Genomic DNA, 144,179 nt, shown 5'->3' with positions numbered 1-144,179 from the left:
CCTGGTGGGCTACAGTCCATGGGGTCGCAGAGTAGGACATGACTGAGCGTGCACACACTGGAAAGTGACTCGCACCTGCGTTGCCTCCTGCTGTGTGTGTGAGGGTCTCACTTAGCGAGACAACAGGGGGGCTGCCTCTCTGACCTCCCACCCCCACAGTCACCGTGTGTCCGCCTCTGTCACCTACAAAAGAGCACTGCCCCCAGATACCCAACTCAGCGCATATCTGAAGCTCTTCCAACAGTTTCTGCAGCCCAGGGTCACCCCATAGTCTGACGATAACATGCTGGCACAGACAAACCCCATCGCTAGGCATCATTGTTCAAATGGAAATGAAGTTCCCCCACCATGCTCTAGTCTCCACACACACTCCCCAGGAAATGGTGGACGCTGAACTTCCTTCACCAGCCACCGTCCTATCCCCGACAGTTGTGAAAAATGCCTTTTGATCTGTGACCTGCTTTTAAAAACTGACATCTGGCTGTTAGGGTGGTAATTAGACATCATTTAAAAGATATTTCTGTCTTGTTAACTGGATGACTCTGTGATCAAATTGTGGGATAATTTAGAGGAATTCAGGCATATTGATTGTATAATCCATACCGTGTGTAATTAATAACTACCCACTAAAAGCTCTATGTGAGAAATTGTAAGGATTCACAATAGATAAAATGTCAAGCCCTGAACAGTAGCTTCTCCTCAATGCCTTTTATTAACTACACATAACAAGCGAAAGCGTTCCAAGGAGATGAAGTCGAGACTCAATGCCAGAATGTACTGACACTTTTGCTCAACTTATAGCCCTGATGGCCAAAGACTAGTGTCACTTGGGAATGTCCTCTCCCCAAGAGCCTGAAGTGCCATCTCCCTGGGCTGGCTCCTTACAGATAGCTGCACTCATTACTTCTGAGTTATAAATGGAGCTCATCCACAGCCCCGGAGATGCAAGGGCTTAGGCTGATCCATCTCACAATGAGCTGATGCCAGCAGGTTAATGTAGGTTGTTTCTACTTATGCCTCAACAATGACAAAATTATACTGGTTATGGTAACGCTGACCAAGATGAATTCTCTGTATGCTTGAATTCTATCCTGCTAATTTATAGCAACATCAGGGCCCCAAGAAATATGCACACATGCATACAAACATTATTGTTAACTAAGACTTCCACTCCAAACTCTGTTCTCCCATGCTGTGACCGGGGCTAGACCTTCTGAGAGCCAGAAAATCTTGAGCTATACTGCTCAGTGGCTCCCTTATCCAGGCCCACTCTGCTGCTCTCTGGCCTTCAAAGAGCCTGAACCAGAGCCCCGAGGAGTAAAGACAGCAGAGCTCATAAAAGAAGAGATGCACTAACGCAAAGAGAAGGGCCTGCCAGCTCCATTTGTACATCAGAGTAATGTGACCTTGTTTAGTCTTTATACACAGGCTGGTTGGTCACCTGCATCAATTTATCATCCTTTTGCTACATCCACTAATGCACCACTTTGGTGGGACGGTGACATCATAACAGCTTGTATTTGTTGAGCTCAGCATTCTGCTAAGTGCTTTACACGCGCTGTTTTATTTAATCATCAAAACAACTTCAGGAAGATAAGTGCCAACACTACCCCCAACATACAGGTAAGGGCACTGATGAATGAAGAGGTTCAGTAACCAACACCAAACCTAGGGCTTGGAAACGGTGGGATCTAATAGGAACAGACAGGCCTCTTTGTCTGCTACCAACAACTCCCCTAGCCATGTGCTCTCTAAGAAGTCATCTCTTCTCGACAAAGGTCAGCATTCCTCCTCTTTAGAGGCAGAATCGGGGAAAGATAAGGAGGTTGAAGGAGAAAGAAAGGCACTGACAAATGTGGGGGGAAAAGACCAGATCTTAAGACAAGACTGCTGGGAGAAATTTTCAGTGTGAAGGAAGCCAAGACTTGAAGGCTTGTGAAATAAAGATGGCTGCTATTCAACTGTAAATCATTTCCTGTGTGGTTCTCTGCTCTGAAATAGCCCCCAGCAGTCATTTTTCAAGGGCTGTCAGAACAAGTTATCCCAGACTGGGTGGCTTAAACAACAGAATTTTCTCACAATGCTGGAAGCTAAAAGTCTGAGATCAAAGTGTTGACAGGGTTGATTTCTTCTGAGGACTCTCTCCTTGGCTGGTAGATGGTCTCCCTGTGTCTTCACGTGATCTTCTCTTCTGCATGTACCTGAGTCTAATCTTCTCTTCTTATAAGGACATCAGTCATGTTGAATTAGGATCCACCCGCTTTGACTTCATTTAAACTTAATCATCTCTTTTAAAACCCTATTTTGACAAAGATCTGAATACTGAAAGCCATGGTTTTTCCAGAATCACGTATGCATGTGAGAGTTGAACAATAAAGGGTGACCACTGAAGAACTGATGCCTTTGAATTGTGGTATTAGAGAAGACTCTTGAGAGTCCCTTGGACTACAAGGAGATTAAACCTGTCAATCCTAAAGGAAATCAACCCTGAATATTCAATGCAAGGACTGATGCTGAAGTTGAAGCTCCAATATTCTGGCCACCAGATGTGAACAGTTGACCCTATTGGAAAAGACCCTGATGCTGGGAAGGACTAAAGGCAAGAGAAGAGAGTGCCAGAGGATAAGATGGTTAGATAGCATCACCGGCTCAATGGACAAAAATCTGAGAAAAATCTGGGAGATAGTAAAGGCCAGGGAAGCCTGGTGTGCTGCAGTCCATGGGGTCACAAAAAGTCAGACACGACTTAGCCACTGAACAACAACAATAACTTGAGGTACTGGAGGTTAGAGCTTCAGGATCCAGCAATTTCACTTCTGTGTATTTACCTGAATAAAACAAACACACTAATTCAACAAGATACACATGCATCCCAATGTTCATTGCAGCATTATTTATAATAGCTAAGATACTGAAGCAACCTGTGTCCATCAGTAGATGAATGGACAAAGAAGATGTTATCTCTATACACACAAGGGAGTATTACTTAGCCACTAAAAAAATCTTGCCATTTGTGACAACATGGATGGACATCGATAGTATTATGCTCAGTGAAATAAGTCAGAGAAAGACAAATACCAATATGATCTCACTCATATGTGAAACCTAATAAACAAAAACTGATGCTGTGAAAGTGCTGCACTCAATATGCCCCCAAATTTGGGAAACTCAGCAGTGGCCAGAGGACTGGAAAAGGTCAGTTTTCATTCCAATCCCAAAGAGAGGCAATGCCAAAGAATGCTCAAACTACCACACAATTGCACTCATCTCACATGCTAGTAAAGTAATGCTCAAAATTCTGCAAGCCAGGCTTTAGCAGTACGTGAACCCTGAACTTCCTGATGTTCAAGCTGGTTTTAGAAAAGGCAGAGGAACTAGAGATCAAATTGCCAACATCCACTGGATCATGGAAAAAGCAAGAGAATTCCAGAAAAACATCTATTTCTGCTTTATTGACTTTGACTGTGTGGATCACAATAAACTGTGGAAAATTCTTCAAGAGATGGGAATAAAAGACCACCTGACCTGCCTCTTGAGAAATCTGTATGCAGGTCAGGAAGCAACAGTTAGAACTGGACATGGAACAACAGACTGGTTCCAAATAGGAAAAGGAGTACGTCAAGGTTGCATATTGTCACCCTGCTTATTTAACTTATATGCAGAGTACACCATGAGAAACGTTGGACTGGAAGAAGCACAAGCTGGAATCAAGATTGCCGGGAGAAATCTCAATAACCTCAGATATGCAAATGACACCACCCTTATGGCAGAAAGTGAAGAGGAACTAAAAAGCCTCTTGATGAAAGTGAAAGTGGAGAGTGAAAAAGTTGGCTTAAAGCTCAACATTCAGAAAATGAAGATCATGGCATCCGGCCCCATCACTTCATGGGAAATAGATGGGGAAACAGTGGAAACAGTGTCAGACTTTATTTTTCTGGGCTCCAAAATCACTGCAAATGGTGACTGCAGCCATGAAATTAAAAGACACTTACTCCTTGGAAGGAAAGTTATGACCAACCCAGATAGCATATTCAAAAGCAGAGACATTACTTTGCCAACAAAGGTCCATCTAGTCAAGGCTATGGTTTCTCCTGTGGTCATGTATGGATGTGAGAGTTGGACTGTGAAGAAGGCTGAGCGCTGAAGAATTGATGCTTTTAAATTGTGGTGTTGGAGAAGACTCTTGAGAGTTCCTGTGGACTGCAAGGAGATCCAACCAGTCCATTCTGAAGGAGATCAGCCCTGGGACTTCTTTGGAAGGAATGATGCTAAAGCTGAAACTCCAGTACTTTGGCCACCACAGGCGAAGAGTTGACTCATTGGAAAAGACTCTGATGCTGGGAGGGATTGGGGGCAGGAGGAGAAGGGGACGATAGAGGATGAGATGGCTGGATGGCATCACTGACTAGATGGACGTGAGTCTGAGTGAACTCTGGGAGTTGGTGATGGACAGGGAGGCCTGGCGTGCTGCGATTCATGGGGTCGCAAAGAGTCGGACACGACTGAGCGACTGAACTGAACTGAATATACAAAAACAGACTCAGATACAGAAAACAAATGGGTGGTTTGCTAGATGGGAGGTGGGTGGAGGGTTGAGTGAAATAGGTGAAGGAAATTAAGAGGTACAGAAGAAAATAAATAAGCCATGGGGATGTAATACACAGGATAAGGAATATGATCAGTAATGTAATAGCTTTATATGGAGACAGATGGTATTAGACTCATGGTGATCATTTTATATTATACACAAATGTCAAATCACTATGTAATAATAATAAACCAAAAACTGATATAATATTGTACCTCAACTAAATTTCAACTTAAAAAATCATGGGTCCTCTGAACCTTAAGGCTCTGAAGTAAGTTATGCTATTAAATGGATCTCCTTCACACTGACAAAATTATTGCAAGCCATTGTGAAAGGACATTTCTGCTGACAGTGCAGAGGGACAAATGGGCCCCTGGTTCTATCCTGGATGGAACTGCATGTTTGTGGGGCTGACAGATAGGACCCCTGTGCCAGCATGGTGCCATATGCCAGCTGGTCAGTACAGCTGGGGATACACGCGTACTGAGTCTGATATCAGGAGTCTCAGCTGGCCACTGGCAGCCATGCCAAAGACACCAGGCCACTTGACTGCACTAAAACTCGAACATGTGTGTGTGTGTGAATCTAAGTATGTCTGATGATACAAACCAGTATATTGGCAATTGCTTTTCGGACTGATAGCAAGCAAGAGAATGCTCAAAGTTTCTACCTTTGAAATCATGTAGAGCAAATAAGGAAAAAAGCCAGGAAAGGAAGGTAAATGAGGCATTTGACAACATATTAAGGTGAGGACTGGCACTGCATTTCTACTAAAATACACACACACTCTCACATCCTAGCTGTCCATATTCATTGTTCAGTCCCAAAAGTTATAGTCAGGCCAGTGTGACAAGAATTATGCAGACATAAAAATAGGAAGGAAGCTAAAATAATGACATAGAATTAGTTCCTGAAAACCTTAAGGAAACAAAATAGTCATGTCTTAAGGGAATACGCATGACCCTTTAAAAAATATATTAGAAAAATTTTAAATAGCTATTTTACAAAACTCAGATGCATAAGAGCAAAATAGGAAGGCATATGGCTAACTGATATATTTCCATAAAGAAAAATATTTCAAAGATGGTAATTCTTAGACTGATATTACCTACATTAAGAGAAGTAAACACTGACTCTAACTAAATGCAGAGACATTGAAGGAGAGAGAGAAAGAATTTATTAAAAGGACACTAGTAGGACTTGGTGATGCTCCAGGGACTTCATTGGTAATTTCTTATTTCTTATTATGTAACCTCGACTACATAATAGAATCACATGGGTAAATGTGAAAAACAAGCAGTGTACTGGCTTTACTATAACAAATTACATCAAAATCTCTGGGGGTGGGGCCCATGACTAAGTATGTTTCAAAAGCTCCCCAGTTGATCCTAATGTATAGCCACAGTGGACAACGTCTGGAGTGTTGGAACTAATATCCCATTAATAAATTGGGGGTTCACTGCTTTTAGGTCAAGTTATAAAATTCCTAGGACACAGAATTTAGATGGTTCAGTTTATAGTGAAAGTGAACGTGAAGTCGCTCAGTCGTTTCCAACTCTTTGCGACCCCGTGGACTGTAGCCCTCCAGGCCCCTCCATCCATGGGGTTCTCCAGGCAAGAATACTGGAGTGGGGTGCCATTTCCTTCTTCAGGGGATCTTCCCAACCCAGGTCTCCTGCATTGCAGGCAGACGCTTTCACCTCTGAGCCACCAGGGAAGCCTGGTTCAGTTTATAGTCAGAGGATATCACTGAAAAAAAATTAGCCATTGTCAAGAAAGCAAGATCATATAGAACCAAAAATGGCAGATGGCAGCTGGGAGTCCTTGACTATGGATCAGAGCAGGTTGGAGTGCTGAGCCAGGCAGCCACCCAAAAAGCGTACATTATAGCAACCCACGAGGGCAAGTTTCATGCTCAACCAATTCCCCCTTCTTCAGTAAGCACACACAGACAACACAGCATCATAGAATCCAGATTCCAGTCAGGGATCCCAGGACGACACCATCATGAGTGCAGAGATGTGTCATGAACCCTGGCCACGAATGAATCCTCCTGTATTTATTCATTTAAACACCAGTATTGCCTGGTAAACATTCTGCATTAGTAAATAAGAACAGTTTGTAAAAACTGTAATGAAGCCAAGTTTCCATTTGCTTCTGCTTTCCTCATAAGTGTATGTGAACTAGCAGCTTAAACAATGAAAGAAAATCTCTTACTTGGATAACTATTTCCCAAACAAACCTGTTTATGCCAGACTTAACAGGCCCTCTTTTCCTTTTTCCTCTGCAAAAGATAAACTCTAGCCTTCAGTTAGGCCTAACACAAACTTGGAATTAAAGAATTTTGAATGAACTTTAGATAAATAACTTTAATAATAACTTTTAATAAATAACAACCCCAGTTATGACAGATATTCAAGGGAAAGCACACAGCACATGTGGAATAACTTACAAAATTAAAACCAGTATCCACACTTCCACACTCAAGCATCTGGGAAGCATCTATGAAGCACTCAGTTCCAGGAGAAATTCCAAATCAGTGTGAGAGAGCTGCTGCTATCAAGATAACCGACGTTTCAAATGGGTGACCAAACCTAGACTCAAGAGTTCATCAAGCATCTCAAGAGAGCCTGTGATTAAGAGTGAGAATGAGCAATACACAGCAAGGGCTATGTGAGTCACTGTAAGAGCCCAGAGTGTTGGCATGCACCCAGCCCTGTCCCCAGAGGCTCCAATGAATAGGCTGGCCCATCTCCTTAACATCCCTCTTGAATTCAAAACACACAAGACTCAGGGACTTCCCTGGTGGTCCAGCCATTAAGACTCTGTGCTTCCAAGGCAGGGGGTGCAAGTTCGATCCCTGGTTGGGGAACTAAGATCTCACAAGCCACTTGGTGAGGATGAATATATAGAAACACACACATGAGAGTCTAGGTGTCAGGAAGGGGAAAATATACTCTCACAACCTGACTGGGGAGAGGAGTTAGAATAGCGGTATGCTAAAGTGCCAGATAAAGTACATCATCATGGTCACCCAAGAACACAGGGCCACCTTGATTTTGTTCTTCCCTAGGCTGCCCTGGTGACTCAAATGGTAAAGAGTCTGTCTGTAATGCGGGAGACATAGGTTCGATCCCTGGGTCAGGAAGATCCCCTGGAGAAGGGAATGGTTATCCACTTAAGTATTCTTGCCTGGAAATTTTCATGAACAGAGGAGCCTGGCGGGCTACAGTCCACAGGGTGGCAAAGAGTCAGACACACCTGAATGACTAACACTTCACTTCAAGCAGAATGTGAGACAAGGAATTCAAGCGCAGGTACTTTATTTGGGGGTGGGGGACAAGGGAAGAGAAGGCAGGCTCCAATGTCTGTGTACTCAAGCAAGTTACCCCTACAAGCAATCAGAGTGCCACACCACCCAGGAGAACTTACAAGCCTGTGAGGAACATCCTGAGGAGCATGCCTCCCAGAGCGAGGGGGCCAAGGAATGTATACATCAACTCCCAGCAGCCACTGGTTGAGAGAAGCAGGAGGGTATCAACAGGGCCTGATGGGCATGTGGGCTCCGGAAGCCAGAAAAGCCCACGGCAAGCATGTTGTGTCCTGGCATTGAACACAGCCAACCTACAATGACATGGTGAGGCCTGAAAGGAGAGGGTGGGCTCGGAGTGTCTGGAAGGTGGGGAAAGGGTGGGTGAGGAAAAAGCACTCCATGTGACCCAGGGATGCCTACGCTTGAGGCAAGTTCAATTAACAGCCATTCCTGGGGAGGCCGAGAGAAGCAAATGCAAACAGATACACACTTTACAGACCAAAGTGTAATATGCATGCCAACTACAGTTATTAACTGCTAGCTTTCAGAACTGAAGTACTGTACCTAGTATTGGAAAAATACAGAGTCCTTCCAGTCACAGTCTTGGGTTCGAGTCCCAGCTCTACCACTTACTGACCAAAGGGCCTCGGTTCAGTAACTTAACCTCTGCTTCTCTATCAAATAGGACCAATAACTAATACCTGACCCATCGTGCTGATGTGGCGATTAAAAACATTTATGCACCTAAGCCATCAAAGACCATACCTAGCAATTGGCTGGGCTTCCCTAGTGGCTCAAATGGTAAAGAATCTGCCTCCAATGTAGGGGACCAGGTTTCAGTCCCTGGGTCAGGAAGATCCCCTGGAGAAGGGAACAGCTGTGATGAAAGCTGAGCGCTGAAGAATTGATGTTTTTGAACTGTGGTGTTGGAGAAGACTCTTGAGAGTCCCTTGGACTGCAAGGAGATCCAACCAGTCCATTCTGAAGGAGATCAGCCCTGGGATTTCTTTGGAAGGAATGATGCTAAAGCTGAAACTCCAATACTTTGGCCACCTCATGAGAAGAGTTAACTCATTGGAAAAGACTCTGATGCTGGGAGGGATTGGGAGCAGGAGGAGAAGAGGACAACAGAGGATGAGATGGCTGGATGGCATCACTGACTCGATGGACGTGAGTCTGAGTGAACTCCGGGAGTTGGTGATGGACAGGGAGGCCTGGTGTGCTGTGATTCATGGAGTCACAAAGAGTCGGACACGACTGAGCGACTGAACTGAACTGAACTGAAGCCACTCCAGTATTCTGGCCTGGAGAATCCCATGGACAGAAGAGCCTGGCAGGCTACAGTCCATGGGGTCACAAAGAGTTGGACATGACTGAGTCACTTTCACAGCAAATGGCTAGAATCCACATGTTAGCTACCATCAGCATCAGCATCTTTATTAGATAGAAATCTGTGTTAACTTGGGCTGCCATAACTATCGTAAATTGGGTGGCTTAATGACAGAAATATACATTCTCACAGTGCTGTTGTCATTTAGTTGCTGAGTCCTGTCTGACTCTTTTGCTACCCCATGGACTGCAGCCCTCCAGGCTCTTCTGTCCATGGGATTTCCCCAGGCAAAAATATTGGAGTGGGTTGCCATTTCCTTCTCCAGGGGATCTTCCCAACCCAAGGATTAAACCTTGGTCTCCTGCATTGGCAGGTGGAATCTTTATCACTGAAGCTGCCTGGGAAGCCTGCTCACAGTTCTAGAGGCTGGAAAATCCAAGACTGAGATGCCAGCCAATTCAGTTTCTGGTGAGAACTGTCTGCCTTTCTTGCCAGTGGCTGCCTTCTCACTGTATGCTCACACACTAAGTAAAGAAAGATTTCTCCTTTTGTTACAAGGCCACAGATCTATCCTGAGGCCCCACCAACTTGAATGATTCCAACCCTAATTACCTCCTAAAGCCCCCCCACCTCCAAATACTATTACTTTGGTGATTAGGACCTCAATATGCAAATTTTGAAAGGACCCAAGCATTCAGTTCGTAACAAAACATTTGAACGGCAAACTAAAATGAGCAGTAACGAAGTAAATTCTATAACCATTTATCTCCACTGACCCACGTTAAAAGGAAGTGCACCCAACAATAAAAGGAGAGATGAACAGAGGATTGGAATGCTGTGACTGGAGACTGTGGAGTGGTTAAATTTTTTATGTTTTTCTGTTTCTAGGTCACCCCAAAGCAAATGTACAACATTTTCTACTTGTTCGTGGCATCATCTGGGTTGCTTTCTGGTGGGACTCTAAATTACACTAGCAAACAAATGCAACCAGGAGAGTAAAACTGTGAAACTAAAACCAATTCTTATTACGGAAATCCTTTTTTTAATGTCTGCTTCTCCGCTTTAGTAAATAGAACATAGAGAACATAATTGAATATTTGATGACTGAAAATCTCGCAGTGTCTGTGGGCTCTCATGCTGAACATCAGTTCTCATCACACAAGCCTGTGGGTATGCTTGTGGGACAGCAAACACATTAGACAGAATCTTTAATGCCCCTGAGAAACTCCCATAAGGTTTTTTGTCTATGTCCTTTAAAAATAAATATATGATACTGGTTTGCTAAGGTTTATGTTTGTGAATTTTCTCCATGTGATTGAGTCTAAGGGAGATTCGTTTGCTGCCCTCTGAATGAGATGAGTACTCTCTCTCTCTCTTTACACAGAGAGGAGGAGGGTGAGAGGCTCACTCAGCCCCTCCGGGGCCACTTGGGAACTAGACACTTTCCTCTCTCTGATCTAAACCCAGAAAGAACGTTAGTACACCCAGTCTCTTGCCCTCCAACATTCATCAGTGGAACTCTTCTCCTACACATTTTCTGAGTCTTTCAGTGAAGAGTTCACCATGAGGAGCCAGACCATCCCACCCCAGCATGGTCCGCTCTGGCCTCTCTCCCTTTTTCCTGGTTCTGCCTTTATAAGTGCCTTTCTCAAGTGATGGAATCTTCAATGACACAGGTCCACAGAGTCCATCCTGCAAGATAGCCTATCAGCTATATTGAATCCTGGAAGCTGTCTTCCTTGAATCAACCCCATAATGAAAGTCAGAGGGGAAGAATCATGGTGGGGGGAAGATTCAAGGAACACAGAACAGGTGTGGATGGTTCAGAAGATGATTCCTAGGCCAATGATAGCCAGTTCCCTGATGCATTGATTGTGGAGGACTCAAGTCCCAAAATTAAGGGAGATCATAGGTCCTCATCCAAGTCTTCCCCTCTCTTCACTGTTCTGGCTCCGAGGATGGAGTATGTAAAGTCATGCAATGTTTTCAAAACCAAAACCCAACCATGTCGTAGTAAAAGTACAGTCTTCTTGGTCTCAACTACCTTTGTTTTTCCCTAAGTTTACACCTTTGGTGCCAATTTTTTGGTGGTTATCTGTGGGTGTTTCAAGAGGAGATCTGAAGGAGTTTTATCAAGCATTGCTTATCAACTACCACAGAAATAACAGAATAAGCATACTGACATTCCAGTTATATGGAAAGTTGTAGACAGAAGGCATCTATCCATCAACCCCAAATACTGTGAATACAGTAAAACAGTGCCAGTTTCCACACATTAAAACTCATACACTTGGCTCATGAAAAGATCTGAAATCTACCAACTGTCTAATACAACAGCCATTCTGCTCACTCTCCAAAAGCCCAAATTTTAGCTGGGTATATTACAATCAAAAATAAAGGATTCATTTTTCAGCCTTCCCTGCTGCTAAAGGGCTTCTCTAGTGGCTCAGATGGTAAAGAATCCACCTGCAATGCAGGACACCAAGGTTCAATCTCTGGGTTTGGAAGATCCCCTGGAGGAGGGCATGGCAACCCACCGCCATATTCTTGCCTGGAGAATCCCATAGACAGAGGAGTCTGGCAGGCTACAGTCCATGGGGTGGCAAAGAGGTGGACGTGACTGAGCCACTAACATACTTTTTTTCTGCTCCTCAGAGTGACCATGTGACTAAATTTCTAGCCACAAATGAGATTGTATGGAATTCCAAACAGTTACCCTGAAAGGGAGAAGGTACACTCTTCTTCTATGCCTCCATCCTGTTGCTGGGAATGCAGATGTGATGACTGGAATTCCAGCAGCATCTTGATATATGAGGATGACAGTGCTGTGCTAGAGATAACAGAGCAAAGAGCTGGAAGGAGTCCATGTCATTAATGCGTTTCTTGATTCCCTCTTCCAATCTTATATTTCTGAGTAACAAACCAGCCAAAATTTAGTCACATAAAACAGCAGTTATCTACTATCATTATGTCTTATGTTCTAGGGGTGGACTAGGCTCAGTGAGGCAGTTCTTGCTCAGGGTTGCTCACGTGGCGCTGGAGTCATCCTGTAGGCTTCCTCACTCGTGTATGTGAAGGCTCATGTTTGCTCGTGGCCCAGTCTCCAACTCATGGCTTCCCAGTGTGGCCTGGGCTTCCTCACTGGAAGCAGAATGGCAGCAGAAACGAGCAGTCACTGCATAGCCTTTTGTGCCCAAGCCTCAGAAGATACATGGTGTCACACTGCTGCACTCACTCTCCTGGCTGAGGCCAGCCCAGACCCAAGGAGAGGGGCCTCAGATTCACCTCTGAAAGAGAAGGACAAGGAGTGGAAAGATCATAATTTAAGAAAAGCAGAAGGTATCATTATGGCCATCTTCAGAAAATAAAATCTGCCATAGTACCATACTAGCCCTGAATTACCTACGTCCTGATGTATGTTATGTGAGAAACAAATATGTCTTGTTTAATAACGTTATTATGGATTTTTCTATTATGTGCAGCCCAACCTGATCCTAACTGATCTGGCTCCCTAAGCCATCACTCGTAGCTGATCTACATTTACTTTATACACGCCTCCAACCAGCTTGCTTCATCTGGACTCTCCTTTCAAAGAAGATTAATGACCACAGCATAGAAGGGAGGAAATGCTGCTAGAATCAAACTAGGTATACCCACAGAAACTGAGGTAAGAAACTGGAGAGCCATAAAGCCAATCCTATTACTTTTAAGAGGCATAGCTATCTATGGCCATTTACTAAAAAAGACAAGCAGCTTTATATGAATCAAAAACCCTAGAGATTTTTACCAAGTTCAAAAGAACAAGAATTAATGAGGGCCCTAAAATATTAAAAAGGATAGAGGCTTATTCATGACAGTCCCATTAAAGATAATTTTTTTGTACACAGAATTGCTGAAGATGATTTCTGAGAAAAGATTTTCTTGTAGGTTTTTGAGAAATGATTTTATATTCTTACACTCTTTCCTTAGGAGACTGCCAGAGAGCTCACTTAATTCCCAATTCTATTTTTGAATTAAGTTAAGGAACAAATAAAGAAAACACAAAAGCATTTTTAACTCTGTCAGGAATGTTCAAATTAAGCTCAATCTATGCTTTAATTTTGCACCTGGAGGAGTTACCTCAAAGCTGCCTCATCACATCTCAAGGAGCACACCGACATCCCTTCTCTGTGAAGAACCCTAAAACCCAGAGAAACCATGGAACTGGGGCTGTGACTACAGATATCAACAGTCTATGGCATCACCCCAGCCCCGACCTTCTCATTTACAAACTAGAGTTACTGTCGTCTTCCAGAGTTAGTTATTTTGCTTTCTGTCCCAATGTTTTTCTTATTTCTCCTAGTCCTAAAATGCCTTGGGATTAACCATCACTAAATTCAAGAATAAAGCATACTTCAGCTAACATCTTCCTCCTCCCATCAACCACACAGGAAAAGAAAAAAAAAAGTAAGATATAAATCATTTTCCTCACTTGCAATGTTAAGAAAAACAAAAAAGACCCAAATCCTTAGGCACCTTTAAGTCCTTCCCTTCCTGATTCTATTTAGCCTTCTGAAATGAAATTCCTATAAACACATCCATCTCTCATTTCCACTAGCCTTTGGAATTTTCTATGCTTTATTACATTCAGAAACAGAGTGACATTTGCCAAGAAAACTACTTCCTTGTCATTATTACCCCACACACACACTGGTCCACACCCAAGCCACAAGGAACTGGTCCCACAGCCCACACTGCTCCATCCAACACTGACTTCTCTGTTCCCACTGCCAGACACACTCATCCTCTGTTTCCAGCTATCTCTTTCCTGCCCCCTCCACGTGTCTCCTTCTCTATGAAGCCTGTCCTCCTCTTTTAAGTTAGAATTAAGCTCTTTCCACATTTAACAAATAAGGCTTGCACTGGGCACTGTTTTAGGGGCAAGATATTCAACAGGGGGGAAAGCACAACATACTGCCCTCCTACTTGGAGAGGGAAACATTTCTCAAATCAACAACAGATAAATATAAAATTGACTGTGACACATGCCATAAATGAGTGGCACACGATGCAAGGACAGATGGAATCTGACCAGTGGTGTGTTAAATCGGAAACCATGAAGGGTCGGAAATTTTATCCAACTTGCAAGCTAACAAGATAGTCTGCCAGTTTTACATACGTATAATGGCAGAAAATGCAAGACTCCTGGATGAGAAATAGTGATCATTTGTTACTCATAACAAAACAGCATCCAGGGCAGTATTTTGTTTCACTTCCCTATTCCCCAGTTGCCACAGAGAAACAGGATTTGCTGGCTGTTACCTACTTCTGCAGTAAGGTACACCATAGGAGACAAGCCTCAGATTCCAGGAAACTGGCTCTTAGCAGGCTGTCGCCCACCTATCCATGCCTCAGGAAAGAAAGTGAAATTAATATAAATCTATCTCCTCCACAGGAGAAGGGGACAAATCATTACTACTCTGGAATGGAGAGGGAAGGAGAGAGATTTACTCTCAGGTGTCTCCGGCAGGTATGTCTCCAGTCTCTCTCGAGGGAAACACTAGCTCTAGCTTCCCAACTGTGAGTGTTAGTCGTATAGCCATGTCCGACTCTTTGCAACCCCATGGACTGGAGTCCACCAGGCTCCTCTGTCCATGGAATTCTCTAGGCAAGAATGCTGGAGTGGGTTGCCATTCACTTCTCCAGGGGATCGTCCTGATCCAGAGACTGAACCCAGGTCTCCTCTACAGCAGGCAGACTCTTTGCCATCTGAGCCACCAGGGAAGTCCAAGAATACTGGAGTGGGTTGTCATTTCGTTCTCTAGGGGATCTTCCCAGTCCAGGGATCAAACCTGGGTCTCCCGCATTGGCAGGCGGTTTCTTTACCCCTGAGCCACCTGGGAAGCCTCAAGGGTGTTTGCTATTCCAGCATGTCTTATGCTCAGAAAACTTGGATCAATGAGGAAGGAAAGAAATTCATGGAGAACAGTCTCCGCACGTTGCAAAGATCTGAGTTCTTCCTAAAGATATGAAGTTTGTGCTGAGACCTGAAAAATGGGTAAGAGGCAGTGGATTAGGGCAGGGAGAGAGAAGGGGTATCCAGGCGGATGAAGTGGCATGTGCAGGGCCCAGTGCCAGAAAGAGTACAGGGTTTTCAAGGAAGTGGCTGTACGGCTGCAGCACCCAGAGCAGGATAAATGTGGACAGGCAGACAGGGACCCGGCCATGCAGGGCCTTGTCAGTCCATAGTAAAGCTGGGTCCCTTAGACCAAGAGCAGCAGAAAACCAAAGATTTGTCTTAAGTCCAGGAACGCTGTGATGAGATTTGCATTCCAACAAAGCCACTCTCTTATGTGAGAGAGAATAGACTAGAATGGGGTTAAGACCTTGTGTTCCAGCTTCCCATAGAAGCTGAAAGTATGGTAAATTCTTGAGCTTGTCTCTTCCACTTCTAACTCCTCTTGTAGCCCCCACATAAGGGGGGCTCTTGAAATCTGTTATGTGTCATTTATTATCAATAATATGCAAAGCACCAATTTGAACCAAAAGTGATTCTCACTGTTCAGTCAATAATGAGATGTCCTTACCTTCCTGTAGCTTCTATTTTAACATGCTATGCTGCTGCTAAGTCACTTCAGTCGTGTCCGACTCTGTGCGACCCCACCGACTCTGTGCAACCCCATCCATAGACGGCAGCCCACCAGGCCCCGCCATCCCTGGGATTCTCCAGGCAAGAACACTGGAGTGGGTTGCCATTTCCTTCTCCAATGCATGAAAGTGAAAAGTGAAAGTGAAGTCACTCAGTTGTGTCTGACTCTTAGTGACCTCATGGACTGCAGCCTACCAGGCTCCTCCATCCATGGGATTTTCCAGGCAAGAGTACTGGAATGGGGTGCCATTGCCTTCTGTTCATTTCAGTTAGCATCTTTGAAGTCTTCCACTTCTCTGCTTAGGCTACTTCAATGTGTCTACCCCAGGAAAGATCTAGATAAAGATGATTTAGATTTATGAAAAATTCAGTTGCTCTGGAAAATATCACCTGAGATGAGTCAGAGTGACTTTGAATGAAGGCTGTGAGCTGACTTTGGTGGCTCTGTATATAAGGAAAAAATACGTATGATGTCCTACTGAAACTGGAGTTGGGGTAAAAATAAAGGGGGATCTGAAATCTTGACTGCCTTGATGAGGGAAGGCCAAAAATTAAGACAGAGCTGGAAGTATGTGATGAGAGAAGAAGGGCAGAGGATGTGATGGCTGCAAGCAACGGCTTCTTCAGAAGCAGCTGATGGGTTTTATATATGAGATGCCATTAGAGTGGTACCTTTTGCATTTTCCCCTTCACCACAAATTTAATAACTTTATTTTCACTGCAGCTCCATCAATTTTAGTTTGGTTGTGCTATGATTCACTTCCCCAGAATGTTTGCATAATATGTATCCCGCAGGTTTCATTTCTGTAAATCACTGCTTTGTAGGGGAGAAGGGGGGGGCGTAGATTTCAGGCATGCTCCAGCCTTTGAGTAAGTTTTGAGACCAAAAGGAGATTGCATTTTCTGATTGCTAAGTTATCTCCGCTGTTCACTGAGAAATTATTTTCCCTGTAACACTTCCGTTTGTATATTCGATAAAGTTAATATCTGTGAAATCAGTTGATTCTCACTGCGCTAAATTATACCAAAATAGACAGAAGATTGACTTCCTGGTATTGACAAGAGAAAACTCTCAATGTCTTTTGACTTATTATCTCTGGCAGTTGGAAGGAATTACAATAAAATACAAAATTACTTTACAGGGTATGTTTAGAGAGCAAAGAAAATTAATGGAGGGATGGATTCTTAGGGTATTTTGCCTTTTGACAAAGACTTCTATTTCCTGTCAAACATTTCCTCTGAAATGAACTGCATGAACACAATGTAAATTGATTTATCTCTGCCTTAAGAAACACCTGAGGTTTAACTGCCTCTGCAAAATTTATGTTTACATAAATAATTCAATGGCAAATTAATCTAGCTTTTATAATTACCTCCCACAGACGCACATGGCTCAGTCCCAAGCTTAATTGCAGCTTGATGAAGGTACTTTGGTCACTAGAACCAATAAACCATATAGAAAATTCTAAAGACATAAAGGAAAGAAAGCCATAGCTTTCAAACCTAAGCTCTCAGGAAGAAATATAGTATCTGTAGCTGATCTTAAACACTGTGGGCTTTGGAAAACAGCACTACTAATGATGAACTTTCTAAAAATACACTGTTTCAACCTCATCCAAGAGCTCATAGCACACCAGATTCTTCAATACAAGTTGAGTGACACCCTTCCTGTGATCTGTGTCCCACCCCCCCATATAACCTGGTTGGAACTGCCATTTCTTCCATAGTGTTTCATTCACCATCTCTGGCTATTCATTTTATGTTGAGCTACTCTTCTCCTTTCACTCTGCTCACTCCCCTTTAATTCTGCCCCGAGCCAAGGCTGTCATCCCAGACCCAGATCTCAGGTAGAGGAAGGACAGGTAAGCTCAGTGCCAGCATCTTACTGGATCCTTCTCCAGCCAGATGACAACTTTCTCTTCTTCCAAGAATTCGTATTTTAAAATCCAGGATTCAAAAAACAATACATCCTGTCACGTGCTAGTTGGAATAGTAACTAAAATTGGCATTGAATTTTAGAGCTTATTAAGTGATTCCATTACATTATTCTACTCCAAACCAAACTCAAGAAATGAGACTGAGGCTCAAAGAGGTTGAGAAATTCTATGTGAACAAGATAATTTGTAGAGTCAGGTTTAAACACAAGTCTTATCCTAGCTCATGAATCCTCTACGGAGTGGGGACTTGAGTTCACTACCCATGGGCCTAGACCCAGCACAGTGCCTGCACATAACAGGCTCTCACTAAATATGTGTGTGATGAAAGGACTGTAGCTTCCTGCTCTTTGCTCTGCATCACATTGCCTTTCTAGGAAATATATGACTCCTCCATCCTCCTTCCACATCCAGCCTGTCTGTTGAAAATTACATGATCATCACCTAGACTTCAATACCACACTCACATCCCCCTGCATTACAAAGCCTTCTCACATGATTCTGCTCATATTCTGTTATCACATAATCAAGCACTGGGCCATTCACTGTCTTATACTGGCTTCTCTTGTATGTTGGTCTTGTCTTCAGTTTCTTTCACTCTTCCTCGTGTCAACCAAGCCAAAAGTGTCTGCTAATCTGCAGGTGGGCTACAGCTGTACTGAAGATTAAATAGCTCAACAGCAACGTTTTGGCAAGGCAACAAGCCGAATCCATTTAACATTTGCTACTACCAGTAGAAAAAGTAGATAGTAAAAGAGAGGAAGGAGACACAAAGCCACAGAGAAGGGTTCTTCTAAGTAAAGGCAATCCTCTCCTGCTAGAAGCCAGAAGCCTGTGAGACCAGCAACAGTGGGAGGGAGAATTCATTTTATTGCATTTTGCACAGTGAATTTATAGTAAGGAGAGCTGCACCTTCCAGAACTTGTGCAGAAATAAGTCATGCCACCTGGCTGATGGCTTTGGCAATATCCTAAAGAGAAGAAATTCATGAGGAACACTAGCACCAGCCAGGGGAACTAGATGTGTAAATTATTTTTAAATCCTGTATGTATGTATACAGGTGTGGGTGTGATGCTTAACTGAACAACTTTGGCTTTTTTTGATCATATATATTCATTCACTTTGGGTTTTGATTTTATTACAAAGTCAAGAGCTTTTGCAGGTATGTTTACTGAGGGAGAAGCCCATGATGGTTGCCATCACCATACAGGTGCCTCGACTGAGCAGGCAGATGAACAGGCTGCTCACTTTTTGTATCCTGATCTGGATAGAGGCTTTAGCTGGGCCCCTACCACTGCCTCGCCTCACTATAGGCTAGATGATATCTTTGAGGTAACTCCTTGCCTAGATAGACTGACAATGTCTTTCTGCTTCACAATACCCTATCTGTACCTTCTGGGTGTTCTCTTGGTCTAGAGGAAACTCAGGAGCTATGTCCAATACTTCTCCTTTATCTCCCACAGATACAGGCAAAGAGCAAATGTTTATTAACATATATATCAAATTAAAGCTCATGCAATGAAGTAGGACACTCAAAGCTGGTGCTTTGGAGCAAACCAGAGGGATGGGGTGGGGAGGGAGGTGCTAGAGGGGTTTAGGATGGGACGCATGTGCACCCGTGGCTGATTCATGTTGATGTATGGCAAAAACCACAGCAATATTGTAAAGTAATTATTATCCAATTAAAAGTAATTCATTAAAAAAAAAAAAAAAGCTCATGCAAGTCTGAAAATTTAAGAAAGCAAATTCTTTCAGATATTGAAATATAACAATATGTGGTTTCTTAACCTGTAATTTGTAAATGGATTTTATTGGGCCTCCCTTCAAACTGTATGAAAATTTCACAGTGGGTACAAATGTTCATTTTTCTGAAAGTGAAGAAAGTGAATGTCACTCAGTCATGTCTGACTCTGCGACCCCATGAACTGCAGCCCCCCAGGCTCCTCTGTCCATGGAATTCTCCAGGCAAGAATACCAGAGTGGGTTGTCATTGCCTTCTCCAAAGGATCTTACTGACCCAGGGATCGAACCGGGTATCCTGAATTGCAGGTGGATTCTTTGCCATCTTAGCCACCAGGGAACTGATGACAATTATGCTCATTTTTCTGGGCTGAGCATAGTTGTCATCAGTTTCTCAATGGGATCTACTACTAAAAACAGAGCTCTGCTACCAAAAACTCTAAAGATTGCCCTCAAAAAGCAAAGAGATTTGATGTTTTTAAAAAATAGGTTATGGTTCCATAGAGTCACAATCCTTTTTGTCATGTAAGGTCCCTGTCTTCAAAATCAGTATTTACAGAGCTTATGTTGGAGCGTCCACTTCAAGTCACACTTTGATGGCCCCAGGCAGTGAAGAAATGGAGTCCATCTAGAAAAACTATCTAGCGAAATTAGTTCCTGTCTAAAAAGCAAGATTAAAGAGTCTATTTTATAGAAATATTTAAGGGCTTCAATTCTCCTAAGGGTTTCTCTGAGTCCTTTGATATTCAAATCATTCCCTTTCAAAGGGCCTCTCAGGCCACTATCAAGGCTTATTTTCCATTCTTCAATTGTTAACTGGTCTAACTCTGCCAGACCCTCATTTCTCAATATTAAGTCCCCCAACATCACTTACTTGAAACCCCCTATCCCCTGTAAAATTTGAAATTTCAATTTGCCTCGGTTTTGCACTGGAACATTGGGCGTGAGTAGTCTGGGTAGCTGGACACAAGGATTAAGCAGGAAATGTCTAAGAGCAGACATTTTCTAACTGGTCAGTTTATTAGTGAATATTTTTATGCACCTGTGTTTGAAAAATTTTGTAACTGCTGAAACTCAGAAAATAACTATTCAGATAATCAGGATCCCCTAAACATCAAAATGTTTGCAGCAGCGATCCCTAAGTGCTGTGATTATGAGTAATAAAAATGATAACTGACAGCAGTCACAGTGCTTGCAAAGCACTCTGCAGGCACGACCTCATCGAGTATTCACAGAAACCCCCTGAGAGAGAGACTATTACTTGCTTCTTTTCAAAAGAAGAACCTGAGGTTTAGAAAGGGTAAAACGCTTACCCAAGGTCACCCTGATAAGTGGCAGGGCTGGGATTTAACTTGGCTAACCGTCTTCAGAGCCCAGGCTCTTACCTTAGCATTTATTTGTATTTGCTTCTTTTCATACAAAGAAAATTTATTACTAGTGATATAAAGGAGGAAACAAGATTATTTTGAAAAACCAGTGAGTATGACTATCAGCTTGTACAGCTTTTCAAGGTCATATTCCCCAATAAGTTTAGGGTTCATTTGATAAATATCACCTATCAAAGCTTATTTCTCTAGGGTTTTATTAGAACTGACACTTAAATTTCTTTTAGAAAGTGAATATTTTGGTCAAAGATTTTTAACCACTGGCCAATCTCTGATTCTGGGGAAATTGAGGGCAAGGGGAGAAGGGAGTGACAGAGAATGAGATGGTTGGATGGCATTACTGAACATGAGCTTGAGCAAACTCAGGGAGATAGTGATGGACAGAGAAGCCTGGGGTGCTGCGGTTCATGGGGTCACAAAGAGTCGGACATGACTTAGCAACTGAATAACAACAAATGTCTGGCTAGAAGCCTGTGGCATTTGTTTTCAAAGTTCCTTTTTGGCGAAAATACCAACTCACCTCTCTCCCCTAAGTGCCTCAATATTGGAGGGCCACAAAAAAAGAACTGAACTAAGGAAGGGCCAGAAACTGCATTCTACCCCACAGGGGACAAGAAAGATTCAGAATTTGTATTTAATCATTTGTTTTTAAGTATTGTCTGTATAGGTTTCTATTCACTTTATGTTATTAATACTTTATTCATAATAGTTATGTAGTAATTAAAGTTCTCTATTAAAGTTCTCTAGAGAAATAGAACCAGTAGGATATATATATAGATATATTTAAGAGGAAATTTATTATAAGAATTGGCTCATACAGTTACAGAAGCCAAAAATCCCACAACCTGCACAATCTGTGGTTGGCAAACTGCAGAACTGAGAAAGTATTAATGTTCAGTCATGTCCGACTCTTTGTGACCTCAAGGACTGTGGCCCTCTGGGTTCCTCTGTCCATGAAATTCTCCAGGCCAGAATACTGGAGTGGGTAGCCATTTCCTTTTCCAGAGGATCTTCCCAACCCAAGAGATCACATCTGGTCCCTAACACTGTGGGCATATTCTTTACCAACTGAGCCACCAGGGAAGCCAGTCCAAGTCAATAGATCTGAAAAGCAAGGGGAGCCAATGGTGTAACTCCCAGTCTAGGGGAGGAGTGCGGGGTAAACCCCAGAGTCTGAAGGCCCAAGAGCCAGCAGCACCAATGTCCAAGGGCAGAAGATGGATGACCCAACTCACAGTGAAGAGAAGTCACCTTCCTCCACCCTTTTTGTTCTGTCTGGGCCCTCAGCAGATTGCCATTGCCCATGTGGCTGGGCATCAACCAGCTGTCTTTACTCAGTCTACTGAATCAAACCCATCTCTTCCAGAAGCATCCTCCTAGACACACCCAGAAATAATGTTTGTTCCAGCCATCTGGGCACCCTTTAGCCAAGCTGACATGTAAAATTAACCATCACAGTGACCTGGGGTAACTGATAAGCCCAGAGCTTGGGGAAACCACCTATGCCAGGCTGTTCAGAAATGTTTGTAAGGAGCCTTGAGTAGCAAACTACAGGCCCAGAAAGATGTCAAGAGAAGCAATGAAGCTGCAGTGTACTTCAGACAGACTTTGGGAATGATAAGACAGTGGAAACAATATGGCCTTAGGAGGCAGATGGAAGAGGGCAGGGCTCTCAGATATCCCACACTGCCCTACCCTGTGCCCCCTCCCCATAACAGTGTTGGCAGCAGCTCTGTGGCAGCATAGGTATTAGCCAGTATGAAGGGAGCTCATCTAAGCTCCAGAGCCATCAACCTTAGAACAGCGCAACATATCAGATACCATGTATTACAAAGCAAACAGCAGAATTCCCAGAGCGTCACAAGACTCTCTGCAGGAGCATCAGGCTTACTGGAGACTAGTTAGATTTTTCAGTTCTCTTTCAAAGAAGTCAACATACTGTAGACTAATATCTTGGACTGAGTAAACCTATGGCTGAAGGGACTCCAAAGGATGAAAGAAACAATTTCCTGGTAGTGAGATATGGCCTTATGAGTACCTCAGGCTGATGAAGCAGTAGTACGCTACATTTACAGAGCTTATTTATGTTTTTATATGATTTTCCATTTTATCTTAACTGATTTTTACTGAGCAGATATAAAGGATTTTATATTTATATAATTAAACTTATCAGCTTATTTATACTATTTTTATATTGCTCTTATGTTAATATAATTCCCAGTCCTAGAATATGCCCTGTGTGCTGAGTATTAGGCTGAAGATTTAAATTAGATGATCTCATTCAACTCAACAATAGCTCTTAATTTGTTGCCCTTTACAGCCAGAATAATAATCTTTTCTCATGTCTTATAATTTTGTATTCTTTCTGTAAGGTCACACTTTTCTGTTTACATTCTATGGATCGAGGCATGGATCTAAGCATATTTATCTCAGTACCAATGGTTAGTATGCCTAAGTCCCACCACCTGCCTCTGTGGGCTCACCTGGGCTTTCCAGGTGGCTCAGTGGTAAAGAAATCCACCTGCCAATGCAGGAGCAATGGTTGGTAGGAGACACGGGTGAGATCTCTGGTTTGAGAAGATCCTCTGGAGGAGGAAATGGCAATTCACTCCAGTACTCTTGTCTGGGAAAATCCCATGGACAGAAAAGCCTGGTGGACTACAGTCCATGGAGTTGCAAAGGGTTGGACATGATTTAGGGACTAAACATCAGCAACAAAGCAGAGTTACACTCATTGGCTTACATATTGTCTGTGGCTGCTTTCATACGACAAAGGCAGAGCTGAGAAGTTGCAAAGTTGAAAATATTTATGATCTAGCCCTTAACCTAAAAACATTGGTCACACAGTCTCCCAAGCCAAATGAAATAAAAGTGAAAATAAATGGGACCTAATCAAACTTAAAAGCACAACGGAGAAGAAACCATTAACAAAAAGACAACTTATAGACTGGAAGAAAATATTTGCAAATGATGCAGCTGATAAGGGGTTGATATCCAAAATATACAAACAGCTCATACAATTCAATATAAAAAATAAATAAATAAACAACCTTATCAAAAAATGGGCAGAAGGCCTAAAAAGACATTTTTCCAAAGAAGATATACAGATGGCCAACAGGCACATGAAAAAATGCTCAACATGGCTAATTATTAGGGAAATGTAGATCAAAGCCACAATGAGGCATCATCGCCTTACAGCAGTGAGGATGGCTATTATCAAAAAGTCTACAGATAACAAATTCTGGGTATGGAGAAAGGGAACTCTCTTACACTTTTGAAAATATAAACTGCTTCATACTTGAATGAAATCCTTGCTGGGTACAATAATCTGGGCTGTAGGTTATTTTCTTTCATCAATTTAAGTATGTCTTGCCATTCCCTCCTGGCTTGAAGAGTTTCTATTGAAAGATCAGCTGTTATCCTTATGGAAATTCCCTTGTGTGACCCAGAGGGATGGTATGGGGAGGGAGGAGGGAGGAGGGTTCAGGATGGGGAACACATGTATACCTGTGGTGGATTCATTTTGATATTTGGCAAAACTAATACAATTATGTAAAGTTTAAAAATAAAATAAAAAAAAAAGAAAATATAAACTGGTGCTGCCCCTATGGAAAACAGTATGTAAGTTCCTTAAAAAACTAAAAACAGAACTAGCATATGATCCAGCAATTTCACTCCTCAGTATGCATCTGGGAAAAAAGGAAAACTCTAACTTGAAAAGACACACACTCTGATGTTCATAATAGCACTATTTACAATAGCGAAAACGAGGAAACAATCCAACTGCCCATCCACAGATGACTGACCTCAGATATGGTACATATATACAGTGGAGTATCACTCAGTCATAAAAGAGAATGAAATAATGCCATTTACAGCAACACAGATGGACCTAGAGAATACTGCTGCTGCTGCTGCTGCTGCTGCTGCTAAGTCGCTTCAACGTGCCCGACTCTGTGCGACCCCATAGACGGCAGCCCACCAGGCTCCCCCGTCCCTGGTTTTCTCCAGGCCGGAGTGGGTTGCCATTTCCTTCTCCAGTGCATGAAAGTGAAAAGTGAAAGTGAAGTCGCTCAGTCGTGTCCGACTCTTAGCAACCCCATGGACTGCAGCCTACCAGGCTCCTCCATCCATGGGATTTTCCAGGCAAGAGTACTGGAGTGGGGTGCCATTGCCTTCTTAGGCTTAGTGAAACATGTCACTGAGAGAGAGAAAAATATTTTGTGATATCACTTATATGTGGAATCTAAAAAATAATACCAGTGAATCTACATGCAAAACAGAAACAGGCTCACAGACATAGAAAACAAACTTACCCTCCCAGAGGGGAGAGGTAATGGGGGAGGGACAAATTAGGAGGATGGGATTAACAGATACAAACTACTACATATATGACAGACAAGCAACAAAGTTTCACTGTGTAGCCCACGGAATTATAAACATTATCTTTTAACAACCTATAAGGGAAAATAATCTAGGAATAAACTCTCCAAGTGCAGTATACCTGAAACACAATATTCTAATTCAACTAGAGTTCAATTTTATTTTATTTTATTTTTTAGAGTTCAATTTTAAAAAATTAAGGGGGAAAAAAGCAATGATCACTTAATTATTCCTCTCTTCATTGTTTTATGTTGTCTCATTTGTTATCACTATTTACTATTTCTTTGAGTCACCATATGAAAAGTACCAGACAGTGTAAAAAGAAATATTTTTCAAATATTTTTAAAACTCAAGCCAAACATTTCCTTTACTGCTTTTTAGTATTTTAGATTATATTAATTGTCAAACGTTGTTCAAGTGAATAGACATAGATGAACAAACTAGTTGTAGCTGTTTACTGTCACTATAACAATAGTCAGCAAGCAACAATACCTCCCTACTACACAATAATAGACATTTACTATATCATGCCTCTGCTGAAGGTTGAGGTGTCTAAGCTGCCAGTCTAACTAGTACCATTTTTCCACGTAGCCACCAACCTCTTTCTGGGATCAACCAGCTATCCTAAGCAGATTTCTCATGATGGCAGAAACCCACAAGGTTTCTTATAACCTAGGCTCAGGACTGGCACAGTGACATCCTCAGCTCATCCCACTGGCCAGAACAAGTCACAGGGTCACTCCACAGTCAAGGCGCAGGAAGTGAGACTGCAAAGTCACACAGCAAAAAGCAAGGCTGCAGGGACCGATGAAGAGCTGTGATCTGTGAGACAAGGTCACATGTGTGCACACATTTGAACTTCAAAGCACATTTGCACTTCTACAGGATATACCTTTTAATACTTAATCGTGACAAACATCCTAGGAATTAGGTATCATCACGGTTGCCTTTTAAGAATGACAAAGCTGAGTCAGGACATCCTACTTGTTCAATGTCAGTTTGGAAGTAGCAGAAGAAGAACTTGAATCCAAGCCTGTCTCCAGAGGCTTTTCCTCTGACCATGTCTGCATTATTAAATTTGTTTAGTGGTAATGGTTATGGCCTCATAAAATTCAGTCCCTATTGTCCATGGTATAGGACTGTAGCTACTCAGGTGCTGCAGCCTGAATATCAGGCTGGTGTCCCCTCCCTCCAAAATTCAGATGTTGAAACCTAAGCCCTAATGTGATGGTATCTGGAGATGGGGCCTTTGGGACATGATTAGGTCATAGGGACAGAGCTCTTATGAACCGCATTAAGGTCCTTATAAAAGCGACCCCAGAGAGCTCTCTCACTCCTCCATCATATGAGGACGCAGTGAGAAGATAGCACCTCTGAGTCCAGAAGCACGTCCTCACCAGACATGCAGCCTACTGGCCCCTTCATCTTGAAGTTCTCAGACCCCAGAACTGTGTGAAATGAACATCTGTCGTATAAACCACCCAGTCTCTGGTATTTTTGTTACAGCAGCCCAAATGGACTAGAACACCAGGCCCCATCACATGGAAGCTCAAAAGACATATTTCTACCAACAAAAGTGAGCAGAAGTGATGTGTGCCATGTCCAGGCTGAGACAGTTTTCTTGTCCTTTTCTGGCTGTAGCTTGCGAGATCCTAGTTCCCTGACCGGGTCTCCTGTATTGGAAACATGGAGTCTTAACCACTGGATCACCAGGGGTGTCTCTCAGGCCAAGACTTTTTAAAAGAAAGCCTTCCTCCTGCACATTTGCTTTCCCCTTTGGACAGGATGAAGACAAGGCTGTCCAATGAACTTTCTGAAATAATGGATGTATCCCACATCTGCATTGTTTCGTAGGGTATCCACTAGCCCTAAATAAATATGCAATATATGTTTAGTACAACTGCAGGCTTAAATCTTTAACAGGGTCTAATGCCCCTAATAAAGCAATTCTAATTAATTTAAGTTTGTTGTGGAATTCAGGACACTGAGATTGAAAATAGATGGAGAGGAACTGAAAAACATAAATGTTCCCTAAATTGGTAGAACTGTCTGGCAGAGGTCAAGTAGTGGCCAATGTTTTGGTGAGCAAAATAAGGTATCTAAAAGAAACAAACTCCTGATAGAGTTACAGTTTGGTATTTCCAGTTCCCTTCAGCCTGGGTAACAAATTAAAGGCTCTTTTACTACAGAATTAATTTGCCTCTCTCACTGGCAAATAATTTATCATTTTGAGGCAACCTGACATACAGTGTACAGGCATTAAAGCCACCTTTTCTAAAATCCACTGCTTCCTTGGAGCCGTTGTATTTTTTATTGATATTTATTGTAACAACCCAATACTCCTAACGGTTATGAAACTCAGATTGTCCACGCACTTTCAAAACAAATAATGCCAGAGTAGCTCCCAAACACCACTACCATCCATCACTTGAAAGACAGTTACCCTGACCAGTGCCCTGCTTTATGGATGGCTGTATGCTACAGTTCTAGAAAACAAACTTTTATCTTTCCAGTGGTGTGGTGGAAAAACTTGGAACAGACGCCCTCGCCTGGCTAACATTTTAATTGTGAAAGCTGGAGAGGATTTTGACCCACTGCCTACTTTCATACTAGTGCATGTAGAAAGTGAAAGTCGCTCAGTTGTGTCCAGCTCTTTGCGACCCTATGAACTATACAGTCCATGGAATTCTCCAGGCCAGAATACTGGAGTGGTAGCCTTTCCCTTCTCCAGGGGAGTCTTCCCAACCCAGGGATTGAACCCAGGTCTCCTGAGTTGCAGGTGGATTCTTTACCAGCTGAGCAACCAGGGAAGCCCAAGACTACTGGAGTGCGTAGCCTATCCCTTCTCGGGGGGATCTTCCTGACCCGGGGATCGAACCCTCATTTCTTGCATCTCCTACATTGGCAGGCAGATTCTTGACCACTAGTGCCACCTGGGAAGCTCCTGTGACTGGCAGGCAGAATCAACTCATATTGTGACTCCTTCTGTTAGTTGAGTGGTCACAAGCAGTCACCTCCCTGAATCTCATTTTCCTTCTTCACATGAGGATTAAAGGGACTAGTGCAGATAAAGTGTGTAGTGCATAGTAACTGCACACTGCATAGTATTCCATATATGTAGCTGTTGTTTCTGGAAACTTCTCCATCTTCCCCCACCACCCCCAAAAAACCACCCCTTAGGCATACAGATTTCAGCACCACATGGCAACTTATTCATTTTTAAAACCTCAAAATTCATTCAACCAAAAACATCCTCATAACATAACAGAGACATTTCAGGAAGCAGATGAAAAGGGCTTCCATTTCATCTAACAACGTACACAGGTGGCTCTGGTTATGATTCAGAGAAATGGGAGACAAGTAGGTCTTAGCCAGATAGCTCTGTCTGTTACCTGGGACAGAAACTGCTACCTTCCCTTCCTATGCTAATACTTTCAGTCATAAACCTCATACCCTTTTTTTATCTTGTAGAACAAAATCATCATGACCTCAGAATAGATGATGGATGCTGGACCCTCCACCTTTCTCCCATTTGCTGCCTCAGATGCAAGTGATCTGTACTTTTGTCTTATGCTTAAGACATAGATGTTGGACATGACCAAGTCTGGCCTGACCTGAAGCTTTCTCCAGGTCCAAATCCAAGACCTTGCTTTGATCAGGACTCTCAAATATTGAATGCCTGGTGCTCACTGAGGATCTATCAGCACACTGGGTGAGATCACAGAAAACAAATGTGCCATTCCGCAGCCTCACTTGGTGGTGATTTCAAATCAATTTGCAGCGATTTCCCTGCAAATCATTCTCTGCCTCCTCCTTGCTGAGTTCTGGTTCAGAGTTATGAGAAAGCTGTCAAACACTGAGAGGAGTGTTTAAGATGTTACCGTGCAGACAGAGGCTCACAGCCTACAAGCATTTATAAAGTATTTCTTCTATGATCTGGGTCTCAGTGGGTTATGTTTGTCCAGGACAAACCCTTCCATCAAGTTTTCTAAGATTCTTCAATTGATCTGTCATCGCTGCTTTCAGCCAGGGCTCCTGAGGAGGAGAGTTTCTGAGACAGGGAAATACAAGAACGCCAAGCCACGCATGGCAAACACAGCTGCCCAGCAGGTATTTGTGCCCCTTATGGAATCAGCTGCCCAGCCCGGAACTTTTCCTCTCCTGCTTGCCCCCTCCCCGAGGGAGGAGATGCAAAGATGTAGCATGTGACTTTTCCTACAAAGGGGATGTGAACAGAAAAAATGTGTCACTTCGTGGCTGAGATAGTTAAAAGACAGTGTGCCTTCTCCACACTCCTCTGGATGTCTAAACTCAGGGTCACATTGGAAGACACACGTCAAATGTGGTGGAGCCACTAAATGCAATAATTCTGAATCCATGAATCACTGCTCAGAGGAGAGGAGATTGCCTCGCTGGGTATTCTCCACACTGAACTGTTTAGTGAGTGAGAAATAAACTGAAGCTACTGCAGAAGCTGGTGTTAGCGTAACTAATAGCATGAGTTTTAAAAGGGAAAATAAGCAATACAATCCTATAACTGGCAGCTGGCCACTGTTGTAGTGCACATAGCTAGAAGAAACAATTTAATTGTATTAAGAGGTACCTAGCTCACATATGTCTGGTGAGAATGTAAATTGGTACAACTACTGTGAAAAACTGTTTGGCAAAATCTACTAAAGCTGAATCTTTGAATATGTTGTGACCCCAGCTACATATAATTTCATCAAGTGGTGCAGGAAGGCTGGTTTTGTATAATTATTACATTTTAATTTTTAAATTTTTAATGATATTAGCCGATTGCTGAAATACATTTCTAAAATTTTCTGTTCTCTCAAAAAAAAGAAAAAGAAACTGTAGACTCAGAGGAAAAAGAAGTCCAAAAGTGTATCCTTCTTGCCTGAAGTCAGGAGAACCTCGGAAGCAGCTGGGAGAAACGAATTTAGAATCTGTATGTGAATGATCAACACAAATCAGGAGAGCCTAGAATTCCTTATTATTCCATAAATGGCCCACTGTATACAGATTACCTACTTTGTCAAATTATCATTCATCTAGGAGTACCAACAAGAAATGTATTTAACAATAAAAATTCTATGGTAATTTCACACTCAACAATGCCTTGTGTTCATAATTTCAATATTAGATATGATTGAATATGATTAAATGTGGTCTGTGCTTTCCAAAACGAGTTGCATGATGGATCTAAATGAACTCATTAGTAGCTAATGCTGTAGAGATCTTTCTAAATGCTAATGTTTAGCTGCCTTTGGCTCATTAATTAATTTAAAGATTGTATAATTATCAAAGCTTTCCATTCAAGTATGTCTACCACTTTTTATTATTGGATGATGCTTATTTGCATGTGAGCATAAAAAATTAAATTATGTCACCCAAAGCCATGGAACACAATACCAAATCATAAAGGCCATGCATTTATTTGCAAAGGAAAAAAGCAAAGTCAGAGGGGCATGTTCACTTGAACACATGAGTTGAAACCTCTACAAATTCTTGTCTCCAAAACAGGAGTGATGAAAACAAAAGCAGGGGTGGACAAGCTGTCAAATGTTGCAAGAACATGAGTAAACCCAATGCATGGAAAAGAAGGGGAGTCTGGTCTAATTTGAAATTAGACAGCCTCATCCTAAAAGTCTACTGTGGGCAGGGGGTGGAGGGTGGAATCCAAAGTGATAGGAATATTCTACATTTCAATTCTTTCAGAATCTGATCACTGGAGTCTACTTTAGAAGGCTTTAAGATCACAAGAGGTTGTTATAAAATTAGAACAACTGAAGCACAATGAGTCGCTTTTAGGTACTAATGATTTTCTTTTACACTCAGGGCAAGATTCAGTGCTAGTTGCCAACAGAAGGGCAACTGGGTCTAGTGTTCATTCTGCGTCACCGTCACCATCACCACACATCTGAGGACAATCGATGGAGACTAACTAAGGTCACCATCCCACACTTAGGAGTAAAGGCAAGAAAGTGTTAGAGGCACTGTGGGGGCTGGAGAAGTGAACTGGGAGGGGTTCTGATAGATCCCACACCGGAAGCCCAGCTACTTCCCCAAGATTTCCATCATCAGGAAACCTCCTTGTAAAATAAGGGTAATACAGTGAGGACAGAATTATAAATAAGTATTTTTTCACATTTATTTTTATTTCTTTGGCTGCACTGGGTCTTAGTTGCAGCACGTGTCACGTTAGCTGTGGCAGGTGAACGCTTATTTATGGCATGCGGGATCTAGTTCTCTGTCTTAGCCACTGGATCACATGCTGCTGCTGCTGCTGCTAAGTCGCTTCAGTCGTGTCCAACTCTGTGCGACCCCATAGACGGACAGTCCACCAGGCTCTCCCGTCCCTGGGATTCTCCAGGCAAGAACACTGGAGTGGGTTGCCATTTCCTTCTCCAATGCATGAAAGTGAAAAGTGAAAGTGAAGTCGCTCAGTTGTGTCCGACTCTTCACGACCCCAAGGACTGCAGCCCACCAGGCTCCTCCATCCATGGGATTTTCCAGGCAAAAGTACTGGAGTGGGGTGCCATCGCCTTCTCCCACTGGACCACATAGGAGTCCCTAAATAAATATTTGTAGACTGTAATCTACCTCTGTCTCTGTCAGCAATTGGGTTATGGATATCACCATACTGTGAAGTGTGCAGCTCCCATGGGAAGACATTGGTGTGAGATTTCAACCAGAGAGAGCCAGTCTAAGCAGGACTTTAAGAGATGTCTTCTTACTAACATTTGGTGCATTTTGGAGCATTTGGGACCTGCAGGGGACCTCACATTGATTTGTTTCATTATGCTTGCAAATTACTTAGATGTGCTGGAAGAATTCCTACAGACTAAATTAAGATCTCTGAAAGGAAACAGTCAAGATTGTAAATGCTGCAGGTGTGGCAGTGCATGAGAACAGTGACCAGGAGAACTACAGAAGGTTTTACCTACTCAGCATTCTATTTTATCTTAACATTCCCCCCAAAGATGGGCTTTCAGGGCTTCCCAAGTGGCACTAGTGGTAAAGAACTTGCCTGCCAATGCAGGAGACATAAGAGACTCAGATTCAATCCCTGGGTTGGGAAGATCCCCTGGAGAAGGAAAAGGCAACCCACTCTAGTATTCTTGCCTGGAGAATCCCATAGACAGAGGAGTCTGGCGGGCTACAGTCCATAGGGTTGCACAGAGTCAGACACGACTGAAGTGACTTAGGACACACATGGGCTTTCAGAATCATGTCTAAGACCTATTGCTCTGGCCTTAATGCTTGTGTCCCCCTAAATTCATGTCAGAAACCCATCTTTCAAGGTGACGGCAATAGGAGGTGACGCCTCTGCCCTCATGAATGGGACTCAGGCCATCATAAAAGAGAAGCACACAGACCCCTGGGTCCTTCTGCCATGTGAGGACATCATGTCATCTACAAGCTGGCAGAGGGCTCTCACCTCCACTTGCTGGCTGGCAGCCTCCCTCTTGGACTTTCAGCTTCCAGAACTATGAGGAATAAATTTCTATTCATTCAGTTCAGTTCAGTCGCTCAGTTATGTCTGACTCTTTGAGACCCCATGGACTGCAACACGCCAGGCCTCCCTGTCCATCACCAACTCCCAGAGTTTACTCAAACTCATGTCTGTTGAGTCAGTGATGCCATCCAACCATCTCATCCTCTGTCGTCCCCTTCTCCTCCTGCCCTCAGGAGGAGGGATCTTTTCAAATGAGTCAGCTCTTCACATCAGGTGGCCAAAGTATTGGAGTTTCAGCTTCAATATCAATCCTTCCAATGAACATTCAGGACTGATTTCCTTTAGGATGGACTGGTTGGATCTCCTTGCAGTCCAAGGGACTCTCAAGAGTCTTCTCCAACACCACAGTTTAATAATATCAGTTCTTCAGCCCTCAGCTCTCTTTATAGTCCAACTTTCACATCCATACATGACTACTGGAAAAACCATAGCCTTGACTAGATGGACCTGTGTTGGCAAAGTAATGTCTCTGCTTTTTAATATGCTGTCTAGGTTGGTCATAGTTTTTCTTCCAATGACTAAGCGTCTTTATTTCATGGCTGCAATCACCATCTGCATTGATTTTGGAGCCCCCAAAACACAAAATCTGCCACTGTTTCCACTGTTTCTCCATCTATTTGCCATGAAGTGATGGGACCAGATGCCATGATCTTAGTTTTCTGAATGTTGAGCTTTAAGCCAACTTTTTCACTCTCCTCTTTCACTTTCATCAAGAGGCTCTTTAGTTCTTCACTTTCTGCCGTAAGGGTGGTGTCATCTGCATATCTGAGGTTATTGATATTTCTCCCGGCAATCTTGATTCCAGCTTGTGCTTCCTCCAGCTCAGCGTTTCTCATGATGTACTCTGCATAAAAGTTAAATAAGCAGGGTGACAATATACAACCTTCACATACTCCTTTTCCTATTTGGAACCAGTCTGTTGTTCTGTGTCCAGTTCTAACTGTTGCTTCCTGACCTGCATACAGGTTTTCAAGAGGCAGGTCAGGGGGTCTGGTATTCCCATCTCTTTCAGAATTTTCCACAGTTTATTGTGATCCACACAGTCAAAGCCTTTGGCATAGTCAATAAATCAGAAACAGATGTTTTTTGGAACTCTCTTGCTTTTTCAATGATCCAGCAGATGTTGGCAATTTGATCTCTGGGCCATCTGCCTTTTCTAAATCCATCTTGAACATCTGGAAGTTCACGGTTCATGTACTGCTGAAGCCTGGCTTGGAGAATTTTGAACATTACTCTGCTAGTGTGTGAGATGAGTACAATTGTGTGGTAGTTTGAGCATTCTTTGGCATTGCCTTTCTTAGGGATTGGAATGAAAACTGACCTTTTCCAGTCCTGTGGCCATTGCTGAGTTTTCCAAATTTGCTGGCATATTGAGTGCAGCACTTTCACAGCATCATCTTTTAGGATTTGAAATAGCTCAACTGGAATTCCATCATCTCCACTAGCTTTGTTCGTAGTGATGCTTCCTAAGGCCCACTTGACTTCACATTCCAGGATGTCTGGCTCTAGGTGAGTGATCACACCATCATGACTATCTGGGTCATGAAGATCTTTTCTGTGTAGTTCTTCTGTGTATTCTTGCCTCTTTTTAATATCTTCTGCCTCTGTTAGGTCCATACCATTTCTGTCCTTTATTGAGCCCATCTTTGCATGAAATGTTCCCTTGGAATCTCTAATTTTCTTGAAGAGATCTCTAGTCTTTCCCATTCTATTGTTTTCCTCTATTTCTTTGCATTGATCGCTGACGAAGGCTTTCTTATCTCTCCTTGTTATTCTTTGGAACTCAGCATGCAAATGGGTATATCTTTCCTTTTCTCCTTTGCTTTTCACTTCTCTTCTTTTCACAGCTATTTGTAAGGCCTCCTCAGACAGACATTTTGCTTTTTTGCATTTCTTTTTTTGGGGGATGGTCTTGATCCCTGTCTCCTGTACAGTGTCATGAAACTCCATCCATAGTTCATCAGGCACTCTATCAGATCTAGCCCCTTAAATCTTATTTCTCACTTCCACTGTATAATCTTTAGGGATTTAATTTAGGTCATACCTGAATGGTCTAGTGGTTTCCCCCACTTTCTTCAATTTAAGTCTGAATTTGGCAATAAGGAGTTCATGATCTGAGCCACAGTCAGCTCCTGGTCTGTTTTGACTGACTGTATAGAGCTTCTCCATCTTTGGCTGCAAAGAATATAATCAATCTGATTTCAGTATTGACCATCTGCTGATGTCCATGTGTAGAGTCTGGTCTTGTGTTGTTGGAAGAGGGTGTTTGCTATGACCAGTGCGTTCTCTTGGCAAAACTCTGTTAGCCTTTGCCCTGCTCCATTCTGTACTCCAAGGCCAAATTTGCCTGTTACTCCAGGTGTTTCTTGACTTCCTACTTTTGCATTCCAGTCCCCTATAATGAAAAGACATCTTTTGTGGGTATTAATTCTAGAAAGTCTTGTAGGTCTTCATAGAACTGTTCAACCTCAGCTTCTTCAGCATTCAGTTGGGGCATAGATTTGGATTACCATGATATTGAATGGTTTGCCTTGGTGATAAACAGAGATCATTCTGTCGTTTTTGAGATTGCATCCAAGTACCGCATTTCGGAATCTTTTGTTGACTATGATGGCTACTCCCTTTCTTCTAAGGGATTCCTGCCCACAGTAGTAGATATAATGGTCATCTGAGTTAAATTCACCCATTCAAGTCCATCTTAGTTCACTGATTCCTAGAATGTCGACATTCACTCTTGCTATCTCCTGTTTGATCACTTCCAATTTGCCTTGATTCATGGACATAACATTCCAGGTACCTATGCAATATTGCTCTTTACAGCATCGGAGCTTGCTTTCATCACCAGTCACATCCACAACTGGGTGTTGTTTTTGCTTTGGCTCCATCCCTTCATTCTTTCTGGAGTTATTTCTCCACTGATCTCCAGTAGCAATTTGGGCACCTACTGACCTGGGGAGTTCATCTTTCAGTGTCGTATCTTTTTGGCTTTTCACACTGTTCATGGGGTTCTCAAGGCAGGAGTACTGAAGTGGTTTGGCATTCCCTTCTCCAGGGAGCTACTTACTCTGTGGTTATTCTGTTCCAGCAGCCTGAATAGACTGACACCTAGTTTCTCTCATTTGGGGCAATGGTCACTCATGTAACACTATGAGGAAAGTTGCAGGACTTAAGCAATGTATACATCTCACTTTAGAAACCAGCCATGTGGACTTCCCCAGTGGTTAAGACTCGGTGTTTCCAATGTATGGGACACAGGTTCAATCCCTGGTCTAGGAAGATCCCACATGCCATGGAGCAACTAAGCCTGTGTACCACAACTACTGATCCCGCGTGCTGTAACTCCTGAAGTCAACACGTAGAGCCTGCGCTCCGCAACCAGAGACGCCACCGCAGTGAGAAGCCGGCACGCCATAACGACAGCAGTGTTAGAGGTCCCCACTCACCGCACCTAGAGGAAGCCCTCACACAGCAATGAAGACCCAGTGCAGCTGAAAAGTAATAATAATAAATAAGCTACATTTAAGGGAAAGAAACCATTCATGCATAATCCAGAATAGTTTTCATGTGTTCATTCAATAGACATTTACCCATGAAACTCAGAGGAGCAAAATTTGCCACCCCAAAATATCTCTTTGGCATGGGGACTAATTTAGGCTAATTTTTAAAAATTATTATTTTTTACTGAAATATAGTTGACTTTCAATGTTGTATTAATTTCTCCTGTACAGCAAAGTGATTCAATTACACATACATATTTTATATTTTACTGTATAGCACAGGGAATTATATTCAATATTCTGTGGTAAGCCACAATAGAAAAGAATAGGCTCATAATTTTTAACAAACTGAATACTCCATTTTCCTTGCTACCTCTCCCTTAACTGCCTAAAAGAATGTAGTAAAAGGCCTGTTTATAAGGGAGGCCTGTACCTAAAGGAAGTGCTTTGGATGTACCAAACACAGTGGAGTATTTTCATGGTTAGACCTTGGTTTTGTTTTCTGGGAGGCATCCCTTGCCCACTGTGCCCTGAACCAGTGTCTGTGCCTCAGTGTTTCTTCCTGTCCCCTGTCCCTCACGGCCACAGTGGGGTTTGGAGGTGTTTCTTTGGTAAGCCCTCCTCAGGAATGCTCACTTCCTTCTAGACTGCTTCCTATTGCAGTTTTAGGTGCCTGAGGATTACATTAGGACTGAACAATCACAAGTCCGTGGTTTGTTTGGCAATAAAGTTTGCTTCAATAAAAGACAGATTTCTGATCTTTTTTATTCTGGTTTGATTGATGTATCAGTAACACCCAGAGTTCTATATTGGCCATTATTTCTTAAGCCCACCTTATTTCCTGGCTTCTGAGCTTAGCCATCACTCTTCCTCACTTGAAAGGCAACTCCTGGGACTCCCCGGTGGGCCAGGGGCTGGGACTCCATGCTTTCAGTGCAGGGGCCCAGGCTGGACTCCTGTTCAGGGAACTAGCTCCCATCTGCCGCAACGAAGAGTCTGCCTGCTGCAACAAAAATCACAGACCCAACATTCCACAAATAAGACCTGGTGCGACCAAATAAAGTAAAAATCAAAAAAGAAAAAAAAAAAAGGCCACTCCCTTGCGGCCATCTGACACAACAGACTTAATCTGATCTTTATTGCTAGGACTAATTTCCCTTGTTTGGTTGAGAATCTTTTAACGGGAAGACTTTGAAGAGCACACCTGGTAACCATTTTTTGCCTTTGTGGGATTAATAACAATTGACTTTTCCACCACATGGGTTCTATTATCGTTCTGCTTTTAATTAGCCAATTCTTGCCTGGGCTAATTTCTAATAATCACCTGTGGCAAGCAGCAAAGAACAGCCAACATGCAAATAACCTGGCTCCTTCCAACTGCTTTCTCTAGAGCTAATGATTATATAGACATAGGGTCTGTCTTCTAAATATTGAAGACAATCTTACCAAATGTTACCTTGACAGTACAAAGTTCATCAGCTTCCCAATATCTGAAATTTCTGTTTTTCCCACTGCCTACTCTCTAATATCCAATACTTTGGCCACCTCATGCGAAGAGTTGGCTCATTGGAAAAGACTCTGATGCTGGGAGGGTTTGGGGGCAGGAGGAGAAGGGGACAACAGAGGATGAGATGGCTGGATGGCATCACCGACTCGATGGATGTGAGTTTGAGTGAACTCCGGGAGATGGTGATGGACAGGGAGGCATGGCGTGCTGCAATTCATGGGGTCGCAAAGAGTTGGACACGACTGAACAACTGAACTGACTCTCTAATATCTAGGGCAATACCACATATTTAATGTTTTATAATGGTAAGTACTGATATCTGTATTAGAATGACATTACAAAAACAAGATGCCAAAAATAAGTAACTTCACCAAGACTGACTTCTATTTCTCTCTCATGAAACAGCTGGGGAGATCTAAGCTAGACTTCTCCTCCAGGAGCTCAGGTTCTTTCTACTGTGTTGTTCGGCATCATTGGAGGGCATTACCCTTCCTGTTGAAGCTGGGTCAACATTGCATCAATGTTAACAGCTTATGGAGAGGGGAAAAAAAAAAAACAAAGTCCAAGCTTAGCTGCTTCTTTTTTACAAACAGTGCTTGGAAGATACACATATTAGTCCTACTTAGGGGTCCACTGGCTCAAATTTCACCATGTGACCAGGAAATAAATGTTGGGAGAGGAGGAGAAAATACTAGGGAGTATCATCTGGCAGCTTCTGGTACCATGGGAAACTTGCAAATCTGATGAAACCCCCTTGGAAAGCTGAACAACCCGACCAATTGTATTTGTCCAAAGATCCACCTTTGCTAGCTTAGGATAAACAAACCTGTTCACAAAGTGTGCCAAATAGAAGACCTCATATACCCAGATTAGCAGAATGTTTGGTCATTCCCAAACTCCCTGCTCCCATGTTCAAAAATCCCCAGGGCTGTTCGTTTACATCCCAAGTTACGGTAACGTCACCGACGAAGCCAAAAACTGCACATCTTCAGGCGACTGGAAGACTTCACCAGCATCTCCCCAGGGCCTGGCTATGTTCGAAAAGCTAACAAACTAGGTTTGGTGGCCAATGCGCAGCAATCCAAACCCTGAGGTGCCAAGGTTCACAGCCCAGCGTGGCGCTCCGCCTGCCACACACACAGGGCTCGTGGAAGAAAGCCCAGGTGCAGCAAGCACTGGGAGAGGTAATTGGAAAGAGGGAAAAGGTGTGGTCATCACCATCTTGTGCAGATGCAACCAAGTTCCTGGCTTCTCCATGAGACATGAGCTCTAAAAAAATTGCAGTTAATTCAAGCAGAAGGTGGAGCTTCGGCCTCTAACGTCAAAAGATCACCCAGCAGTCATTGCCCATGCCTATTCAGAGGGTCGGTGGTCTTAATCAGTCTTAATCAGCTGGAGATCCAACTGGACACAGCTGACGCCAAGCTCCTACAACACAGCTAGGGCAAATATCTTATTAACTAAGCTACTTGAGGCTTGGAGAACACGCTCGTTTTTGTAAAAGCAGTGAAAGGGAGCTTGATCAATGCGAGGCAGGTAGGTTACAGGTATAAATGGATCTGATGATGACTAACCTTGCTCTCAGAAGCTGACAAGCACATATCGGGTCCATAGTGTCAGTGCCGCCAGAAAGCAGAGACTGGCTCGGCCTATTGTCCTCGGCTCACCTCCAGATGGCCAGCAGCAGCTCGGTCCCCCTCCTAAAACCATCTAGGCTTCTTCCAGCCTGGGAGGGTGGATCCAGTTTACTGCCAGTCCTGGTAGGTAAGAAGTCCTCCCCTCACTGGTGCCAATCTCTCCCTGTCTCAGGATTTACCTCTTCCCACAATGACCAAGAGTGACTACATCCAGCCAGTCGTCACCAATGGGTACAGTCTGGACCCCAGAGCCATGACACGATAAAGGTGAAACCATAGCCTCACCCTTGGTACATTTCCAAACTTTGAGCTATTTTATTGTGTATATGACCATTTTGTTAAGTCAGCCCAATGCCAGACTCAAGCAAGGAGAGGGGGAAATCATTAAGTAAAGAGGTTTCATTGACTATGATGTGAATGCTGCATCTTATGAGACCAACTGCTCGATGTTTCACTCACGCTGGGATAGTACTGTGAGTTCCCTGGAGCTCCAGTGGTTAGGACTCCATGTTTTTTCTTCCAAGGGCACAGATTCAAACTCTGGTCAGGGAACAAAGATTCCACAAGCCTTGTGGCATGTTCCCACCCACAAAAAAGGATACTACTGTACAACATGCTTGTTTGACTATTGAGCTCTCAGTAAATAATTTGAGTTTATTCAAGTCATCGCTGGGTGTTATTTGCTTATTGCATCATATTTGTTGAATGCCTTTCTTAAGCAGCATAACAGAACACTTTCTGCTTCCATTTCAAGGCCAGATGAAAAGACACAGAATCCACACAGGAAAAGAGTCCTGCCATTTACTGAAATAAAAATACAAGGGAAAGCTAAGCACAATCAGATTTCTGATAAGTTATTCAACGCGGTGGTGGGATGCTTGAGAGAAGTGACATTTGATCAGATTCTAGAAGGATAAGGGGTTTGGGGAAGCAGAGATGAGAGATAACAGCTTCAAATGCAGAGAAAGTAACTTGTAAAGAGGATCAGGAGCAGCAGAACAAAACAAAACAAGACACCATGTCATGCCCCTGGGACAGACATGATTTTGGTTCACAGTGGAGAAGTTAAGTGTCAGTGAAAAGTAGGAGATGAGGCTGGGAAAGCAGACCAGGCCAGGCTCTGGAATGATCACAGCTCTATCAAGTTTGAACTCTACCCCTGTAGAGACAGGACAGGAAAGGCAGCATGAGACAGAGACCCCTCCATCTCCCCGTTCATAGTAACATTGCTCTCCCCTCTTCTGTGTCCTGTCTGCCTCCCTCTTTTAAAGGTACATATGATGGCATTTTGCACCCACTTGGATGATCCAGGATCATCTTCCCACCTCAGTATCCTTGGTTATATCTGCAAAGTTCTAGGTTCTTGTCATATAAGGTAATATCCACAGGTACCAACGGTTAGGACATGGAAGTCCTTTGGGAAGTCATTATTTGGCCTACCATATAAGGCACTTATCCAGTAGGGCTTCAGAGATAATTAGAAGTTATCCTAGGATAAAGATAATTAGAAGTTGCCCTATAATTAGAAGTTAGCCTCTCTCGCTCTCTCCCTGTCTCTTTTCCTCTCTCACTGTAGTCCTGGAGGCTTGGTTTGAGACACCTGCATTTGCAGAACATTTAACTGAGCTTAGGTGCATCAGTTCAGAGAAGGCAATGGCACCCCACTCCAGTACTCTTGCCTGGAAAATCCCATGGATGGAGGAGCCTGGTAGGCTGCAGTCCACGGGGTTGCTAGGAGTCGGACACGACTGAGCGACTTCACTTTCACTTTCCACTTTCATGCATTGGAGAAGGAAAGGGCAACTCACTCCAGTGTTCTTGCCTGGAGAATCCCAGGGACGGGGAGCCTGGTGGGCTGCCGTCTATGGGGTTGCACAGAGTCGGACACGACTGAAGCGACTTAGCAGCAGCAGGTGCATCAGTTCTGTTTGGTTCAGTCGCTCAGTCGTGTCTGACTCTTTGCAACCCCATGGACTGCAGCACACCAGGCCTCCCTGTCCAACTCCCAGAGCCTACTCAAATTCATGTCCATCAAGTTAGTGATGCCATCCAGCCATCTCATCCTCTGTCATCTCCTCCTCCCACCTTCAATCTTTCCCAGCATCAGGGTCTTTTCCAATGAGTTGGTTCTTTGCATCAGGTGGCCAAAGTACTGGAGTTTCAGCTTCAGCATCAGTCCTTCCAATGAATATTCAAAAATGATTTCCTTTAGGATTCATAGTATGTGAAAAATGAACAATTTTTTTAAAAAAACTGTAAATCCACTGCTTTAAACTGAATGTGTCTCTGCAAAAATGAATATGTTGAAACTTAATCACCAAAGTGATGGTATATGAGAACTTTGGGAATTGATTAGATCATGAAAATAGAATCCTCATGAATGGGATTAGTGCCCTTACAAAAGAAACCCCAGAGAGCTCCCTTGCAGCTTCCACCATTGGTGGAAGAAGATGGCCGTCTATGAACCAGGAAGCAGGCTCTCACAAGACACTGGGTCTGACCTTGGATATCTCAGCCTCCAAAACTGTGAAAACTAAAGGTTTATTGTTTAAGTCACCCTGTCTAGGGAGAGTTGTGGAGTTTTGTTACAGCAGCTGGAGCAGACTAAGACAGTCACCTAGCCAGTATAAAAAGGAAACCCATGGCCTTAAAGTATTGGTTCTCTGTTTAGGCAGGACTGCAAAGCAAACAGAACAAGGAATGACAATCATGATCACAGTGATTCCAGCCCACTAGCTGCTCCACCACAGTCACCGGGCACCTACACTGACACCTCCCAGGGGACTCAATAATTTAATATTCACCTTCACACAAGCAGGCCCTGAAAAATCTATGTTCAAGCCAAGTTCCACAATAACAAGGCCTGATGCTGCCTCTTCCCTCAGATTTGAAGCTGTCCTCATTATTTTCCTCAGGCTTTGTAAATTTGCATCTTGCCTCTCTAATGAGTTTACATACTTGTTTTTACCGCACAATCTGAATTCAGATCCATCTCTCTGGCTTTTGATAGGAAACATGTTTGTCAGCAATACATTTTGTTTCTACTAAATACAAGATTCACTGTGGCAATTATCCAAAGCCATAATCAGCTGGAGTGGCAGCAAAGCGTTTAAGTTAAAAGAGGAGAGTTGTGGAGTTTCATTAATATGCGCATAAACACACTACAAGCGCCTCCCAGGAAGCGCGGGGCCACCGACAGCTGCCAGAGAGAGACTGCATGTGTGAACAAATGAGTGACATTAAGTGATCATTACATGTTCTAAAAAAAAAAAAGAACTTTGTATGCTGTAATATTGAATTTGATAATTAAAAACAACAAAACCTATGATTTAAGAAGAAATAAAAACTTTTAAATTCCTGTATTTATTGCTGTTTATTTTCTCCTTTCTGGAAGATAGTAAATTAATGACACCAAAAAAAAAAAAAGAATGTGTGAAAAAAATTTCCTTTTCCCCTAATACAAATAGAAATTATTCCATATCTTGATCTGCAATGGGGACTTTTTTTTTCTTTTACAGAAAAGATAAGTCAGTATATGCACAGTCTTTAGCAACAGAGTTTTGGCTTGGTTTCCTTCTCTCTGTTATTTTTATTAATTTTAATTTGTTACAATATTGCTTCTGTTGTTTATGTTCTGGATTTTTGGACATGAGGCAGGTGGGATCTTAGCTCCCCCACTAGGGATCGAACCCATGCCCCCTGCATTGGAAGGTGAACTATTAATCACTGGGCCACAAAGCAAGTGCCTCCATTATTTTTAATACTCTAATTTGGACATAATGTTTTGTTCAAACAGATTAGGCTGGTGTGGAGACATTTAAAGGATATTGGTGGAGGTAACAAGGGACGTGAGCAGCCCCAGAATAAATGCTGGAGTAAATGTAGTGAAAGAATTCTGAGAGTGTGTGATAAATTCTAGAATTTGGGTGAGAACAGGTCATGTTTTCATTGTATACCAACTTAGCCTATGTCTCTATGCTCAGCAGTGAATAGCAGACAGCTGTGGCTGGGTAATGTTTTGGGATATTAAAGGGCTTTTTCTCCCCTCTGCTTTTCTCCTCTGCATTCAACCTTCAAATAGAAAGTCAGGTATGTACTCATGGCCTCAGAGGAGGATCCTTTGTTTTCCAAAAGACTTAAACCTGTTGGAGAATTCCCAGAGTTTGCTAAGGAGTAAAAAGCAGAACAGAAAGTCCAAGCTTAAGTAGTTTGTGTTGGAAGAAAGAGAGAGGAGGGAGGGTCAGGACAGCTCCCTCCAGATCGACAGGAGAGCATCTTGTGCTGGAGGTGAAGCCTCCAGGAAGGAAGTTCCTCGGTGGTGGGAGCAGAAATCCTTGCCCTGTTCCTCAGTGATGTAAGTAGACTCGATGGCATGGAATTTCAAGGCCAGGAAGATCCCATCAGCCTGGCAAGGTTCCTTTGTCCCTGGGGAGCATGTGAGGAACAAGAAGAAGCTGGACTGGAGGGACCAGAGAGGCAGGTGCAGTGAACTCCTCAAAGACAACCTGTAAGCACCAAGAATCAAGGACTGCAGGGTCCTCCTCTTGCTTTGGATCCTGGAACCAGAGCTCAACCATGGGTAGGGGAGAGGACAAGGTCTGGAGGCAAGTTCTGAGGTTAAATGTTTTCTCTAGCTTGGTGGATATGGAGCTTGAAGCCAGACATGAAGCTGAGTATTAGAAAATAAAGTCTTTGTGTATCTTAGTTGGGGGACAATATTCATACTCACCTCATAATGTGACCTAAACAGTTATTAGATTAATTATGTAATTAAGAGATCAAACCAGTCAATCCTAAAGGAAATCAACCCTGAATATTTATTGGAAGGACTGATGCTAAAGCACCAATACTTTGACCACCTGATGTGAAGAGTCGACTCGTTGGAGAAGACCCTAATGCTGAGAAAGATTGAGGGCAGGTGGAAAAGGGGACGATAGAGGAAGAGATAGTTGGATGGCATCACTGACTCAATGTACATGAGTTTGAGCAAGCTCCAAAAGATAGTGAAGGACAGAGAAGCCTAGTGCACTGCAGTCCATGGGGTCACAAAGAGTCGAATGACTGAGTGACCGAATAACAACAATTTAATTAGGACAATGAAAACACATAGGAGAGACATCCAGAGAGGAGTGTGGCTTCCCTAGAAATCAGTGTTAAGGGGTGGTCTGAAGGCTGTTGAAGGCAGAAGGGCAGGGTGAAGACAGCATCCAAAGGAGAAAAAATGAAGGACCAAAGAACAAGCCTTGAGATAAAAGGACAGAAATTCTTTCACTGTGGCTGAAGCATAATCTATTAAGAAAGGGGGTGATACGAGAGGTGAGCTCTGGCCAGATCCTCAAAAGGCAATTAAAAGCCACTTGAAAGAATATAGATATTATTCTGAGACCAGCAGCGAGCTCTGCTTCTGTGCTAAGCCTCTGTTAGCCCAGGTTTCAGGGGCCTTTCAGGACACGGGCCCCATCCTCACCTGGGTTGGGACGGGGGTAACCTATAGCTTGACTCTGACCTCATGGCTCCCAGCTTAGCCTGAGCTCACAGCCCTGGCCCTCCCTCCCCTCCCACTCCCCACCCCTGCCCCTCTCTCCCAACCCCATACCATCTGAGGGCACCTTCTACTTGCTCTCCTCTCTAACCTCTCTACCCTTGGGTAGACACTGGCACCCCAAAAGAGGGAAGCCCAGGAACTGCACATACAACACTTGTGGCCCACGTGTTGTACACACCAAGGGGAACCACCTCACTTTAGGAAGGCTCCATCCTGCCCTTCTTTCCTAAAAAGAGCCAGTGGGATTTTAGCCAGTCTGCTGTGGAAGGGGCAGGCAGGAACTGTAATAGTGTCTCTGCAGCCCTGAAGAAACAGTTGATTCACTTCTCCATCTTTTTCTAAAGTGGGCATCCCATTCATGGAAAGAAGGAGACAAACATTTATCGAGCTGCTCCTATGAGCATTGCTGCTGCTAAGTCACTTCAGCTGTGTCCAACTCTGTGCGACCCCAAAGACGGCAGCCCCCCAGGCTCCTCTGTCCACAGGATTCTCCAGGCAAGAATACTGGAGTGGGTTGCCATTTCCTTCTCCACCTATGAGCATTAGGCACTTCATATATATGTCATGCTTCTGAATCCTCACCACAGCCCTGAAAGGTCAATTATTATTACCCCCACACTATAAATGGGAACAAAGGGAGCACTGGATGAATGAAGTGACTTGCTGAACTTGGCCAGCTGGGAAGAAGTTACCTACACTGCAAAAGCAGATGTAACGTGAAAGCAAAATGCAGACATGCTCTTAAAGAGAAGTGCATTGTCGCCAGAGAGCAGAATTCAGAGGGGCCCTGGGCTTTAGGTTCATGACCCTGATGAGGGCTCTTCTTCAGGAAAGGTGCAGCTGTCCCCTCACTGTGGGAGGGGCCGTCCCCCCCTGTGTAAGACTGTCCAGCATGTTACAGGATGTCAGTACCAAGTACCACACAGTGTCACCCCACCTCTGTGACAACACCCTACCTTTCCCCAGTGCCTCCAGAGGACAGTACAAGAGCTCCTCCTCTTGAAAACCACTCCAGGAAAAATGAAAAGGACACAGAGAAAGGGATTCTGAGTTGACTGCTGCTCAGGTATCCAAATCTGTATGTTTTTAAGATCTTCCTTACAATCATTCGACTGACACTGACCTTCTCCATCTCCATGGACACTGAACTGTCACTGTAAATTAACCATCATTATGTAGGCTTTTGGGGGTGAGTCCACGGAGAAGGCAATGGCACCCCACTCCAGTACTCTTGCCTGGAAAAATCCCATGGATGGAGGAGCCTGGTGGGCTGCAGTCCATGGGGTGGCTAAGAGTTGGACAGGACTGAGCGACTTCACTTTCCCTTTTCACTTTCATGCATTGGAGAAGGAAATGGCAACCCACTCCAGTGTTCTTGCCTGGAGAATCCCAGGGACGGGGGAGCCTGGTGGGCTTCCATCTATGGGGTCACACAGAGTCAGACACGACTGAAGCGATTTAGCAGCAGCAGCAGCAGCCATTCAGAGAAAATGCTAATAGTGTCCCAACAATGGGAGCTATAGGGTATGAGGGGAAGGACCTCAGACAGCTGTCCCATGTCACTGCCACAACCACACCACAGTAACTTAACACAAGCCCCGAATTTAAGATGCCTCCCAACGTGTGTCAGTTCATTAAGGTCATGGTCCCTAGGCCCAACACCTGAGCACCCTTATAAGCAGGGTGTTTTCAATGGAAAAATTACATTTGGACATAAGTCAATTCTTCTTTTCCAAATGATTCTAAACATACCTTGTGATAACCAGTTAGGTGATGCAGATTATTTTCACTACATAGATTAAAAAAAAAATTAAAGACTATAAGATTTGCCTGATGTTATTCAAATCACTACTTTCAGAGCCAAATTTATATGATACCACCACAGTCTCAGAGAATAATCAATTGGAGAAAATATTAACTAGGACCAAATATTACTTTGTGGCTTTTTTTCAGTGACTCAACTTATGAAACAATAAAACATTTGTATATGTACTACAGGTCTAACCTCTGCTTTCTAGAATTCATTTCCTGTCTTGTATCATTGCCTTGATGTTTACTAATACTTTCCCCTATTCAACTTTGGATAGGTCATTTACCCTCTCCTGGCCTCAGTCTTTCTATCTATTAAAACATGCACACACACAAAAACCACAGCAGCTAAGTTTAAAGTTTCTATCTGAGACTTCTCTGGTGGTCCAGTGGTTAAGACTGCAGGGGACACGGATTCAATTCCCAGCCGAGGAACTAAGATCTCACATGACACAGGCACAGACCAAAAAAAAAAAAAAAAGATTATATTCTTTCTGAATTCTAAAATTCCTGTCTCAAGATCAAATATAACCTGTCATCTTAATGTTCTCAACAAAACACTTATCATTTTTTTATCATTAACTCTTTCTAGGTCTTTAAACTCAATCTTGACATTCCATGTAGGTTCAAATATTTATGCAAAATGTAATGTTAATTTCATCCTTAATGTATTGTCATTATTTTGTAATTTACTGTTCTCATTGTCTTAGTAAATGCACAGAGAAGCTACTCATGGAGACTTAAGTCCCAGAAGTAGTTAGGTTAACCTATCTTGATGATAATCATGATTAATTTTTTCCCATTATCAGAGTTTTTAAGAAGTTGGCTAAATGACTTTGAATAAGTGATAGTTAAGGGTAATAAAGGAAGACTGACAACAGCAAAGTTTGATAGAATCACAAAATTCTACCGAATTGGCAGAGAGTAAAGAATCTGACTGCAATGCAGGAGACCTAGGTTCGATCCCTAGATCAGGAAGATCCCTTGGTGAAGGAAATGGCTACCCACTCCAGTATTCTTGCCCAGAGAATTCCATGGTAAGAGGAGACTGGTGGGCTACAGTCCATGAGGCCACAAAAGAGTCGGACATGAATGAGCAATGGCCACTTTCACTTTTCAACCCCTAGAAAGTAAAACCTAGTATATGAAATCAACTGAGCTACATTAATTAAACGTTTCACAAACAAAACCATTAGGTACTTGCCTCAGTTCAGTTCAGTCGCTCAGTTGTGTCTGACTCTTTGCCTCCCTGTCCATCACCAACTCCCGGAGTTTTCTCAAACTCGTGTCCTTTGAGTCGGTGATGCCATCCAACCATTTCATCCTCTGTTGTCCCCTTCTCCTCCTGCCTTCAATCTTTCCCAGCATCAGGGTCTTTTCCAGTGAGTCAGTTCTTTGCATCAGGTGGCCAAAGTATTGGGAGTTTCAGCTTCAACATCAGTCCTTCCACATTTTTTTTCCTAAAAAGGTAAAGCACTGCCATAACCCCAGGACCCTGGTCTTCCCCTGACAACTATTTAACATCTGGAGAGTGTGTCACAACTTTGTGAGACTATTTGATTAATCCTCAGAGCAACCCTGTTAAATCTGCACTGTGGCCTTCAAGCTGCAAATGAATGAGCAGTTTCTGAGAGGTGAGGTGAAATGTAAAATGCTCCACTCACTCAAATCCACACCCTTCTTCCTTTCTGCTTCATTCAAAGACCACAGCCCTGCAACTGGTCCAGCCTAGGCCCCCATTAGTGTGGGTATGAACAACTGATTGACCAGACATGCAATCTTGACCCATGTGAAAACAGCAAACATTAGATCTTACCAGTGACTAATTCTGAGTTGCATGTTTACTGCATTTGTTCTTTCCTTCATTCAGCTAGAAAGAGTTTAGAATATCAACCATGTGCCGGGTTCCTTCCTATATGTAAGTGATACAAGTTAGTTCAATTGATTTATTCATTCAGTCATTCAGGCAGTCATTCATTTAAAACAGTGAATGACTCTGGGAATATAAAATGAAAAAAATGACTGGAAATATAAAATGAAAAAACAAAAGGTCCTTGGTAGGAGTTTGCAGTTTTTATAACAGCTGCTTCCACAGCCATCAGTTTACTGTGTGTAATGAGCTGGCATTCAAATGTTTTATTGAGAAGTACGTGGCTCCAGGGAGCACCTTCTTCATGAACTTACTTCCTTAGTATACAGTCATGATGATGCAAGGATGCTCAGATCATTCTGTTCAGACTTACTGAGATGTTTTCTATTTTCCCTTGGTTAAATCTGAGCATTCAAGAAGCAATCTTCACACTAAAGAACTCTAATTTCATTTGGGAACACAGTGTTGAAAGTGAAGCAACATCATTTCAGGCTACTTGTCTAAAATGCTGTCATTAACTGTCAAGAAGCAATTTTAGAGAACTTTTTTAAAGGGAAAGGAAGGAATCTGTAAAAATGTTATCAAGTTTCAATAGACATTAGAGCAGAAATTTTTAAGTTGGTTGAGATTAAAACCTTGCTGGATCTTTCTGACTACAACTATTTACCTAAAATGTGTCAAAACTGACTGACTGCCACAGTATAATTTACATTTGGACTTTTATTATATTCTGCAGTTGAAGATTTTAAAGTAAGTTTCATTTCTCATAGAACTGCTAAGTGAGATACACATAAAAATTAATTTTTACCCTTTCTCAACACAGCTGAACACAGACAGTTTATTTGTAAATTCAGGCACAAAAATGACTTTCAGGTAAATTAACCTGGGCAGGAATATCATTTGACAAAGCAATAAAAAAAGACAGTAGACTTTTTAAAAATAAAACTTAATTTCTGATTCTCAGCCACCCTCCAGTCTACCCCATTTCACAGAATCAAAGAAAAATGTACCCTGGTATTAATACTTTCCCCTTCATGGATCATAGCCTTGTTGTGGCAAAGGGGCCTGCATAACTCAGTGAAGCTATGAGCCATGCTGTGCAGGGCCACTCAAGAGGGACAGGTCATAGTGGAGAGTTCTGACCAAACGTGGTCCACTGGAGGAAGGAATGGCAAACTATTCCACTATTCTTGTCATGAGAACCCCATGAACAGTATGAAAAGGCAAAAAGATATGACACTGGAAGATGAGCCCCCCAGGTCAGAAGGTCTCCAATATGCTACTGGGGAAGAGTGGAGCACAATTACTCCTGAAAGAACGAAGAGGCTGGGCCAAAGTGGAAATGATGCTCAGTTGTGAACTATATTGCACAGGATCCCAGCATGTTAGGTCCATGAATCAACGTAAGTTGAATGTGGTCAAACAAGCAATACAAGAATGAACATCAACATCTTAGGGATCAATGAACTAAACTGGAAGGTAATGGGGGAATTTAACTCAGATGAACATTATATCTACTACTGGGGGCAACAATCCCTTAGAAGAAATAGAGTAGCCCTCATAGTCAACAAGAGAGTCTGAAATGCTGTACTTGGGTGCAATCTCAGAAATGACAGAATGATCTCAGTTCATTTCCAAGACAAATCATTCAATATCACAGTAATCCAAGTCTATGCCCCAACCACTAATGCCAAAGAAGCTGAAGTTGACTAGTTCTATGAAGACCTACAAGAGCTTCTAGAACTATCACCAAAAAAAGACATCATTTTCATCACAGGGCCTGGAATGCAAAAGTAGGAAGTCAGGAGATACCTGGAGTAACAGGAGAGTTTGGCCTTGGAGTACGAAATGAAGCAGGGAAAAGGCTAACAGAGTTTGTCAAGAGAACACATTGGTCACAGCAAACACCCTTTTCCAATAACACAAAAAGAGATTCTACACTTGGACATCACTAAGTGGTAAATACCAAAGTCAGATTGATTATATTCTATGCAGCCAAAGATGGAGATGCTCTACACAATCAGGAAAAACATGACCTAGACCTGACTGTAGCTTAGATCATCAGCTCCTTATTGCAAAATTCAGGCTTAAATTGAAGAAAGTAGGGAAAACCACTAGGCCATTCAGGTATGACCTAAATCAAATCCCTTATGATTATATAGTGGAGGTGATAAATAGATTCAAGGGACTAGTTCTGATAGACAGCGCCTGAAGAACAATGGACAGAGACTCGTAACACTGTACAGGACGCAGTGATCAAAGCTATCCCTAAGAAAAAGAAACACAAGAAGGCAAAGTGGTTATCTGAGGAGGCTTGTACTGTGGTGCTGGAGAAGACTTCTCTTGACAGTCCCTTGGACAGCAAGGAGATCAAACCAGTCAATCCTAGAGGAAATCAACCCTGAATATTCACTGGAAGGACTGATGCTGAAGCTGAAGCTCCAATACTTTGGCCACCTGATGCGAAGAGCTGATTTATTAGAAAGGACCCTGATGCTGGGAAAGATTGAAGGCAAAAGGAGAAGTGGGCAGCAAAGGATGAGATGGTTAGATAGCATCACTGACTCAATGCACATGAATTTGAGCAGACTCAGGTAGATAGTGAAGGACAGAAAAGCCCAGCGTGCTGCAGTCCACAGGGTCACAAAGAGTAGGACACAACTGAGCAACTGAACAACAATTAACACTTTATGAAGTTTCACCACCCTCCTCCCTTGGGTGGTATGATAGTTCTAGACCCCCTAGGACATGCCAAAGCATGGGGAGAGATGTGTTTTTTCAATTATCCTTTATTGGGGCAAAAGATGAGCACTTTTCCCTAAGCTTATAGTCTCTTTAGAACTGGAGATTCTCTGCTCCTCCTAAAGTTCTTCTTGGACAGAAGATGGAAGTCTACTTGGCCACACAGGTCCCATCTGCCTGGACACAGCTTTGTGTCAATCCCCTAAGCATAATGTAGACCACAGAGTAGTGTTGTCTAGGAGCAGGGAATGGTCTTCTCTGCCCATGGACCTTTCATTCTTTCTCTCTCCACATCCTCCCCAGTTCCCTGCCATTAGCCATGAAGTCTGAAGAAAAACTTTCTTCATGTTTCCTCGTCATACTTTCTGTGCTTAGTCACTCAGTCTTGTCCGACTCCTTACGACCCCATGGACAGTAGCCCGACAGGCTCCTCCGTCCATGGAATTCTCCAGGCAAGAATAATGGAGTGGATTGCCATTTCCTCCTCCAGGGTATCTTCCTGACCCAGGGATGGAACCTGTGTCTCTTGCATATCCTGTATTAGCAGGCAGATTCTTTACCACTAGTGCCACCTGGGAAGCCCAGTAATATTCTTACTGTGACCCAAATCCAATCAGTTCTCTTAAGAGCTTGAGCTTCTGAGTAAAACAACTCAGATGGCCTGCAGTTGGTTGAATCCTTGAATGTGCAAACCTTGGATAAGGAAGACTGACTATAACTGATATGTTAATTAAAACCACAAAAGGCAAAACAGGAGTGGAAGACAAAAGTAGGAACATAGAACAGGGACAAACAATAGAAAGTGGTAATGAATATGGCTGATAGCAGTCCAACTATCTCAGTAATCAGGTTTCCCAGGTGGCTCAGTGGTAAAGAAACCACCTGTCAAGCAGGAGACACTGGTTCGATTCCCTGCGAGGGGAAGATCCCCTGTAGATGGAAATGGCAACCTACTTCAGATTTCCTACCTGGGAAATCCCATGGACAGAGGAGCCTGGATACTGTCCATGGGGTCTCAGAGTCAGGTGCAACTTAGTAATTAGCAGCATATTGTACTGTGCTATGTGCTAAGTCGCTCAGTCGTGTCCAACTCTTTGTGACCCCATGGACGGTAGCCCGCCAGGCTCCTTCCTCTGTCCATGGAATGCTCCAGGCAAGAATACTGGAGTGGGTTGCCATTTCCTACTCCAGGGGATCTTTCCAACCCAGGGATCGAACCCAGGTCTCCTGCATTGCAGGCAGATTCTTCACCAACTGAGCCACCGGGGAAGCCCTTATTAGCAGCATATTAGTAATCACTTTGAATGTTAATTGTCTAAATGTACCAATTAAAAGATTTTACATAAGCAACAAAAGTAAAAATAAGTCATGCTACATCAAATTAAACATTTTTGCACAGTAAATGAAACAATCACAAAATGAAAAGGCAGCTATGGAATGGGAGGACATATTTGCAAACCATATATTCAATAAGGGATTAAATCCCAAATATATAAGGAATTCATACATCACTAGTAAAAAAGCAAACAATTTTAAAATGGGCAAAGGAGTTGAATAGACATTTCACCAAAGAAGATGTACCAATGGCCAATGGTATATGAAAAGATACTCAACATCACAAACTATCAAGGAATTGCATATCAAAATCATGAGGTAACATTTTACACCCATTAGGATGGCTATTTTCACAAAGTCAAAAAATTAAAAATAGGGCTACCGTATGATCCAGTGATTCCACTTCTAGATATATATCCAAAGGACACAAAATCACTACTCAAAGAAATATTTGCACTCCCGCATTCATGGCTGCATTATTCAAAGTAGCTAAGATATAGAAACAAGTGCATGTTAACAGATAAACAAAAAAATGTGACATATATTTATGTGATCTCCTTTATACATGGAATCTACAAAATAATAAAGTTAAACTCATAGTAAGAGAGAGTAGAATGATATTTACCAGGGACTGGGGGATGGGGAAAAGCAGAAATATTGATCAAAGGGTACAAAACTCCAGTTATAAAATGAATACATTCTGGAGATTTAATGTGAAGTATGGTGATTATAGTTAATAATAATGTATTATGTTTGAAATTTGTTAAGAGAGTCAATTTAAAGTATTTTCATTACACATTAAAAAAGGTCACTGTCAGGTAATGGATATATTAATTAGCTTGATTATGGTAAACATTTCACAAGGTACACACGTATCAAAACATCTTGAATACCTTAAATATACATAATTTTTGTCAGCAATGCCTCCATAAAACTTGGAGGAGAAAAGAGATTGTCAGAATAGACAAAAAAACAAGATCCAACTCTATGTATTCTACAAGAAATCCATTTTAATGATGAAGAATTAAAAGTAAATGGATTGAGAAAAATAGACCATAGGGGTGGAGTGTGCATGGGCCAGTTATCAGCCCAACCTTCAAAGATGTGACCCAGCCCCAGTAAAATCTGGACACTGAAATTGAGCTGGGCCCTGTGGGTTTCCTGGGCATGAATGCTTTTCTGTCCCGTTTTCTTATTTATAGGGAACAGGCTTCAGCCTCCATGAGTTCCAAATGCAGGTTCAAGCAGTTGCTAATCAGGGAAGGAATGCAATCAAGAAACAACAGGGACAGGATCCTTGGGACAGGATCCAGTTTCTGTCTCAAGGTAAACACGTATTAGGCTGGTGCAAAAGTAACTGTGGTTTTGTATTGTTGAACTTTGCCATTTGACACTGGAATACCTTCCTAAACAAATGTGGTTATGTTACATATTACTTTAACGCACATCTCTCACTTTGTGTTTTTATGCTAATGCCATTGCTTGCTGTGTATTTTATATTTAGATTATAGAAATGATGTTAAACAAAAAGCAAATTCGAGCGATTTTTAAATTTGAGTTCAAACTGGGTCCAAAAGCAGCAGACAACTCAAAACATCAACAACGCATTTGGCCCAGGATCCGCTAATGAACACACAGTGCAGGGGTGGTTCAAGAAATTTTGCGAAGGAGGCGAGAGCCTTGAGAATGAGGAGTATAGTGGCAGGCCATCAGAAGTTGACAATGACCGAGAGCCAGCATTGAAGTTGATCCTCTTCCAACTACGCTGCTGCTGCTGCTGCTAAGTTGCTTCAGTCGTGTCCGACTCTGTGCGACCCCATAGACAGCAGCCCATCAGGCTCCCCCGTCCCTGGGATTCTCCAGGCAAGAACACTGGAGTGGGTTGCCATTTCCTTCTGCAAGGCACGAAAGTGAAAAGTGAAAGTGAAGTCGCTCAGTCCTGTCCGACTCTTAGCAACCCCATGGACTGCAGCCCACCAGGCTCCTCCATCCATGGGATTTTCCAAGCAAGAGTACTGGAGTGGGGTGCCATTGCCTTCTCCATCCAACTACATTAGAAGTTACAAAAGAACTCAACGCTGACCATTCTATGATCATTCAGAAACAAATGGGAAAGGTGAAAAAGCTCGGTAAGTGGGTGCCTCATGAAAGTGAAAGTGAACGTCACTCAGTTGTGTCTGACTCTTTACGACCCCACAGACTATACAGTCCATGGTATTCTCCAGGCTAGAATACTGGAGTGGGTACCCTTTCCCTTCTCCAGGGGATCTTCCCAACCCAGGAATCAAACCGGGGAATCGAACCCAGGAATTAGGGAAATCGAACCCAGGAATTGGATCGTCTCCTGCATTGCAGGTGAATTCTTTACCAGCTCAGTGGCTGGACCAAGCAGCAGTTGCAAAGCACTTACCAAAACCAAACTTTCACCAAAAAAAAAAAAAAAAAGACCTACAAAAAACGGTCATGGTCACTGTTGGGTGGTCTGCTGTCCATCTGAACCACTGCAGCTTTCTGAATCCTGGCGAAACCACTACATCTGAGAAGTATGCTTAGCAAATCGGAGATGCACCGAAAACTGCAACACCTGTAAACAGCACTGGGCAAGAGGATGGGCCCGACTCTTCTCCACAACAACGCCCGACACACCATGTCACACAACCACCACCACAAAAGTTGAACGAATTGGGCTGTGAAGTTTTACCTCACCCACCATATTCACCCGACTTCTCACCAACAGACTAACACTTCAAGCATGTCAACAACTTTTTGCAGGGAAAATGCTTCCACAGCCAGCAAGAGATAGAAAATGCTTTCCAAGAGTTCATCAAATCCCAAAGCACAGATTTTTACGCTAAAAAGGAGAATAGGAATAAACAAGCTTATTTTTCATTGGCAAAAATGCGTTGCTTCTAATGGTTTCTATTTTGACGAATAAAGATGTATTTGAGCCTAGATATAATGATTTAAAATTCAATCTGAAACTGCAATTACTTTTGTACCAACCTATTATCTTTGAGCTCTTCTGTAGAACTAAAACCTCCCGAAATAGAAACGCTAGCATTCTTCATTCTAGAGCAACTCATTAGGAGACTGCCTGCCCTGCACACACACCCTGACATATACCAGCATCTCCGGCCTTGAACCACCTGTATAAAACTCCCCACCAAATTCTCCTGGGTTGGGAATACACAGTTGAGGGCATGAGTCCCCTGTGTCCCCCTTTCCCTGGCAAAACATTAAAGCAATTCTTTTCTACTTCACCCCAAATTCTGTCTCTGAGATTCAATTCAGCACTGGTGCACAGAAGCCGAGTTTTCAGCATCAGCACCAAGGCTTGGACAAGCCTTCTTGGTTGGCAATGCTCCACGCATGTTACCACACACCTTTGCTGAGAATGGTAGGGGCAGGACAAGGACGGCTAAAAGAGAGGGATTTTCAAGGGGCCAGAGCAAACTTTGAAGGGGACAGATAAGCTCATTTTGTAAGTGTGATTATTTCACAGGTTATTTACATACGTAGAAACACATAAACTTGTACAATTTACATATGTACTTTATGTCAATTAGAGCTCAGTAAAGCTGTTTTGAAAAAGAGTGACATGGAAAGATGTCTTAATATACTAAATGAAATAAAATCAAGCCAGACAAAAACAAGTACACCATAATCCCCTTTATGTTAAAGCAAAACATTGATTTATGTTTATAAACACATGAAAGTATCTAGAATATTAGGTAGCTAACAGAGACTATTATAGGAGACAATGCCCAACTGAGTCAGAGGTAGGGGTAAAGAGTTGAGTACACTATCATAACAAAATCTCAGTGACCTGAAATAACCATTTTTTTTTTACTCATGTTACGCATCCCAAGGCGGTCATCAGGATGCTATTTTCATTGAAATGGTTGAAAGAACTATATTTAGCAGTACCAAAGCATCCTGCTCAAAGCTAGATAAAACTTATTCCTGTGACTTTTTTATTAACACATACACCTCAACATTTTTTTCTTAAAATTTTTGTAAAATGAACATGTATTACTACCATAAAGAAAAAAAATTATATAGAACAAAAGGTTTAAGCCTGAAAAACAAAGGTGACCCAACACACAAAAGCAGAGTGTGATTTTGACCTCGATTAATGTTTCAAAATTGAAGTCTAAGTGAGATAAATGAAATCAAGACAAAAGAAAGTGAAATGTGAAATGCTACTCCTTTAGAAACTTGGTTCTTAATATTGATGCAGTTTCTGATGTTCTCCTCTAAATAATAGATTACAAAATGGATGTCTGGCACAGAGTTGCTTTTAAAAGTTCATTCTCTGATTCTTGATAATGCCAAAAAAAAATTAGTGGAGACTAAGGGTAAGACAGAAAAAATTACAAATAAAGAAACACAAAGGAAGTGATCACCCAGAGATACACCCATCATCACCATCGAAGTAAGTTCCATACCACACACACACAAAAAATCATATTTTAAGATGCTCCAGCATAGCAAAATACAATTGTAAATAATAGGTTAATAAGTCCTGCCACATTCACACTTATAATAGCAGTGCTTTGTAAACTAATTACAACCGATTATTTTCAACAAATTATTCTGTCAAATGAATGTTTTCTCTGGCATGTTTATAACAGGAAAAACAGCAACAGTAATAATTATGCCACATATGAAAGCCTAATTTACACCGGCCAGTGTACTAAACAAGTTATTTGAACACTAATCCTTTAAACTACCTTGAAAGCAAGATATCATATATAAATATTTCTTAAATGTAAGAAATTGATGCTCAAATATAAAGGAATTGGTTCCAGCTCACATCCAGAAGAAAAACGTGGTGCTTTTTTGCACTACAGCATGTGACCTTCTTGTCTTCACTATTTACTCCCTATGCGTGCCTTCCATCCCTTATTAATCAAAGTTATTTCCCCCAGGCACTGTCCTAGGTTCTTAGAATCGAGAGAGAACAGCATATGATAGACTTTCCCCTTCAGGAACTCAGGAATTCGAGTAGTAGCAGCCCAGGAAGCCATGTTATCACCAGAGCTATTGACAGGGTGCTGAGCATGGCCGAGGCATCCCCTCCAGAGAGGCAGAGGCTGAAGGCTGGCAGTAGGCAGTGAGTAGGGAGTGGCCAGTCTTCTGAGAAGCACTTTGCTTGGCTTAACCTGACAACTTAAGGATTAGGCAAATGAAGGTAGGGAGAAAGCAATCTGGGTGCAGACAATTACACGAGTAAGGGGAAGAAAGCTTACAGGAGGTGCATCTGTTTCAGTGTGGCTAGTTAAGAATGTGACTGAATACAAGAAACACAGATTCCTCAGCCACTTACATTCACATGACTAATCTGACCCTGCTCCCCTGCCTGCTCCCACTCTTAGCCTCTATTCCAGGGCCCCCTTCCCAGGCGTTGCCACATATTTTCATCAAAACCTTGAAGCAACCATAACCTCCTGAGCCATTTGACAGGTCCTCTCTCTGTGGCAGAGCTTCCACCATCTTCTGGGAAATATGAAGACCAGACACACTTAAGTCAGTTACTGCCCTTGTCTTAAACCTGGGTCATGATGGTTTCTTCTAGATGCATGCAAACCTTTCCAGACTCCAGAGACCTGAACTTTCCCACAGAGATTATCCACATGATCCCAGGAACATCCTGACTAGAGGGCCCTGTGTCCTGCAAGTACTTGGGAGTGCCAATCCTCTGGCAGTGTGGATGGCTCAGCGCTCCTGGACCTTGCCAATCTCCATCACCACCTAAGACATCCCCCTCTCCACCCCAGGCCTTTTGAGCACTCAGGAGCACTACCGCTAGGCCTGAGCCAAGCTCAAGATATCACGGAAAGGGAAAGCATACTCAAAAATTTAATAAGGTTTTTTTTTTTTAAAGAAGGCAACTGTGTGTTTACTGTATGATGTGCAGTGTTCAAAGACTGATTCACAAGGGCACAACACCTAGCCATATCCTGAGAAATTAGAATTTCAGGGACAAGGACTCCTTAGGAGTCTAGGAGAAAAAAATTACCTATGTGGAAACAGAAACCACATTGGCCTCGCACCTGAGCACAGCAGCAGTGATTGCCAGAATACACTGGAGTGGGTCTCCAGGTTTCCTGGGCATTGGAAACTCTGGAAGCCTGGCATAAAATATGGGTTGAAGATCCTTGCTCCACATACAGTATGATTTACCAGGTCCTGGGTGGAATACCACCTATTCTTATGTTGTACTATTCCACTACTATTGTAGTGGGAAAGTCAACTCCTGGGGCATTCTAGAAAAGTAACAAAAGACGACCCAGGGATCAAGAAGGTAAAATGTCCATAACTGAAAAAAATTTTGAAGTCCTGGAAAAAAAGAACCACATGATACTATTCTAGCACATGGACCAGGAATTTGGCTCCCATCATTAGTATAAATATTCTGGTAGTTCCCTATGTTTATAATTGGATTTAACCTAAATATCGTGTTCTGTGGCAGAAATATTCTTCCATGTTTAAAAAAATCTTCCTCGTATCTTTAACATTTAATCACTAGTAACATAAGCTCAATGTATTTGGTGTTTTCTGCTGACTCCTGCCACATTAGGGTCATTTATTGGTCTATTTTCTCTCTTGCTCTTCTATGTACATTAAAAAAATATTCAAGGCATTTTTTCCCCAAGAAATCTTCCTTCCACAAATTACTAAGTGACTCCTTTTGAAATAACAGTGTCAGAAAATGGGTGGGTGGCAAGTTTTATAGATTCTAGATAGCATATTGAAAAACAGAGACATTACTTTGCCAACAAAGGTCCATCTAGTCAAGACTATGGTTTTTCCAGTGGTCATGTATGGATGTGAGAGTTGGACTGTGAAGAAAGCTGAGTGCCGAAGATTTGATGCTTTTGAACTATGGTGTTGGAGAAGACTCTTGAGAGTCCCTTGGACTGCAGGGAGATCCAACCAGTCCATTCTAAAGGAGATCAGCCCTGGGATTTCTTTGGAAGGAATGATGCTAAAGCTGAAACTCCAGTACTTTGGCCACCTCATGCGAAGAGTTGATTCATTGGAAAAGACTCTGATGCTGGGAGGGATTGGGGGCAGGAGGAGAAGGGGACGATAGAGGATGAGATGGCTGGATGGCATCACTGACTCAATGGACAGGAGTCTGAGTGAACTCCGGGAGTTGGTGATAGGGAGGCCTGGCATGCTGCAATTCATGGGGTCGCAAAGAGTCAGACAAGACTGAGCGACTAACTGAACTGAAAAATGCCTATTAACCAGAGGTGCACATCAGAAACGAACTGTTGAGTCTGTCCTACTGATATACAAATATTTGTTTCCTTGTTCCAGCACCACTCTTTATAACAGGAAACAGTGAAAAAGTAAATATACATTATAGGGGCCTAGTTATAGTACACAATACAATGCAACCATTAAAAGTCAAAATAACAGTAATTTACAGAATGCTCCATACAAGCAGATGTGATTTTCCAAGGGCTTCATATATGTTAACAATTTTAATTCTCATAACTCATGTATGAGGCAGGTACTATTGCTAGCTTCATTTTACACATGGGAAAGCCAGGACAGTAACCCCTTAGGTCAAACAGGAGTGGAACTGGGATTCAATCCAGACCGTCAGGCAGAATCCATGCTCTAATCTCTATGGCAGACTCCACATCTACAGGATAAAGTACCTACACTGATGGTACACAAGGTCCTGACAATATCAGTGAAAAAGCTAGTCTCTCCAATCAGTGAACATTACAGTCCCTTTATTTTTCCTTTAAAACAAGTATTCAAAATGTGTGGAAGGACACATAACAAAGCGTTAACTGTGTAACTCACTCACCTAGAACCACACATCCTGGAATGTGAAGCCAAGAGGGCCTTAGGAAGCATCACTATGAAAGCTAGTGGAGGTGATGGAATTCCAGTTGAGCTAAAAGGTGATGCTGTGAAAATGCTGCACTCAATATGCCAGCAAATTGGGAAAACTCAGCAATGGCCACAGGACTGGAAAAGGTCAGTTTTCATTCCAATCCCAAAGAAAGGCAATGCCAAAGAAAGCTCAAACTACCGCACAATTGCACTCATCTCACACGCTAGCAAAGTAATGCTCAAAATTCTCCAAGCCAGGCATCAACAATATGTGAACTTCCAGATGTTTAAGATGGATTTAGAAAATGCAGAGGAACCAGAGATCAAATTGCCAATATCCGTTGGATCATAGAAAAATAGAGTTCCAGAAAAACATCTACTTCTGCCTTATTTACTACGCCAAAGCCTTTGACTGTGTGGATCATGACAAACTGTGGAAAATTCTGAAAGAGATGGGAATACCAGACCACGTGACCTGTCTCCTGAGAAACCTGTATGCAGGTCAAGAAGCAAAAGTTAGAACTGGACATGGAACAACAGACTGGTTCCAAATCAGGAAAGGAGTACGTCAAGGTTATATATCGTCACCACGCTTAGTTAACTTGTATGCAGAGTACATTATGAGAAACGCTGGGCTGGATGAAGCACAAGCTGTAATTAAGACTGATGGGAGAAATATCAATAACCTCAGAAATACAGATGACACCACCCCTGATGGCAGAAAGCAAAGAAGAACTAAAGAGTCTCTTGATGAAAGTGAAAGAGGAGAGTGAAAAAGTTGGCTTAAAACTCAACATTCAGAAAACTAAGATCCTGGCATCTGATCCCATCACTTCATGGCAAATAGATGGGGAAACAATGGAAATAGTGACAGAGTTTATTTCCTTGGGCTCCAAAATCAGTACAGATGGTGACTGCACCTTTGAAATTAAAAGACACTTGTTCTTTGGAAGAAAAGTTATGACCAACCTAGACAGCATGTTAAAAAGCAGAGACATTTACTTTGCCAACAAAGATCTGTCTAGTCAAAGCTATGGCTTTTCCAGTAGTCATGTAAGGATATGAGAGTTGGACTATAAAGAAAGCCGAGCGACAAAGATTTGATGCTTTTAAACTGTGGTGCTCGAAAAGACTCAAGAGTCCCTTGAGAGACTCTTGAGCTGCAAGGAGATCCAACCAGTCCATCCTGAGGAAATCAGTCCTGAATATTCATTGGAAGAACTGATGCTGAAGCTGAAACTCCAATACTTTGGCCACCTAATGTGAAGGACTGATTCATTTGAAAAGACCCTGATGCTGGGAAAGATTGAAGGTGGGAGAAGCAGACGACAGAGGATGAGATGGTTGGATGGCATCACCAACTCAATGGACATGAGTTTGAGGAAGCTTCGGGAATTGGTGTTGGACAGGGAAGCCTGGCGTGCTGCAGTCCATGATGTTGAGAGTCGGACACAACTGAGTGACTGAACTGTGTAACCACAGAGGAACTGTTTGGGAATTTAGAAATGGGAATCTTTTAATATATTTATAAGCATGTACTTACTAATATCATCTATGGCACACAAACTTTAAAAAAAGCACATATATCTAGTGATATTGTATTAGTGAGGTTAAGGTAGGGCCATGCATTTTACATTAAAAAGAGTTTCAATGGAGTCAAGTCAATCAACATTGTTTAAGAAGTGAAATGTACTTACCTCTAGTCTTGATTATGGTAGTCAAGTCGCTCTAGTCTTCCTTGATTTCAACACATTGGTCCAACTTCAAACTGAAGTTTATCTCAACCACTTCACAAGGTATATTTAAAAACATATTGTATAGCTACAGTTTTATGTCGTATTAAACACAACCTGAGTTATCTGAAGACTGTGGGCCTTTGTTAAGATACCACCCACACCAGACGTGCAGCTTGCCATTCCTCTTAGGAATTTCACTATTCCTTGCCCTGAGGTATTCTGCTCAAGTGCCAGAGTAGGAAAACCAGATAATTACCTTGGTCAAGTAGTGTGTGTAAATTAAGTCAGTAAAAGCTTAAGTGGAGGAGGAGGACCTGACAACATGAAGACTTCTCAAAATCCCATTAAGAAATGTGTGAGATTCTGGGAGCCGATGTTTTCAGATAAACGATCTCACACCGAGTTCAGTGTGACTGAATTTTTAACGTTTTAAGATTTGACTGCTTGAGGTATCCATTCACTGCTTAAATTCCCGCACAGCAGTCCTACCAGGGAGCTCTGCGACCAATGATTTTGATATTTCTGGTGGTGCAGTATCTCTTAAAGCAGCCCGTTCGGACACTGGATTCTATCACTTTCTAAGATGGCTTGCTTTCTTAATAGAATCATGGTGTATTTTTCTGTGTAGATTACACTCCACTGGTCATCATTCTTAAAATGTGAGTCGTTTGCACAATCGATCATACAAACCCAACAACCAAGAAACAGTGATAATTGTCTTTCTGTACTTTACTAAACACTTTGTGTTTAATATATTTTAAATTATAAAGAAATTACAAGGAACTCCTAAAAAAATTTAATACAAAAATATTACAAGTTAGGACAAGTAAGCATTGAGATATGACATTTGAAGAGAAGAAACATGCAGAAAAAGTAGCAGAGGGTTAACATTTCATTGTTGACAGAGAGCTCTGGTACAGCAGAGAAAAGCACCATAAAACTACTGTCCATAGTGTCTTTTCCTCCACTGTATTTTCAAATGAATATTGCTAGGGAAACAGTCAACTTTAATTTTAACTGCTATGTATTATAATAGGTAAGAAATCTGATCTATAGTAAAGTGTAAGAACTAGGAAGTTTCAAATAACCCCTTCTGTAACTATTCAAACTGATTTGTTTTACCACAAGCTGATACAGATTATAATCCTTAGTTGTCCAACACTTTTGAAAAAAGTGTAAATGCAGAACATTAACAATCTATGCCATGCAATAAAAGTTAACCCTTTGAAAATGAAAGGCTGTCAGAAAGTTCTAGTAACTGTAGTAGGTTATCATTTAATAAAACATGACAAGGCTATGCCTGTAAGTATGATTCAGGCATGCTTCATATGCCTGTAAGTTTATGCTTCAGGAAATCGAAGGGAAAGGTAGAATACCTGGAGAATACAAGGTTTAAAAAAAAAAAAAGACAAAAAATATGCTCAATGATTCTTTAAAAATTATTACCTCTCTGTAATTCTAAAGGAGTTGGGATTAATTAAAACTGGAAGATGCCTAGTATCTTTCCTCAGATTATAAGATTTGTTAGCAACATATACCACTAGCTAAGGAAGAAAATTATTAAATTATAGTAGGTATCTATGAAGAAAAAAAGAGCATTAAGGAAGTTGAGCACCCTGTCCTAAAAATCTTCAACAACTTATACACCTTGTTTTGTGCTCAAATGAATGCACACTAATCAAATCAATCTGTCTGTTCGATTATGTGAAATGATGTCTTTTAAAGTACAATATCTATTTTTTAAAATAATTCAAAATTGCTATTCCTTAGCTGATTAAATGCTCTATTATTCTTTAATAAAAATAGTAAATTACCCTTCATTTAAAAAACCTTATCTCCTACGAGAAGTAATAAAATAGTAAAATTTGCACTTTTATCTATGGGCTTACTTTATGTGTATCTTGTAAAACAGTAAATTTATGAAATACAGTGGTTTGGATTCTGATGGCAGTTGTTATGATTGGTAACATTAGCATGGGAGAAGCAACATGATGTTCTATGTTATGAAGGCTAACTCAGAGCAAAAAAACTTTATTCTACAAAAGAACATCAGAGGAGTAATTGCAATAAAATGTAAACAAGAAATTGTAAACAAGAGCATCCCTTTCCCTTTACTTGACTAGGAAATAGTCCATACAAACTACATAGGTATCAAAGGTTTTATATATGTACACAGCCAACATAATATCAAAATATATTTTATTCTGGACCTCTTTCAGATCTGATTCAAATTACAGTTGTCAAAGCAATACAATGCAAAGGGAAACTGCAACAACAACAACAAAAAATGTGCCTAGAAAGGATAAAAGGGTCATTGGGGACAAATCATTGTGATGTGGAACCAAAATACATCGCAAGTGTAATTAACATGGTCCAGGACAGCATAGAGTATCTGTATCAGTCTTCCTTACACAACAGTCATGAAAACTGAACAACAAAGTTCTTCAACATGTACAAAAGACTGTCATGGGCTGGTTTACACTTTTACAACAGTTTTAAAGTTAACTGGATAACTAAAGAAATGATGCAGACATTTTAATCCAGTGCTATAAGTAGGCTCACAGAATTAGACCCAAAGGATTTGTAGAAATCAAAAACTAGAACATTATAGCTACAATGTCGAAGTCAGGAAAGAAGAAAATTACTTCTGTATTTAGGGATTACAGAGCTACGAAATGCAGTCTGCGTGTTTTTGATGAGATGGATAAGTACATTAGACTAGATACAACATGCAGAATGTTTTCTTGAACTTATCCATAAACTCCAAAGAAAACATCATGAAACAGATTACGAGAAAATTTAAAAAAAAATACATATGCCCGAGTTATTCACCCTGCTTCAACACTGTCAACATAAAGGCAGAAATAAAGAATGCTATTAATACTTCAGAACTACTGATATAAGACATCAAATTTCTAAATCAGTGTATTAAAAAAGTGAACACTTCCTCTTTTTTTGCTCTCTCTTCTACACTTAACTAGATTCATGTTTTTTTTTTTTTAATTGATATTGAATGTGACACGTCAGAGCTATTACCGGAAGGAGTAATTCATAACTTCCCTACTCCCCTTCCATCCCTGCTGATTCAGAAGAAAAACAAACAAACAAAAAAAAACAACCAGGGTCTCTTGTAGATTTGCTGCTATTCCCCAAAATGCTGGCATTTGCTGCCATGCCACAATGTTGGTCCACTGAAACAGGGTTTCTGTGGAAACTGTCAACAGTAATTCACCAGACGCAAGTACCGTTTTTAGCGTGCGAGAAAAAATGCAGGTTCTACAGAAATGTACAGTGTGCTTAAGAAAATGAAAACTGTTTTGAAAAGAGTAAATAGCACTGCATTTGATATTTATTTTTTCTGCTTATCTAGTAAAACTTAACATCTTTGCTGACATAAGAACAGTCATTTCTGATTCCTTTAAACAGCAAAAATGCATACTCCTCTTCAGGCCTCTATTCAGTAATAGTTTACATAACTCTTAACAAAATCATTCTACATAAACAGATAGCTCCTTAAAAATAGTACTCTCTCATTAAATCTAATTTGACAGAAGTAAGTTTAAGGAAAAAAGGAGTGCTTTATAAGTTAAGTGAAAAAGTACAAATCTTTGGCCTTTCTCTTGACATTTCTATATGTCAAAAAGCAAAAAACCTTCATGTAATTCAACCTAATGATTACTTTTTGCACCATAATTTGTTTTTTACACCACAAAAGGAGGCACTTTCAGTATCTGTAAAAGGTGTTTAATCCTAAAACATACTTACCTAGAGAATAATTAATTAAAACAGAATTCAGTACACCCTAAGACCTATTAGGAAATTAAAAGTTATCACTTCTAAAAGTCACGTCAAAGTTAATGGTGGTACCCGATCAATGACAGTAAACCGGGAATGGAACAAAGATAAGAATTTATGGGATATCCTACATGAAGAAGAAAAAAGATATTCCTTTATGATGTTCAAGAATGACAGCTGCTCTTTCTTTAATGTATTTTAATCAATAAGTATTCTATTCATTTAAGTTTTCCTTTCTATTTTTCCTTATAAGTGTCTTACAGTAGCCTATACAACAATGACATATAATGAACACCACAGAAAATCTACTGGAATCAACAGATCTTCAGATAAGTTCTTAGAGGGGGCAAAAAGAAAAAAAAAAAAAGGAAGGAAAAAATAAGCAAGAACTTCAAATATAGAACTTTACAGGCTGTGAAACTTGGTCTCTTATAATCATGTTACTGCTCAAATTAGAGGCAATCTTACTTTTGTCTACTGGAGCAGCATCGTGGCACATCAGCAGGCAATGATGATGTTGAGAACAGCAGCAAAAAAGAAATAACTGTATGCTCACAAAGAACCCAAGCCTACAAAATGGATACCTTTCTGAGAGTTTATACTTAAAAGACCCAAGACTTCAGGATAATAAAGCTCTGTATTTATAATCTTTTATATGCCCTACTGTGGCTATTATGCTTAGTAAAATACCTAAAGATCAAACAAACACACAAACAAAAAAACACAGAGACGATGACAACACCATAAACATGTAGCTGTCGATTTTGGCAGCTATACTGCAGAACTTCATGACTATCTTTAATCAGCTGGGGAAAAAAGGTCAATAACTGTATGCAAATGAATAAATTGTCCATATCAAAATACAAAAAGTACTATCAATAACCACCTCTGACTTTCAGATTTAAATTCAGTGCAATTGACAAATGCATCGCTAAAGGAAAATGCAGCTTAAACATACTCAAAACATTTGTGTCTATTCCTGGGAGCACATTTAAAAATTATTGCACAGATTTTTAAATTTTTATTTATTTTTTTTTAAAACAACAACAGAGGTCAACCACAGATGTGGACCTCCAGCAATAAAAGCAGGATTTCAAGTGCCAGATACTCAGCGTATTAGGTTTCCTACGTAAGTCACAGGGTAATAGTTCTAAATATCTATAATGTGATCCAAAACCCTAAAAACAGCTGGCACAAAACCATCATGAATGACTGCCTCTCTGGATGTAAATTTTAAAAAATATTATTACAGTATCTTAGACCCCACTAACAACAACTGGGGTACATGTAACAATGTATTGTGAAATTAAGTGTATTTATTCTCTTTACCAATAGCAAATGCTATCCTACCTTAGTAAAACCAAGACTTGCTTCAATCAATGCTGTTTTGTAAAAATAGCAAAACAACAAATGCTGAAAATCAAAGCTGCATTACTAGGGTTAAATCAGTTTCTACTTAAAACATAGGTTAAAATTTTAGCAGTAAAAGCTTCAAATAATTAGTGACAGAAATAGTGTTATAAATTTGCTAAGCTTGATAATAAATGATATTCCTTAATTAAAATTTTTGCGATATTAAATTTGACAACTATTCTCTTCAAAACTGACACTTCTGAATTATTACATTGATCATGACAAACCCTGTTAATCACACATATAAACATAGCCCCATGCTATCATTTGTAAATTCTGTATATTTTAGCTTTTAGTTGCATGAGCACAAGAGGTTTGATCTGATACCTATACCTTTAAGAAAATACATGATATTATAAACAGAGTAAAAGACATGATATAGTAGTGATTACTAAAAAAACAAAACATAGCAGCTTAAATCTATCTATATTTGAGAAAATGTAGTCACAAGTACCACAAACGCAGAATCAGAGCAGCCGGGCGGTTAGTGCAATTATACCTTTTTAAAAATTTTTGAATCACTGCTATTTAAGAACACCTTGAAGCAAGTCTTTTGTTTTAAAGATTGTTTTTAAACTAAGGTAGCAAACATTTTGCCATGTAATGGCAGTGTTATATGCCGTTATCTTGCTTTGTATAAAGAAAAATAACATGAGAGATTTTAATACTGGAGTTTGGTTACATTACATATTTAAGCTTCTACACAGAATGATGGACACTTTGGAGAAGCTACTCCTTATCCAGAAACATTTTAATCTCTTAAAAAACAAAGTAAAAGAAACAAACAAACAACAAAAAAAAACCCCAAACCTACTTTGCTCCTTTTCACAATAGTGCACATTTTTAACCATAATTTAGTTATGGCTACAAAACATCAGAAGATATTTTTATGCATCTTCTCTATGGTATTAAAAAAATTTTTGTGCCCTTCTAGTCTTTAATTGGCAGAAATATGTCCCCAAAAAAGAAACTATTGCATTTAAGCCACATCACCAAAAAAAAACAAAACAAAACAGAAAAACCCCACAACAGAAAAACAAAGCAAAAGCAAAAACAAAAAACAGAGCATAATACCCTTTTACTGATGTGTCTTACAGATTGACATGACCAAAGTCATATAGTTCCATTTAATTTCCAATTTCCCCTTCTACGACATGCACCAATTGAATATATGCTCTGGGAGCCATAAATGTACCAAACATCTATCTCTTCAAAAGAATGCATTAAAATATTTTTAAGAATTTTTTTGTTTAAAAGGTGAAAAAAAATATAAACAAGAAACTGATTCACTCCCTTACTTCATGCATCCATAAACTAAACCAAAAAAAGTTTAAAAGCAAGAACAAACTACTGCTGCAAGTTTTTGTAAGTCCGTTTTCTCTGTACATACAAACTGCTAAACTACTGAAGGGAAAAAAGAATATAATCCATGGTGTCTGCTGATTCAAAGGGGATAAACAAGGCTGTCATTAGTATCCAAAAACTGGTACATGTATGGGCTGCTTTTATAACGCATATTTTTTCTCTCTTCTGTTTTTCATATCCAAAACTTCTAAATGCTATTTTAGGGGCACAGCAGATTTGATTCCAGCACTTGGTGAACAGAATTCACAAGCTGTGACAAAATTCTGTCATCTTCAGGGTGCAATTTTGTTTATATACACTGTATGTATATATTTCTCTTAGATTTGGCTGTAGTGGACTGGCCATGGTTCAAGTGGGACTATAGCAGTACTTGGGTCGGGGACAGTCATTTTGGCTATATACACATTCATAGTCGGTCCATGGCTTCCAACTAGTAGCGCTATTTCCGAAGGTCTAATACACAAACCTGTAAGAAATTAAAATAATCAACCAGTGTGTAAAGAATTTCATTGTACATTTTTAACTTTTTTATAGTACAGTTTGGAATCTACTTCTTAGTTCCCAGTTCATGAAACTGATAAAACAAAAGTAATCACAGCAATGGATATAAACAAGCAGATAAACTACGTGAAGGAAGATGGAGCAGACAACCATGGGCTCGCACTACAGAGAACCATGGCTAAAATTTTTAAGATTTGCTTTCTGTTAATTAAAAGGCAGAAATGAATACATTCAAAATAGACCATTTTCTATGATATGTCTTCAATTTTAATGAAGATTTTACTACAGATTATATTAAGGTATTGCTTCAGTAAACAGCTAATGGCTATACTCTTTCCATCTTCCCTTTGCTTTCAGAACTTCGGGAGCCACAACGAGTATTTCTGTAAAGACACTGCCAGCCTCACCCTGAAAGCCTCTTGGTATCACATTGAGGTCTACATTCCTCAATGTAGACCCCTCAGTGCCTCTATTCCCTCCTTCCCTGGGCCACCAGCACTCTTCTACAAGAAGAGAAGGTTAAAAATAGGCATTAAAAATTCAAATCTCTCTTATAGAGATATCATGCGATACTTAATTTCACTGATGAAGTTTTACAGTCCATTTCTTGATCTTGAAGGCACTCTTTGGCAAAGATACCCTAAATTATATTTACATTATTTGAATGAAATGAATATAAAAAGTATAGAGCCTTCAGTAAAAAAGACCAATATCCATATCATAAAATTTATTTTATAAAGAACACTTTGGTGGTCACTACCATGACAAGCCACATTTATTCACTATGCTTTCTCTCTCTCTCACACACATTTACCCCTTTGGAAAACTTCATTATACTTACTGAACCATCTGATGCACTGGCTCCAACCTTGTCTCCTGCTGCATTCCAACAAACTTCAAAAATTCCACCTGTTCCCCTATAGCTGTGAACTAGAGCACCTGTCTAAAATAATGAGAAGCAGAATCTTAAAAATGATAAATTATTATGTATATTCAAATGTTGAGGTCAAAATATCATACGGCTTTATTTCCAGCAATCCAATGCAAGACTTATCTTCAACTTCAAACACAAGTTTTGAAATACCAGAAATGTAATATGATGATCCTTTCACAAAATGGTAGCACTAGCCTGCTCTCAACAGATCATTCACACATTCACACACACACACACACACACACACACACACACACAGTTTCTCCAGTACTGATAACCATTTTTAGCTAAGGTATCCTTTTGGTCTCTTTGACACCAGAAGCACCCCGAAGCTAGAAGAATTATTAAAAGAAGCTAAAAGAGCATATGTACATTATTACTAAAAGATGTTTTAAATTAAAAGAAAACAAAGTACAAGCAGGAACACCACCAATTTCATCATCGATTTAGCCGATTTATAAATACTACTCAATTACTTTATTCCTTTGGTAATGGTAATCAAAATCATTCAGCTGCCATTCAATAATTAAAACTCAGTACAAAAATATATTCTCTTAGGAAACAAGTCATTAAACAGGTCAAAGGTAAGAGGTTCTGCTATGAGAAACTGAAAAACATGCTGCTGGTGTTCTGTCCTGACAAACAAGAAAAGTATGTCTTAGCTTCATGGTGACCTAAAAACTTCAAACCAGAAGTATCAGAACCACCTAAAAACGACTTGGCAGCAAGACACGTATCTTGTAAACACCGTCTGACAGAGCCAGCCCGAAGTTAATCACTAAGCTGGGAGACCATTTTTCCTTGTTTTCCTGTTCAGAGTCAGTCTGGAAATACTGCCGAAACCACAGATGCATGGATGCAGTTGATCACATTGGGAAAGCTCTACTGTTTTTTCCCTCTTACCTAAAATTTCTCACAGTTTAAGAGATTAATGAAAAAGTATGAGTATAGTAGGCCTTAAATATATCTACCATTAATTAGGAGCAAAAGGAGTGGCGTCAAGAAAATCTAAAATAAGCTCACGTACAGAGTAAAATCTATAGAGAGTCAACTGTGGGGTTTAAAAAAGAACCAACACTTTCTTTCAATAGTACTTACCAATTTCTAAGCTTAACTTAGGCTATAATTGAACCAAAACAGCATGTTCAGTAAGCAAGAGCTATCTACATTAAAACTGCCAAAGAATTCTTAGCATTTACTCAAATCTGTGATCAGACCAGACTGCAAGAATTTATCTGTCAAATGATTAGGTAACATATCAACCAAGTAATGGGAAGGAAAAAAAAACAAAACTACACACTCACATATATATCACATATGTATATGACCAAAAAATAATGACTTTTTCCTGCACTGAAATCTCACAAGATGGATTTTATTATTTTCAAACTTAAAAGAAAAAAAAATGACATTTTGATACACAATAGTGAAACAACAAAACAGTATGGATAGCTGTTCAAATATCTTTAAAAGTCTAACAGCATCTTCCCTTAGAATTCTACAGTTCTCTACCCAAATTTTAAATTAATTTACTCAAAATAGAGTAAATGAGTGACAGAGAATAATACATCAGGCAGATTATCTATTAAGTCTCTGCTATTCAATCGAAACAGAAAGACTGGGACTTTTCTGGTAGTTCAATGGTTAGGACTCAGTACTTCCTTCCACTTCAGGGGGCAACAGGTTTGATCCCTGGTCAGGAAACTAAGATCCTGCCAAGCCGGGAAATAATTAAGATTAGAGAGCTCAGCAGGGTTGATGAAGTCAACATCAACATGCCAAAATTTATAATGTTCCAAACATGAGTTACCATCAGTAAGTAAAAGGAATACATGTTTTGAAAGATGCTATACATAGTAACAATAAAATCTGTAAGGCACCTCAGAATAAATTTTTAATAAAAGAAGATCGTTATGAAGAAATTATAAAGCTCTACTAAGGGGGAAAAAAGAGCCTTAATAGGCAGACTTACAAAGTAACACTCATTAAAATTAAACCGATAATGCAGGGCCAGGTAGAGTCATGGAACTTATTGAAGAAAACGGTATATGGCATGTAAAAACTAAAACACTGAAAAGATGAAAAAGAATGAAAGCAACAAAACTGTTTTCTCCATTTTTAAGAAAAGATGTCTGTAGCACTGTCCCTAGAAATGTAGTATACAGTTTTAAGTTTCTCTCTGATCAATTCTGTATTGAATCATAAAATCCTGTCCTTTAGTACATTTTTTTAACTGATCATATATACCTTCTTCAAAGATAATTCTTTTAGAAAATAAAGAAATAACATCATTTATCTAAATAAATGCATCTTAAATTCTCATACTTTATGTCTGCAAAACTGTTGAAAAAATAAAACAAAGAATTTAAATTTATTTCTAAATTTTGGTCTATATTATGAAAATCTCACTTTAGATGGTTTTGATCTTTACTTAGCTATAAAAAACACCACCGAAAAATACTCATTTAAAAACTAAGAACTGAATAAATAACACAAAAGGAAAGACAATCAAAATTGGAAAAAAAAAATTTGTTTAGACAAGCACTTCTTACTCATATAAAGATACATGACTCTTCAAATAACCCAGACATACCTGTGTGTTCCAGATGTGCACACACTTGTCAAAAGAACCACTCGCCAGATACCTGCCATCAGGACTGAAAGCTACACTGTACACAGGCTCTTGGTGTTTTGTCAAAGTATGGATGCAAATTCCTCGGTCTACATCCCATAATCTAACAGTAGAATCAAAGGATGCACTGACAAAGGAGGGAAAAAAAAAGATTTTATAAGTAATGAAATTCCCAGCCCCACCCCCAAACTACAATGACCATCTTTCCTTATAGCTAGCCACAAATTCCTTATGAGAAGTAGACTGTGCTGTTAGGAAAAAAGTGCTCTGGAAACAAAGCTAAAAGGAGAAGAGGTAGCTTTCATTAAGGACATCTCCACGTCTGTAAATTGGAAAACATATATGAGCTAATTTACTACATTTCTCTTTTCTTTAAATAACTCCTTTATATTGATTCACAAAACACTACATTGAATATATACTTATTATTTATTTTGATGCTGAAAAAACTTTATTGCGTTATGCCTCAGTTACTTGGGTTTTAATCAATATTTGATATTATCAGTAAATATTTGATATCTCCAGAGACAAAATCCATTATGAGCTGAAATAATAAAATGTCTAAAATACTCCTTGCGGGATACATTCCCATTTTACTGAATTTTCCGCCATAATGTACGAAATTTTTTTTGTAAAAGACTCATAAAGGAAAAGCAAATCAGAAACGTTACCTTGCTAACATAAGATTGGCATTTGGATTGCTTGTCCCTGGCCCTGTTGGACTCCATTTGATAGTATAAATTTCTTTATTATGTGCTTGCAAATCATGGACACAGTTGTCTTGTTTCATACTCCATATCTAAATAAAAAAGAAAAGTGTGTGTAAATTAGCTTTCCATATAAAGGATACGTTTATAACATGATCTTGCCAGTCCAAAATACGTGGCATAGCCATAACAATAATTATAGAGATCAAGAGAATATATGCAAAGAAATTAAAATGTAGTAGAATACATTTAATATTTGATTTTAAAAAATGACAAATTAGCTTCAAGTCCATTCTAAATAATTAGTATTGTGAGGCTTCAGGATTCAATAAATTATAGTTCTAAGATTATTTTTGAAAACTTCAGATGGTACAAATATCAACATTGAGTAATTTCCTTGGGTAATGATGCTACAATATTTAAGGCATTAGTTTTTATGCCATCCTTTAAAAATAAGGATATACATTATAAGTTCCTCTTAGAATTCAGAATCAGGAACTATATGGCAATGGGGAAGGGAAAGTAGATAAGGAACATACAGGTAATACACTATGATTCATGTTGACACGAAAGGATAGGCAATAAAGGCCAAAAAAAACCAAAAAAAAGGCAAGAGGGACTATATACAATTAAAAAGTTTCTGCACAGCAAAGAAAACAATCAATAAAGTAAAAAGGCAACAACCTATGGAATGTGAGAAAATACCACAACCCGTATATCCAATAAGGAGTTAACTTTCAAAATATGTAAGGAAATCCTACAACTAAACAGCAAAATACTAATTTAAAAATGGACAAAGGCAACCACTTGTAAAAGAATGAAACTAACAGATGGCTAACAAACACATGAAAAGATGCTCAACATCACTCATTATCAGAGAAATGCAAATCAAGACCACTATGAGGTACCATTTCACACCAGTCAGAAAGGCTGTGATCCAAAAGTCTACAAATAATAAATGCTGGAGAGGGTGTGGAGAAAAGGGAACCCTCTTACACTGTTGGTGGGAATGCAAACTAGTACAGCCACTATGTAGAACAGTGTGGAGATTCCTTAAAAAACTGGAAATAGAACTGCCTTATGATCCAGCAATCCCACTGCTGGGCATACACACTGAGGAAACCAGAAGGGAAAGTGACACATGTACCCCAATGTTCATCGCAGCACTGTTTATAATAGCCAGGACATGGAAGCAACCTAGATGTCCATCAGCAGATGAATGGATAAAGAAAGCAGTGGTACATATACACAATGGAGTATTACTCAGCCATTCAAAAGAATTCATTTGAATCAGTTCTAATGAGGTGGATGAAACTGGAGCCTATTATACAGAGTGAAGTAAGCCAGAAGGAAAAACTCCAATACAGTATACTAACACATATATATGGAATTTAGAAAGATGATAACAATAACCCTGTGTACGAGACAGCAAAAGAGACACTGATGTATGGAACAATCTTATGGACTCTATGGGAGAGGGAGAGGGTGGGAAGATTTGGGAGAATGGCATTGAAACATGTAAAATATCATGTATGAAACGAGAAACCAGTCCAGGTTCAATGCACGATACTGGATGCTTGGGGCTAGTGCACGGGGACGACCCAGAGGGATGGTATGGGGAGGGAGGAGGGAGGAAGGTTCAGGATGGGGAGCACATGTATACCTGTGATGGATTCATTTTGATATTTGGCAAAACTAATACAATTATGTAAAGTTTAAAAATAAAATAAAATTAGAAAAAAACAATTTAAAAAAAAAGAATGAAACTAGAACACTTTCTAACACCATACACAAAAATAAATTCAAAATAGATTAAAGATCTAAACATAAGACCAGAAACTATAAAACTCCTAGAGGAGAACACAGGCAAAACACTCTCTGACATACATCACAGCAGGATCCTCTATGACCCACCTCCCAGAATATTGGAAATAAAAGCAAAAATAAACAAATGGGACCTAATTAACCTTAAAAGCTTCTGCACAACAAAGGAAACTATTAGCAAGGTGAAAAGGCAGCCTTCAGAATGGGAGAAAATAATAGCAAATGAAGCAACTGACAAACAACTAATCTCAAAAATACACAAGCAACTCCTCCAGCTCAACTCCAGAAAAATAAATGACCCAATCAAAAAAAGGGCCAAAGAACTAAACAGACATTTCTCCAAAGAAGACATACAGAGGGCTAACAAACACATGAAAAGATGCTCAACATCACTCATTATCAGAGAAATGCAAATCAAAACCACTATGAGGTACCATTTCACACCAGTCAGAATGGCTGCGATCCAAAAGTCTACAAGCAATAAATGCTGGAGAGGGTATGGAGAAAAGGGAACCCTCTTACACTGTTGGTGGGAATGCAAACTAGTACAGCCACTATGGAGAACAGTGTGGGGATTCCTTAAAAAATTGGAAATAGAACTGCCTTATGATCCAGCAATCCCACTGCTGGGCATACACACTGAGGAAACCAGAAGGGAAAGAGACACGTGTACCCCAATGTTCATCGCAGCACTGTTTATAATAGCCAGGACATGGAAGCAACCTAGATGTCCATCAGCAGACGAATGGATAAGAAAGCAGTGGTACATATACACAATGGAGTATTACTCAGCCATTAAAAAGAAAACATTTGAATCAGTTCTAATGAGGCGGATGAAACTGGAGCCTATTATACAGAGTGAAGTAAGCCAGAAGGAAAAACACCAGTACAGTATACTAACACATATATATGGAATTTAGAAAGATGGTAACAATAACCCTGTGTACGAGACAGCAAAAGAGACACTGATGTATAGAACAGTCTTATGGACTCTGTGGGAGAGGGAGAGGGTGGGAAGATTTGGGAGAATGGCATTGAAACATGTAAAATATCATGTATGAAATGAAATGCCAGTCCAGGTTCAATGCATGATACTGGATGCTTGGGACTAGTGCACGGGGACGACCCAGAGGGATGGTGTGGGGAGGGAGGAGGGAGGAGGGTTCAGGATGGGGAACACATGTATACCTGTGGCGGATTCATTTTGATAATTGGCAAAACTAATACAATTATGTAAAGTTTAAAAATAAAATAAAATTTAAAAAAATAAAATAAAAATAAAAATGGACAAAGGACTTGACATTCCTTCCAAGTTGACATACAAATGGCCAACAGGTTATATGAAGAGATGCTCAATATCACGGATAATCAGGGAAATGCAAATCAAAACTACAATGAGATATCACTTCACAACTGTTAGATGGCTTCATAAATTTTAAAAATTTTGTCAAGAATATAGAGAACTTGGAACCCTTATAAACTGCTGATAAATGAATACAAAATGGTGCAGCCACGAGGTTCTCCCTCAAATTTTAGCAACTACCCCTATATAAACCAGCAATTCCACATCTGGTTACATATATAAAACACATAAAATGAAACCAGGCTCTCGAGGTGGTATCTGTACTCCCATGTTCACTGCAGCATTCTCCAGAAAAGCCAAAATATGGAAACAGCCTAAGTGACCGACAATGGATGAATGGAGAAAGAAGAAGATGCACATACACACAGTGGAGCATATTCAGACTGCACATATAAGGAAATCCTGCTGCTGCTGCTGCTGCTGCTGCTGCTGCTTAGTCGCTTCAGTCGTGTCCGACTCTGTGCGACCCCATAGACAGCAGCCCACCAGGCTCCCCCGTCCCTGGGATTCTCCAGGCAAGAACACTGGAGTGGGTTGCCATTTCCTTCTCCAATGCATGAAAGTGAAAGTGAAGTCGCTCAGTCGTGTCCGACTCTTAGCGATCCCATGGACTGCGGCCCACCAGGCTCCTCCATCCATGGGAGTTTCCAGGCAACAGTACTGGAGTGGGGTGCCAATGCCTTCTCCCCTAGGTATACATAACTCCACGTAAATAAATGCAAAAGATAAGTTTCCAAAACGTATTTCATGCCAGCTTTCGATAGCACTGATACTACTGACCATTCTCTTCAACACTTCCCTTGAAATACTCTTCTCTACACATACATACTATTTCCACTGAAGTCATTCTTGCTAGGTTTTCTTTTGGAACCTGATTCTTCTTAAAACAGGTAAATGTTACAGAGTTTAAGACTTTTAAAGCTTTCTTCTTCTTCTTTTATTTGATATTTTCTACCTACACAATTTTGTCCACGCCCATGGCTTTGAATGACCACCTGTCTATTGAGAATTCCCGAATGATTACATCAAACTTTGAGTTCTTCTCTGAGCATCAGACCAGCCTGGCACGTCCACTTGCATGACTCAAAGGCACTATCCAAGCTAAACATAATCTTCTCACTCATCTGCTGTTCCTTCTTCTCAAAGTACGGCTTCACTAGACATTATTCATCCTTATAGCTTCTGCTTTAAAATTCTGACCTTTTATTATTCTTAGAATAACAACAACAAAAACCTCGAACATGTTCTAATTCAAACGTTACCTCTTGAACTGCAAATCAGTAGCTGAGAGTAGCTACCGGCCTTCTTTCATTTCCTTGTATGTGCCACACTCTGCTCCCAAAGAAGTTCTTTGTTCTTTATTCATTTTATAAGCATAAGGTATGTGCATGCAAGGGTGCCAGGTGGCACAGTGGTAAAGAATCTGCCTGCTCATGCAGGAGACACAGAGATGCAGGTTCAATCCCTGGAGCAGGAAATGGTAACTCACTCCAGTATTCTTGCCTGGAAAATTCCATGGAGGAGCCTGGTGGGCTAATAGTCCTCACACACGACTGAGTGAGCACGTGTGTGCTCATGCATGCACACACACACTTGCAAAGTAATCTCACAAATAAAAGTGTGAAGAAAAGCATTTTTATCAGCAACGCTTACAAGGGAGTCCAGACTTGAGAAAACCTAACTAAAAACACAGCTGGTATTTAAGGAAAAAAAAACTCACCAGGTTACCAAGGTTACATTTAATCTGTTCCTGGGAAGAGGAAAAGCAGTTTTCCTTCATGATTATCCTATCTATAAAGGTTATCATGTTTGTAGTCAGTGGCATTGGAAAGTCAAAGGTAAATTATTTTTAGTAGAGTTAATGATGAAGTATAGAGTTCAAGCTTCATTAATTTTGAAAATTGTATTTTTCTTTATCTCAGAAAGCTTTTCCCCCCCTTAATTCTGGTATGTGATATACACAGGGGCTAGGTGTTAGTTTTTGCTTTTAGTTATACAACAAGAAAAATGTAGACTCATAATGAGACGTGAATTCTGAAATGTCAACTATGCTCACTCACCAATTAAGCTATATATCCACTACACATCAGTTTCCCAGCACGGGTGATATATATTCACACCACAGCAAAAATCCAATTAATACATTGCTCAGAATATTAGTCAAATCCATGAATCCTACAAAGATCTTCATTCACTACCTATGAGTCAGATCTTTACATGAGCAAATAACCTTTCATTGTACCAATATATGACTCGTTACTAGCAAAGACAATTTATAATAGCACAAATCTTAGTATCATTAATTCCCAACTACAAGAGACACATTCTGAGCAATCTTAAAACGGCCAGAGCAGCCACACTGTGTAACTCCTCAGCCCCCTTCCTCCCTCCTATTGAATTACCTTCAAGGTCATGTCATCAGAACAGGATGCCAGGAGATTGCCAGTTGGGTCCCATTTGATAGCGTTTACTTCATTCTAAAAATAATAGTAAACATTCACATTTTCACTTCATAGACTTGGTTGTTCTTTGGGTATTAAACATACATACTTCAAAACCACTCTGAAACATTACTTATTCATCATAATTGCTTTCAAGGAGGGAGAAAAAAGAAGTTTCTCACCGTGTGTCCCTGGAATGTTTTAATAGGTCTGTCTTGTCCTAATTTACAGACATGAATGCACATATCTGTACTGCAAGAAGCAAAAGTGTTGTTGCTCTGCCAGTCGACATCCAATGCTGGTGCTGCAAAGGAAAAAGCCAGGTTTGCATTCATTCCACATGGGATTGAAATCTAGGTGCTTTAGTTTTAAAACGCTGTTGGACATTAAGAACTTAAATGATTTGCTTTATTCGTTTTATATTAATAGAATTTCTAAGATTATGGTACTTAATTATCACAAATATTAATACAGTTCAGTTTGGTTGTCTCTCTGTGAGACACAGCCTAACAGAAAGTACACTGGCCTGGTAACCAGGAGATGAGGGTTCCTGAGAGCTTGCTCTGTAAATTACTAGCACTGGACTCTTAAAATTAAATGTGATGCTACATTTCCTTTTGTTTCTAAAATTCTGTGAGTGTTCAATGGATACAAAGCCTTGTTTTGCTATTCCCTAACTAATGGGCCCTTAGAAGCAAGTCAGCTCTCAGGCTATTTTTCTCTTCTAAAAAATGGGGATAAAAACCTTTACGCTTAGTACTCAAGGATATTGTGAACATCAAGTTAGATAATGTGTATGGAAAGTACTTTGTAAATTACAAGTCAGACAAATGTTAGACTGAGTAAGTACCATTTCCACTATCTACTTAACTGATAAATGGGAGTATTACATGATTGGCAAACACATTTTTCTTCTAAGTGATTCTTGTCAAATATATCTTAAATCCTACATCACTGAATTTAAAACCTCAGAGGTCCAAAAGCTGGCTGGCATTTAATACTTTAGCTCAGATATGATTAAAGATTCTTTCCTTTCTCATTTTCCCCTGTTGCAAAGTGCAAAGCTTCTCTATAATTAGCAAGGCAGATTAAGGTAATGATAGCAAGTAACTGGGTTAAGAAATAGAAGCACACCAAAAACACTGCATTTAGAGCAGGCAGTAGGTGGTTGGGGGAAAGGTGAGAATCAAAAATGAAGCACGCCTGGCAAGACAAGGAAAATCCTGATATATAACAAACACTTCAGAGCCCTGCATGAATTAGGTTGACCCTAGACCTTTGTCACCAGAAACTGTTCCCTTCCTTGGCTCCTTTCCTCTTTCCCATCCTGCTTCCTGGAGAATCCAACTAAGTCAGTGAGTAAAAACACTGGCCCACTTTGATCGGCACTATGTCTGGTATGCTGGTGTTCATGTGCACCACAACCTCTTGGAGCAATGTAGACAACCGTTCCTCTGTGAGCTTATCTTCAGCCCACTCCTCACCTCGCTCTGCCCTGCCCTTCTCTGCCACCAGGACACCACATATTCCAGGTCCCCACGCCTGCAGTACCCCAGATGGGCTCATTCAGTGGAAGAAACTGTCAGAAGTCCAAGGTCAGGAGAAAGACGGTAGACAGGCAACTCTGTGGTCCTCTCTCTTTAAGACTGGGTCTTTGGCAGTGACCCTGATTGCTCCACGGTGCCTATGCTCGCCAGGCAGCCTACTCGCTAAAGACACCATTCCCACTGGGTAGTTGGATCCTATCATTTTCTCTACAGTCTTAGGTTTACTGCAGTTGTTAAACTCTGAGTTACCTCCTACTTCTCTATTCTTCACTCTTGTAAGACTTCTGCTAGAGTTTCCTTATATTATGTTCCCTTTCTTGAATTACCTGGTTTAGATTTTGTCTTTCTGCTTTGGAATCAGTAACTACACCTTCATTTTGACATTAAATATTATTAAGATAAAATTTTGAAAAATAATTTTAACAAAATGCTTATATGATAATTTATTACAGTGTTAAGAAGTGTGGGAAAGGACTTCCCTGGTAGAAGAGTAGATAAGGGTTTGCCTGCCAATGCAGGGGACACAGGTTTGATCCCTGGTTTGGGCAAATTTCACAGGCTGCGGAGCTACCAGGCCCATGTACTACAACTACTGAGCCTGTGCTCTGCAAAGAGAGAAGCCACTGCAATGAGAAGCTCACACACCACAACCAAGAGTGGCCCCTATTTGCTGCAACTAGAGAATGCCTGTGTGTAGCAATGAAGACCCAGTGCAACCCCCCCACCAAAAAAAAAAATTGTGTGTGTGTGTGACAAAAATGTAAATAATTTAAAGGACAATTAAATGTTATATAATACAACGCTATGAAGAAGGCCAAGTATCTGTTGTGCTCCACCAGGGTATCAATTTGACAGAGCATCATCTGAAAACATTAGATAGGTGGCTGAGAAAATCAGAAACGGTATTTAAACAAATACACCATTAGGTTCAAACAAAAACAAAAACCAACTGTATAACTGGGTAAAGACAACTGAAGGAAGCTGAAGAATGCTAAGACACGAGTTGTATGATTAATGTTCTGTGATATGCTTGGCTCATAAGATACAATGATTATAGGTTGGTATGATCTAAGAACCCATACCTCCTTACTCTGTATTCCTAAAATTTAAAAATGACTCTAGGTAATATAAGTCCTTCAGGACAGAAATACATCTCTAACATAAAATATATTTTTATGTAGGTAATATGTGAGAGGTATATTTACTATTATTGGTTTCATTTTTCATATGATGAAAAAGGCTAAGAAAAGTTAATTGGCCGAGGGTACACAATCTTCTAAATTTCTGGAGCTGGAATTCCCTGGTGGTCCAGTGGTTAGCACTCTGCTCTTCCACTGCAGGGGCCATGAGTCTGATCCTTGGTTGAGGAACAAGGATCCTGCAAGTTGCAAGGTGCAGCAAAAAAAAAAAAAAAAAGTCCTGGAACTAAGATTCAATCTCTGTGTCCTCCAATTCTGATTTATTTTTTTGTTAACCCATGCATCTTTCATAATCCAGAAAGGTAATAAATAAACCTATGAGGGAAGGGGAAAAGGCATTTAATATTCATTTGCCTTTTTAAAAAAACAGCTTCGCTAAGATATAATTCATGTATCATACATTTCATCCATTTAAAGTGTGCAATTCAATGGCTTTTAGCATATTACATTAGTTTTAAAATATTGTGGTCATACATAACATGAAATTTGTCATTTAATTAAGTGTACAATTCAGCTGTATCAATTACATTCACAATATTGTACAATCACCACTATTTTCAAAAGTTCTGCATCACCCAAACAGAAATTCTGTAACCATTAAACAATAACTCTTCATTTTGCCCTCCTCCCAGCCTCTGTACTCTTGAATCTTTACTTTTAAAGTTATGTCTGATTTACTTCACTTAGCATAAGGTATACAAGTTCTCTGGTGTTGCAGCATGTACCAGAAATTCATTTTTTTTATGGCTCAATAATAATCCATGTATATAGAGACCCCATTCAGTTCATCCACTCATCTGCTCATGGACAGTGTGTTGTTCTCACCCTTTGGCTACTGGCTACTGTGAACAATGCTATAAATACTGCTATGAATTCATTCAAGTTCCTGCCTTCAATTCAATTACCTAGGAGGAGAACTGCTGGGTCATATGGTAATTCTATGTTTAGCTTTTTGAGGAACTGTCATACTCTTTTCCACAAATGTACCATTTTACATACCTACTAACAAAGTATAAGGATTCTAATTTCTCCACATCATTATGAATACTGTTATTTTTTATAGCTATCCTAATGAATATGAAACGGTTAATTCATCTATAATCATGACTTATGCTTTACGTAAGAGTATATGAATGAAAATACAGTATAGGAATTAGAATATGGTAATTTTAAAAGCATGGTAGACTTCCATTCTTGGTCAAGATGGGGTAACAGGAAACAAATTTACCTCCTGCCCAAAATAGCCAAACACTTACAAAATGTATGAAATGACAGTTCAAGACTCTGGGTTAGTGCTAGCATTAGTTGCTCAGTTGTGTCCGACTATTTGAGACTCCACGGACCACAGCCTGCCAGGCTCCTCTATCCATGGAATTCTCCAGACAAGAAGACTGGAGTGGGTTACCATTCCCTTCTCCAGGGCATCTTCCTGACCCAGGGATCAAACCTGGGTCTCCTGCATTGCAAAGGATTTTTTTTTACCATCTGAGCCACCAGGGAAGACTCTGGGTATGAGACAACAAAGGACAGTGGTTCTTGAGAGAAAGAAATCAACCAACAATGTACCTTTAACTGATCATATATGATTTAGAAAAATGTCCAGATCTTGGCCCATGGAAGAGGAATTTCCCTAAGGAAGAAATTAATGAAATTCCTGAGGGGAAGAGATAAAGCTCAGAATCTAGAGAGCCACAGGCACCTAGAATTCACAGCACAAGAAAGGAGAGAGCTATGCAGACAGAATTCTAAAGACCTGCAGCGGGCCCAACTCACATAGTTAGCTATTCTAATCAGCGTAAGTACTAGCTGAGCCTTGGGAAAGAACCACTGAAAAGGATTAGAAGACACAATGCCTGATACTCAAGACTGGAAATGCACAGCAGGCTAGAAAACCTTTTGATTCAGGGAACACTGGTTTGAGTACATCTAGGTTCTTGCCTCAGTACCAGGAAATAATTAGCTCTACACTGAGCACTGTTTCCCTGCCATTTAACAAGTTTCGTAAGCGTGACCCAAAGGATCAGACCGTTTCCAGGTAATTTAACAATGTGCCAGAACAAAGTTCACAAATACTTAGAAGAAAAGAAGTTGAAAACTTGAAAAACAGCATAGAAATTATCCCACTTCTCAGGTTGTGCTAGTGGTAAAGAATCTGCCTGCGGATGCAGGAGACGCAAGAGATGTGGGTTCAAAAGGGCAACCCATTCCAGTATTCTTGCCCTTTCGAAGCCTGGTGGGTGATACAGTCCATGGGGTCACAGAGAGTTGGACACGAATGAGCACACCTGAAAAAAATACTGGATAAAAAAATGAAGAGTATTATGGGAAATCAAGCAGACTAATAAACACATTCAAAACTTCAAGTGAAAAAAAATGTGGGGAGGAAGTAGAATATTTCTTAAAAATAATGGTCAAAAAAAATTTTTCATTTGAAGGAAACTATGCATGAAGACATCCAAGAAGCTTCAAGGTCAAGAAACAAAGAAAACTGAACTAAGGCACAACATATTCAAACTGCACCAAATCATTTATAAGCAGAAAAACCTTAAAAGCAGCCAGATAAAACAAGACAAATTACTACAAGCGTTAAGGATGAAAACTGGAACAAGTTCAAAGTGAAAATACTGTAAATAAGAGAACACAGCAATATTTTTTTAAAGTACAGAAAGAAAAAAATCCTGTCAACCCCCGAACTCTATACTCAACAACAACAAAATCTTTCAATAATGAAGGTGAAATACAGACTTGTTCATATATATAGAATGAATTCATCAGCGTTACATTTGCACTATAAGGAATGTTAAAGCAGTTTGGGCAGAAAATAAATGATACTAGATGAATTAGATGTGTATGCATCTACACAAAGAAATGAACAGTTGGAAATGGTAACTATGAGTAAAAATTATTATTATTTAATCTCTTTAAAATATCACTTGAAAGTATATAGTGCTAAGTTAAAAATGTGTACTATAAATCCTGATGCAACCACTATAATAAAAGATTTATAGTTAATAGCCCACCAAAGGAGGAAAAATGTAGTCATAAAAATATTCATATGATCCAAATGAAAGTGGAAAACAGGAAAAGAAGAAGAGATAAATAGAAATATGATTAATTTAAATGCAATCATATCAATAGTTACATTAAATGTAAAGAGCCTAAATATTGCCATTAAAAGGCAGCGGTTGATATTCAGTAAACAAGCAATAAATGATGCCTACATAAATTACACTTCAAATGTAAAAGTATGGAGGAATATATACCATGCCAACACTAACCAAAAGAAACTTGAAGGGCTACATTAACATCAGATTAAGTAGATTGCAGAGCACAAAAAACAAAATGAAAAAAAAAAAAAAAAGAGGCTCATTAACAAAATGATAAATGGATCAACATGAGTATGCAACATTCCTAAATGTTAATGTCCTTATTAGCACTGTTTCAAAATACATAAAGCAAAAATTGACAGAAGAAATTAGAAACTGTGTTTTCCAATTATTATTGATGATTTCAATACCCTTCTCTCAGTAACAGGTGGTATAAGTAGACAGAACAATCATTTAGGGCTATAAAAGATTTGAACAACCTTATGAAACAACTTGACCCTCATGACATTTGTAGGAACAATAGAATTATATTAGAAAGTGGGCTTCGCTGGTGGTCCAGTGGTTAAGAATCCACCTTACAATGTAGGGGACACTGGGTTCCTCCGATTCCTGGCCCGTGAAAGAGCCCACATACTGCAGGGCAAAAAGCTCATGCGCCACAACTACTCAAAGCCTGTGCTCTGGGGCCTGCAAGCCTCAAACACTGAAGCCCACACACCACAGAGCCCACACTCCGCGACAAGCAGCCCATGCCCCGTAACGAGTACCCCCCGATCTCCACAACTAGAAAAAGCCTGCACACAGCAACCAACCGAGTGCAATCAAAAATAAAATGAATATTTTTTATTAAAAATTAGAAAGCAATGCTACAAAGACCTTGAAAAGTTTTCCAATTATTCATAAATTAATACACTGAATCAAAATTACTTCAAAAAGTATTCTGAACTGGATGAAATTACAATATCTGAAAAACTGTGAGATGTCACTAAGTAGTGCTGCTAAGTTGCTTCAGTCGTGTCCAACTCTGTGCGACCCCATAGATGGCAGCCCACCGGGCTCCCCCGTCCCCAGGATTCTCCAGGCAAGAACACTGGAGTGGGTTGCTACTTCCTTCTCCAATGCATGAAAGTGAAAAGTGAAAGTGAAGTCGCTCAGTCATGTCTGACTCTTAGCGACCCCATGGACTGCAGCCTACCAGGCTCCTCCGTCCATGGGATTTTCCAATCAAAGAGTACTGGAGTGGGGTGCCATTGACTTCTCCAAGTAGTAGTTAGAGGTAAATTTATAGCACTGAATGTCAGATCCCCACTAGAAAAGTAGAAAGGTTTCAAATCCGTGACCTCAACTTCTATATCAAGCAAAAGAAAAAGATACGCCACCAAAGAAGATCTACAGATGATAAATTAACACATGACAAGATGCTCAACATCATTAATCATTAGGAACTACAAATAAAACCACAGTGAGATATCACTACACACTCATTAGAGTGGACACAATTAAAAAGACTAATCATATACCAAGTGCTGGCACGGATACGGAGGAACTGGACATACACACATCTCCCTCAATAAAGCCATTTAAAAAATAAAAAAAGCATGGCAGGAAAGAATATCACAGGTAAAATGGCTTTTTATCTGTAAAATGACTTCTACATCATCTACCTCTTTGGGTTGTTCAGTTAGTTCAGTTCGGTCTTTGCAACCCCATGAATCGCAGCACGCCAGGCCTCCCTGTCCATCACCAACTCTCGGAGTTCACTCAGACTCACGTGCATAGAGTCAGTGATGCCATCCAGCCATCTCATCCTCTGTTGTCCCTTCTTCCTCCTGCCCCCAATTCCTCCCAGCATCAGAGTCTTTTCCAATGAGTCAACTCTTCTTACCAGGTGGCCAAAGTACTGAGTTTCAGCTTTAGCATCATTCCTTCCAAAGAACACCCAGGGCTGATCTCCTTCAGAATGGACTGGTTGGATCTCCTTGCAGTCCAAGGGACTCTCAAGAGTCTTCTCCAACACCACACTTCAAAAGCATCAATTCTTTGGCACTCAGCCTTCTTCACAGTCCAACTCTCACATCCATACATGACCACAGGAAAAACCATAGCCTTGACTAGACGAACCTTTGTTGGCAAAGTAATGTCTCTGCTTTTGAATATGCTATCTAGGTTGGTCATAACTTTCCTTCCAAGGAGTAAGCGTCTTTTAATTTCATGGCTGCAATCACCATCTGCAGTGATTTTGGAGCCCAAAAAGATAAAAGTCCAATGCTGTTTCCACTGTTTCCCCATCTATTTCCCATGAAGTGATGGGACCAGATGCCATGATCTTAGTTTTCTGAATGCTGAGCTTTAAGCCAACTTTTTGACTCTCCTCTTTCACTTTCATCAAGAGGCTTTTTAGTTCCTCTTCACTTTCTGCCATAAGGGTGGTGTCATCTGCATATCTGAGGTTATTGATATTTCTCCCGGCAATCTTGATTCCAGCTTGTGCTTCTTCCAGCCCAACGTTTCTCATGATGTACTCTGCAGGTGACAATATACAGTCTTGATGTACTCCTTTTCCTATTTGGAACCAGTCTGTTGTTCCATGTCCAATTCTAACTGTTGCTTCCTGACCTGCATATAGGTTTCTCAAGAGGCAGGTCAGGGGGTCTGGTATTCCCATCTCTTTCAGAATTTTCCACAGTTTATTGTGATCCACACAGTCAAAGGCTTTGGCATAGTCAATAAAGCCGAAATAGATGTTTTTCTGGAACTCTCTTGCTTTTTCGATGATCCAGCGGATGTTGGCAATTTGATCTCTGGTTCCTCTGCCTTTTCTAAAACCAGCTTGAACCTCTCTCTGGAAGTTCACGCTTCACGTATTGCTGAACCCTGGCTTAGAGAATTTTGAGCATTACTTTACTAGATGTGAGATGAGTGCAATTGTGCGGTAGTTTGAGCATTCTTTGGCATTGCCTTTCTTTGGGATTGGAATGAAAACTGACCTTTTCCAGTCCTGTGGCCACTGCTGAGTTTTCTAAATTTGCTGGCATATTGAATGCAGCGCTTTCACAGCATCATCTTTCAGGATTTGAAACAGCTCAACTGGAATTCCATCACCTCCACTAGCTTTGTTCGTAGTGATGCTTTCTAAGGCCCACTTGACTTCACATTCCAGTATGTCTGGCTCTAGGTGAGTGATCACACCATAGTGATTATCTCGGTCGTGAAGATCTTTTTTGTACAGTTCTTCTGTGTATTCTTGGCACCTCTTCTTAATATCTTCTGCTTCTGTTAGGTCCCTACCATTTCTGTCCTTTATCGAGCCCATCTTGGCATGAAATGTTCCCTTGGTATCTCTAATTTTCTTGAAGAGCTCTCTAGTCTTTCCCATTCTGTTGTTTTCCTCTATTTCTTTGCATTGATCGCTGAGGAAGGCTTTCTTATCTCTTCTTGCTATTCTTTGGAACTCTGCATTCAGATGCTTATATCTTTCCTTTTCTCCTTTGCTTTTTGCTTCTCTTTCTTTTCACAGCTACTTGTAAGGCCTCCCCAGACAGCCGTTTTGCTTTTTTGCATTTCTTTTCCTTGGGGATGGTTTGATCCCTGTCTCCTGTACAGTGTCTTTGGGTTGTAACCAAGACTAAATGGGATCGTGTATAAAGAGCATTACCTCCAACAGAAAGGTGGCACACATTATAAAGCAACTCATAACGATGCCACACCCACTTATTTCAATTTTCCATCACTCCTAGGATTTAGGAAAAATCTTTAGGCAGAATGGTCAGAGGTCTAAGAGAATTCTATCTGGTTGAGGACTAGAAGCAAAGGCGGAAAGGGATTAAAACAGGTAAACAGAAACTGATGTGTAAATAAATACTTATTAATGTGATAAGCTTTAATCAAGTTGAATTGTTTAACATAATACTTGCAAAATTATGCCACTCAGACACTACTGAAAAATCTTTTGTGCCTTATTTGACTTATCGAATCACACTAAATAGAGAAATACAAAAAAGCAAAATGCCAAAAGCTTTGCATTTCAGTTTTAAAGGTAACACTGTGCCACTGAGTGTAAAAAGGATAGTACCAAAGCCTTGAAAATAACCAGAATTACTTAACTCAGCCTCCAATTTACAACTCTTTCCAACCACAACACAATCTTGCATGATGTAATTAAATTAGGCAGTACTAAAACTACTGTTCTAAACATTATTAGGGATCTTGTTCCAGTTTAACATCAGTTTCTGTTCTCAGAAACCCCCCCGAAAGCAGGAACAAAGTTCTAGGATGCACAAGAGTGTTGGTACTAAAATCAAAGTGTCTCTACACATCAGGATGTATGCTCTGCTGCATGGCCATATATCATGGAGAAAGAAGCGCACTATTTTGGAGATCAGATTTATCTGATTTAAGTATCAAATTATTTCCTAAAAGAAAATATATGAAGCACCAAAGTTCCAGCAATATCGGTAAAACCTTATAATTTTTATTTTAGGTAAGCAAGAGGACTGATTTAGATACATAAAATAAAACATGACAATACCTAAATCTGTAGAAGTTTATGCAGTATTTTCATATATATGTATTAGTCTTACACACTTACTCAAACAGTATTATTTTTATCCCTCGTTTACAGACAGAAAATACGGCTCAGAAAGGTTCAATGACTCAATCTTGAAGCTTGTTAAGTGGAGTGGGATTCACAAGCACACCTAGACATCCTGGATCAAAAATCTATGTTCTTACCATTAAATATTACCAACTCTAACGGCACCAGGCTGAAAATGCTTTATGGTACATTTCACAGAAAACATTTGATGATCCTCTGATGATTAATTATCTGAAAGCCACTGAACATCAACTCCTCAAAGGACTAGTAACAAAACTTACATTTGATAGTTCAAGATTTTAGATGAACTATATGCTATTAAAAGTTTAATTAGGAAAACAGAAGAAAGTTCCAACAGTTCTCATGTAAACTGTGAAGATTTACCTGAATGAAAAGGAAATTGTTGCTTGGCTTCACCAGTATGTGCATCCCAAATAATTGTAGTCTAAAATAGAAAAGAAAAATATATTGCTAAGTTTATCATATATACATAAATGCCTCATCATATTAAAGCAATATGAAATGTCAGAGCACATTTAACATTTAGTTTTAGTACAATGAGGCTATATTCCACTGGGAGCAGGGAAAGGATGTTGAAATTAAACTGTTAAGCAGTTTGATTCTACCCTGGTGACTTTTCATCAGTTAACTTACTTCAAGTAACAATTACTGGCTGTCTGTAAGTACCAAACATTATATTCGATTGAGAAACTCCATTGTAGTCGTGTATTTAATGTCAGATTTTTATTGCTGTGTAGCTTGAGGAGGTAAATTTTTGGTTAATATTATAATCAGCTAATTCTCAATATTAAGATTTTTAAAGCTCACATTTATAAATAAAGACAGGTTTAATTCTGACAATAATTAAAACAATGTTTTTTATATTACAGCAAAGTATAACATATACATCTGAATGGATATATTCACAATTCCACTAATACCCTCCCATCACTAATTTTATAACTTTGGGGTCATAAGTATTGTAGAATGGCAGTAACTAGTAAGAAGGCTTTCCCCTGCCCTTCCTGGCCACCTTCATATTCTTCCTTTTTGCCTACTTCCCTTTTTGACAATATACAGGTAACTATGGGCATGTACTTTCCTCTATTATAAAACAATCTTCTCTGGGATGTGTGCTAAAGGAAATAACTTTAAAATGAAAGAGAAATAACAAATGATTTCAACCTACTCATGTTTACCAGCCATGTTAGGTGAAAGCTGGAAAAACCCTATATTTCTTGCATTTTCAATTAAACATTAGGAGTTCAGCTAACAGACTGACTCTAAGATTTCCCATGAAATCACTCCAGAGCATCCACACTGATGCAATTAACTAAAAACTACAGAAAAGCAATGAAGAGTATCAGATATATGACTTCACTATGGCTCAAATTCCAAAACAATGAAGAGTGGTCACACAGATAAGAATAAAAGGCATCTGCACAGATTTAAGAATGAGCTGACAGAAAATCTAAGAAACCATTTCTATTCCTAACATAAATTCACATGTGAATTTCCCAAATATGAATGTTTTATTACTTATGTGATTAGCAGAGGAGAATAGTACTCTCAAGTATACTCTTTAACAAATTAACTTTTATAGAAGCTAATTACCTTGTCTACTCCAGCACTTAGGATGAAATTTCCTTTCTTATTCCATTTTAATGCAAATATGGGGCCTTTATGCTGCCCCAAAGTGCTAGCAAGGTTACCTAAAATTCAAAAGGAAAAACATTAAAATTACTTTAAGCTTTATAATTTGGATCAACAGTAAAAAACAAGTGGGAAAAAAAATGCTTTATTTACCATCTTTAGTCCATATTCTGGCAAACCCATCATAAGAACCAGTTGCTAGAAGTGTACCTTCACTCTGTTGGAGAAACACATTTCTTTCAATTATATAACCCAGAAAGGGTATTTAATTTTTATTAGAATATATTATGTTTAATCCCAAGTACAGCAGGTCTGGAACATTCTCTGCTTCAAGACCTTCAGCTTTGCCTATTTAGAAGTGCGAGAAAAGGCCTACAGAACACCCTTGATGCTGTGAAGCTAATATTTTGGCAGCATTCAGTCAGGGTGCAGGCCTCACACCCCAGTCTTGGAAGGGCAGTAACTGCTTGGGAGCAGGATTATCACCGCTCTTACAGGTGCTAAGGTCTACTTACTGTGCTCTCACAAAGGCCCAGGACTAAAGGTGGGGATCGGGTGGGGGATTAGAAAGGACATCAAAATCTTAACCTTACGATTTAATAAAGGTATTCAATCAAAATCAAAATCTTCCAAAATGTTTCACTATGATTAAAAGTTCTCATATTGTCCTTCCTCTAAGTCTTTTACTGTCTAAACTGTGTGTGTGTTCCAAACAATATTGTTTCAGATGATCAGATTCTTAAACATCACTACATTAAACATTTCTTTCGTTAATTTTTTCCTGTACCAATTCAAATAGCAATGCACACACACACACACACGAGTTAGAAAAGAGTGTAGGCTGACTTTATAGCTAACGAAGTGAGCACAACTGTCCGGAACTATTCTACTATGAGGAGAAATCTTTAACGTTTTCTCTAATCTTAAAATTTCCTACGGTGTCTTGCCTTGAATAACAGTACAACGGCAGGACTTGCTAAGATCTAGCCTACTCTGTGGAAATGCAAGTTTCGGAGTACATTACACAGACTATTGCTGAGATGAGTAAACATTACAGGAGAGAGACAATGAAATCCTGCCTCACTCAGTACTTTCTGATGCTTTTTTTGGTAAGAGAAATAAAAACAAGATCACCTTTTCAGACCTCTCCAGTCATCTAGCTGTACAGTTAAGTGAGAAACAAATGCTGTTTGTAGACGATGCAGATTCAGTTCTGCTAGGATCTGGAAATCCCCTATAGTTCTATCTAAGGAAGAAGGAGCAATGTTGAAGCTAACAGCACAAGTTTATTTCCAAACTCTGCACAATGCAAAGTTTCCTTTAAACTAATGGTTTTAGACCATGGACCACTAGTAAAGTAGGAGACTAATAAGGAACAGCTACCTCACAGGCTTCTGCTTTAGCCATGGAAATGAGCCATTAAACAACAATAACATTTTCTCCTTCAAGGGGAAGACTTAAGTTCATAGCAAATAATAAATCTTCCAAAAGTCTATACTTTCAAAAGCTTTAACTTGCAGTTCAGAAACACCAAGCTCAACAAATCATTTGTTAACAATCCTTTTCAGTGTAAACTATAAATTGCACTAAGTTAACATGGTCTCTGAGCCAAACAGCCTAAGAAGGCTATAAGGCCTTTGGCCTATGATATAGTAAGGTCCCATTTTAAGAACGGAATTCTTAGTTCTGACCCTACAATCAAATAACACCGTTTGGAATTCTCAACTTTATAGGTGGGAAAGGGTAAATACATTGTTGGAAATTTAGAAAAGAACACTTATCATGAGTTCTGGAAGAATTTCATAGTAACTAAGAACTTCTGATAGTGTAATCACTTTGAAAGACAGATCTTATTTCTTGGAAAGAGATTTAGAAGATACTTTGAAAAACCCCACAAAATGTTGTTAAAACAGAGGTCAGAGAAGGAAAGGATGTCCACTTGCTAAGAAAAGGACAGCTGACCTCTAAAATTCTTTATGACACTGATAACAGTCTAAGAAGTTACTAGAACCAGAGTTGGGGGAGTGGGAGGGTGTTAAAAAAATGAACATAAAGTTACAAAGAAGAAAAAAGACAACATGGAATAAAGGAAAAGATACAGAAACTTTTAAAATGCTAATTTCCCGCAAATTACTTATGGGAATGGTAGCAAAAAAAGCTGTTAAGTATATATTTGAAACTGAAAGGATGGAGCTTTATCAATAGTTAAATCAAATTTTCTGGTAAGTAAAAGTAATCAAAGATATTGAATCATATATAGAATAAGAATTCTAAGAGTCCTACAGCTAGAATAAAGCTTATAATCTAGACTAACAGTTCCTAAAAAGCAGCTGGCAATGAAGTTTTCATCAATTAACAGCAAAATGAGAGAAACAAAACTATGTTTCTATTACATAGATTTCTCTTCTACCCCTAACAAAGGACTTAGTAGTTAGGAACTTAATTAATACTGGAAGGTAGCCTTTCCCTTCCCCAGGGGATCTTCCTGACTCAGGAATCGAACTGGGTCTCCTGAATTTCAGACTTTACCAACTGAGCTATCAGGGAAGCCCATTAAGAACTTAGTACGTGCCTATTATTGGTTTCCATTTATTATTTGATTTATGTAAGACCATTAATACACTCCTACTTTACATGTGATGACAACGAAGTACAGAGTCATTCTACAGCTAGAGAAACTGAGGCTGGAAGATGAACCTTGTTCCAACTGCTCGAGGGCCAGTCTTTGCTTTTAACACATTTTGGGTTGGGGACTCCTAGTCTGCTGTTCTTATTAGTGAAATTCAAAAATACCTGAACACACAGACATACCCTGCCACTAGTTTGAGGCTCAGAGAGGTTACGTATGTTAGTAACTACATCCATCATGGACAATACAGTGATACTCACATTCCAATCTAGCGACGTCACATCCTTGTTGCTTGGGACGTCTTGCCCTCCTTCTCGTATACAATGTCTAAGCACTAACTGTGTGGAGCCACTCGTGCTGTTTTCACTAAGATTCCATATTCTTGCTGTTGAGTCTCCAGACCTATAAAGTATGCAACTTATTTTAAATTTTCATGATATTCTCAAGTATTACAGAAATCAAGGCAACAAATTTACATTCTGTTATTAATGACGCAAATACAAATTAGACTATCAGGCATTTCCATTTCCAGTATTTTTCTCAGTCTCCATTTTGGAGATGCCAAAATCACTCCTGAGGCAGTAGTTTAAAAACTCTAACATTACTTTATGAAGAAATAAACATTTATGGGGTAAAATGACCACAAACAAGCAACAACAAAAACCTGAAAGTGTAAACAATGTATTTGTAGAACATGCAATATTTCAGTAAAATACTTTTAGAAATCCATTTTAATTTCACTTTGAGAAACATACCCTGATGCCAAGAGATCACTAACGGGGTTCCAGGCACAGATGAAAACTTCAGATTCATGGCCCCGTAACACAACTGCTTTATTAGGAGGGATTTCAACATCCCCATCCACTTCCATCATATCAGTATGATTATCTGCATCATGAGAAACAGATGGAAAATTCCAGTTAGGTAATAATATCACAGCATATTGGGGGAAAAAAGGAATTCCTAACCAGCAGATAGAGTGTAACTTTCTTATTCCACTATGTCAGGTAATGTCGAAAATGACTATACAGAATTTATCACATGAAAAATAAATTCCAATCTTTAGTTAAATATGAATGTAATTTTTAAAAAAGAGATGTGCATCTAAGTGTGTGTTCAGAGATGGGGGAGCAGGACTAGAGGAAGACTGTGAAAGGTTAGGCCCAAACACAGTTAAAAATGATAAAATAGTTTGAATTAAATATAATCCATGCCAACACTATTCTGAATTTCTGCCAGTAGGGGTTGCTGATATCATTCATATAACATCGAGTTGCCTTTATATCTCCATGCCAAAGCTTTATTGTATCTGTTAATGACTACTGTTATAAATTATATTTAGAAATCAAATGCAGACACAAAGTTCACCTAACAATAAAAAAAAAAAAAAAAAAAAAAACGGTTTCTAAATATTTTTTTAAAAAGAATGAAAATAAGGTCCATGAAAGTAAATCTAGCTTTATGGAGCTTTAAGCATAAAAATCTGAATTGTGTGATACAAGTTAGGGGAACAAGTTGGCAAAAATTAAATAGACAGTATTAGTTCAGCTAAAATGAGGCATCCCCATAAAGCAAGTTTCTTTTTTAATGGAACTTAAAAAGATTCTTCTTTCAGCTCACTTGCTATAGTATGTGCTCCATTCTCCTCCCCATTTGCTGTGTTTTCTCCATTTTTTGCAGATCCTTGTTGGTTTGTCGCAGCTGCAGCAGCTGCAGCAGCTGCTGCTTGTTGCTGTGCAAGTTTATCTCTATAAGCTTGTTGTCTTGTTTGTACTACATCAGGCATTACGGCATCTATCAGTGACAGAGACTCTATTGGTCGACCATCAAACAAGGTACCATCCTGGATTTGAAAAATTGTGAGAAGAAAAATCAAAGGTAACACATTTAGAGTAATTTGTATTCATACAAGTTAACAGCAGAAAATCATCATTCCAAGAAAAAACACTTTTAGGTAATTTCCTGAGTGCATGTAAGAAAGGAAGGAAGGAACCGGGAGGGAAGAAGGAAACTAAAGGAAGCACTGTAAACAGCTGCTCCAACTGTCTTCCTCACCCAATTCTTACTGTTAAGTGTTGCACAGATCAAAGCTGAAATAGTGAAAGGAATTAAAAAAAAATAGGCCTGGAGGGTAAAAAGGCTTTCAATTATATTCCAAAGTTCTGTTAGTCAAAAGTAATGTGGGATAGTTAATAAAATGATAAGAGATTTGGTGCCACATTTTGGTAAATACTTCTTTAAAACTAAAAACTTTTAAAATAGTTTTGCTGAATGCAAAAGTTTCTTGTGATTTAATTAAAATATTAAGGCAGAAATAGACATCAATATCAATAGACATTAATACATACAATCACCTCATTTTACTACTGTTATTGTTTTTAAGACCTTGTTGCATTTGTTACAATACTGCTTCTGTTTTGTGTGTTGTTTTTTTGGCCCGAAAGCAGGTAGGTCAGCTCCCTGACCAGGGATTGAACCCATGCCACTCCACTGGAAGGCAAAATCTTAATCCTGGAATGCCAGGTAAGTCCCTCATTTTACTACTGTTGAAATATGAGCACAATAAGATTTAAAGACTTTCACAGCTGGAATTTGTTAACTGGTGCTATTCAAAGCGCAATCCAAGGACCAACAGTCCCACCATCACCTGGAAACTTGTTAGAAATGTAGACTCAAAGCTACAGAATCAAAATCTCTAAAGGGCTCAGGAATCTCTGTTTTAACAAGCTTTTGGGGAGAGTCTTATATGCACAGTAACATTTGAGAAGTACAGCTACAACTCACAGGCTAGTGTTCTTTAATTTTATCAAGTTGCTATAATTTTCCAAAGCTCCTCTCACTGGTATTAGGAAGTTCACAATAAATAAGTTCTAAAGCAAGCAGGAGAAGAGACACAGGCACAGAGCAAGTCAGAAATAGAAACAGTGCATATTAGCTAGAAACATGCATAAATGAAGCCTGGCTCACTTAAGCCAGTGAACACGCACTAAGTGGTGTGATGGGATGCTCCAAGTTACAAAACACTGCACATCTGTCTGAACTGTCGATTATAATGGAGTATTTGAGGAGCTGGAGCAAGTATTTAAACTTAAAAAAAAAGATTAAAATCAATACAGATATATTGTGGAGTACTATATTAAATCTAGAAAAATCTTTTTCAGAAAAAATGAAGACTTCAACTCTGGCCACTGGGAGAAATTGTTTTATCATTTTCTGCAATAAGTATACTTTGGGAGGCAAAGTGCTAAAAGACAATGAGGACACATTTAATTTAGTATCAGTAGATTTTTCAGTTATAGATATGAGGAAATTTAAAAAATAATCAATTTAGTACACTATAATTATAGTAATAAATACTGATGTAGAAACCATGGATGCTTTAGTTTTTAAAATACCTGCAAAAGGAAAGGGGAATATGTTAATCTCTGAAATGAAAATAAGGTAAAAAGCTCCATATACCACAAATCCTGACCATGTATAAAAATTTCCAGCTATACCAGGGTGTGCAGAGTCTTTCTGCATATTTTGGGCTTTGCAGACCTAAGGTCTCTGTCACAACCACTCAATGCTGCCACTGTAGCACAAAAGCTAGATAATACACAACTTAAGGAGTGTGACTGTGCCCCAAGCAAACGTTACAGAAACAAGCGGTAGGCAGACTTTGGCTCATAGGCCATAACTGACTGACATGAGTTAAACTACCTATATCATATAGACTGTAGACAGGTGCCTTCCAAAATCACGTACAACCAAATAACCCAAGATCTTCTAATTTCTCAATCAATTATGGTCTCAGTATTCCACAGCACAATTTTCTTATTTTAAAGAAAATTATTTCTTACTGTTTACTTATTAAACCATGTAAAAAGCAATAAGATAGTGGTCCTTATAGTTGAGAGCCATCAGCCTTGCCTGTGCGCCCTGGCACCACATTAGGAATAATGTCCTTCAGTTTTGTTTACCTGGTGAAGCTGAAGTCAGATAATGAATGAGCAAGCAAGATACCAGATATTTAAGGAAGCATTTAAGAGTAAGAATTAGTACTTGAACTAAGTCTTCCTTACCTCATTAATACTAACTTCTGCCTCTACATACTGTAGACCTTTCTGGATGATAGAAATCAATGCAGCAGGTGGGACGAGGGCACCATTAATGTTGGACTGACTGATATGGCTTTCTATACCGAAGGTGAACGCTGAATGAGAAAATCCTGAAAGCAAAAGAAAAGGTGTAACGATTTATTCTCCAAAGGGCAACATGCAATGTAACACAAAGGAAAGACTTCTGTAATCTTTCAAATCCACCTGACACCCATTTGAAATCCCAGACTGTTAGCTAAGGTCAAATATGTTTTTAAACAAAAGAAGTATCAAAATCCATAACCTTCATGTATTTTCCTCTTCACTTTAATTATATAACCGTAGCACATAACGTAATTTTCCTCAACAAACAGTATTAAACTTTAAAGTTGGGGAAAAGCCTTTCTAAGTCATGTGACTTAAATGCTTCACTCAAGATAAATTAAATGACAGTTAATATTTCTGTAGTATAAATTTTGTATTAAAATTTAAGATTAAATTTTAAATTAAAATTTCTGTATATAAATCATCATACATCTTGTAATTCTTATTTTGTAGGCTATTTTAAAAAACTACTTAGGAAATAAAAAGCAAACTAAAACATAAGGAATGAAAACTGTAATTTAATAATGAAAAATAATTTTCAAGCTTAACTTTCATTATATATATGATTAAATACTAAAAAAAGTTACTAATTTTTTGCTACTTAGTAATAACCCATCTAAATGGAAGCTTTAGAAAAAGAACAGCTGACAAGTGAAAATCCAAATTGTATGTCCATCAACAACTCTTTGATTTTAATTTGAAATACTCAAACCAAAATATTCACATAACAAAAGTCTAATTTTAAATAAAATTTAAGTCACTCTTGCTTTTTATGAAAGTCAAGTCCAAATCCAAAAGTAAAATTCTAGTAAACTGACAGACTGAGGGTGGTTATTCTCTTTACCAACATATCCATCAGAGCTTAACTAGTAACTATCATTAACGTTAAATAATTCAATTAAATTATACATCTGTACAGAATGTTAAATAAGGTAAATGAACACGGGCTTACTCGGGTCTTGATTAAACTAATTTAATCCATGTAACACGTTGTCAAGCCTGTCTATCCTTAGATGTTTAGTGCTTAGTCCACTTTTTTTTGTTTTGTTTTGTGCTTGCACTCTCAGACTCCTTGTGGCACTTATGAACAGTCTGTCATAAAATACTGTGGGCTCACAAAGAGCATGTGGCTAGAGGCTACTTTAATTGGTTAACAGAGAGTCATAGTACACCTAAGTTGATTTTCCTTAGGGCTGTCCCTTCCTTACCTCTTTGGGATACCCAACCATTTCTGTAACTACCCATAGTGAGAAGTAAGAATCGTTACCATCTTTCTAAATTCCATATATATGCGTTAGTATAGTGTATTGGTGTTTTGGACTCTGTGGGAGAGGGAGAGGGTGGGATGATTTGGGAGAATGGCATTGAAACATGTATAATATCATATAAGAAACGAATCGCTAGTCCAGGTTCGATGCAGGATACCGGATGGTTGGGGCTGGTGCACTGGGATGACCCAGAGGGATGGTACGGGGAGGGAGGTGGGAGTGGGGTTCAGGATTGGAAACACGTGTACACCCGTGGCAGATTCATGTTGATGTATGGCAAAATCAATATAATATTGTAAAGTTAAAAAAAAAAAAAATGCTTAAAAAGAAAATGCTATAAGTCTTGAATTTTGACTTCTTGATTTCACCCATAGACAAGATCATTATTAAAAAAGCATTTATAATCTGCAACTTAATCTGAGCTCACAAGGAAGGCACAAAAAATACAAATGAAAAAAGCACCGTTTTGCTCTGTCCCTATCAGGAAACCCAGAACTACTTGAGTATGAGCAGATCCCAGATCACCAGGATAGGAAACTGAGAAAAAAGACTAGGAAGGACTGGGGAGAAAGGTTATGAGATAATGGCAGTGAAATCCAGAAGCAGTGAGGCTGGAGACCCCTGTTCTCAATTTCATAACCCTCCCCAAATAAATTCTGCAGTAAATCATATAACAGAAAGGGGGAAAAAAAGCTAAACAACCAAGTGGCTTGGGGTAGAAGGCTGCAAGATAGACGATATCACTTACAGAGGGCCTGTATCATGCACTAATTTCTCATCTTAGCAGATGAGAAAACACAAAGAAAATAGATTTATTCCGGGACCATGGCCATAACCACTGCATTCCCCCCATCCTACTGAACAGTTAGAACAGGGTCAAGGATAAAGCTAAGGCAGAGTGAGCTCCTGCATATCAACAAAACATAAAAGACTGCATCATTATTCTTATTTCGTTTCAGGGTATTAGAAAGTGGCATCAGTAGCACTTGAGACAGTAAGACATTTTATTAAAAAGCAAGATACTTTGATTTTCCAAAGCCTTCTAAACTGCAGCAAAGTCTATGACTTCTGTACTCCAATTTCTGAGTACAATTTAAATAATTATTAATTACATTTAGACTCTGTTTAATTAGATGACAAAGTTCAAGATTATGTCCAAGAATATCCTAAAAGCTGCACGTAGAACAATGTCAATTTTTAACTGGAATGTTGCCTATGTTCTGAATTTTTTTGTGTGAGACCAGGTGCTCTCTGTTATCCTTAGGTATTACATATGCACTTATGATCTTCTCAAATAGCAAGAAAACAACCCTAAAGTCATCCTTAATAGTGTTTCGGCACTTATCGTTAATATATATTTGCCCTAAAGGAGGTCCATACTTAAAATGCTCTTCTTAAACACATGCTGAATTGAACAGTAACTTTTTTTAAATTTCTAGTTACAGCATTACAAAGCAGCTTAAAATTATGTTCAAAACTACTCCTCTTCTTCCCCTCCCTAAAACAACTTCTTCCTTAGAAACTTTTCATCTTGCCATGCTACACCTCAGGTCCTCCTCACTTCCCGTCAGCCCCTGGCATTCCACCATTCGCCAAACCCTATCAACTCTCCGTCTCTGGTCTGTCATCAGCTTTCCTTGTGTGCCCACACCTGGATTTTAGTCCCCCATCATCCTTTACCTGGACCACTGCTGTCGTAAGTTCCTTTCCTCTCTTCCCCAGTTAAGTACACTTGCAACACTATGGCTAGAAGACTACTTGTGAAACAAAAAATGATCATACCACTCCTTACTTGAGTACTTTCAACAATCCTTTTGGCCTTCATAATCAAGGTCAAATTCTCTAAGTGTGACACACAGTAACTTTTGCAATCTTTACCCTACTCATCTCTCCAGGCTTATCTCCCCACTTCAACCAAGACCTAGAATATACTGTGCTATCTCATGCCTTTGGGCTTTATGTGTTCCCACGCACTTTTCACCTATGTGAATAGAGGTGAAGTCCTTCCTCCTGCTGCTCCAGGATTGGTATTTCTCTTCTATACTAATCCTCTAATTTGTGTATGTGTAGCATTCTACGGGTTGTGTGTATATGTATGATTAATACAACTGGGATGTCTGAAGATGGGGTTAATGTCTAGTAATCTTTCAATTTTAGGAAACTAGATGTCACCTAATTTTACTAGTGTTCAATAAACATTTGTTAAATCAGAATGCAATTCTACTATAATTTATCTTGGCACATCAGGAAATCTATGAATCCAGAGAAAACATATGACTTAAATCTCCCTTGAAAAACTAAAACTTGAACCAGGGTTATGCCAAAATATATTTGCATTTATCTGTAAATATATATGCAGGCAATACTTTTTCAGGGACAGCTTTTGATCCACATAGTAAAAGGCAAAAGGCATCAACTCACAGTCTGTGAAATGCTTAAGTCTAGCCTGCTTGCCTAATATAGCATCCCTTCTTTCTAGGAGTCAAAGCAAAGCTGATATAAATAATACTTTGTATAAATTCTCTACAATCAAGTATTCTACACATTCACTAGAGGGATTAAAATCTGGGAGATAGAAAAGGAAATCCAGAGAGGAGTAAGGCAAAGTTCAGTATGCAGTAATTCAAGGATATTCAGTGGTCGGGACCGGCAGTGGTACGGGGGTCTGTGTGCGGTTACTTCTGAGGCCACGCACTGTCCCACGTAAGAAATGAGATCACAAGACAACCATTTTCTACATATGGCTTGTTTCAGGAGTGACCTCTCTTGGGATGACAGGGATGGTTTCCTCAAAGGGAAGTCAAGTCTTTCAGAGCCTGTCAACTCTACTTTGCAAATGGAGGGTATACGAGCATGAAAAAGGGCTCTGAATATGGTTATGGTGTAGGGTATCTGAACAGGGCCGGGGGCGGCGGGGGAGTGGCGGTGAGGTGGGAGGCAAAGCTTAACTACTAACACGATACAGTGCCCTATATGGAAGTAAAATCTGACTTACACAAGGCCCTCTTCTCAGCCTCAGGTCAGAAAAGCCCAGAAAATTATAACCCTGCTTCCATCACCACATACCCTCTTGACCCCAAATCTGTTTCCAATTCTATCCTATAGACCCAGAATTTTGTTTAGTACAAAAAGTTCCATATTTAAATGAGTGAAGGTTTTAGAAAAGGTAAAAAGAAGTAGAGAAAAAAATGCTACATGGGACCTTGTATGTTGAAAAGTTAGATGGACCTAACACTTATTTAAAAAAATAAAAAAAGGAAAGGAAGAAAGGAGTGAAGAAAAAAAATTACAATACCAAAACCCAAATACAACTGTTAAAATATTTTATTTCCTTTTGTCCAGCACAATACACTGGCTATGCAGTTTTGTGCCCTAATTTTGCCCTTTATATATATATATATATATCTGAATATTTTATATGAATTATATTTTCTGAAATAATTTTATTATAATATTCATCCAATAAATGTACCAGCTAGTAAATTATCCACCCCATGGCTGGACATTTGGATTTTCCAATGTTCACTCTTTAAAAGACTCTTACTTCAAATATCTATGTGTATAGGCTTTTGCCATGTATATATTTTTTTTTCTTTAGGATGGATTCCCTCAAAAGTTGAAGGGGACATCAGCACTTCAACGGAAGTTCATGACTGCCAAACTGCTTTTCAAAAAAACTGTACAAGTTTATGAAGCCATCAGCAATTTATACGTTTCCTTATATGCTTACTACGCTGGTTATTCCTAAAAAAACAAAAAGATTACTATTAAGATTGAACAAGTTCTCTGTTTGGCAACCATTAAAGGACCTTTGTCTTCTAACAAGTTTGTCAGTCGGAATGTGTAACAGGAATTTCCTTTATCAGCAAAAAAAATAGTTATTCAGTTTACAAAAAGAGGAGAAAAAGTGATTTGGATAAAAGTATAGTTAATTATCAGCATTTATGACAGCTGCTTGCTATTTATTGTTCATTAGTCATGTGTACAACAACTGTATGTATCAAATTAATGCCACTGCATATTTTATTATACAACAAAACTATGTACCTACTTGCAGTTTTGTAACTGACCATGTACTCACAAAAACTGAAAGACAAGACTCATGGTGGCAATATCAGATGCTGACCTTTCCTCTCCATTTCTTCATGGTGAAAGGCACATTACTGATAGCCATTTAATCTAAACTCCTTCCAGCCTGCTGTTAAAATCTGTTTATAAATAGCACCAGCGGAGGATATGTAAGAAGCAGTGTTTATCTAGCCCAGTTACCTTTATCTGAGTTAAGAGAAACTACACTATCATTTAACTGCTGATACTCTACTGGCCATTGGAGAGGTTAATACAAAAACCAATGAATGAAAAAGACAAACGAATGGGCTGTTGGGTATTACAGGTCAGAACCATAAAGTTATACATAAACATTCTGGCTACTTTGTGCCCACTATGATCATTATGATCATGTTTAGATTTCCAAATTAAGTGTGTGTTTGATGCATGACCTTATAAACAAATGTAACATTTTAAGCAAGCATCATGTAAGAAGTGGTGTGGTGCAAGGCCTATTTCCTGGGAGAAGCAATATCCTTTTGAAAAGAGTACAAGAGTGAAGTGGGGTGCAGGAGAGACAAGATCTTTCATGAAGTGAATGCTTTAAGCCTACATATATCATCACCTTCTCATAAATGGAGACTATATGGCAAGATGAATCTCAGTTCTAAAAACATGAGGATTTTTAAAAATAACAGTATTCAGAATCACAATCTAGAAAATTATTCAGTAATAAGGACATGTTGTTTCTGCATTTTCCAGTTAGTTTTCAATCATAAAATGCAACTGTTTCATAGTGTTCAACACAGGTTCATCTATGAGCTCCTAAACATGTAATAGATGACAATAAAATCTAGAACCAAGAATTCTCCCCTAAACCAAATACACAATTCAAGCAAAATTTCATCTTATACAAAGCAACAAGAAAAACGAGTGCCACAAAGTTCACAAATAATTGCCTGGAACAATTTCGTTAGAAAAAAATAAACAACTACAGGAGAGTCAAGTGACACAAAGCGGGCAGGAGTGAGGGGAGGGGGAGAAAATTTAAAAGATGCAAAGCAGCTTAGCTCCTCTAAAACTAACCCTGCATCAGTTTCTCTTGTATACAACCAACTATAATATTAGTATTTATTCTACCTACCATTGCTAAATATAAGTTATTAAGGTGATCAAGTTATTAATGTCCTTGGGTAAATGCTAATTAAAGGAACACACTGAATCAAATCAATCATTAATTGTAGCACTACATGTCAAATCCAAAAAGAAAAAAAAACAAATTTTATTCCCCAGGAAATATTTGTTAAATATGAAAAGTCTAGTTCATAACATCGCAAAATGATAATGATCAAAGTAATATGCTCAGGGTGAATTTTCCAGAGATTTAAATGAGAAAGATAGAAGGTTCCAGCAGAATAAAACTATACTACAATAAATTTTTCTCTTAATTGGTTTTAACAAATAAGGAAGGATGGCTTATTTCAGACAGAAGTTTATAAAACATTTGAGGCTGAATACCATGCTGTAGTTCCTTTTCAGCAAGTATTACTAACAAATTTTATAAATGAGAAAATGGGAGCTCTGAGAAGTTATGTAACCGGGGGTGGGGGGGGGGGGGGACTTTTACAGGTAATATTTTCTAGTACTGATAATAGTCATAATAGGAGATTTACCACATAGTATATGAAGTATTTAAGATTAAAACAAGTTAAGTGATTTTATTACCTCAGGAGATGGATCTCAAGATACTGTGAATATATAACACCTTCTTGTCAAGTTCTAATTATCCTACGACTAGTACAGATCCATCATTAATTGAGCCTAAGAACCACTTGGAACATCTGTAAAATGCAAATTCTGGGGCCCACTCCTAGTTCTCTTAAGTGATAGTGATGCAGGTGGTCAGAGGATCAAACTTCAGAATGCTGGTTATAGGTGGTTCTTAAATTTATTGCAAGCTGCCTTTCTAGAAAAACTGTCAAGTCAAAATGTCATCAGTGTAGTCTGATTTTCCCCTATAAATTCATAATGTAAATAGAAAGTTACCAATTTTATAAAGGGACTGGTGTTCACATTTTAGACATGTGGCTTAACATCATACTTCATCACCAGTACACCGTATACAGTTTTGTAAAGAATACACAAAGCACAACTAAGAACACAGTTAACAATTACATAGGATTTAATATGATAAATATTAGTCTACCATACAAGGTATTTTAAAAAAATATCATTTTTGCTTTACGTTTACTGCAACATAAAATACCTTAAAACATAAAATTTAGAAGCATTTTTTTCTGAGAACATAAGCAATTTTAGGACTTTTGATAAAATCACTGGACACTTTCATAAATTAACCCAGATTATTATTTTACTGTCCCTTTTACTTGCTATATTTTCCTGCAGCGATATAAAACATCATCTGTATTTCTCATCCACTGATCCTTCACACTATTTTTCACTTTAGTGTCTAATGCCTCAAAGCTCTGACTTAACTGGTGGTTGAATTCAAAGGCAGAAAAAGCAGAGTTTGTTCTGCCTCAATAACTTCTTTCTGCTATCGTCTAAAGTACTATATAACAATATCCAAATGTGAGCGTATGTGCTACAGCCCATGGGTCACTACCTTTTCTACTTTATTAATAATCATTATATCTTACGCAAAATATTCTACAGATTTTCTCTTTGGATCTGCCAGTATACCAACTGAAAACAAAACAAAACAAGATCTATCCATTTCAAAGCTTCATAACAAGTTATCCTGCATTCTTGGTTACTTTATTTTCTTCTTTTTCCCTCCCGGCCCTTGTTGGATATAATTTTCTCAGCTGTTTGAAGCCAGAGAGGAGTAGTGATGTTGCCTGGGAATAGAAAATTCCCACCCAAGAGAAAAGCTCAGAACTGGAATGCAGCTGGGAGTATCTCAGTAAGCAGATGATCTAAAATCTAAGGCCTTGTTTAAATTATCTGCCTAAGAAAAGGACAACTAACTAAGCCCTGGAAGAAGAATAACTGGAGTTTCAAGTCAAAATTGAAGGCTCAATATCCTACTCTATTCCTTTCACTCCTCTCCCCCAAAAAGTGACTAAACCAAAATTATCTTTTTATACCAAACTTTACCTTAATTAACATCCCAATAACTTTAAGTTATAATTCCTAAAATTCACACTCCAACATTTTCAACCACCAAATGATTCAACCTCATGTTAACAATCTAACTTTCCACTGCAGTCAATCTTTTCCACCATCTTACGTTCCATCCAACCCAAGTTTTTCCCTCTTCTAGTTTTTATTTTTTCCCCTTAATCCAGCCTACATTTTCCCTTGCGATATTCCTTCTTTTTTAGGATAACACCTCTTAATCTGTCTAGAAAACTTGGGAGATCACTGACTAACTTAATATTTATAACAAATAACTTTCAGTGATTTATATTTACTAATCAGCTCCCGATGAAATACATTATTAAGATTCAGGTCAAAGATACACTTAACCAACTGGGATGAGCCAAAAGCATTATGAAAAAGCAAATATAGCTTTTGAAATGCTTATTGCAACTAGGACCAGTAACATTAAGCTGAGAATTATGAATATACATTATCAAACTGATGGCATCTGAGAATTTATATGTTCCTACCAACCGTTTGCAATAATCTCACTTCATTACAAATTATAAAAATGATCTTTGAACAGTGAAAGCCAAACCACTTGTTACAAATATTTGCCTGAGATGATTCCAACATATTTGAAAGAGTCAGAGAGTTAAACCATGCAGTAACACATAGCTTTAAAATGGCAGTCCAGACATTAAGGAAACATACAAAGTTCAACAGTTTGGACTGGTACAAATTTCAAATGCATAAAAGGTTATTTTTAGGATATTAAAATAATTTGAGGCCTATTTACTTTATGAATGTACTCACCTGACTCTTGCAAGTATCTATATACCAAGAAGTTGACCTCATCACTGCTTATACTCATCTTTATTCCCACTTAAACCATGAGGTCACAACACAGGATATAACCCTAAAAATAAAACAAAGTTAATTAAGTATTTTCTCAATAAAATATTTTTAAACAAAATGTAAACAATGTTGTAAAAACCATTTGATTTTATTAAATAATGTAAAATGAAGGTTTTGATATTGCCTAATAATAAATCCTAACAAATAAAGATACTTCCAATAGTTAGTAGAAGATTATACAACCAAAACACAGCTGGGTCTCTTTTTCTGCAACATATTGGTTAAAAAGGATTAAAAATTTACAAAAGGGCCTCCAGTATCATATTTAATAATTATATCAAATAGCATAAAAAGTTGTTCCTCTTTTCTCCTTAACTGTAAAAAAGAGTTTATTTTAAGGATCAGAAAATGAATCATATAGGAAAAGACTGACTTCAGACTATGGGATTGGGGACCAGCCATCCATGCTGGTTTTGTTTACAAAATTTAGTAGGATTAAGTCTCTATTTTCTCAACATCTAATCTGCAATGTTCAAGTTTCAAAAAGCTCTAGGTATGCATAAGGCAGAGAGGTTGGAGTACAGTTCTGAAAACTCAAAATTCTCAGGAGGAGGGAAAGAGGGAAACTGACATATAGCTTAAATATATCCTAATTATACATAACTGTTCTCATGCCACAGAAAGGATTTAAAGTAAACTTTTCTGTACGGTGCCCAACAGTAAATATGTTAGGCTTTGCCAGTCATATAGTCAGTGTCACAACTACTCATCTGCAGTTGTAGTGCAAGAGCAGCAATGACACACGAATGACTGAGTGTGGCCATGTTCCAATAAAACAACTTATCAACACTAATATGTGAATTTCATATGACACTCTGATGTCATAAAATATTTTTCTTTTGATTTCTTTTTCAGCACTCAAAAAATCAAAACCCTTTCTTAGTTTGTGGTCCTTATAAAAGGTCAGTGGGCTGGACATGGCCCACAGACCAGCTTCTCGGTTCCTTGTTTAAAAAAGGATACGCTGACATCTATTCAGTATAAGAAAGAAAGAAAGTGAAGTCACTCAGTCGTGTCCGACTCTTTGTGAACCCATGGACTGTAGCCTACCAGGCTCCTCAGTCCATGGAATTTTCCAGGCAAGAGTACTGCAGTGGGTTACCATTTCCTTCTCCAGGGGATCTTCCGACCCAGGGATTGAACCCGGGTCTCCAGCATTGCAGGCAGACGCTTTACTGTCTGAGCCACCAGGGTAACCCCAGGCCTGTGCTGACTGTCCTACCACATCATTCATCTCTTATAATGCAGGGTAACAATATATTTAAACCTCTCAGATTAATAAGAACTGAGCAGGCTTCTATACAATAGGAACTGCTACTGCTGTAGATCTGGAAAACCTGGTGACTGAACACTCATCAAGCTTATCTCAGAAACAAAGGAAGACAAACAAGGGGGTAGTAACAATTCCCCCAGTGAACACACACAGAGGAAGCCCCAACCAAATGCAGTGGTCTGGGAATACATCTCAAAGGAAGTGTCTTCAGTGCTCAGACCTAAAGGACAGACAGGAGAGTGAGAACATGAATATCTGGGGAGGAAGGAAAAGAACCGAAGCAACTCAGTGAGCAGTTAACAGTCACTGGAAGGGCTGGGTGAAGAAAAAGAAACAAAATGAAGTGAGGCTTGAGAGGAGCCTTGAAGGAATCACTTTCGAGAAAACAAGGAAGTAAAAAGCAGAAAACGCAGGGAAGTGGTATGATTTACATTTTTAAAAGACCATCCTGAATTCTAAAATGAAAACTAGAAGGAAACTGGACTGAGGAGAGGGGGCCAAGTTAGGAAGGTGCTGGAGTCACCTAAGAGAAGACTGAAACCTGGACGGGGGCACTGGAGTTGAGGGGAACCCCGAGAATACTAGGATTCCAAAGATACTTAGGAAGTAGCAGACTCATGGAGAAGGCCATGGCACCCCACTCCAGTACTGTTGCCTGGAAAATCCCATGGATGGAGGAGCTTGGTAGGCTGCAGTCCATGGGGTCGCTGAGGGTCGGACACGACTTCACTTTCACTATCATGCATTGGAGAAGGAAAGGGCAACCCACTCCAGTGTTCTTGCCTGGAGAATCCCAGGGACGGGGGAGCCTGGTGGGCTGCCGTCTATGGGGTCGCACAGAGTCGGACACGACTGAAGTGACTTAGCAAAGCAAAGCAGACTAAAGGGTGGGGGACTTGATACAGAGCTCAGGAAAAGAGAAGAAGCAAAGGTTTCTTTTAGGACATCTGGACACGCAGTACTTCATTTACTGAAATGAGAAGCCATGGAAGAAAAGTAAATACCATCCTCATGTGAGGAAGAAGGCACCTCTTCCCATTTCATCGCCTGAATGTGATCATCTATACACGCCACACTGAACAGAATGATACAGGTGAACACTCCTCTGATGACTAGCTCAGGACACCTCATCCAGAGGCCCCTGTGGTACACAGGAGGATCTGAGCTCTGGAGGAGACCCTGACCCACAGGAATGGGTAACAATGTGCTTGGAACACAAAGTAGGTGTAACACAAGAGTCAATCCTGAAAGCCTGGTGACTGAATGATTTAAAAAATAAAACCACCACACCCATTATATGATTACATATAATACCCATTATATGGCAGGCATTAAGTCACAACTTGACCAACCATGGACATCTGTCAGGGAAACACTGAGTCACTCACTGATTGATGAAGAGGATCTCCCAAAATGAGTTCAATCAGGTGGAATCCTAGTGAAACAACTAATGAAGAAAATAAAGAGTATTCTTTTCCTCTAAAATATCATTCAGTCTAATTTTCAAATAATGAATAATAGAACTGAAGTACCTAAGAAGTACAAATTTTTTTAAATGGCTGATTCCGATACACAAAGGTCACCAAAATGTCTCAAATTAAAGCAGTTATCAGTAGTGCTTCTGTATCATTTAATGTATCTCAGGGCAAAGAAAAACACAAGTCAAAATTATATAAATTATTGTCTGTAAAAACTCTCATAATAAATACATGTTGGTGGCATACTTTTTTAAAGTCAACAAGAAATACCAAACATGAAGAGGAGAGTTCTTGTCTGTTCAAATTGCTGTGAATGGGTTTATTATATTGATCATAGTACTGTATTAGTTCCTGTAACCAAAAGTAAATTTTTTAAGAGAAAGGGGTAAACTTTTCAAATTTTAAAAGGGTTACTCTAGCTTTAGTTTTACTTCAGCTAGCTCATACTTTCAGAGAGAAAGATCACTGTTTTCACTTATACCAAACATACCCCTAGGGCAGACAAGTGAAGTGAAGTGAAGTCACACAGTCGCGTCTGACTCTGCAACCCCATGGATGGAGTAACCTGTAGCAGGCTACTCCATCCATGGGATTTTCTAGGCAAGAGTACTGGAGTGGGTTGCCATTAGAGCTAAGGCAGGAGAAGGGGACGACAGAGGATGAGATGGTTGGATGGTACCACTGACTCAATGGACATGTTTGAGCAAGCTCTGGGAGTTGGTGAAGGATGGGGAAGCCTGGAGTGCTGCAGTCCATGGGGTCACAGTCAGACATGACTGAGAGACTGAACAACAAAGACCTAGGAATAGACACATGAAATAAAGCTGTCCCAAGCCTTGCAGGATGGACAGTTTTCCAGTTACGAGAAACATAGAAACAAATGTGGCCTTAAAAAAAAAAAAAAACAGTGAAGTTAATACAACTCTGTATTAAAAGTTTCAGTCATAGCAATGAAACTACACAGGCTCTTTAGACCTGAGTTTATCCTCTTATAAAGACACTCAATTCAAAAAAAAATAAAATAAAGACACTCAATTCTAGAATAAGGTTCAGTATGAAATTAGTCTGTTTAAATTCTAACATCAGAAGGACACCTGAAAAGAACAGGAAATACTAGACGTTAAAAACAAACAAGACAACGTTAAGACATTTCCTGAGTGAAAGCTTCAGTTTTCACTTTCAAAACACCTAAAAAACCTGGATGCCAGAGAACAAAAATTAGAGAAAATGCCACCACTTCAGTAGTGGACTCACTGCAGCTTTACAGAACAGGTCCATTTTGATTTGTTTGTTTACACATCTATGCTGTAGTCTTCACCTGCCCCAAGTGAAGACCAGATACGCAGAGACTAGCCACAACCGATCTTCAGAAGGCACACAAAAACCTTCCTGCCATACCTCTTCCACTGTGGTATCTTTCAGAACATCTATCTTTAAACAAGGTCACAAGATAACAGTAAGACACACATCCAATCTACCCTGTACAAAACAGGTATGGGCCTCGATATCACGTCTGGTAGAGGTACCAATGTATAAAAGAAGTTCTGCCTCAAGGAGCTGATAGACTATTAAACTAGACATCCAAAATAAGCACTTCCTAAAATCACAAAACACCTATTTGTATATTCTGCCTGATCATACTTAGCCCTAAAAAGTAAATGACCTAGTTCTAAAAACACACACACACACACACACATATATATACATATATATATTAAATATCTCTGTACTTTCTTAACTCTCAGAAACAGCTTGTAAAATCATAAAAGCTTTTATTCAAACCTCCATCAGTTATGGGCAATGAAATTACTTAATTCAAGCCCACAGCTGTATTAAAGCAGCCAGAGTAAAAACAAAAACTACAATCTTAACTAACATTTAGCTGAATGTTTATATGTAAAACTACACTAAACACTCTAATGTTTAGTATGAACTATTTTACTTTAAGGCTTCACAGACAAAAATCTATCAAGTATTACAAAAACAGGGCTGTTGATGTAAGTCAGGTATAATTGCTTCAATAAATATAAATATACATGGTATTTTCAGCATCACAAAACTGAGTTCAGCATTCACACACTGGATAACTGCTCCAAATATTTAAACCATCTCATTTGTTCTTCCAGATCTGGTACCACATTTCTGCCTCTGGCCTCAAACAGAACAGACATGACATTCTTTTCTGATACCATATCTAGAGCATATCAGAGTCCAACTATGATCCTAAATCACACTATTTTAAATCTACAAGATTGAAAAAATAACGAAAGCTATGGACAAAGAAAAAAAAATTAAAAGCTTTTCTGAAATCTCATACTCACAACACATTATTTAGAGGTCTGAAAACTTCTTGCAGGCTCTAAATTCAAATGCACAATCAAAATGTCCTAATCTTAGAAAAATAATTTAGTTCAAAATGTAGTGGTAGGACTTTCTTGGAGGTCCAGTGGCTAAGACTGCACTCCTGATTCAAGAGATCGGTTTAATTCCTGGTTGGGGAACTAGATCACATATGCCACAACTAAAGATCCCGCAACAAAGATCGAGTGCCACAGCCAAACAAATAAAAATTGATATTAGGAGAAAAAATCAAAAACCGAAATGTACAGTGGTGGCATATTATCCCATGGCAGACACATTAGTTTCATTTTTGATTTGCTCAACATTTAGATGATTTTAAATTATTCTAAGACTCCTATAACAATATTTATGCTTCAAGTTGTTTCTTCATCCATTTCTTTTGGTAGCTGTGCATTTATGAATAGTCCTCAAGATCAGGAAAAGTCCCTAAATTACTGGACCAAAGGGAAAAGATAAATAGCTATATTGATTCTTAATGAATACCAACAAATTAGATCCACTCAAAAGACTGAACCAATTCAAGATCCCTCCAGCTGAAACATTAGTTAAAATATTCAAGGTAACCAATTATAAACAACAGCAACAAAAACACCCTGGCCAGCCATAACATTAGAAACATTTTAAAATAATACTGAACATTATGGAGATTGTGACAAAACAGAAACTGTATCTTTATACACAGTATCTACAAATACTGGTCATAGCTATTAGTAGAAAAAAGAGCAACAATATTAAAAGCTGCTACAAGAACTCTGATGTTAAAATAACAAATAACTGTCAAACAGTGTGACCTTGGACACTTTCAGGATACCCTTCTAAATAAATGTTAATAACACAGAGGGACCCAAGTGACTGATATGCTGGGAGTCCATCTAGCAGAAAGTAAGATTCAGGCTTTTCTGGAACTCAGCAGCTGAGACATGGTGTGGTGGTAATTAGCAAGATGAAATCTGTGGCTTGCCTCTTGTAGAATCCACAGCCACTGTCCAAGAAAAGACAACACAGCAACTGCTTTCCATTTGGAGAATTATTCCATTCTCAGCCCTGTGGTTTAAATGGACAGACATCCTGATCCAAAGAAAGGTACTTAATTTGCTTAAGCCAACCAGCAAATCATACCTTTGGTTTAGGTTTGACACCACTCCTCCACATATCCCATGTGTCTCAACTCAATCATTCCCAGAAAGTGAAACACTAGTAGAAGACGTGTTGATTTCTATAAAGTCAACCTCCTTTCAGAGGAGTGGGCAGGCAACAAGGGCACCATGGGAAGCTTGGGATGAATGTGTATCACTGAGGTCAGAGTAGAGATATCAGAGGCAGAGGAGGGGGCCAACGCAGAAACAAGAGAAACTGTGTCCTTATGACATTAAATGTCTATCTTTCAATTAGATCAAGTACTATCTGAAGTCAATTTACCACTATATTTTGGTTAAAGAACTCAAAAATGAATTTTATTGTCTGATCTAAAAGATTTGTCAGTTGCAACCAAAGGAGGGCAGACAACCAAGAAATGTTTTACAACAAGAAAGTGCCTGAAGTTAGTGATGGATTATATTTGGAGAAATAAGCGGAGGGTAGAAGGGGTGAGTGTGGAGGGAAGGTGGGTGTGGAGGGAAGGTGGGTGTCTAAAATCCCAATTGTTTCCACATTGGAAAGTGGACAGACTTACCTTCCAGAAATGGGCTGCCTAGACAGCACAGCCCTCTGGGGAGTCCCACTTCGTATGTGTTAAACTAGAGGTAAAATAAAAGACATCCCAGCAGAAATGCTCCAGAATATAGTATTACAATTCGCTGTTCATGGAAAGTGGTACCTCTGGTTCTGCTCTCTTCATACAGGAAGGTCACATTTTCAGCTACTTATATTACTTTGGGGTGATAAACCAATCCAAACAAATGCTGACTACATGCATTTGTGGGGGTGGGGTAATGCAAGTGAAAAGTAATCGCAACAATGGCCATGCTAAAGCCTATAGGGATAAAACTCACTAAAGCACTATTTTTCTGACATTTATTTTATTCACTCAGTTAAAGTAAAATGAGCACTTCCAGTGTGTAAGGCACTATGACAGATGCTGGAAACATGGCTAAACAATGTAAACCGTGGCCAGATCGTGTGACTTTACAAGTTGCTGGGAAGAAAAAGAACAATTCCAACTATAAATTTTAATATACAGATTTATATATTTAGAAATGTCATTCAAATATTACACCTTCTTCAGAGAAGGAAAAAAAAAGTATAGAATTAATAATGTAAAAGAATGTAATAACTATAAAAAGAAACCAAATTCTTAGTACCAGGAGGTTCTAGGAGAATGCTAATTCCAAGGCATGACATATGTTGCCAAGGACCCATGGACACCACAGGGTATCACTACACAGCTTACACGGACCTTGGTATCAGTGGCAGTCCTAAACAGTCAGTCAGCCACTGCAGTCAGAAGCAAACAAATTGTAGTATTTTGCTATATAAATAACAGCTTCTAAACTCATGAAGAATCATGCATCAAAACTTGTTGGGTATAAGTTCTCAATCTGTCTGTGGAGTAAAGTAACAGTTCATCCACTGGCACGCTGCCTCAATGGGTTATCATATGAAACTGGCAAAATGTCTTGTTAAAACTACGTGCATGCATGCATGCGAGGTTGCTGTAGTCGTGTCTAACTCTGCGACCCTATGGACTGCAGCCCACCAGGCTCCTCTGTCCACGGGGATTCTCCAGGCAAGAATACTGGAGTGGGTTGCCATGGTCTCCTCCAGGGGATCTTCCCAACCCAGGGATCCAACCTGCATCTCTTATGTCTCCTGCATTGGCAGGTGGGTTTTTTACCACTAGCACCACCTGGGAAGCCCACTGGAAACTGTCAAACTGTCTTATTAAAACCATGACACACTGCAAAAAATACCAAACTATGAAACTAACAACACAAAGTGTGTGGAGGGGAAATGAAATAGAGTGAGGAGAGAAATTAAATTAGTTTACCCATTAGTGACGTCATTGGTGCCTCTAGAATTTATGCTGAGGCCCAACCTGCAGGATTTTAGAAAGTGACTTTATTTGAAGAGGAGGTCTTTAAAGAGGTGATTACATTAAAGTGAAGTCATTAGAGGGAATCTTTCATAATGTGAATATAAACCAACATGACGAGTGTCCTTTTATGAGGAAGAGACACCAGGAATGCATGTGCACAGAGGAAAGGCCATGTGAAGAGGCAAGAAGGCAACCACCTGCAAGTCAAGGAGAGGCCTCGGGAGAAACCAAACCTGCCAGCACTCTCATCCTGGGCTTTTCCAGAACTGTGAGGAAATAAACTTGTTTTATAAGCCACTCAGTCTGCGGTATTTTGTTATGGCGGCCCTAGCAAACTGATACACACCCAACATCACAAATTCTGTAAAACTCTGATCATTCACTGGAGACTTTTAAATTACTGATGTTCACGATTGCCAGGGCCTGTCTTTTCAAAAATTTGCCTCTATTTTTAGGAATCTATCCTGTCCTGTAATTGCCAAAAACAGTTACATGTCCTGTAATTTGTCGAAGTTGATGACATTAACAGGATACATCAGCACTTCATAATCTTCTGCCGCGCAATGCCCCTTTGTTCTCCCTACTTCCCAAGAAACACACTCACAAACAGCACACACACACACACAAAATGCATTATTCTTCATTTCCCACTTCTTTAAAAATAATTAAAATCCTACTAAGGTAATAACACATTTGTGTACATAAAATATGGTACAATGAAGAGGTGTACTTTAAGACTTAGCTCTGAAGTCTTTGACAAATAGCTTAAAATGTGTATAAACTTTTACGATGCTAAAGCTTAAAAGATTTCACAGAATTATATTAGACTAAATGAAATCATATTTACAGAACTTACTCTTGAAAAACTGCAAAATACAACAAATCAGGATTCAAAGAGAGATAATCTCAAGAAAAAAACATTAAGCTCTAACTGCAATGTGTATCTCAGCTTATTTTAGTACTAACCAAACTTAAAATATAAAACCCTATACAATAAAAACTAATTATTTGGCTGATTTCTTAAATATTAATGACAAAGAGCAGCATATGTTCTTTTTATAGAGCCTTAGCCCTGGACTACAACCACGGTTTATTTGCCCAACCTTTTAACGACGTCTTTTCATATACTAAGTCCAAAGAGAAGCAAAGAATTTTCTTAAAACAAACATTCTACCACTCTTGACAGATAAATGCTAAATTTAAACTATATTTTTAAAGATACAATCTCGTGAGATAATTTTTATTCATACTATTAAAAAGTAAAAAATATCCTTTTAAGCTAATTAGTTCTATATCTCATTTTCATGTAAGCATTGTAAGGGTATCTTTAATAATTTGAATATAATGTTCTAGTGAAAAGTTTACAGTATCCACTCTCAGCCCTCTCCCCAAGAGAAACAAATACAATTTTAAAAAAATAGGCAGACAAGATAGTTTTTGAAGGGAAATTAGCAGGTACTGGCATTGACTTTTACCTTCCAATTATGGCACACGAGCATCTTTCAGATAATTTTCCTAAGGATGTGCCTAGCAATATGTGTATTTTACAGAAAGGCTAACTTTTTTTTTTCCTAAACAAATTGAAGGTTTGTGGCAGCCCTGCACTGTCAAATGATGGTTAATATTTATTATCACTAAAAGTATTTTTTAAATTAAGGTATGTTATTTTTAAGACATAATGCTCTTATTACAAACACTATTTTTACACTACTGTGTAAACATAACTTTTATATGCACTAGGAAACCCAAAAAAAATCGTATGACTCCTTTTATTGTGATGGTCTGGAAGCAAAACTGCAGTATCTCTGAAGAATGTCTGTAACTACAGGCAATTTTTATGTTTTTTCTTTTGGCTGTTGTTGCTTTGTTTTGTTATATTTATGGTCAACAAAGCTGGTGCATCTTAAGAATTTAAAGCATGACTTAGAAGGGATAAACTTGTAAACTCCTTTTCTTGTCCTTGCCTTTTCCATTGGAATCCAGAGCTCTCATGTAAATTAAAAATAACATGAAAGAGAAGTCAGATCTCAGGTATCCTTATGATTTTAGACAATGTGACTCTTCTGGGCCTCTGTTCCTTCATCGAGAAAATGAGGGAAGTGAAGCGGATAGTCTCTTTTTCTGCTAAACCTCAATGATTTGAGTATTACAGTACAGAATATTACATAAAAATCCTGCAGGCTCACGGGACCAGATGACATAGTGGTTTTTAATAAATCATTTTATAACAGGCTTATGAGTGCATTACAAGGTTTTTAAAACTGACAGACCTCAGGTGGACATCTCCAGGAATCAGGAAAAGGGGAAATAATGAGTCCACCTCATTAAGAAATGTTTGAGTACTTACTACACATAGCGCTTATTAGGCAAATGGTAACCATATAACTGAGACTTCTAATGTCTGTCATTTGTTTCAACTTCATCTATACCAGGAGTGTTTACAAACTCTGTCCTGTATGTAAATCCCAACCCATTACCCATTTTTGTTTAGCCCACAATACCTTGTGGTTTTCACAAAACAAGGAACTGTTTTTACAGAATATTTGTAGTTGATTTGATGATAGGGAACACTAACTCTGAATCCCAATTAAGCAATTTTAAGAATCTCAGCAAAGCTCTCTGGGCTGAGTAAACTAGCAACTAGCATGTATTATGTGATGAGTCAACTTTGATTTACTTGTGGACTTCAACTTCCCAAACATAAAAAAGTGGCTGTTCGATATGAATCAAGGATGGACTCAATAAATATGTGTTAAATGACTGACTAAACATAGTCAAGGTACACTGACAGGGGAATAAGGAAAGATAAGAAATTAAAACACTAAGTTAACAGAAAGTGGAAGTGAAGTCGCTCAGTCGTGTCTTACTCTTTGCGACCCCATGGACTGTAGCCCACCAGGCTCCTCTGTCCATGGGGATTTTCCAGGCAATAGTACTGGAATGGATTGCCATTTCCTTCTCCAGGAGATCTTCCCAACCCAGGGATCGAACCCGGGTCTCCGGCACTGTAGACGGACGCTTTACCGTCTGAGCCACCAGGGAAGCGCACAGTTAACAGAAGACAGACCGTAGTTGTGTTTTGTCTCTTTCAACTACTGAGCAATAACTGGTCATTCCAGTCAGTCTGTGAAGGAAGTCTGGAAATTAAAGTAAGGTAAGAAAATAAAAATTAAGAACCTAGTTCCCTCCCACTAGCAAGAAAAGCTCTGAGTTTATTTGAATGGGAACCAACATCAGAAAGATAAACCTTACTATTCTGATTTTGGAACAGAAATGTTATAAGGACCCATAAGACTGGAACACAACTAAAACTAAAGCTACAGTTACCAAAATGAATGGAAACTTGGCTTAAAACTGAGATATCACAGGCAAAATAAAGAGAATAAGGTACCAGGTGTAACAAACTCATTGAGTTATTTAAACAAATACTACCTATAACAGTATTTATGAAACAATTTATTGGATAAGAAATATCCTTTAGTTCCTGGGGGGAAAAAAAAAAAGACTAAGTCAGTAAAATCAAGACAGCTAAGCCCTAAGTGAATCAAAACAAGTGTCCATAGATTGGTTATACTCAGTAAATTCTTTGGAAGAACAGTAGTAAAAATGTGAGGAAGACTGTTCTGGTAGCAGAGATGTATGACTGATACAGATCAAGAGTTCAAGTAGAGGGAAAAATGTAAAGAGGTTAGCATTAATCCCAGTGGGCAGGCAATACGTGCGTGTTCAAATCAAGTGAAGATGACTTTAAAACCAGGTTTAAAACTCAGCAAACTGATAACACACATACACCCTCAACACACACAAATACAACATAGGTATTAGTAAATCTTGAAGACAAAACTCAAAAGAAAATGGAGTGGATATTGCTGATATGTATGAATTGAGGCAGGCTTTCCAGTTTTATTGAAAAAGGAGTAGGAACAGATTTCATCATGAAAATCTCATAGGTCAGTTTCATAGGTTAAGAGAAAATGGAAAGTAGTACAAGCCTGTAAGAGTTTCTGTTTAAAAAACAGACAAAAACACCATGCAGAAACAAATCAAGAACATCACTCCATAACCAAACTCTGTCCATCCTTTAGAAGTACTCTTACCTGGTCAGGTTATGTAGACTCTCCAATGGCAAACACAGACTTTTAATAGTCTCTTATTAGAAGGTACTTCTTTCTATTTTATAGTACATGTACTTCCTTGCGAACACTGTTCAAAGTGCTCAAAACCAAAAACAAGATTCGTTATCTCTGTCATACCCATGACAAAGCTCTATTATTTTATTTAGTATAAAAATTAGGTGTCAAAGTGAGGTCTACAGACCCCTAGGTTGATCTTTAAGGGGTCCTAGAGATCAAAATTATTCCTTTTAGTATTATAAGATACTGTTATAAAATAATATGTCTTTTCCACTGAATTGATATTTATACTGCTATTACAAACCAATAGTTGGTAAAATGGCTCACATCTTAGAAAAAATCAAGGTACTAACACTTCACTGCATTAGCAGTTATCATACTATTCACTGTCGTTGTTTAGGTGATGCTGCTGCTGCTGCTAAATCGCTTCAATTGTGTCCAACTCTGTGTGACCCCATGAACTGCAGCCTACCAGGCTCCTCCGCCCATGGGATTTTCCAGGCAAGAGAAGATTACTGGAGTGGGTTGCCACTGCCTTCTCCGGTTTATGTGCTAAGTCCTGTCTGACTCTTTTGCAACCCCATGGACCATAGCCCGCAGGGATCCTCTGTCAATGGGATTTCCCAAGCAAGAATACTGAAGTGGGTTGCCATTTCCTTTTCCAGGGGATCTTCCCAACCCAAGGGATCAAAACCACATCTCCTGCTTCTAAGGAGGCATGCTCAGTCGCTCAGTCATGTCTGACTCTCTGCAACCCATGAACTGCAGCCTGCCAAGCTCCTGGATCGAACATGCATTTCTTGCATCTCTTCCATTTCCTGCACTGGCAGGCAGATTCTTTACCACTGAGCCACCTGGGAAGCCCCTATACTATTCACTACTATACAGTTAAAAACAAAACAAAACAAAAAAAAACTCACAAAAAATTCTTCACTGAAGAGGCTCCTTGATGAAGCAAGAAAAACAATTTTATTAAAATTTTAACCCAAAATACATCTTTGCAATATCCTCTGTAATAAAAAGCACACACACAGTACTTCTGCTGCATACTAAAACGATGGTTGTCGAAAAAACACTATGAAAATGTCTGAATTACAAGCCGAACTAGTTACTTTTTTCACGGAATACCGTTTTTACTTAAAACAACTGACAAAGTATGGTTGTTCTGACTGAGAATTTGGCAGACATTTTCTTGCAAACAAACAAAGTGAAACTGTCACTTTTAAGAAAACAACTAACAATATTTGTTGGCAAGAATAAAACTTAAGCTTTTAAGAGATAATTAGGATTTGGAAAATCTATCAGCCACCATGAGCTTCCCAATACGACTCCAGAACTTCTGTGATGAGATCAGTGGAGGTGTTAATTACTAGTTTTTTATATTGTATAATGAACATTTGGAAGATCTGTATAACTCAGTGAACAAATATTTTCCCAATGACTAGCATAAAATTATGCATGAGAAAACAATCCATTCAAAGTTCAAGAGAAATAGATTTTAATATGACAGAATACAAAAAGTTCATTGACAGAACTTCAGATCTTGTAGTGCAACTAACCCTTAAGAAACTACCCAGTTGCTGAGATATGGAATAGTATCAAAGGAGAATATCCAAATTTATTTGAAAAATGAGTCCTATTTTGATTTTAAAAATTTACAACTCTATCTTTAAAAAGCCATATTTTTCCCTAAATTCCAACTGTAACAATGTATCTCATCTTGTGAATGCAGACGCAGATGAGAGAATCCAGCTGTCTAAGCCAGAGATTAAGAGAAAGATTTTCAAACATTTAAGACAATGCATAGAAAATGTTTGTCTTGGAAATTATTTTTCGTAAGACATACTATGTATATTAACATATTATAGATGGGTTTGTTATTGTTACATTAAGATGCATTGGTACTATAAAATTTCACAGTTTTAATTTCTGATGCAGCATATATTGACAGCTATAGCCCATTTAAAGAAAAGCTTTCTGGAGTCATTAATAAATTAAGAATGTAATGAGATACCAAGTCTAAAAAATGCTTGAGACCTCCTAGTATAAAAATTTATTCCTTCATGGCAATATTGGTACTAACCTTCTTTGGAAAAATTCAAGAGTTTCCCTGGGGATACAGACCTCTTACACCACAATACTGTTCATATTGAAACGTGATGTAAATCATGATCAGTTTGATCTGTTATGTTCATATTACAATTACATTAGGTAGCCAATAAATTTATACCTAATCAACAAAAAAGGGTACTCAACAGCCGTAAACATCTTCATGCAAAAGTTCTAGTTTTGATAAAACATGAAATCTATGAGCAAAATTATGAGGGGGTGAAAATTACACATTTCCTGAGACTGTACCTCTAAATGAATTTCTTTCCAGACACAGACACTTGATTCAATAATTTTACTGAAATTCAGTTTGTCCCTCATTCAACATTTACTGAGTGCTAATACAAGTCTGGCACTGTTCTAGGTATTGAATGCAGTAACTACATAAATCTATTAATACAAAGAATTATATTGGACAGAACAGTCTTCACAGACAAATTCTAGGTCGTGTTCCACTTTTTACCAAATTCTTTCATGAAAAGCTGTTCAAAAGGCGTGGAGGCTGTGGGAAGGTAGCACTGCCACCATAACACACTTCTTCCTCTATTGGTGTGGACTCCCACCATCCTGCATGTCTGCTCAACCTCGTCATTTATGTTAAGAGAAATCTCTTCCCCACCAACTGAAACATGAAGCTAGCCTGTCTTTCAGTCTTTATATAACAAAATGCTAATAAATAACAATGGCTTGATGTCCTGCTTTCCAATTTATGCATTATAACAAATGCATAAATACACTGCCTTAACTCAGAATTTCTCAAATTTGAGTAGTTACCAAGTACCTTCTACAAGAAAACAAAGTAACACACTAGTCCCAAGAGTTGGCTTTTATTGTATTACCAAAATATAAATAAAAACACTATTAATAGTCCTTAACTGATAGCACTTCCAACTAAAACTTGAAAAAAAAAAAATTACCTAGCAATACCAAAGTACTATATGTGCAATGTCTATTACAGGATTAAATAAACAGTCTTAAAAGTGGCCACTCAGATCATCTAAACTATGTTGTGTATGCTATTTTAAGACTATCACATGGACAAAAATTCTTCAAATTTCTTATGGAGAAATTACTAACCCAGAATATATTTACAGATGGTGGACCTTACACACTTTGTCATCTAACAATGTGAAAAAGTGATATAAAGTGGGAGACCAAGACAAGAGAAGAAATGGCTGCTCTCAGGACTTCCTTCAATTTATCATTCCTAATACAATCTTTTAAGAAATGGTCAATAATGGTATGAGTAATGATACTACTTGTATGATTAATAAAATACAAGTCTATTTCAACACAAATGTAAATTTGTTTTTCATTTACCGGCAACTTATGTAACATATAATTCAACCTTCAAAAACATATATGCATTATGTCTCAGAAACTTTTAAAATCTGATTGGTGTTTTAATACAAATAGACATCTTACAATTTATAAATAATAGACTTTGTAAATAACTGCAAATAATATAAATCTTAGGCTTTATAAATAATTCATCACATATAAAGATGAATATAATCACACGCCTAATGAGCTGGCAAGAACAGAACAGAACACTACATTAAAAAAAAAAAAAAAAAGGCCAAGACACAAAGGAACTTGGGGGAGGTGTAGTGTGTCACCTAGAGGTTAATAAAGGAGTAGTGTATTCAGATCAGTTCGGTCGCTCAGTCATGTCTGACTCTTTGCGTCCCCATGAATTGCAGCATGCCAGGCCTCCCTGTCCATCACCAACTCCCGGAGTTCACTCAAACTCACGTCTATCGAGTCGGTGATGCCAACCAGCCATCTCATCCTCTGTTGTCCCCTTCTCCCCCGCCCCCAATCCCTCCCAGCATCAGAGTCTTTTCCAATGAGTCAACTGTTCGAATGAGGTGGCCAAAGGATTGGAGTTTCAGCTTTAGCATCAGTCCTTCCAAAGAACACTCAGGATTGATCTCCTTTAGAATGGACTGGTTGGATCTCCTTGCAGTCCAAGGGACTCTCAAGAGTCTTCTCCAACACCACACTTCAAAAGCATCAATTCTTCGGCGCTCAGCTTTCTTCACAGTCCAACTCTCACATCCACACATGACCACTGGAAAAACCAAAGCCTTGACTAGACGGACCTTTGTTGGGAAAGTAATGTCTCTGCTTTTGAATATGCTATCTAGGTTGGTCATAACTTTCTTTCCAAGGAGTAAGCGTCTTTTAATTTCATGGCTACAGTCACCATCTGCAGTGATTTTGGAGCCCCAAAAATAAAGTCTGACCCTGTTTCCACTGTTTCCCCATCTATTTCCCATGAAGTGATGGGACCGGATGCCATGATCTTCGTTTTCTGAATGTTGAGCTTTAAGCCAACTTTTTCACTCTCCACCTTCACTTTCATCAAGAGGCTTTTTAGTTCCTCTTCACTTTCTGCCCTAAGGGTGGTATCATCTGCATATCTGAGGTTATTGAGATTTCTCCCAGAAATCTTGATTCCAGCTTGTACTTCTTCCAGCCCAGCATTTCTCATAATGTACTCTGCATAGAAGTTAAATAAGCAGGGTGACAATATACAGTCTTGATGTACTCCTTTTCCTATTTGGAACCAGTCTGTTGTTCCATGTCCAGTTCTAACTGTTGCTTCCTGACCTGCATACAGGTTTCTCAAAAGGCAGGTCAGGTGGTCTGGTATTCCCATCTCTTTCAGAATTTTCCACAGTTTATTGTGATCCACACAGCCAAAGGCTTTGGCATAGTCAATAAAGCAGAAATAGATGTTTTTCTGGAATTCTCTTGCTTTTTCCATGATCCAGCGGATGTTGGCAATTTGATCTCTGGTTCCTCTGCCTTTTCTAAAACCAGCTTGAACATCTGGAAGTCCACGGTTCACATATTGCTGAAGCCTGGCTTGGAGAATTTTGAGCATTACTTTACTAGCGTGTGAAATGACTGCAATTGTGCGGTAGTTTGAGCATTCTTTGGCATTGCCTTTCTTTGGGATTGGAATTACCTAGAGGCTAATAATGGAGAAGGCAATGGCAACCCACTCCAGTACTCTTGCCTGGAAAATCTCATGGGTGGAGGAGCCTGGTAGGCTCCAGTCCATGGGGTCGCACAGAGTTGGACATGACTGAGCAACTTCACTTTCACTTTTCACTTTCATGCGTTGGAGAAGGAAATGGCAACCCACTCCAGTGTTCTTGCCTGGAGAATCCCAGGGACGGGGAGCCTGGTGGGCTACCGTCTATGGGGTCGCACAGAGTCGGACACGACTGAAGTGACTTAGCAGCAGTAGCAGCAGCAGAGGCTAATAACTAAATGAACACAAAACTATATGTTCAGGGTGAGCTGGGAGAATGTCTGACTAAGGTAGAAGGTTTAGCCCTCCGGTTTTCCAAATCTGCTGTACATTATGTCATCTGGGGAACCCCGAAAAAGCCTGCTGTCTATGTAGCATCCTATACTAATTAAACCAGAATCTCTGGAGGTGGGAGCCAGACAGTAGTATTTATGAAAGATTTCCAGGTGAATACAATACACAGCAAAGTTTGGGAAGCCCTTGTTCACCCTATTGAAAGCAATCCGATAATCTGTGCAAAATGTGATGACTTAAAAGCAGCTCTTCAGATCACAGAGAAAGCACTTTCAACATCCATGTGTCCTTCTGTATCAGTTTCCTAGGGCGGCTATAACAAGGTGCCACAAACTGAGTAGCTAAAAACAACACAAATGTATCGTCTTGGTTATGGAGGCAGAAAGTCTGAAATCGCGTTTTTGGCAGGGTCATGTACTCTCAACGGTTCTACAGGAAGATGTTCCCTTGCCTCTTCCAGTTTTGGGTAGTGGCCCCAGGCATTTCTTGACTTGTGGCAATCTAATTCTTGTTTCCATCTTTTTAATCTGTGTTTAAATTTCCCACTTTTTATAAGGACATCTGTCACAGTGGGAAAATGACTCACCCTAAAGACCTCATCTTAATTATATCTGCAAGAACTTTATTTCCAAGTAAGATCACATTCACCAGTATCAAGCATTATAACTTCCACACATCTTTGAAGGAACATAATTCAACCCACAATACCTAACTTTCAAAACTCCCCTAACAAATAAACCATAAAATTTAGTGGTGAGTGGTTTAATCAAGAACCCCAGCTTAGACAGAACTCAACTATGTGGCAGCTTTTAAGAGCTTAAAAGGACAACAAATCTGAAGGTACGTTAAAGAGAGCATCCATCCATCTCCATCTCCTCAGTAGTTAAGACTACTCTATTATTAAACAATAAAGGTTAAAAGAATAAAGTGCCCTCAAGCTAGTTTCTTCTAGCCCTGACTATAGAACTTCTATTTTAAGACACACCTTTAGCAAAGTCCAAAATTCTCTACTCCAACAATAAAGTCCCTTCTGATATATCAGCCTAAAGGTAGAGCTTATATTTCTTCCTATGCCCTTACAGTGAAGCCAAACTGGACAGCACTGTCCATCCCTGGCACTGTACTAGTTTCCTGGGCCTGCCATAACTAGGTACCACACGCAAGGTGGATTACAGCAGAAATTTACTGCCTTACAGTTTTGGAAGTCAGAAGTCCAAGCATCAAGGTGTTGGCAGGGCAATGCTCCTTCTAAAGGTGCTAAGGAAGTCTCTCTCCTAGGTTCCTTGGCTCCTGGATGCATTACTCAAGCCACCTTGCCATATCTCCATGTGGCTCTTCACGCTGTTCTTCCTCTACGTCTGTGTCCAAACTTTCTATTTTTATAAGGACATTCCCAGGTGGTGTGGTGGTAAAAGAAAAATTTTGCCTGCCAATGCAGGGGACACAGGTTCGACCCCTGGTCTAGGAAGGTCCCACGTGCCAGGAGCAACTAAGCCCGTATGCCACAACTATTGAGCCTGGGCTCTCAAGCCCAGGAGCCACAACTACTGAAGCCCACATGCCCTTGAGTCTATGCTCCACAACGAGAGAAGCCACCACAATGAGAAGCCTACATCCTGCAGCAAACAGGAGCCCCCTGCTCACCCCAACTATAGAAAAGGCCTAGTTGAAGAAGTTAAAAGAAGACCCAGCACAGCCAAAAATAAAAAATAAAATGTTTTTAATTTAATCACTCTTCTCCTTTCCTGCAATAGCTAATTCATCCCCACTCCAACAACTTGGACCTTAGTTATATGACATAAATTGAGTGGATGAGCTGATCAATCACAGCTTTAAGAGGTATTAGAAGTATCTGCCAGTGCTCTTACTCTTTTCTTCTGCCACAAGAATGAACATGTCGTACATGGGGTCTGTTCCAAAAGCTTGGATCTCCAAATAAGAAGACATAAAACAGAGCCACAGTCGGCCCACATTATCTACACGCAGAGATTGGAAAATAAATCTTTATTTTTGTAAACTGGTGAAATTATTTATAATCTTAAAAGAAAACTAATACACTTTGAAGTAGTATTTTGATTGCATATATCCCTAAGGGATGTAACCTAGAGACCAAAAAAAAAAAAAAAAAAAAAATCACAAAAAAAGTTTAAATTGCTTTCTGTAGTCTTATTATAGTAATTCTATTAGTATTATTAATTTGAATATTTTTATAAATATGTAACAAATAAGAAATTATGTTAAATACATCCAAAATTTTCCAAAAGAAAAAATATATACAAATAGGGCAGCAGTAAAAATATTCTCATCTTCTCTTCATGCTATACTACTCTGTGTACCTCAAGCTGGCTACCCCTTAAGGATACACTGCAGTATGCTAGGGAGTATGAGAAGACAGAGGATAAACATGTCGCATTATCCCAGGGAACACTTTTTTTTTAATAATAAATAAGTGTGGTCATTTTACTTTTATTAAAAAATCTCTTATCTGATGGAATTTAGTTAAAAAAATTATTTTAATGTTTATGATGCAGATATATTTTTAATAAAATCATACAATACAAATCAAGCTTTAAAACCTTTGAGTAAGCTTAAATTTGAACTGAAATATAAGCAAGAATTCGTGATTTATTTCTCCTACTAAAACATACGCATTTATTTCCTTGTTCTAAAAAGGCCTCACAGCAACTAATGATAACCTAGTAGTAAATAGCACTCCATGCTTTGATTACAGTCTCTAAATAGAAATAAAACCGCTTTAGAGGAATGACCAATTCCAGGACTGAAGCAGAAAACCTGGAACATAAAGGAAACAACCAAAGGCCACGTGGGTCATGTCAAAAGGAGACAGGAACCACAATGGATTAAAACACCTCAAAAATAGTTCTTAATCCATGCGATTATAAAAATTAAAAATATATTTCACATCACTGGTCACACTGAAAGGGCATCACCAATTCATCAGTCTAAAAACTGGTAACTAAAACAACTCAAGCACATACCCTGCTTTTGTTGTGAAAGTTCTGTTTCAGAATATCCCAGTACTTGACTAGGAAGAGCCCTTCTTTACAGAATTCCATCTAATCAATGCAAAAACAATGATAGGATTTTAAAAACAACAATTTTCTATCCCTAAGAAAATCAAAATCTAGGCAACAATCATTAATGGCACTATGACCACCAGGGGGAAATCCAATGTGGAATTTTATAATGGATATATTAGACTAACTATAACTGAATTCACTTATCAACATCAACACCACAAAAAGTGACACAACCAGATGGTCCATGCCTCAAGGTGAGGCAGAAGGAAGAAAAAAGGACTTCATGATCAAAGAAAAGTGAATTTCATCACACCTCTTAACTATCACTTTAAAGAAGTTACAGGAGGACAGCAAGAATGTATCAGTAATTCCACAAGGATGTGCTGTGCTTAGTGGCTCAGTCGTGTCCAACTCTTTGTGACCGTAGCCCTCCAGGCTCCTCTGTCCATGGGGATTCTCTAGGCAAGAGTACTGGAGTGGGTTGCCATGCCCTACTCCAGGAGATCTTCCCAACCCAGGGATCAAACCCAGGTCTCCTGCAAGGCAGGCAGATTCTTTACCATCTGAGCCATCAGCAAAGCCATATGACTAGCCAAATCAAGAATGTGAGGAATTTGACAAGACAAATTTATTTCTACCAATAGGTGGAAGAGACTGGAATTTAGCAACCAAAAGCAGTGTGCAGATCTTGCTTGGATTCTGTTTAAAAGCAACCATCTGAAAATGTCATTAGGGAGAAAAAAATAACAATTTTAACTCTCTTTCCCTCTTCCAGTTTCTCATCAAGCTTTCATCTTTTCCAGACCACTGTAACAGTTAGAGCCTAGTGTTTTCTCCATAAAATGAATGTGAAGGACAGGGAAATCTATAAGAATGAGGACAGTGAGTGTAAAGACAAAACAATGACTTATTTCACACTCAACATGCATCCTAGTTTTCTGACCTTGATTTGAATATGAAGTCCTGGACCTGACGCTCCTTTCTCTGAAAAGTAAACAACTGCAGAGAAGACAACTTGGTATAAATTTATCTAGACACACTCCATTTCAGCAGACTGACTATCAAACTGCTGATCAATTTTCTGCTTCTCAAGTACAGGTATAAGAACAGCCTGCTTCCCTCAATATGATGCAAAGGCATGCTGGCTACTCAATAAATAGCTACTCAATACACACACAAAGCCTCAATAAATAGCTAACACCCCCCCACCAATAAATAGCTCACACACACACACACCCACCCCTAAGGCACAAATTAGAGGGTAAGAGTGCTTTTCTTCTCATTGCTCCCAACTTCATCTCTTTCTTGAAGAAGGAATTATTACATTTAGGGAAAAGAAAATACTGTCTTCACACAGAGACATCAACTTCAGAATCACTTTGATCTCCACTGAAAATATTAAGGAGTTGGCAGTAAGCTTTATTGAAAGTGAAAGTGAAGTCGCTCAGTCGTGTCTGACTCTTTGTGACCCCGTGGACCGTAGCCTACCAGGCTTCTCCGTCCATGGGATTCTGCAGGCAAGAATACTGGAGTGGGTTACCATTTCCTTCTCCAGGGGATCTTCCTGACCCAGGGATCAAACCCAGGTCTCCCGCATTGCAGGCAGAGGCTTTAACCTCTGAGCCACAGGGAAGCCCCAATTATTAGTATAGTAAAAAAAAAAAAAAAAAAAAACTTGATTACCATATGGTAAACAGATATTTCGGAGAAGGCGATGGTACCTCACTCAGTGGAGAAGGAAATGGCAACCCACTCCAGTGTTCTTGCCTGGAGAATCCCAGGGACAGGGGAGCCTGGTGGGCTGCCGTCTATGGGGTCGCATAGAGTCAGACACAACTGAAGCGACTTAGCAGCAGCAGCAAACAGATATTTAATCTTTGTTTTTAACCACAATTATACAACTAAACTTACTCTTTAGAGCAGAATTTTCTTATACAATTCTCTGAACTAAAGGAAAAAGAAACATTCTTAAAAAAAATTTTTAAAAAAAACAGTTTTTCAGGGCATACGTCAAAACCACTCAACTTCAATTAAAATACCTATAGTTATAAGAGTAATCATTATGAAAAAAATGTTACAAATAAAATGTTATATGAAAATGAATACATATGTTAGAAACAATGAGCATTTGAACCAAGTCATATAAGTTTTTAGGACTAAAACTGTTCCCACAAATCATACCTATATTCATTCTACTGCAAGGTTTTTAGGCATTTTATAGGTACTCTACTGACCTAAAGGGCTTCCCTGGTGACTCAGTGGTAAAGAATCCACCAGACAATGCAGGAGACATGAGTTTGATCCCTGGGTTGGGAAGATCCCCTGGAGAAAGAAACAGCAACCCACTCCAGTACGCTTGCCTGGAAAATTCCATGGGCAGAGGAGCCTGTCAAGCTACAGTCCGTGGGGTCAGAAGAGAGTCAAACACGACTCAGTGGTTAAACAACAAATGACCTAAAAGCTCAAAATATAAATTATAATAAATAAAACACAAATCAGGAAAAAAAATCTTTATTTTAACCTCAATTACATAACTAAACTTACTTTTTAGAGCAGAATTTTCTTTGGGCCTGCTGATACAAAATAACTGTTAATTGATACAATCTATAATATATAAAATATTAGGAATCATAGGCTTTAGAGCTTAAGGGAACAGGAGAGTTTTCCCCTCCTGGTTTAGGTTGCCCTAATATTAATTATTCATTCCAAAGAAATCCCAGGGCTGATCTCCTTCAGAATGAACTGGTTGGATCTCCTTGCAGTCCAAGAGTCTCAAGAGTCTTCTCCAACACCACACTTCAAAAGCATCAATTCTTCGGCGCTCAGCTTTCTTCACAGTCCAACTCTCACATCCATACATGACCACTGGAAAAACCATAGCCTTGACTAGACGAACCTTTGTTGGCAAAGTAATGCCTCTGCTTTTGAATATGCTATCTAGGTTGGTCATAACTTTCTTTCCAAGGAGTAAGCGTCTTTTAATTTCATGGCTGCAGTCACCATCTGCAGTGATTTTGGAGCCCAAAAAATAAAGTCTGACCCTGTTTCCACTGTTTCCCCATCTATTTGCCATGAAGTGATAGGACCAGATGCCATGATCTTAGTTTTCTGAATGTTGAGCTTTAAGCCAACTTTTTCACTCTCCTCTTTCACTTTCATCAAGAGGCTTTTTAGTTCCTCTTCACTCTCTGCCATAAGGGTGGTGTCATTTGCATATCTGAGGTTATTGATACTTCTCCTGGAAATCTTGATTCTAGCTTGTGCTTCTTCCAGCCCGGCGTTTCTCATGATGTACTCTGCATGTAAGGCCTGGTGTGCTGCGATTCATGGGGTCGCAAAGAGTCAGACACGGCTGAGTGAATGAACTAACTAACTAGTATTAATTAAAACCTCAAAACATTTACGTGTAAATACACAATCATTTTCTCTTTAAAAAACTGGTTAAAAAAAAAAAAAAAAACTAAGAGGGATGGTTCTAGTATTAGGTGTGAGTAGTATGCAAAACTGAAACCATGAAAACAGTGACTGCAAAATGGAGATGAAAACAAAGCATCTGCTATTTCCAAAACTTATACAGAGATATGGGCTGAGAGAGGAAGAGCAAGAAGATCAAACAAAGAACTTCATCCCCTTTCTGAGTTTCTGGGTACTCAATCAGTTATCACAGGGTTATCTAACTTTGGAAAGGTTTTCAATCTATTCACAGCCAGTAGGGAGGAGTCTGGAATTATTTCCCTTTGGACTGTTCTATATTGAAGAAGCATATTGTGTTGAAACTCAAGACTGCCAGAACTGAAAGAATGTTCCTCATTTCCATTATGTGATGGAAATGGGTTTACCTCTTTTTTGTCTTCTCTTACATTAGAGGTAAAGGAAGCTTTCAGAGTGATACTTAAAAGAATAGTAAAAAAGCAGCAAGAGGTAACAGCAGCAAATGAAAATGTTCATTTCAAAATTAATTTTTTATTTACATAGACCACTACTCTACAGAAACAATACTGGATCATATAATAGGATGATCCATAGGGTACGTTAGATTTTTCAAACATCATGGTGATTCAGTTAACAAGTACTGAACTCTAGGAATGACAGTTTATTTGTGTTCACTAAAAAATGCAAGCTATATGACAGCAGACACTTAATCCTTAACATTCACTACTATTGTGCCTGAAATAAGAGTTTGATTCATAAAAGACACCCAATGATTGACTATTGACCAAATGAATAAATGTTTCCCAGTAGGTCAGTGATGTTTTAAAAAGACCAAACAATGATCTCCAATGATGATTAAAATTCAGTGTTCCCTCTCATCTACTCCAATACTGATCTCTACTACTCTCTCAATTTCAGTAACTTGTATCTCCATTTCTTTGGGGTGGGGTGAGGTGCGGGGGACCGTGACACTATGTATGAAGGGAAAAAGGCCGCGTTCCAATTTCTAGCCTAACAGTCTTACTTAGTGTGATGTGTCAAAATCACCTGTGCAGCTGCTTCAAAGTAATGTTATAAATTTTGTGCCTACCAGGAAAAGTCTTAATTAAGTTTTAGCAAGTAAGACATACAGCCCAGGCATGTCTATCTTAACAAGTTCTCCATGTCATACAAACCATGCTTGCATCACACTACATACTTCAAAATCTTTAAATCCTGTAACTGTGAACAAAACAAAGTACACACACCCTCTTTTTCACTGTGTTCGTGCTAAGTCACTTCAGTGTGTCCAACTCTATGCGACCCCATGGACTGTAGCCCGCCAGGCGCCTCTGTCCATGGGATTCTCTGGGTAAGAATACTGGAGTGGGTTGCCATTTCCTTCTCCAGATGTTCCCGACCCAGGGATCGAACCTGTGTCTCTTTCATCTACCTGCACTGGCAGGTGGGTTCTTTACCACTAAGCTACCAGGGAAGCCCTGGTGCTAGTTTTTCACTGTAAACTCCTTATATCTTTGATCTACTCAGTTTCTATAACTGAATGGGTTTTCAAGACCATCTCACATTACTCCAGCTTCTCAGTATCCTCCAATTCCACATCATTCACCTGAACTGTATCTCCATTCCCTCCATTTTCATGCAGATCAGACATTTCAACACAAATGCTATCATCATGACATTTAACTATTTTGGTGTCTAAAACTATTTTGTTCCTCTGAGGTATCTTGCAATCGTTTTACTACATTTTTAACTTCCTTCTCAAATTCGCAGTTACCGATTTTCAAAAACTTTGTAAGGATTCTATCTCACTCAAAGCCCCTTAATTTCAGGTGGCTTTACTTCTTTGGTAAAAATTATTAGGACTTTCTGTTTTTTTGCTCACTTCAAAAACCTTTATTTTTATTCATCCTATTGTTCTGTGCTGACTGAAGAAGTAGTAGAAAAAGATACGAAAGAGAAAAAGTAGTCTCCATCACAGAAGCTGTTGGGTCTTCTAGATATATTATATTATTAGCAAATATCACCAGCCCTTCATAAAGGAATTTAATATAGTAGTGGCCAATAAAAAACAACAGCTTTTCTCTGCTCCAGTAATACACACCTATAAATAGAGATGAGAAAACACTCTACTTAAAAGACCAAAAATTTTTAAATATTTACAAAGGAAATGAACAAAAAAGGCACAGATTTAAATGACCAAACATTAAATTCAATTGAAAAATACAACGTTATCCCCATGTAGTGCAAGTGGAAATGTAAAAAAGAAAAAAATCCTTGGAAAACAATCTGGCAATTCTTATTAAAAGTAAAAATATTAGACTGGAAAAAGAAGAATTTGCCTTTTTTGTTTTTTGTTCAAATGTGGTCACACAGTTGTAATGTCACAGAGTTCAACTAAGATGTATACTGTACAATACAGAGAGGTAAAAACACAAATTCCTAAGGATGTTTATATAAGAAGACTGGGTTTTAATGGCAAAAAGGTTAGTATAGTGAATGCCCATTAAGGGGAAGAATCAAAACAAGATCGTGGTACATTCATGATATTCATGGATTGTAAAGTCATTAAAAACAATAAACTCATGGAGCTGAAGCTCCAACACTTTGGCCACTTGATATGAAGAGCTGACTTGTTAGAAAAGACCCTGATGCTGGGAAAGACTGAGGCAGGAGGAGAAGGGGACGAAAAAGGATGAGACGGCTGGATGGCATCACCAACTGGATGGACATGAGTCTGAGCAGGTTCTGGGAGTTGGTGATAGACAGGGAAGCCTGGCATGCTGCAGTCCATGGGGTCGCAAAGAGTTGGACACGACTGAGCAACTGAACTGAACTGATGGGGGAGGAAGCAAAAGAAAAGAGTACATGACAAAACGTATATCTAATGCATTTAAGTAAAAGAATATGTTTAAGTATATAAAGAAGAAAATGTTTTTGTTCTTGTTAAAATTTTATGGACTCTAAAGAACTTTGTTACTAATCACCCCCAAATTCAACAGGTCTTCATATGCCTTCATTATTTCATACTACGTGCCATTTCCAGAATTTAAGATTAAAAAAAAAAAACAACAAAACTTTAAACTTCCAACGTGACTTTCTGATTCTGTCCATTTCACTGATTTTTCTTCCTGCTCTAACAGCATATAGCGGACTTCTTTTTAGCCCTTTGACCTTCACTCCACTCCTTCAACTAAGGATCTCATCCACTCAGTTCAGTTCAGTCGCTCAGTCATGTCCGACTCTTTGTGACCCCATGAATCGCAACGCGCCAGGCCTCCCTGTCCATCACCAACTCTGGGAGTTCACTCAAACTCAAGTCCATCAAGTCAGTGATGCCATCCAACCATCTCATCCTCTGTCGTCCCCTTTTCCTCCTGCCCCCAATCCCTCCCAGCATCAGTCTTTTCTAATGAGTCAGCTCTTTGCATGAGGTGGCCAAAGTACTGGAGTTTCAGCTTTAGCATCAATCCTTCCAAAGAAATCCCAGGGCTATCTCCTTCAGAATGGACTGGTTGGATCTCCTTGCAGTCCAAGGGACTCTCAAAAGTCTTCTCCAACACCACAGGTCAAAAGCATCAATTCTTTGGTGTTCAGCTTTCTTCACAGTCCAACTCTCACATCCATACATGACCACTGGAAAAACCATAGCCTTGACTAGATGGACCTTTGTTGGCAAAGTAATGTCTCTGCTTTTGAATATGCTATCTAGGTTGGTCATAACCTTCCTTCCAAGGAGTAAGCGTCTTTTAATTTCATGGCTGCAGTCACCATCTGCAGTGATTATGGAGCCCCTCAAAAATAAAGTCTGACACTGCTTCCACTGTTTCCCCATCTATTTCCCATCTGAAGAATCACAAAACCACCATCTGTCCCGCTACATGCCAAACACATACACCCATCTTTCCCATTCCAAATATTCCAATTCTAGCTGCATATGAGCCTGCTCAGTCACTCAGTCATGTCCAGCTGACTCTTTGGGACCCATGGACTATACCCCTCCATAGTCCATGGGACTCTGGGATTTTCCCAGTAAGAATACCTGGAGTGGGTTGCCACATCCTCCTCCAGGGGATCTTTCCAACCCAGATATCAAAACCACGTCTCCTACATTGGCAGGCAGATTCTTTACCTCAAGCCACCTAGGAATCCAAATTCCAGCTGACTAAAGCACAAATATCTATGTCCTTTCAGTTATCATCACTCAGCATTATTGGAGGCAACTTATGCCCTATACTTCCCAAAATGTTTCTCCTCTTGCCCATAACTATTACTAATTCTGTAATTCACTAACATTTAAATTTTAGTAATTTTTTTTTTGCATTCAATTTTATATCTCGGCTTCTACCTGCTATCTCTTACCTTTAAAACACCTCTTCCAGCCATGCCTTCTTTTTTGCAGTACCTATCCCCTCTACTACTGCAATACCCTCAATGACTTCCAGGTCTCTTCATACTATCTTCAGACATCTACACATAAAATATAACGCTGCTTATGTCATATGTACTCATGACTACCTATTAGCTTCCACATTCCCTCTAACTTGTTTACAGAAGCATTTAAGTTCTCCTTGTCCAGTGTATGGTCTTCAGTATCCCTCTGAGTGTACAGCATCTTCTTCGAGTGTACTCTACATTCAAGGGAGTAAAAAATATTCTAACAAACCCCTAATTCCCACATTTATGATTTTTAAGCTCTCTGTTCCAACTACAAGTGTTAAAATTTTTTCTGTTCTTCACATGTCATCTCCTTATGAAGACTACTCAAATGTCAACATTAAAGGTGTTTCCTCCTTTCCTCCCGTAGCCCTAAAGCATAGTTTTAGAAAAACTCTTTTCAAAGTTGGGCAGTAGTAAAAAAAAAAAAAAGAAAGAAAGAAAGAAAGAAATTTAGGTTAGAAATTAGAGTATTTGTATTTTCTTCAAATGTTATTGTTTTTGACAGTAAAACATTAAATCAAGTCATTTAACTACCCTAAGCCCCAGTTTCTTATTCTGTAAAATAGAAATAAAATCTACTCTAAAAACCTCACAGGTAGTAGAAGTGCATGAAACCAATTTATAATTTATGTGTTAACATTATTATTCTATCATTTTATATTGTGCATATTTTTCAGTCACTATCAAATTGCAAGCATTTAAAAGGCAGTCTGTAGTTTACATTCTAGCACATAATAGCTATAAACAACAAGAAGATCAAACCAGTCAATCCTAAAGAAAACCAACTCTGAATATTCACAGAAAGGACTGAAAATGAAGCTCCAATACTCTGACCACCTGATGTGAAGAGCTGACTCACTGGAAAAGACCCTGATGCTTAGAACGATTGAAGGCAAAAGCAGAGGAGGCAGCAGAGGATAAAATGGTTAGATTAGCATTAGTGACTCAATGAACAAGAATTTGAGCAAATTCCAGAAGACAGTGGAGGACAGAGGAACCTGGTGTTCTGCAGTCCATGGGGTCACAGAGTTGGATAAGACTGAGCAACTGAGCAACAATACACACACACCCCCCTCCAGAAGTCATAAAAGCCAGCCCTCCTGCATAAGAAACATCATCAAAGCACAGTTATGTACTATGCCCTTGTCAAAATAAAACATCTACAATCCTCCCCACAGATAATCTTTTCAGGAAAACTACCGTCACATAGTATTTCTGGACCTCTGATTTAGTTCACCTGAAACACAGATAGGTAACTGGACAGGGGCCCTTTAAAATTGCTGAGAAACAGTTAAATAGGCCGAGAATTCTAGTAACATGTGTGTGTGTGTGTGTATGTTCTAGTAACATATATATATATATATGTGTGTGTGTGTGTGTGTGTGTTCCAATGACATATACATATTACACATATGTAAGTGATGTAAAGTGTAACTGTGACAGCAGTATCCTGTCCAATCCAAATTTATCCAACATTCATAGCTGAGCATTAGTGCTTTTGTTTACCCAAAATTCTAAAGGTTGACATCATGGTTATTTCAGTAATATGAAACAAGAGACTTTAAAATACAAGAGAATACAAGATAAGCACGCTAATTTTGTTTAAGCAGAAAGATCTTGTTTTCTCCTACTTTTACAAAAAGCAAAATTAATGATGGACAGTGTTTATTAATGAACGAGTTAGTGGAAATGATACTTTGGTCCTACAGAAACTTATAAATCTTGAACTTACTACGAGAACTTAAAACTCCTTGAGTTACCTTAGAAAACCACACAAACCTATTAACACCGTGTCAAACCAAAAAGCAAGACAGCTACTTAAAACTTCTAAGGCTTATCCAAAGGACATAGGAACCAACCTGAAGAGGCTCTCACTAGCCAAAATCAGGACATCATGAGCATCTACACAGAAAATGATAATCTAAAACACAAATGAGTTTAAATCCATGAGTTCACAGGATAAGGCATTTTACAGCAACCATGTCACACTGCTGGCTAATATTTCTTGGGATTTTGTTATTTCACAAAAAGATTGCTCTCATATTTGGTATCACATCTGCTCTTAGATCTCATATACAAACTCTTGTACTTATCTACTTATAACTCACTTTTTAAATCTAAATTTAAGATTCCCTAAGTCATCCTTGTAAGAATTTTAATCTACTGTTGCTATAATGCCTGGTAAGGCTACCATGGTTATGGATAAGAAAACATATTACTAAGAATTTAACTCTCAAAAATAATGGTCAAATGCCAAGAAGTAGTAGCAGCAAAATAAATTCATGGGTAACTAGGCTATACTGTGGATTAAAATAGGTATGGGTGAAAAAAGAAAAATCAAAGTTAAGAATGATGACACCACCTGATGAGAGTAGCAAACCACTTTGTGCGTTCGTTTTAAAAAAAAAAAAAAGCTCACCCTGTATGTGATGTTGCTGAGTTCCAGAAACAAACATCGGGCAGCATGACGTAACAGAAAGAGTCCTGGACTCAGTCAGGAGACTTCTGTTCTAGTCCAAGGCCTCAGTTTCCTCATCTGTAAAATGAGGGTGCTGAATTAGATAATCTGAAAGGGCTCTTCTGGCTTTAACACTGAGAGTCTATAGATGAGTTCAGGAAGAAGCAGTAAAATGTAGCACTTCTGTTAACAGTGAAGTTAACACTGCAAACAGCAGGTGGAACAGGGATGAAAACGATTTTCATAAATTTTGAACTGCTGTAAGCAATCTTTTCATAACTTTTAAGTAGATTTTTAGGATATAAAATTGTAACTTTTAAGATTTTGTAACTCTTAAAATGTTTACCTGCCTTAGTAAGTAACCTTATCATCTAAACCAGATTAGGAGTGAGTGACCAAATTATGACCTCAAAAAAGCAATTCACCTTTAGCCAATGAGACTGCCCAAGTGAAATCTTAAAAACAGTATAGGAATACCTTTGGGCTAGTTAATTACTTTAGGTAATAAAATGCCTCATAACTGATCTCAATTCTCAATTAAGTAACTGAACAAAGTGTAAAATGACACAAAAAATGATTAGAGAAAATCAATTAATTTTACTTGTAACAAAACAATAATTATGTTTATGATACCCTTCTTTGTTAATGAGTGTACCTTCCCTATGCATAACATTTTTCTTGTTAGCTCTCAAAACAGAACCTGACTGCTTTTGACAACAAGGTTAACTGAAATAAATGACCTTTTTTTTTACCGCTAGTGACAAACAGAAATATAAAGAGAAGAGTATTTTTTGTTTAAGTTTTCTACACTGAAAGAAATCAAGCTTCTCTATATATCAGTAACAAATAATGGAAAGGCTCTGGTGCCTCAAAAACTTGTGGTTTCCTAATGGCAATTTCCTAAATACAAGTAATTAACTGATTGGTCTATGCTCTAATAAATTTTTTAAGTTCATAGATCCTCTGACACTATAGTTTACATTTACTTTTCATTTATGTTAATACTATGAATCTCACCTGGCAGACTTTTAAAACTCTAGCTATATGAGGCCCAATAAACGTTATCTCTACAATCAGGAATCTATTAATATCAAAAATCTATCCTTTTAAAGGATGTAATATATAAAGATATAATGAAACAGTCTATGAAAAATTTGTTTTTAAAACTTATTTTATGCAAATCACCTAGTGATTATAAAATAACTTGGCATACACACAATCCCATTAATCATTCACTTGAACATTTCACACTGGCAATACAGCACTTAATATGTTATTCAGAATCACTAATAAAATTTTTCTCTGGCTGGTAGAAACAAAGGCAAAAATAAAGCAGCCTTGATGGTGATGAAACCTGTTCTTGGCTAGTCTTAAAATAATTGTGATATCCATGTGCCCCTGAGACAAGTGACCTGTGAAACAAACTTTCCTTCACATTAAAAATATTTTCTATTTTAATGGGAGTATTTTGACTTATAATCCTAATGAGCTGATTAAAATAAACTTACACTTAACTGCATACAGCAGATATCAGTATGGATATGGAAAGCATATTTTAGTGCACTGTTCTGCACATAAGCTGTTTACAGCATTTACTCAAACTACCTTATTTCCCCCCTCCTCCATGACTTTTTTCAGAGACACTTAAACATTAAGCTTATTTACTAATAATAAAACTACTAGTTTTATTATAATTACTAGTGGTAGGATACTATAAGCAGCATTATTTTTAGCCACTACCATACAGACGTAAACCAGCTCCTCAAAAATTCAGAACTGACTGTACTGCAGAAAACACTATCCTCTTGGTACCAAGATCAGGAATTAAATGAAAATTTGATGTTTAAATAACTAGTTGGTATGTGGCAAGAAGTCCACTGGATTGTTCCTCACTAAATTTCTATCTGTAGAACAGAAACACATTTGTAATTCTTCCTAACACTTGTCTAAGTCGGTATACAGTACAATTTTCTCAAAGACCAAAATGCTTCATTTAGATACCAATAATACAAAATTCTAGGAACAATTATAAATTGCTAAAGCTACATACAAAACAACAGCACATTTGCTTTTTTGTCTGTTTGTATTTTTGCAGCATATTTGCTTTGAGAAAGTTATAATGGAAATGGTCCCTTTTTTTTACTGCAATACAATTGGAAAGATTAAAAAGTCAAAAGACCAAAAATAAGTCCAAATCTATTTCCGGTGTGTGTGTATGTATGTGTGTGTATGTATATATATATATATATATATATATATAAACAATTAATTATATATAACTTTTTATTTTCTAAAATGTAAATGTATTTAATAAATGCTTAATCTTGTTCAAACTTCTCATTTCAGGTTAACGGAAGAAAAACTGTCAATAGAAAGAAACAGAGATGATCAAACTAATGGCGAAAAAATCTCACAATTCATATTTCAGTATTTCATTTTTCTCTCATTTTTATCCACTTATAATTTATTCCAATATATACCTTAAAAAATTCAGTCTATCAGATTACATTTCCTAAGAGTAAGATCAGGATAAAGAATGAAAGAGTAGTTTAGAATGCTTATATTTAATACCGGATAGTATATTAATATTTTTAATATCACTATATTCATCTCTCAAAACTTTATAAAAGAATTACAAAATTCAGCAACTATGATCATCTGTTTTTTAATATAACAACTTATTAATATACAATTACCATTTTCCTAAAATACAGATTTTTTAAAATAAATTCTCATCATTCAATCTGGCTAACAATTCGAGCATTAAAATCACGCAGCATTCCTCTGCTGAAGAATTAATACAACACATTAAAAAAATGTGCCCTAAGTCATACTTTGCAATCAACAATTGGCCAATTAAAAGAACAGAAAGAGAATCTAAAAGTTTCTTCTATGAGCACTTTCAAAACTTGCTCAAAATAAGCAACTCCAGGGATTCCATTTCCCACATTCACATTTGACTCTGATCATACTATTCTAAATGATCTTCGTGAGATTTTTCTCTATCACTCTGAAGTCTTCAAATTATTATGTGTTTGTTTTGTCTTTCCACTTTCGTTGTTTATTTCTACTTCTATCTTTCCACATCCTAAACAGTTCAGAGCTCAATGCATAGGTAGAAAAATGTCACTGATAAATTCTTTAAAACATTTTCAGATTTAAAGAACTACCAATTTTTGTGAAAGCCACCAAAAACAAACAGCAGAGATATACTTCCTACTAGTATCTTTCATAGCATTTCATGATGAAAATTTCAAACCTTGAGAAAAACTCAAAGAAGTGTACAAAGAACATTTACATAGCCATCACTAAGACTTTAAATGCTTTCTTCTATTTGTTTCACCCGTGTCTATTAACTAATCTTAATTTCTGAAGCACTTCAAAAAAAAGTTACAAGTATCAGTAAACTTCCCTCACATATACCCATATATACTTCAAACTGCCTATCATTAACTATAATAAAGTATTTAGTACAATTTTTCTTTTAAAGAAAAAATTCATACAAACTACAATAGATATGTATGGGTGCACTATTCAATGAGTTTTGACGAATGCACAAACTCAAGTAACTCAAATCCCTAACAGGACACTACCATCACCCTAGAAAGTTCCCACATGCCTTAATTCTTGTCCCCAGCAGCCATGCTTCCCATTTCTAAGCTTTGTCAATCATTTTTTCCCCAACAATAATTATCTTTGTCCAGCCCCAGCCCCAATACACAACAGATATTTGCCTGTTTTTAGTACACTGTATAAGGAATTATACATTATGTCCTGTTTCACGTAAGACTACATTCACTCAGCATGTTTCAGAGTTTAGTACAAATTGCTTCAGGTACCAATAGTTTTCTCCTTCAACTGTTGGTAATCCTCTGTGATACAAATAAAGCACAGTTTCCCTATTCTCTTCCTGATACTCGAACTGGTTCCAAGTTTAGGGGTCGGCCCCAGTGTTTGACAGAGTTTATACCCAGAATTTGGTACTGGACCTCTGAGGTTCTTTCCTTTCTTAGACTTCCTCCCTCTTCCTCCTGCTGAGCTCCACTACTCTGCAGCTGCTGTGGTAATTCTCAACTATCTGATTCCTGAAGCCAGTTTAAAACTTCAAACCACCCAAGAGGAGCCTGCTCTCAGACAGAACACCATCAACTTGGGAAACTCACCCAAGGCCACTCCAAACCAGTTTCTATTTCTGTTTGTTTGCTCTACAATGTCCTCATACTTTTTTTCATGTTGTCCAGAGATGGCTGTCAGTACTTGTGGGACCACTTGTCCAACAGGAGCCACTACTCCATTTTTGGTAATTCTAACCCCCTACTATTCTTAAAAGTACACATATTCAAAACTGCAATTGACATAACCCCCTTTCCCATGTTTCTCTCTCTCAAGACCCCGACTGAGCCAGTCAGTCCCTTTGAACCAAAGGAGCTCAACTAAACCAGAAAGAGAGGCCTCTGGGAGCTGGATCCTGTAATTCTGTATACGAACCAACACAAGTCCCAAGCTCATCCCAAGACGTGTATGCAAAACATACTCAAATAGGTAAAAGTTTCGAGAACTGAAGATAGGAGCTATTGTCAGGGTCCCACACTAAGCCTGAGGTGTGCACATGAGGAGATCCAAAGCAGCAGAATAAAGGCTTTGAAAACTGAACTCACAGTGGAACCACTGTCCGTGACACAGAAAGTTCAGTCTGGACCTGTCTAGTTTCAAACAGAATAATAATAATCTCCTGAAAGGATACAATAAAAAAGTTACTCAACATACAAAGAATCAAGAAAATCTAATTCTCAAAGAAAAAGGCAGTAACAGATGTCAATCTCAAGATGATCTAGATGTGAGAATTATCAAAGATAAGGTAGCTATTTTAATAGTCCATTCTCCATAGAGGAAGGGTAGGCACTTGAAATGATGGTAAAAACTCATAAGTAGAAAATATAAAAAGAACCAAATAGAAACTTTATAACTGAAAAATCAAGGGAAAAGTGATTTGACAAGGAAGCAAGTGTACACAAAAGAGAGCAAACACTGAATAAGAGAATAACATAAATAGATGAGAATAAAAGTCTAACTGTAATAAAAGAAAATTGTCCTGACAGTCTGTATCTTAAGCTCTTAACTGTAGTGGAGGGGGAAAAAACCTAGAGATCTCTAGTAAAGATGCTTTCAAAGTGTCAGTCGCTCATTCGTGCCCAACTCCTTGTGACCCCATGGCCTGCAGCCCACCACGCTCCTCTTGTCTAAGGGATTCTCCAGGCAAGAATACTGGAGTGGGTTGCCATTTCCTTCTCCAGGGGATCTTCCTGACCCAGGGATCCAACTCGAGTCTCCTGCATTGGCAGGTGGATTCTTTACTGTCAGAGCCACCAGGGAAACTGATAAAGACAATTTTTCTACCTCCTCTTGAGGTCCTGTGAAAGCACTCATGATTCACCTCTGAAGAATATTCAAATTCTATAAAATTTGTATGACATAGATTAAAAGAAAACTCAACTACAA

The 144,179-nt window shown here is 39.2% G+C and overlaps 1 protein-coding gene across 2 annotated transcripts; it reads right to left on the bottom strand.

The window, feature by feature from the left end:
* Positions 1 to 64,540: 64,540 nt before the first annotated feature.
* Positions 64,541 to 138,758, bottom strand: TBL1XR1 (TBL1X/Y related 1). 2 transcript variants are annotated; one of them, XM_061415470.1, is made up of 15 exons: positions 138,642 to 138,730; positions 107,483 to 107,585; positions 98,127 to 98,272; positions 95,683 to 95,905; positions 94,818 to 94,950; positions 94,323 to 94,464; positions 91,587 to 91,650; positions 91,395 to 91,492; positions 90,165 to 90,225; positions 79,516 to 79,637; positions 79,295 to 79,369; positions 73,670 to 73,797; positions 72,960 to 73,125; positions 70,274 to 70,375; positions 64,541 to 69,397 (listed from the first exon to the last, which is right to left on the bottom strand). In XM_061415470.1, the coding sequence occupies exons 2-15, from the start codon at positions 107,538 to 107,540 to the stop codon at positions 69,371 to 69,373; spliced, it is 1,545 nt and encodes a 514-aa protein (XP_061271454.1). In that variant the 5' UTR covers positions 107,541 to 107,585; positions 138,642 to 138,730; the 3' UTR covers positions 64,541 to 69,370. The 2 variants fall into 2 exon arrangements, with proteins under 2 accessions (XP_061271454.1, XP_061271457.1); XM_061415473.1 differs by lacking the exon at positions 107,483 to 107,585 and having other exon boundaries at positions 138,642 to 138,758.
* Positions 138,759 to 144,179: the final 5,421 nt, after the last annotated feature.

Source organism: Bos javanicus, chromosome 1 (genome assembly GCF_032452875.1).
Source record: "Bos javanicus breed banteng chromosome 1, ARS-OSU_banteng_1.0, whole genome shotgun sequence".
Lineage (NCBI taxonomy): Eukaryota > Metazoa > Chordata > Mammalia > Artiodactyla > Bovidae > Bos > Bos javanicus.
This window is presented reverse-complemented; position numbering and strand designations above follow the sequence as displayed.

Excerpts from the sequence above, each read along its gene's own strand:
- TBL1XR1 (XM_061415470.1), bottom strand. The coding sequence starts at position 107,540 with ATGAGTATAAGCAGTGATGAGGTCAACTTCTTGGTATATAGATACTTG. Across the intron at positions 91,651-94,322 it reads TGACGTCGCTAGATTGGAAT|AGTGAAGGTACACTTCTAGC; the intron begins GTGAGTATCACT and ends TTTCTCCAACAG. Across the intron at positions 79,370-79,515 it reads AAACATTCCAGGGACACACG|AATGAAGTAAACGCTATCAA; the intron begins GTGAGAAACTTC and ends TATTATTTTTAG.